Raw genomic sequence first — 144,179 nt, forward strand, 5'->3', positions numbered from 1 at the left:
AGATTAATCAATACAAGGCCCTATAGGAAATAAAAACAGTGTACACTCATGACAAATGGGTATTCGTGATCCCATCGTTTTCGCTCCTCACCCATCTTGTACCACCATTGCCCGACCTCAGATCAGCTTCCCCAACCCAACACCGTACCACGTAAGTTAAATACCAGACATGGATAAAATGGCCATGGCCACAGCAGCCTTTATTGATATAAAGTATAACAATTTTAACAACAAATACCAAACCAGGGGGAGGGGCGATCCTCGAGGCCCCAAACTGTATCAGCCTCTGATCCATATCCTACACCAACTTTACACCCCCGGCCAAATCTTGTCTCCAGCCGTTAAGCACCAGCTCAGAGACCTTAAGAGACTCGCCCGGCCAAACTGTGCCGTAACTGGCCACGGCTCCAATACCGTTCCCTTCCATGTGATCCACCGAAGGGGGAGTCCAGGACCTTTGCGATCCCCCCCTCCAATCCGCCATTTCTGGCACCACCAACCTCGAGGACCTCCCCCCCACGCCACAGACACAAATGCTCTGACCCCCTCAGACATTTATGTCCTGCCAAACTCTTAAGCTTTTTTCAATGGCTTCCTGAACTGCCAGACACCATAAATCAAGGCCTACCGCATTCAGATGAATACCGTCCTTCCTCCAGAATTCACCCTCTCCCGAAATCTGTATGACGTACCACAATTGCTCCATTTCGAACCATGAATCGGGACACTGCTCTATTCAGTTTAACCCTGGCTCTATTAACGCCTTGCACTGATCTAGCCCCGTACCACACCTTCCTTGGAGTAATATCCAACCACACTACTAGTAAGCTAGGAAACATGGACCAAAGCCTCAACATATCAAATTTAATATCCCTAAGTAACTCCCTACAAGTGCGCTTAGCCAAATCGTCTCCCCCTAAATGTATCACTAGTACATCCGGTGCCCGGTCCAGTTGAATGAACCTGTGAAACTCAGGTACCAATTGCTTCCATACCATCCCTCTTTTTCCGATCCACCTTAATACTCCCAATGTTCTTGGCACGCCCAGCTGCCTCCCATTCGGGCGAACATCCGCTCTCAGGGCTGCCCAAAATACAAAAGAATGGCCCATAATCCAGGTAAGGAGCGGACCCTCACCAACAAAACAAAAAATCAAGTGATACAACCATAAACTATAACAACACAAACATAGGCCGTTTTTACCCCATTGATGGGCGAACATAAGAACGGAATCTCGCTGACTCCCAGCGCCCAATCCTCTTTACTGTCTCTTCACCCAGCCCTCTCCTCGCTGCCTCCGTAGCTGCTCCAATTCGAAAGGAATGTCCGCTATAATGTCTTGACGAAATGCCCCCTCTTTCTAGACAACGTCTGAATACCGTCATGAACTGCAAACGTGATAAAAAACAGCCATCATCGTGAACCAACAACGGGTCACTTTCATTTCCTACCCCGCTTAAAAAATTCCTTAAGCACCCCACCGGGCATAGCGGGGAACCTCTCACCTCAAAAAGTACCACGCTGCAACCTCTGCTATAGTATAGTATCCGTCTTTGATGAATGCAGAAATATTGACACTCTGTCCCCTTGAATCTCCACGTCCCCTCTAAGTAACCCACCTTTGCGCGATTTAGATGGACTGACCAGCTCTCCCAAACGAAAAGCCCCAAAAAACGCCAACGAGAAAGCCACTTTAAACAGTGCTACTTCCCTCCATGATGTACAAACCTCACTTAAACTCTCGCCTAAACGTAGTAACACCTCATAAGACACCGGACACCTACTGTCCGACACCTTCCAGCCTTTCCTACAACCCCGTACCACTTGACGCACCATAAATGACTTTGTTACATCCCGCAAGCCCCTGAACCTAAAACCAAATGCCAAACCTGCTAAAAAATTATTAATTTTTGGGACTGACCAACCTGACTCCCAATTGTGGCCTATGAACAAAACTAACTTGTACTCATCCTCCAGTTCCTCACCTATTCTTTCTTTCCGCTCTAGCCAACTTTCCCATGCCTTTTTATAATGAGACCAGGTTCCAGCCGACAGGGACCTAGACAATAAAACCCTCACTGCCCCAAGGGAAGATTCCACAATTCTTCCGGACATTCCATCCTCTTGCAATCCGCTTGAAATCCCGACTCTCGAGCATGTTCTCACTGTGAACAAGAAAAAACTTCAAAACCAAGGTAATCTTCCTCAAGTCTCTCCTCCGCAACAACCCATAGGTTAAAACTCAACCCTACCCACACCAAATGCTGAAGAACCTTCATCACGGCTTGATCCGGTGAAGATAGCGAATTGATCGCTCTCAGTGCCCCCACTGACTTGCAGTTGAATCCAATTTTCCTGTTCTTCACCTCCTTTCCCCACACTGATAATGCTACAACTATGGGAAACACTTTGCGTAGAACCTGATTGGCCGAAAAACCCTTCTCGATCCAGACACACGGCCACCTTTCCGCCACCACCTCTCCCTGAAAAAACAAACTGAAACCTTGCTCCTCTGCTGATCTTATCAAAAACCACAGAGACTCCGCCGACACCTTACGTGCCATCCAGATGGATCTCCCATTGTAGGAATCCAGAAAAAGCGCCCACACCTTTAAATCATCCTTCAATTCTTTCTTCAACCTAATGAAGTGTGATGGTGCCTTAATCCCTGTCGTCACCAAAGACAATCTCCAACAAAACGCCTTGCCCATCGGCAGGGGTGGATTAAGGGTAGCCAGGGCCCGGGGCAGTTCAGACTCTGTGGGCCCCCCTCGTCACGTGACGGGGGTCACGAATCGTAGAGCCACACTCTACATAGAGAATAATGGGGCCTCCAGCACCGACCTCCACCCGCAGAGCCACACTCCACATAGAGAATAATGGGGCCTCGAGCACCGACCTCCACCTGCAGAGCCGCACTCCACATAGAGAATAATGGAGCCTCCAGCACTGACCTCCACCCGCAGAGCCCCACTCCACATAGAGAATAATGGAGCCTCCAGCACCGACCTCCACCCGCAGAGCCGCACTCCACATAGAGAATAATGGGGCCTCCAGCACCGACCTCCACCCGCAGAGCCACAATCCACATAGAGAATAATGGGGCCTCCAGCACCGACCTCCACCCGCAGAGCCCCACTCCACATAGAGAATAATGGAGCCTCCAGCACCGACCTCCACCCGCAGAGCCGCAATCCGCATAGAGAATAATGGAGCCTCCAGCACCGACCTCCACCCGCAGAGCCCCACTCCACATAGAGAATAATGGAGCCTCCAGCACCGACCTCCACCCGCAGAGCCCCACTCCACATAGAGAATAATGGAGCCTCCAGCACCGACCTCCACCCGCAGAGCCGCAATCCACATAGAGAATAATGGAGCCTCCAGCACCGACCTCCACCCGCAGAGCCGCAATCCACATAGAGAATAATGGAGCCTCCAGCACCGATCTCCACCCGCAGAGCCCCACTCCACATAGAGAATAATGGAGCCTCCAGCACCGACCTCCACCCGCAGAGCCGCACTCCACATAGAGAATAATGGGGCCTCCAGCACCGACCTCCACCCGCAGAGCCACACTCTACATAGAGAATAATGGAGCCTCCAGCACCGACCTCCACCTGCAGAGCCCCACTCCACATAGAGAATAATGGAGCCTCCAGCACTGACCTCCACCTGCAGAGCCCCACTCCACATAGAGAATAATGGAGCCTCCAGCACCGACCTCCACCCGCAGAGCCACACTCTACATAGAGAATAATGGAGCCTCCAGCACCGACCTCCACCTGCAGAGCCCCACTCCACATAGAGAATAATGGAGCCTCCAGCACTGACCTCCACCTGCAGAGCCCCACTCCACATAGAGAATAATGGAGCCTCCAGCACTGACCTCCACCTGCAGAGCCCCACTCCACATAGAGAATAATGGAGCCTCCAGCACCGACCTCCACCCACAGAGCCGCACTCCACATAGAGAATAATGGAGCCTCCAGGACCGACCTCCACCCGCAGAGCCACACTCCACATAGAGAATAATGGGGCCTCCAGCACCGACCTCCACCTGCAGAGCCGCACTCCACATAGAGAATAATGGAGCCTCCAGCACTGACCTCCACCCGCAGAGCCCCACTCCACATAGAGAATAATGGGGCCTCCAGCACCGACCTCCACCCGCAGAGCCGCACTCCACATAGAGAATAATGGGGCCTCCAGCACCGACCTCCACCCGCAGAGCCACACTCTACATAGAGAATAATGGAGCCTCCAGCACCGACCTCCACCTGCAGAGCCCCACTCCACATAGAGAATAATGGAGCCTCCAGCACCGACCTCCACCTGCAGAGCCCCACTCCACATAGAGAATAATGGAGCCTCCAGCACCGACCTCCACCCGCAGAGCCGCACTCCACATAGAGAATAATGGAGCCTCCAGCACCGACCTCCACCCGCAGAGCCACACTCCACATAGAGAATAATGGAGCCTCCAGCACCGACCTCCACCCGCAGAGCCGCACTCCACATAGAGAATAATGGAGCCTCCAGCACCGACCTCCACCCGCAGAGCCACACTCCACATAGAGAATAATGGAGCCTCCAGCACCGACCTCCACCCGCAGAGCCGCACTCCACATAGAGAATAATGGGGCCTCCAGCACCGACCTCCACCCGCAGAGCCACAATCCACATAGAGAATAATGGGGCCTCCAGCACCGACCTCCACCCGCAGAGCCCCACTCCACATAGAGAATAATGGAGCCTCCAGCACCGATCTCCACCCGCAGAGCCGCAATCCACATAGAGAATAATGGAGCCTCCAGCACCGACCTCCACCCGCAGAGCCCCACTCCACATAGAGAATAATGGAGCCTCCAGCACCGACCTCCACCCACAGAGCCGCACTCCACATACATGGCTGCTCTCAGTGCTCTGTGCTGTGCGCACAGGACCTGTGATGAGGTCACAGGAGGGGAGGAGACAGGGGTCACATGATCGGGGGCCCTGATACCTTACCTCCTGTGATCTCATCACAAGCCTTTGCACGCTACCAGCAGCATCAGCGTTCAGGCTACTTGTAGATGCTGCTGGTAGCAGAGCACATAATGCCGCCCCCACGGTCACTCACTTTTAGGTGGGGAGAAGATGGAGTGCCATTGCAGCAGCCAGCAGGAATGTGGTGGGGGCCCCCTTAGAAGCTCTTGTGGTGGGGGCCCCGGGGCTGAAGCCCCGCCTGCCCTGCCTATAATCCGGCCCTGCGCGGTGGCGGATTATAATGGGGCAATTTACTGGCCTGGGCTGTGGGCCCCTTAACCCCACTGGGCCCGGGGCAACTGCCCAAATTGACCTCATTATAATCCGCCACTGCCCATCGGCATGATCCGACACGCGACGTTCAACTTTCCTAATAATGACTGGACCTGCCTTAGCGTAACCTTCTTCAAGCCCCCAACCCGCTTCACCTCAGATTTCATGTCCAATATTTTGTCGTCCAGGATCCTACACTCCATTGCCACCGTATCAATTTCGATACCTAGGAAACTCAATGATGTCACTGGGCCTACTGTTTTTTCCGACGCCAAAGGGACCCCGAATTTTTTAGCCACGTCCTCCATCGTGTGCAATAACACAGAGCAATCAGGAGACTGTGCTGTACCAACAAACAAAAAGTCATCCAGGTAATGAATACATGAATGCTTCAAAATAAGCACATGACAATGAACAGCGATCGACGAAGAAACCCCCCTCCCAAAAAAAACCTAACAAGCGCATGCTATCAGGATGCACTGGCAACAAACGAAAAGCCGCCTCAATGTCCGTCTTAGCCAAACGAGCCCCCTGGCCGCACTCTCAAACCAACTTCACGGCCGCATCAAAGGACGTGTACAAAACCGAACACAACTGTGGATCTATGCCGTCATTAACCGATAACCCCTTTGGAAATGAGAGGTGATGTATCAACCTGAACTTATTCGGCTCCTTTTTTAACACTACCTCCAAAGGAGACACCCTCAAATTGTCAATGGGAGCAGATTCAAAAGGGCCTGCCATTCTACCTAAGGCCAGTTCTTTGCATAATTTTTCCGTGACCACCTCCGGGAACTGATAAGCAGATTTCAAATTTTTGGTTGAGAGCTTCACCTCAACATCTACAAAGGGGATTTTAAAACCATCCCTGAAACCTTCGCGTAGAAGCGTCGCCGCTTCCGCATCCGGATAACTATTTAGAAAATGCTCCATCTCTGTTAGCCGGACTGGGGTCTCCCCTTTTTTCAGTTCCCTCTGACCCTTTTTGTTTTCCTGCCCTAAAACATTTGGACCCACCATGACTGCCTCCACATGACGAACATTCGTGCTTGAATTTACACTTTGTCCCGAACCTACATGCTCCCTCGTTGAAAGAGAAGCACAGTCCTTTTTGTACTGCCACCGAGTGTCCTGACTCTCCTGAACCCCCGGTGCCCCCAAGAAAAGGCTGGTAACTCTGCACTGGCCTGGCTGGCGCCGTCACTTTCATCCCTAAAGAAATATCCTTATGGTCCCAGCGAATACTAGGCCTCACTGCTTTTCGTTGACGAAACTGTTCGTCATACCTCAACCATCCCTGTCCCCCATAGACTCTATACGCCTCACCAATTATGTCCATATAACAGAACAGGGGGGAACAATTCTCTGGCGATTTTTTTCCATATCACGCTGGCTAATATTGCGAAAGCTTGTAGCCAGTTGCTGAATGTGCGGGGGATAAGTCTAAACCTCCTTTTTTCTTCGTCTTCCTTTTTCGAGTCATCTCTTCTAGCCTTATCTAAATTAAAACGCTCCAGCGGGAGTAAGGAAAAAATCTCTACATACTCCCCTTTCCATATCTGTTCCCTAACTTCCTGCTTCAAATGTGCCCCAAGTGGTCCCTCGAAGCAGACGTACACCTCCCCCTTGGCTGAATCATCCAGCCGTACTGACTCTTCTTTATCCTTCTCGCCATTATCTCCTGACCGTGTCTGATCACCCGACTCTCCCTGTGATCCTAAATCCCTCGTTGATACTGAAACCTCAGCCCCGGCTCCCTGTACCGTGCTGGTCGAACCTGAGGCTCTATCACCGCTGCCTAACCAACCTGAAACCGGAGATGTTTCATTTTGCCTACTTCCCGATTCCCATATTCTAACTAACTCCTTTAAACCTTGCAAGACTACCCATATACCAGCACTAGCTCCCCCCCCGGCTACTTCCCCCTGCACATGAGGAGCTAATGACGTTTGCAAAATTGACAATTGTTCTGCCTCACCTGGCTGCCTGGGTGCTGTGTTCCCAGCAGCCGCCAGCTCTGGCTCCAGACGTATGCACTCCATGATTTGTCCTCCTCTGCTTGCTTGTCATGGTGATGCAATGCTCCCCTGCAGCCGGCCTGGGCTGATCGCTGCGTACTCCATCGGATGGGGCTGCCGACCCATTGCCACGGGGCCTGCTGGTAACCCCAGATGATCATGATGCTGAAGTAGATCTGCGGTCCCCCGCAGCCGGCCTGGACTGGCCGCTGCGTATTCCCTGAGAGGGTACTGCTGGTTCGTCGCCATAAGGCCTGCATGTAGCCCAAGGTGTGCAGGCTGCTGCCGTAGATCTGCAGTCCCTGACAGCCGGCCTGGACTAGCCGCTGCGTATTCCCCCTGATGAGGCTGCTGAGGTATGACATAGGGACCCCCTTCCCCCCTCCCTCCTATGCCACCATGTCCAAAATCCCACATTTCCCTCCCCCCACCCCCTGTCCCAATAGGCCCAGCGTACTGCTGGCTGCCATCTGTGCCTTCATGTGCATTAACCCGTGAGTGGGCGGGATTCCCGCGCCCGCACTCACTGGCCACTCGGCGTTCTCCTGTTCCCGATGTCCATCCCCGCCACCATGCTGCTCCTCCCCTCTGTGGTGTAGCGCAGACTCCCGACCCGGCGCCTGCCGTGACGTCATCCTGCACGGTCGATGTGCGGGCGGGTCCACCCGACCTCGCGCCCCTTAAAAGCGCCTGTGAAGCCGGCCCCCGTGTCCGATTCCTCCTGCGCTGAGCCGGGCCAGATGCAAGCACCCGCGCCTCAGCCGCTACCAGTCCTGGCCCCCTCTCTTGCCGTGCCGACTGTGTTGAAAGGGAGGCCGACACCTCCCCCCGCTGCGGATCCCGCCTCGCTAATGGATTCCTCCTAGCTCTTGGCTCCCGCGCACCCGGCCTGCAGCACGCGTTGGGAGCTGGAGGGTCCCCTGAGGGGCTCCTGACACGGCGCCGGATCCTGGGGGGTTACCTCGGGGCTGAGACGCTCCGGAGGCTTTGTCCTCCGAGGCCATCGCCCGACATCCTGAGCCTGAGGATCACTGGCTCCCCCTTGCAGCAGGCCCTGGATCTAAGCCTGCAGCCACCCCGGGAGGTCGACCTCCATATTGTAAGAGGTCACGCTGCTATGGGGCACCTAAAATGGTTGCCCTACCCATGTGACCATCCTCTTTATATTGCTCCCCCTCCCATCTCCCTTCCCTAATCCCTCCTACAATCCCCTAGCCCTATCCCTTTGCACGCACGCACCTAAAACAATTAACCCTAGCCAGCCCAGGCTTATACCCTTGCTCTCTCACTATCGGGTCCCCTCAACCTTGTCATGCTGGCCGCCCTTTTAATAGGCCTGTGGCCCCAGTATGGCCTCACTCATCCAGTAGAGGCACTGATCCAGCAAAGTTGGCGCCGGGCCAGTGTTCTGTCACATGAGATCTACAGCCAATTTTTGGTGACACATTAAAAGCTGCTGGCAGTCAGCAGACGATGACTGGCTGCAGTGCTCACGTGACATAAAAGCGTCAGGCAAGTGTTGGGAGTTCTGGCGTCAACAACGCTGAAACAGTGCCGATGCTGGAGGTGCATATAAGCTTTTTTATCTTACTCTGAGGATTCGGGCAATTACAAAGAAGTTGTAGAAGAAATGGACAACACCATAGTTCATTACTATGAAAATGTTAATCTAGAGCTAAATAAATGTTTAATCATGCCATTCCATGTGCTTCAGTACATTATGTCATGATAGGTAATGCTAATACAGCATAGCAATGAATATTAATATAATTTTATTATGTGTGTTATGTGTCAGATCTGTGAAAACTATGTTCCAAATATGCATGATATGCAAGTTACTAGTGACATTAGAGCTACTGGCATATAGGAGATATGTCCTGGGTAAAGAAATCCTTTATTTTTCACCAATGATAACTAATATATGTATTAATCATTGCTTGTTTTGAGGGCTTATAAGTTAAGATGTTCTATGACATGATATGTGCGGATTTTCCATTTGGGTCCACATCTAACCCAACATTTCCCTTTTTTGTCAGAGAACATTATCTGGATCACCTATGAGCAACACAACATTGGTTTGTCTTTGGAAAAATGGGGATTGTCCATATAGAACAGCCTATTTAAGTCAGAAATTTCCATGATCACTTTAACTTTATGATTAGTTGCATTGGCCATTGTGTTATTTTTAGGTGCCCCTTGGTCTTCATAACAGGTTCTTTAAAAACTAGAAAGAAAGCAGAATCTTTAGCTGGACAAGACCGTATGACAAGCTTGACAACTATTTTTATACTAAACTCACAATAACAAGATAAGTCAAGTTCCTCCCAAACAAGTCCCTCCTAGACCAGTCAAATTCCTCGTAAACAAGTTCCTCCTAGGACCATTCAAGAGCCTTTTCAGAGAGATATCTTTATGATGAGACATGATAACAGTTGGGAAATTATTCTATTGTTGCTTCTGCCAAAAAAGGTGTGTTACCAAGGCTTTAAATAAGCTTAGCCAAGAAGGAAATGTAGTATAATTATCATATCTGACCAAGAGAAGAACATGAGTCTGGCACCAGGAAAGATGATGCGCCCAACTTGTTTAGCAACGATATTGATGCTGTCACTGCTCTGCTTTCAAGCACCAGGTGAGACATCCAAATATCAGCTATAACCTCGAGGCAATATAGATTAGTATTTTGGCAAGTGTGTTTGTACATTTTTAGATTGTCTTTTAGTTTTAGGGGATAGGTATAGACATTGCAATAATTAGTTGGGTTGCATTCACTGACTAGATCCTCTATATATTGGTCGATTCTCAAGTAACACAAAGATCTGAAATTGTTCCAACTTGGTAAGAGAAATTAGGAGTAATCCTTCTGCCTCTACTATCACTAAAGGTAGTTTACAGTTCTTTAGGTGCTGTATAGTCTTGACAGTAATGTATAGTTCTGAAGGTGCTGTATAGTTCTAAAGATGGTGTATAATTCTGTATGGGCCATATAGCTCTGAAGATGGTGTATAGTTCTGAAGGTGCTGTGTGGTTTTGAAGATATTGTATAGTTCTGTAGGTGCTGTATAGTTCTAAAGATGGTGTATAATTGTGTATGGGCCATATAGTTTTGAAGGTGCTGTGTGATTTTGAAAGTGCTGTAAAGTTCTGAAGGTTCCATACAATTTTGAAAGTGCTGTAAATTTCTGAAGGTTCCAAACAGTCATGAAGGTGCTGTAAAGTTCTGAAGGTGCCGTTTAGTTATGAAAGTGTTGTATAGTTCCGAAAGTGCTGTGTAGTTCTAACTTTTTGTATAGTTCTGAAGGTGTTGTATAGTCCTGAAAATACTGTATAGTCTTGAAGGTGCTGTATAGTCTTTAAAGTGTATAGTTCTAAAGGTGGAAAAATATTCAGAATTGAGAGTCCTCAGTGGTTGATACCTTTTAATGGCTAACTGAAAAGATGGTAACACATTGCAAGCTTTTGAGACTACTCAGGTCTCTTCATCAGGCATTGACTAATACAAAATCTGAAGAGTCACATATTTATGCACAACACAGCAAAGAAAAAATGCAATAGATAAGACAAATGACGTGAAGCAGAACTATCATTATGGGAGAGGGAGAAACATAAATATTGGACCAGGTCATAGATAATGAGTCTGGATGTTTTATTGTCCTCTGATGGGGGTCTCCTAATGTGTTGTGATGCCTCCACAAGGTCTTAGGAGCAAATTCCTTAATTGATGTAAAAAAACATAAATCCATGCGACACATTCATTCCAGCATTAAGAGTGTCAAAGGTCGTCATAAATTTATACTCACAGACTCTTCTCTCTCTCTGAGATGTGAAGTTACCTTTCAATACCAGTAATTTCATTTCTATGGTGTTGTGATCAGGCATACAAAAATGTTTTGCCACAGGTACATCCATTCTTTTTTCTCTTATTGTGTGACGATGAGAATTCATCCTTGTTCTAAGCTTTTGCCCGGTCTCCCCCACATACAGACCCCCAGTTGGACATTTAGTACAAATAATTAAGTACACCACTGTTATGAATGGGTCACCGAGGAGGAACAACAAAAAGCTAAGTCCCAGAAAACCAGAGAGGTTCGTCACTATGCAGATTGCAGATCCCTGATCTTAACCACACAACTAACAGTAGCAGTGGAGCGTTCCTACGTTGTTCCTAGACGCCTCGTCACCGCCGGAGGACTACATAAACCTAAAGCAAGAAAAGGGAAAACTAACTGCCCCAGAGCAGACCCCAAAGGAAAAGACAGCCCCCACACATGTATTGACGGTGAAGCAAGATGAAAACACAAACACAGGCAGGAAAATAGGCTGAGCAAACGATGGGGCCCGACTAATTAGAAAGGACAGGAAAGGAAAGCCACTGTCTGCAATCTGCCAAAAAACCCTACCAAAAATACTGTCCAACACGTCTGATACCAAAATCAACCCTGAAGTCACTAGACTTCTCCCACTATATCAGCACTCTGAAATATTCTGAAACAGAGCAAAAAGAGGCCAATCTAATAAGGGACAAAAAGGCAAAACTGGGTTATGAGTTTGCAACCAGGGGAACCCCAGAACAATAGTATCATGCAAATTATGCAGCACCAAAAATTTACAATTTTCTTGGTGGTCTAGGGCAACTCGCATTATCACCTGGGTCCAAACCTGAGGTTTATCTCTGCCAAAGGAGTGGCATCAATACCCCTCAAAGTAATAGGCATCTGCAGAGGTGTCATGGACAAACCACAACGTTTAGCAAAGTCCAAATCCATCAGATTCAGAGCTGCTCCTGAATCCACAAAAGCCTTAGTGGAAAATGTGGACAAGGAGCAGATCAGAGAAATTGCCAAAAGGAACTTAGGTTGTATACTGCCCACAGCAAATGTGTGTGCAAAACGTTTCTCTCGTTTAGGGCAGACAGAAATAGTATGAGAGGCGTCGCCACAGAAAAAACACAGCTTATTACGCCTTCTAAACTCCCGACGTTGCGCCCTAGACAAAACCCCATCACATTGCATAGGTTCACACATTTGTTCAAAAGGTGGCAGCGCCTCCCGTGTAGTTTTACGTTCAAGTAAACCCCAATCAACTTGAATGGCTAATGACATAGAGCCATCCAGACCAGAAGGAACAGGAAATCCCACCATAACATCTTTTACGGTCTCTGACAAACCTTTCCGAAACATCTCTCCAATCCTGAAAGTTGCTGTTTGTCTTTTATAAGAGAGATTATGATGGTACAACCCTTATAGGGTTGGTGCCATCCACACTGTGCAGTCTGGGAGATTACGGTAATACATTGGGCTTGTTGTCTTTTTTCACCCTTTTACTTTCAGAATGCACAGCTTTACTGAAGTTCTGCTTAGTCACTCCACCATCCCTAACCCCACTGTTGGGACCCAAAAGTTTCCACTTTGGTCCTTAAATTTTTCCATGACAACTCTAAATTAAGATTACTTTTATAGTTATGAACAGTTGCACCCGACAGGACAGGACACAGGGCGTATGACAGGAGATGTCTTTATGTAAATGTGTAATTGTGTATGTATTTGCCCCCATATCCTGTAACCTGAGGGTCCTCCTCTATGAGCCTGGCCTACTAGTTTTTTTGTTCTCACATTTTTGCTCATCGTAGCTTTCTTCTCCCGATATATAAAACACTATACAATAAGGAACAATGAAAAAAAAACATGTCTCTAATTAACGAGAGTGAAGGACGCCTCCTAACAAGGAACATAACCTCTAATTATACCAAATGGTGGTTACTTTATGCCCTAAGTACAATTAATAAAAAAACAGCTCTTTTTTATGAGCCAATTAAAGAAGCCCTTCCATGTAATCTGCCCATATGTGTTGATATTTTCCCCTACTATGGTATCCAGCGCCGTTCTGCTCATCTTCAGTGGTGTCACCACAATTATTATAGTAGTTATATTCTTTTACATAGGGAGCAGTATTATAGTAGATATATTCTTGTACATAGGGGCAGTATTATAGTAGTTATATTCTTGCACATAGGGGCAGTATTATAGTAGTTATACTCTTGTACATAGTAGGCAGTATTATAGTAGTTATATTCTTGCACATAGGGGCAGTATTATAGTAGTTATGTTCTTGTACATAGGAGCAGTATTATTGTAGTTATATTCCTGTATATAGGGGCAGTATTATAGTAGTGATATTCTTATACATAGGTGCAGTATTGTAGTAGTTATATTTTTGTACATAGGGGCAGTATTATAGTAGTTATGTTCTTGTACATAGGAGCAGTATTATAGTAGTTATATTCTTGTACATAGGAGCAGTATTACAGTAGTTATATTCTTATACATAGGTGCAGTATTGTAGTAGTTATATTTTTGTACATAGGGGCAGTATTATAGTAGTTATGTTCTTGTACATAGGAGCAGTATTACAGTAGTTATATTCTTATACATAGGTACAGTATTGTAGTAGCTATATTTTTGTACATAGGGGCAGTATTATAGTAGCTAGATTCATATACATAGAGACAGTATTACAGTAGTTAGATTCTTGTACATAGGGGCAGTATTATAGTAGTTATATTTGTACATGGGGCAGTATTATAGTAGTTATATTATTCTACATAGGGAAGTATAATCTATATAAATAATTGTCTTATCATGTATGTCTGTAACCGAAATCCTGCGTCGCTGATTGGTCGCAGCAGTTAGGCTGTGACCAATCAGCGACTGTTGCTTAGTCGTCGCGGCAACACGGCCGCATCGCTTATTGTACAGGCACATTACAGCCATTAAAGTCATCACTGCTGCGTCGCTCATTACACAGACACAGTCCTGTACATATACAATGCATTAGGTAAGAGCAGAACAGTGACTGCAGCTCTGGGTGTAACAGGAGTATAATACACTAGATGGTGGCCCGATTCTATCGCATCGGGTATTTTAGAGTCTCTGTTAAAATAAAAAATAGTTATATACTCACCTTCCGATGGCCCCCGGACTCTGTCCCTCCTCGCACCACGCGCCCGGCATCTTCTGGTTCCAGCAATACTTAGCGAGAAGGGCTGATGATGACGTCACTCTTGCGAGAGCGCGACGTCATCAGCGGTGTTTCGCGTAAAGCATTAATGGAACCGGAAGATGCCGGGAGCGTGGAGAGGAGAGAAAGAGTCCGGGGGCCGTCGGAAGGTGAGTATATAACTATTTTTTATTTTAACAGAGACTCTAGAATTCCTGATGCGATAGAATCGGGCCACCATCTAGTAGTTAAATATATTTGTACATAGGGGGCGGTATAATGATAGCTATACTTTTGTACATAGGAGCGGTATTATAGAAGTTATATTCTAGTACATAGAGGGCAGTATTATAGTAGTTATATTCTTGTACATAGAGGGCGGATTTCATTTAATGACAGCAACTGTGGGCACTTACCCAATCCCTCTAACTAGGGGCACCCTAGTCTATCCCTGCCCCCCGATTACCCCGAATGGTGGAGACGCCGGGGTCTCGTACCTTGCTATGCTCCTATCTTATCCCTTATCTATTCTCTTCTTCCCTCCTCCACCCAAAGAGGTGTGAGGCCGAAGTGTGTTGGAAAACACTAAGCTGACAGACAGGGGTTAACAGACTGAAATAAAAGAAAACTGGAATCATACAAATACAGACATGCTTACAAAACACCAAAGTGGGAAACGGGAGGAATAGGAGGCACAAACCAAATAAGAGAGGATAAGGATAAACACGCAAACCAACTCCACAAAGATATCTCCTGAAAAACTCTCCAACTGCCTACTGCAAGCACTACATTACTACACTCCTTCACCAGAAACCAGGAAGTAGAACTATTGCTGGCAACTCCCAAGTGCCAGTGGCGAGCATACTGTATATACCAGAGAGGAGTGGCCAACACAGAACAGCTGAGACAATTCAGGATGGAGATCTCCAGGAGATCAACTGAACTGATTAAAATGTGCAATGACAGAGCAAGGAGAACCAGAGCTGTTTAATAGGATGGTGAAAGCAGTTCTAATCAGTGCAGCAGTTCCTGTAACCAGACTCCGCCATCTTCTGTGAAAGCAGTTCTAATCAGTGCAACAGTTCGTCTAACCAGACTCTGCTATCTTCTGGCCCCTCTCTGTTGCGGTATCCCCGTGACAACTGTATTTTAATATATTATATATTTTACCAAATTTGGCAGTATAATCAGAGCCATTGTCAATAACACTGTAACATGTCATAGATATAGTGTCCTTAGTACAAGCCATCAATGTACTAGTTGCTAAGGTATGATCCATAGGACTCTCACCATTGAGGTCAGTTGGGCTATGCAGTAACCAATAAAGAAGTAAAAATGTGATTTTGGTGCCTACAGTGCAGCTGAGGTCAGTTATTAGATTTCTTTATCACTAATAATAATAAAGTATTGCAAATATCATTAATGTCTCTGTTTTCTTCCACAGTACCAGGATCAGCTGAAACCACAAGTAAGAAGATAGATAATATCCTAGTAATATTATGATTATTGATGTCATAGAACCCACAGTCCAATGATTAACATGTATAGTAATGTGGAGAAGTACAAAAATTACTGTATCTGGTTCTGCAATGGCAAAATTGGAATTTATAAAATAGAAAAGTGTATTCATGAAAAGGGGGTCATTTACTTTTGCACGTGAGCGACATCATTGCTATAGGGGTATTAAATGGAGTATTAATACAGAAGCTTTGTAAATGTTTACGTTCCTTTATAGGGCCATTTTCCGATGTTTATCGGCCCTTGGTCAGCAAAATCATTGTCAGTCCACAAACTAACCCAGATTGTTATGGGTTCCCCAAGGCCCTTGCATTTGCCTGGACTGGCTTCATATTAATGTTAATCCTATCCCAAATATTTTGGGGCTTATTAAGATAAAAAAAACACAATAGTTTGAATGGTTAAGGTATGGGGTTCATTTGATGTTTTTCCTCTCGCATGCTTTGCTCCTGGTAACTTTCCTCTCCTGGTGTATAAATAACTATACAATACGAAACAATGAAAAAGAATAACATATCTCTAATTAAAGAGAGTGTAGGAACGCCTCCAAACAAGAACCCTGTAATTATACCAAATGGCTGCTACATTATTTCCTAGTTACAATTAATAAAAACAACAGCTCTATTTTATGAGCCAATTAATATAACCTCAACCAGGTGAGTAATGTGTCCAAGTATTATGAAATTTGCAGAGCTGTACAGTTATGCAATATTACGAAGTTATTAGGGAGTCTGCATTCTAGCACTTATATTCTTGTACATAGGGGCAGTATTTTAGTAGTTATATTCTTGTACATAGGGGCAGTACTAGAGTAGTTATATTCTTATACATAGGGGCAGTATTAGAGTAGTTATATTCTTGTACATAGGGGCAGTATTAGAGTAGTTATATTCATGTACATAGGGGCAGTATTAGAGTAGCTATATTCTTGTACGTATGGGCAGTATTATAGTAGTTATATTCTTGTACATAGAGGCAGTATTATAGTTATATTCTTGTACATAGGGGCAGTATTATAGTAGTTATATTCTTGTACGTATGGGCAGTATTATAGTAGTTATATTCTTGTACATAGAGGCAGTATTATAGTTATATTCTTGTACATAGGGGCAGTATTATAGTAGTTATATTCTTGTACATAGGGACAGTATTATAGTAGTTATATTCTTGTACATAGGGGCAGTATTATAGTAGTTATATTCCTGTACATAGGGGCAGCATTACAGTAGTTATATTCTTGTACATAGGAGCAGTATTATAGTAGTTATATTGATGTACATAGGGGCAGCATTATACTAGTTATATTCTTGTACATAGGGGCAGTATTATAGTAGTTATATTCTTGTACATGGGAGCAGTATTATAGTAGTTATATTCTTGTACAAAAGGGGCAGTATTATAATAGTAATATTCTTGTACATAGAGGCAGTATTATAGTAGTTATATTCTTGTACATAGGAGCAGTATTATAGTAGTTATATTCTTGCATATAGGAGCAGTATTATAGTAGTTATATTCTTGTACATAGGAGACAGTATTATAGTAGTTATGTTCTTGTATATTGGAGCAGTATTATAGTAGGTATATTCTCGTACATAAGGGGTAGTATTATACTAGTTATATTTTTGTACATAGGGGCAGTATTATAGTAGTTTTATTCCTGTACGTAAGAGCAGTATTATAGTAGTTATATTCTTGTACATAGGAGTAATGTTACAGTAGTTACAGTATATTCTTGTACATAAGAGTAATATCATAGTAATTATATTGTTGTACATAGGAGCAGTCTCATAGTAGTTATATTCTTGTACGTAGGGGCAGTATTATAGTAGTTATGTTCTTGTACATAGGAGCAGTATAATAGTAGTTATATTCTTGTACATATGGGCAGTATTAAAGCAGATATATTCTTGTACATAGGGGCAGTATTATAGTAGTTGTATTCTTGTACATAGGAGCAGTATTATAGTAGTTATATTCTTGTACATAGGGGCAGTATTATAGTAGCTATATTCTTGTACATAGGAGCAGTATAATAGTAGTTATATTCTTGTACATACGGGCAGTATTATAGTAGATATATTCTTGTACATAGGGGCAGTATTATAGTAGTTATATTCTTGTACAAAGGAGCAGTATTATAGTAGTTATGTTCTTGTACATAGGGGCAGTATTATAGTAGTTATATTCTTGTACGTAGGGGCAGTATTATAGTAGTTATATTCCTGTACATAGGAGCAGTATTATAGTAGTTATATTCTTGTACATAGGGGCAGTATTATAGTAGTTACATTCTTGTACATAGGCGCAGTATTATAGTAGTTATATTCTTGTACGTAGGGGCGGTATTATAGTAGTTATATTCTTGTACATGGGAGCAGTATTATAGTAGTGATATTCTTGTACATAGGGGCAATATTATAGTAGTTATATTCTTGTACGTAGGGGCAGTATTATAGTAGTTATATTCTTGTACATAGGAGCAGTATTATAGTAGCTATATTCTTGTACATAGGAGCAGTATTATAGTAGTTATATTCTTGTACATAGAGGCAGTATTATAGTAGTTATATTCTTGTACATAGGAGCAGTATTATAGTAGTTATATTCTTGTACATAGGGGCAGTATTATAGTAGTTATATTCCTGTACATAGGGAGCAGTCTTATAGTAGTTATATTCTTGTGCGTAAAGGCAGTATTATAGTAGTTATATTCTTGTACGTAGGGGCAGTATTATAGTAGTTATATTCTTGTACATAGGAGCAGTATTATGGTAGTTATATTCTTGTATATAGGGGCAGTATGATAGTAGTTTTATTCTTGTACATAGTTGGTAGTATTTTATAGTGGTTATATTCTTAAAAATTAAAAAATGAAGCAGCAGGTTGAATGCCTGACCACGGTTCAATTTTTTTCTCTAAGGGGCTGCCAGAAATAGTAGAGGTAACCACTTACGGAGTGAATAGAGCAGCGGTGGAGCATGTGCTCTAAGAGGGATAAATGTGCCCTATTCTACCAATCATTGCAAATCCTAGCAGTCGGGCACCCTCACTGATCAATAAGTTATTACCTTTCCCAGGATACAGTACATGATAACTTGCTTTTACCGGACAATCCCTGTAAGCTCCTGACAGACTTCATGGTGCTGTGGAATTGTGGGCACACCGTATCATACACATAATACATAATACATAACGATGCCATCATGCTCATGATAACCGAGGGAATCGAAATCAGGATCATAGTGCTACAAGGCAATCACGACACCATCCTAATATATTGCAGTTTTATATGGGCATAAAATGGGCACTCTATGGTGGGTTTATATGTACTGTAATCCTTAATTATACCCTAATATACAATTTCTTTTAATCTTGATCAACTTCTGCTCCAAGTACGGGTGCATTCTTCTTTTACTCGGAAGTAGTATAGGAGTCACTTACCCATCAGTAGTGAGACACATTCCTATATAATGGAACAGAATATTTGGTGCCATCGATACAAGTATTTGTGCGCAGCGCCTCCTGCTGGTGCTTATATGACTGCATCCTTAGAGTGTGTCCAAACGCTGCTTTTTTCAAGACGTTTTTTCGTGCATAAAAATGGTGCGTCAAGAAAAAAGGAATGAGATTTCGGAAATGTTATGCTTTCTGTTGTAATTGCGTATTTTAACCATCATTGAGTTTTTTTGTTTTCATATCTGCAGCATGTTAATACTTTCAGCTTGTTTGCAGTGTTTTTCACCCATTTCAATTATGAAATGTATCAGAAACGCACTGCGATTTTTAGCTCAGAAAAAAACTCAAGGTTTAAACAGACCTAAATGCTGCTGCAGCAGAATTACTGTTAATGGAGTGTTTCCAAGATGTAATGGTGTTTGTGCAGATCTTCTGCTGCCTATCAGATGAATGGAACCGATACAAATGGAGAACTTTTGTACCACCGCTGTACACTGCGCATGCTCAACCTAATCAATCTGCGCTTGCTCAGGCTCACGGCACAGGGGAGAAAGGCAGTGCGCTATAGACAGACAGCGGTGCAACTTTGCGTGCTCCACCTAATTCCCAAGAACTAATCTAGGGCACCTCTAGTAGAGACGAGGCCTAAACGCATGGTTAGACAGGATTTGTTGTAGATAAATGATTTACTTTACAAAACTGAACATAATTGATAACATTCTTTCATGTGCAAATAGTACGGAGTGAGATGCATTTTTCATTTTGGGAACGTCCCTTTAAGACTGACTTTAGGATTTACTGTACTGCTAAAGTAAAAAACTGCATTGTTTGAATACCTTATAGACCCGGTGAAGAATAGGAGTATAGCGCCACCTAATGCTCATTTGTTTGTTATGTTTCTTTTGTAAACTAACGCTTTGTATTCCTTGACAGTCCCATCGTCAACATCATCACCACCTCCAACCACCGGTCAGTAATGCTAATAACCCTCTGAAGACTGCCCTATGGTGGTCTTTGGTTTTCTGCATTCTGTTACTCTATACACTTAAGGACCAATCACTATAAGACCAAGCAATGAGCAAGTGTGCTAGGATAAGGTGTTATCCGAGCTCGTGTCTTAATCGAGAGTCTTCGGTGTGCTCTAAAAACATGTTCGAGCCGCCGTGGCTGCATGTGTCGTGACTGTTCGACAGCATGTTTATTTGGTGCAAGTTTTTTTAGGTCTTTACAAAGGGGGTGTGGTTTACAGAATAATACTGTTGCGCAGCCTAACAACACGCCCCTGAGGATCCCGTGAGCCATGCCCCCTTAGAAAACTCCATCTTTGATGATACCAGCCGATACCAGTACCCCACCTCCACCTTGCTGGCGTCTGAGTCGGAGTGGAGCTCTCTGGCCTTTACTGATTCAGCCTCTGGCCCATCCATCTGGCCCATCAAGAGTCTCTCTCATTTCATCAGTCCATAAAACCTTAGAAAAATCAGTCTTACGATATTTCTTGGCCCAGTCTTGATGTTTTATCTTATGTTTCTTGTTCAAAGGTGGTCATTTTCCAGCCTTCCTTACCTTGGCCTTGCCCCTGAGTATGGCACACCTTGTGCTTTTTGATACTCCAGTAACGTTGCAGCTCTGAAATATGGCAAAACTGGTGTCAAATGGCATCTTGGCAGCTTCACGCTTGATTTTCCTCAATTCATGGGCAGTTATTTTGCGCCTTTTTTTATCAACACGCTTCTTGTGACCCTGTTTTGATATTTGCCATGAAACGCTTGTTTGTTCGGTGATCACGCTTCAAAAGTTTGGTAATTTCAAGACTGCTGCATCCCTCTGCAAGACATCTCACAATTTTTGACTTTTCAGAGTCCGTCAAATCTCTCTTCTGACCCAGTTTGCCAAAGGAAGGGAAGTTACCTAATAATTAAGCACACCTTATATAGGGTGTTGGTCATTAGACCACACCCCTCCTCATTACAGAGATGCAAATCACCAGATTTACATAACTGGCAGTTGGCTTTCAAGCCTATACAGCTTGGAGTAGGACAACATGTATAAAAAGGATGATGTCATCAAAATACTCATTTGCCTAATAATTCTGCACACAGTGTAAGGGTTAAAAGTTGACCAGCGATTTTTCATTTTCCCAACAAAATTTACAACACCATTTTCTTTTAGGGACCACCTCACATTTGAAGTGACTTTGAGGGGTCTATATTATAGAAGATACCCAAAAGTGACACCATTCTAAAAACTGCACCCCTCAAGGTTCTCAAAACCATATTCAAGAAGTTTATTAACCCTTCAGGTGCTTCACAGGAATTTTTGGAATGTGAAAAAAAATGAACATTTAACTTTTTTTCACAAAAAAATTATTTCAGATCCACATTTTTATTATGACAAGGGTAACAGGAAAAAATGGACTCCAAAATTTGTTGAGTAATTTCTCCCGAGCATGCCGATACCTCATATGAGGGAGAAAACCACTGTTTGGGCATACAGCAGCGCTAAGAAGGGAAGGAGCACCATTTGACTTTTTGAATGCAAAATTTGCTGGAACAATTGATGGACGCCATGTTGCTTTTGGAGAGCCTCTGATGTGAACCCTCTGGTTCTTCATGCTCTGATGAGCATATTGAACCCTCAGGTGCTTCACAGAAGTTTATAACATTGAGCCATGAAAATAAAAAAAAAAATACGCTTTTAGTCAAAAATATTGCATTTTCATAAGGGTAACAGGAGAAACTACACCATACAATTTGTTGTGAAATTTTTCCTGAGTATGCCGATACCTCATATGAGGGAGAAAACTACTATTTGGGTGGACGGCAGGGCTCAGATGGGAAGGAGCATCATTTGACTTTTTGAATGTAAAATTTCATGGAATCATTAGCGGACGTCGTGTCCCATTTGGAGAGCTCCTGATGTGCCTAAACAGTGGAAACCCCCACAAGTGACCTCATTTTAGACCCCTCATGGAATGTATTTAGATGCGAGGTGAGCACCTTGAACCCCCAGGTGCTTCACAGAAGTTAATAACGTTGAGCCGTGAAAATAAAAAAATAACATTTTCCCCACAAAAATGATATTTTGACCCCAAATATTGCATTTTCATAAGTGTAACAGGAAAAATTGCACCATACAATTAGATGTGCAATTTCTCCTGAGTACGCCGATACCCCATATGTGGGAGAATACTACTTTTGAGGCACAGTTTAAAGCTCAGAAGGGTAGTGGCGCCATATAGGAGTTAAGATTTTGCTGGAATGGTTCGAGGTGCCATGTCACATTGGCAGAGTCTCTGAGGTGCCAGAACAACAGAAACCCCCTATATGTGAACTACACTCCCCAATGGACTCTTCTTGGGGTGCAGTGATCATATTGACACCACAGGTGCCTCACAGAATTTTATACCATTGAGCGGTGAAGAAAGAATGAATTACATTTTTATCACTAAAATGTTGCTTTATCCTCAAGTTATTAAAATTTTAAAAGGGCTAATAGGAATTTGCTTTTTACAACAAACTCAGGTCCATTTTTTCCTGAGTGCATCAACACCCTACATGTAATCGGGAAATATTTTTCAGGCACAGTGCAAAGCTCAGAAGGCAAGGAGCGTTAGATTTTACTGTTATGGTTTGCAGATGCCATGACCCACTGAGAGAGCCCATAAGGTGCCAGAACAGCAGAACCCCCCATAAGTGACCCCGTCACACCGTGGGGTCTCCGATCCAAAGGTAGAGGGGCTGTCATCCCTCTGTCAGCTCCCAGAATACTGCATTCATGTCAGATCGCAACATTTCGGGGGTTAAAGTTAAAGTGCCGGGAGAGGTGCGGGACCCCTCCTGGAACTTAGTGCCAAGTGTGCGCTGCCAGAATCAGCTGACACCCGGCGGCGATCGCCTGCGCGCCCCCTGTGTGCGCAGTTGGATCGCCCGCCAGGGCAGTGGGGACACTCGGTACCGTGCTGCTTCTTAAAAGGGGCAGTGTCATGGCAGCGGTGACCCGGTCCGTGGCCCTGGGCATCCAATAAGAGGGGTTATTTACAAGGGAATAAAAGAGTTTGTAATAAAGTGTTTGTGACACCTGTGGTGTCTGATCAGAGGTGACCAGCGCTGCAGTGCAGATCCTCTGGGACTGATGGTGTGATGCAGCAGAGTTGGAATAGCTCTCCACAGGCAGAGCTTGGTCCCAGGGCAGATGAAAAATGTTGAGGGAGATGGTGATGTAGTATTTGGCAAGAGATGTAGCAGTGCTGAGAAGGTGTTGCAGAAAGAATTAAAAGGACACAACAAAGTGCAGTTTCCTTTACCTTTTACTGAGCTGTGTAGGTACAGTCCAGGGCTCAGGTTACAGATGGTTCTGGAGTCGGTCAGCCTGAAAGCAATTTGGGAATCTCCTTATTCAGGTGGGTTGTGAGGTCTCCTCTCTAGCACTATTCTCTGAGGTACTTGCTGTTGTGAACTCTACTCTAGTTTCCTCTCTCTTTCTGACAGGCAGCTGTAGCCTGCTTCAGGGATCGCTCCTCTCTGGCGTCCCTGGCTCACACGTGCTACTGTGTAGTCGAGTATCAGTTGGGGACAGAGGATCTGCGGTCTTCTGTCCTCTGGTTTCTGCTGTTGGGACTTCAGCTTCCACACAGCCTCGGACTCCGGAGTCTGGTCTTTGGCGTTCAAGCCTGGGGGTGAGCTCTGCTATTGCTCCTATTCCCCAGCTTCTCTCCGCAGTCCTGTCTTCACCCTGCTCAGCCATTAACTCCTCACTAACTTCCTGATTCTGACCAGAGAGCAGCTCCCCAGAAGTCGGGTTTAGAGCTCCCTCTGCTGGCCTGGAGCAGGAACTGTGCTGTATGCTGAAACTACCTCATAAGGGGATCCCTTCCTTGCTTTCAGGCATGACATCACTCCCCTCTGGAGGGAGGCAAGGCCATTGTGGCAACCGAACTCCTGGGGTGCCACACGGGCAATCGCCTAAATGTAATAATCCGTCCCTCGTCAAACAGGCCCAGGTTACATGGACAGATTATTACGTCTAATGTTAGAAAGTGGTTAACAACCACAACCACTGCTCTTGTGACTACTGGTGAGTTCTAGGTACTTTGTAATTAAAAGGTAAGATACTAAAACAATCCCCAAAATCTCCTTAGAAAAATGAGTATCACATAACAGGGCTCGGTGCTGTATGCCATTTCTGACTTCTCTTCACACTGAGACCCATCTTCTAAACAGGAATTTGTCATATGTGTGTTGTGCTGTGGAATTCGTTCAGTACTCACTTGTTCGGGAGTCCTTGTTACCTCTCCCCATCTTTCGAACCAGATACAGCTGCACACATAACAGGAGATTTTTGGTCCGGTTCAACAGGTTTGACTTTACTGTGCAAAGTCGTATACTTTCAGCTATGGCATAAACTATGAGACGCAAAGTCCTCTGTTTGATGTTCCCTTTGCCCGTGGTGTTATTAGTTTTCCCTCCACTCTGCTCGACCTGCTCCTGCCTCAACCTTCACTGTTGGTACCAGGGGTTTCCTATCCAGCAGTGCAGCGTCCCTGAGGCCCACCATCTTTCTCTCTCACTGTGACCTGACTGGCCTCTTCCTCCAAGGGAAGATAGAGTCATGGATACCGATTCCTCTCCTAACTCCTATTCTCTGGACCATCCCAAGATCTGCGCAAAACTTCGGATATCTCCTCTTGCTAGTAGGGAGACTTGAAGCAAATAAGTCCATTCGTCGCCTAAAAACCCACTGACCTTGAACCCCTTGCTCTCTGACACTTCCTCACTAAACTCCTGACAGAACTCAACCTCTAACTTGATTGAACTCTCTAGGAGGAAGTGTTTACTCTTCTTATCTGATCTTACCCCTCCCAGTAAGTGTGCTATTCCCAAACTTTTAACTATATCTTACCCAGAAGTGTGAGCGACTGATCACCATAAAGGGAAATCCTCATTTTCCTGAAATAAAAAAAGTTTACATTACATTGTAATGAATCCTAAATAAGAGACAAATATAAGAAAAAAACTTTTCTGTTACTATTCCGATTCCTGGAGATTAACAACTTTGCCTTTTTGCCTTCAGATTTAACCACATCCACAACCTCAGCTAAAACTACTCCACCTATTACCACTAGTAAGCTTTGGGTATTTTAGTCATGAAAAAACTTGAATGCAAAAATGCAAACTCCCCATATGTTTAGAATGTGTCTTACTCGGGGGATGGAGTTTGATTTGTTTCGCTTAATAACTTTTCTTTTTTGCTGCAGCTCCTGAGACATCATCAACTCTGACTACAGTCACTTCGGTTGTTACTACAGGTGAGATTTAGATGTTTTGTCAAGAATAAAAAAAGAGGAAAATAAATGAAGTACAATGAAATTCTTAGTCAGGGGACAGAGGGGGGACATCATTGCCACTATATTTGATGTTAATAATGTTGCTTTTTGCTACAGATTATACAACATCAACAACCCCAACCACAATAATAATAATAATAATAATAATCTTTATTTATATAGCGCTAACATATTCCGTAGAGCTTTACAGTTTAACAGTTTCAAAACACAAGTCTTAAGTAACAACATTAACAATACAATAATTAAAGCAAAATAAGACGACCCTGCTCGTGAGAGCTTACAATCTACAGATACAGGAGATACAGAGTACATGTGTGTATTTACAATGATGTATTTACAATGATGGACCAGCCATCTTCAGGGAGTGAGGGTAGATTGAGATAGTGAATGGGCTACACACACACACTTCAGTGACTACTGGTGAGTTCTGGGTATATTGTTGTTAAAAATTAAGACAATAAAATAATCCCAAAAATCCCCTTATAAAAAATGAGTTACTTGAATGTATCACCTAAGTTATTTATTGTTTTGCTCCCACTCCTGCCTCATCCACAACCCTGGCAACTACAACTCCCTTACTGTTACCTCCAAGTACGTTTTTGAAATTTTTATGATAAAAGACCAAAAAAACAAAGATCAAAATAACTTTGTAGATGTTTTTGGCTAAAAATTAGATAGCAGAGTAGTTTAAAAGCTGTTCTCTTCCTGATACAGCTCCACCTGCATCACATATTGGCAAATTTTCTTGCTCTCTTCCTGGTCTTTAGGGATGATCATGTGCTCTCGACCATTCTCTTACTGCTGAGACACAGTAATTTATGTTGTATGTGGTCCAGGGTGACGAGGTACGTTTAGGCGTTGAGCCGCTAGTGCACGAGGTACGGGACTTACCAGGCTACCTGAAGCTTGTCCTGGTGTACCGGGAACAGTATCCACACCTTTTGACCCACCTCTTATTTCCTCCCACCAGCATTCTGGTTGTACCATCGCTTCTGGTCAGCCTGGGCTTACGCCATATTATGGTGCACCAACTGCTTCAAGGCCTGCATCTTGTCCCGGAAGCACACAACATACTCGATTAGTCTGTGAGTGGTACGGACTGGTCACCAGATGATGCACCTGTATCTGCTTACAGAGGGACTCCATCAGCTGCGACATGAACTGGGTCCCTTGGTCAGTGAGCATTTCCTGGTGAAAACCCACTAGGTTGAAAATCTCCAGTAAGGCAGTGTCCACCTTGTCAGCATGAATGGAGGACAAAGCTACTGTTTCTGGGTACCGGGTGGCATAGTCTACTACCGTCCGTATCAAGCCATTCCGAAGCTGCTGGGAATGGACAGTGGTCCTGCCAGATCCACAATTACCCGCCTTAAAGGCTCTTCAAAAATGGGAAGCGTTATCAGTAAGGCTTTGGGGTGCAGCCCCACCTTCCCCATCCTCTGAGAGGTGTCACACAAATGGCAGTAGACAGCCACAATAGCTCCCATCTTTGGCCTGAAGAAATGCTGGGCTAGCCTGGCCTTTGTCTTAGTGACCCTTAGATGTCTGGCCATCGGAATCTTATGTGCAATCCGCAATGACTCCTCCTTGAACAGATAAGATACCACTAAGGGTACGTGCACACGCTGCGGAATCTGCTGCGGATTCATCCGTGCAGATTTTGCAAAATCCGCAGATAAATCCGCAGGTCAAAAGACCTGAGGTTTATCTGCGGATTGGCCTGCGGTTTTGCCCTGCGGTTTATCATCTCCATAATGGAGGAGATGGCAAACCGCTGCAGAATCCGCAGAAAGAATTGACATGCAATTCTTTCTGTGGATTTGAAACCGCAGCACAAACCGCGCGGAAAATTCCGCAGCATGTGCACAGCGTTTTTTTATTCCCATAGGGAATAATGGTTCTGTACTCCGCAGCAGAAACTGCTGCGGATCCGCAGGGCCAAATCCGCAGCGGATCCGCAGCAGAATCCGCAGCGTGTGCACACACCCTAACTGTCAGTCCCTAGGCCAAGCCTCCAATGAACCTAAATAAATAAACCCTGCTGTATCATCACCCTATACTGCTGTCCTTGGTCCTAGAGCACCCGCTTGAGGTCGGAGTCTGTGCCGCCTGCTCCTTAAGATCTTTCAGGCTATTGTCAGTTTCCAACGCCGCCTGAAACCATTGACTGGAGGTGTCCAGAATAGACAAGACCGCCATATCTTCATTCAGTCCCCTGGGACCGGCCTCCTGGCCTTCGTCTGACCTGGTAGCCACTTGGCAGGAAGAGGAAAAGCCCCAGTGCTCCCATTACATATGATTGCAGCCACAGCCTCTGCAACCACAGGTAGTGCCCACTTCCCCTCAGCTTATGACCAAGTCGCCGATCCAGAGTGACAAAACAGACCCTGTGACATCCCGGTTCCTGAGGAACCCAGCAAAGAAGCCTTACCTGGGAGCCATATCTCTCCTGATACAGCCCTGCCCTAAGTTGTATACTTCCTTTCAGCAGCTGTAATCCCCCTGTTTGTCCACTCAATGACAACCTCAGAGGACAAAAGGTTCCTGCATGCTTGCTAGCCACACCCTAAGGCATTGGTACAACTAGCCTGATTGACCTTTTCCCCCAGAGGGAAGAGGAACACATTACATCACCCACCCCACATCCCTATCGGTAGGCATGTTAATCACATTGAAAACATCAACAAAAAGGTTGACATTACATTGCTGTCTGGGAGAACAGAACTTGGGGTATCAGTGGACACATACTGGGACAATTTTTAGACCCTTTCAGATTTTTTCCACATTTCTACTCATCTCTCTGATATTCATCTGAATTCTTTAACCACTTCCTGCATTAGGATATGAATTAATGTCTTGTGTAAGGTCCTCAAGTGTGGACGGGGCTCAAGAAGATTTTCCTACTAATCTGTGTCAGATTCATCAGGATTCTTCTGCTTGTATTTTTAATGATATTCTTAATACAGGACAATCTTTTTTTTAGAAATTCATCCATATAGTAAACTGATCATAGGAAGCTATTCTGAAATGATGTCCAGTGAACATCTATAATCTGGAAAGTCATGAAAGCAATGTCAAACTAACCTACAGTGCCCCAGAGGAGAAACAAGGCATTAAACAGTTTTTATTGAAATCAAAGCTGTCTTTGCAATGAACAGATGTGCCCAGTCCTCTAGACAGCTCTAATACCTGAGGATCCTGAATGTGGGACCGCTCTTTATTATCTCCAGATTTCATGTGGATTTTATATACAACATTCATTTTCTTCTTTTATTTATTTTCCAGGAACAACACTTTCTACTTCACCAAATACAGGTCAGTCCCTACCATCAATTTCTAGTAATGGTCAATGATATTACTACATTCTTCCAGACCTCTTTTCTCCTACTACTCTGCGTAAGATTCAAAAATGTATTGACAGTAAACTAATTACAGGGATCTACAGTATTTCGCATGGATCCCGGGTGATCTGCTGTAATGTGAATTGTATCATTCGACTGCAGTGCCCCTGCAGGGGTAAAAAGGCATTACATAATTGTTATTGAAATCTATGGGTGTTCTATATAATGCACAAATGTGCCCGCTGTTACAGAGTGAAAGTTGTTCTTTGGTATACATTCTAGCTAAAAGATAATAATTCTGAATGGGAGATCCTTCTTTATTATCTCAGTATTTCCTATGGAGTCTTAAACCAGACACCCCATTAATTCTCTCTAATTTTTTTTTCAGCCACAACAGTCTCTACTTCACCTGGTACAGGTCAGTCATTAAATAAATTAGAGTTATTTACACACAGAAGTCATTGTATATATTCCACTCAGATTTCCTATTCAAAGGGATGTCAAGTCTTGAACTTTCAACTCATGACAGTGTTCTGATTGTTGGGAACCATGTGATCTATCTGGTTTAATAGGGAAAAAAGGTAGGGTTTGCCAACAATGACTACAGTTGGTACAGAAAGTATTCAGACCCTTTAAAATTTTTCACTGTTTGCTTCATTGCAGCCATTTGGTAATTCAAAAAAGTTCATTTTTTTCTCATTACTGTACACTCTGCACCCCATCTTGACTGAAAAAAACAGAAATGTGAAATTTTTGCAAATTTATTAAAAAGAAATACTGAAATATCACATGGTCATAAGTATTCAGACCCTTTGCTCAGTATTGAGTAGAAGCGCCCATTTGAGCTAGTACAGCATGAGTCTTCTTTGGAATTATGCAACAAGTTTTTCACACCTGGATTTGTGGATCCTCTGCCATTCTTCCTTGCAGATCCTCTCCAGTTCTATCAGGTTGGATGGTGAACGTTGGTGGACAGCCATTTTCAGGTCTCTCCAGAGATGCTCAATTGGGCTTAGGTCAGGGCACTGGCTGGGCCAGTCAAGAATGGTCACAGAGTTGTTCTGAAGCCACTCCTTCGGCCAAGTCAGAGGTCCAGAGCACTCTGGAAGAGGTTTTCACCCAGGATATATCTGTACTTAGCAGCATTCATGTTTCCTTCAATTGCAACCAGTCGTCCTGTCCCTGCAGATAAAAAACATCCCCATAGCATGACGCTGCTATCAGCATGTTTCACTGTTGGGATTGTATTGGGCAGTTGATGTGCAGTGACTGGCTTTCTGGTAGTCTGGAAGTCCTTCATGTGTTTTTTAGCAAACTCTATGCAGGCTTTCATATGTCTTGCACTGAATAGAGGCTTCTTATTCTGACTCTTCCTGATGACTGCGAGTCCCAAGCATTCTAACTATCAGCTTCTTAGATAATTGTATAACTTTTACTCACAAAACCAGGCATCCTCAGTAGTATTAACTCCACTGGCAATGCAACTGTAGAAAGACCAGGAGAAACGATGCTGTTTTCTTCCAAAATCTTGAATTAGTTTACAATGAACAGTAGGTATAAAGGGGTCATTTGTACAGGGGAGTACACATGCGTGTTGAGTAATGGCTGCTGTAGGCTAAAACTGAAGAAGAAGGGAGGAGCAACCTAATACAGCTCAACTACAGGAGAGACATAGGGACAATTTTCACCCAGTCTAATTCTAGCTAGCAACAACAGGGAAATTTGCTGATTGGAGGAAGAACTAAACACAGAGAAATATACATTACAGGTTGTTCCCATTCGTGGGACACAACACTCCCCATCTGAAATCATCAGATTTCATAAGTCCTTGTGCGAGATAAGGAGATGACTCTGTCCCTTGATATCGTGAAACCTGCAGTGAGAGAAGAAAAACAATGCAACATAATGCAGAAATCAAGTCCATACTTGTAGCAAAATGTAGAGCTTGAATAAAAATGAAAAATGAGTCCAATAGAAGCCCATCTTCGGATTGGGGAAGCCGCAACATGCCAACTCTTCCACCAACCAAACAGTAGAAGTTCCAGTCCATAAGAGGAAGTTAAAGTTCAGTTGGATGCTGATAATCCTGTGTCCTAGCACAGCAGTAGCATGCGAAGGTATGCTCCCCGCCGTGGCAGAGTCCAGCGACAAAGTTACGTTCATGTGACTCCTGTTCGAAGGAGCCAGCAAACTGAAGCACTTGGAGAGGTTCCTGCAGCTGTATTCTTCGTAGATGCGTCGTAAGAAATGTAGACTTCTCTCTTCATGACGGTTGAAAGAATCTTTAAAGCGCTACGGTGCAGGACTTGGAGTTGCTGTAAGGACTTTAGGGACTTCTTCCCCATCTCCCACCTTTGCTGTCTCTGAGATGGTAACATAGTGTTTCTGTTTATGCCCTGAATAGCGAGCTGTCTCAGTGATTCCCTGCCTTGAACTGCAATGGGTGTTTTGAACCCAAGAGGACCGTGGATGCTGTTTTGAACAGGCGAGGCTCCTCGTTCGATAGGAAGTTCATCACAGGGTGATACTTGGGAAGTGAACATGTCTTGTTTGACATCCGGCAGTATGCTGAGGCTGCATTGCATGGGGCAAACGCTAGAACCATCCGTAAGAGGTAGGCTGTTGAGAGAGGGGCTTTCACTCTGAGCTCTGAAGTCTAGCATGGCTTCAGCTTGACCAGGCTTGTGATGGAGATAGGCATCAAAGGTTGGGAACTTAGCAGATACTTGCTGTGAATCCCTTGGCAACTCAGTCTTTGCGGGAAGGGAAGGTCAGGGAGCTACCCAGCTGTTATAGTTGACATTGGTGGGTTTGATGCTCGTGACCCCGATGATCACCTTGTCTTCCTCTGTTGGTGGTGAGTTGTCCTTTGTTGTAGGACCAAGTGTTGCTCTCTCAAGGTTGTAGTCTCGAAGATAATGCAGACTTGAATTGTCAGATGGTTGTTGCTGACATTTAGTGTCATTTGATTTCTCCTTCGTCCAGTAATGACGTGGGTCTGGTAAGGGGGACAAGTCATGGTGATCTTTTGTGATAAGCGCTTTATAAAAGGAGATGCTGCTAGGATCCTGTGTCTGGTCGCTACAGACATTGGCGATGATAACCTAGCCTAGCTAGAGGCGCTGAGCATACGGTTCATTGAGTAGTCCGTGGATTTGTTGACGCATCTTGTGCAGTCGTATAATGTCTCTGCCGAGGAGAATTAGGATGTCTGCCTTGTCGTCCAGGGGTGGCATCTCTTTGGCTATCATACATACTGAGGTGAGGATGCTGAAGAGCGACTTCTGGCGTTGGGATTTCTTCCCTGTTGAATGGAATTTGGTTACACTTAACAAGCGTGGGTTGTGGTATCTCCATGGCGTCCTTCTCAAGAGAAGTTATTATGAGGCCACTGGCCCTTCTTCCAGAGGTTTTTATAACGCCGCTGCAGGTGCCCAAAGTGTAAGGATAGACGTCTCCTTTTAAGTCGAACAAGTCGAAGAGTTCTGACCTGGCCAGTGATTTGTTGCTCTGGTCGTCCAGACTAACGTACACCTTGACTGCCTTCTCTGGATGACCCTTGGGATACACCCTTGCTAGGCAAATCTTCGCGCAGGACTTGTCTCGAAGATCTTCTCCGCAGATTTCGGTGCGTGAGGAAGATACCGCAGCTTGGCTTGTCGCTTGGTCTAAACTATCCCCGCCATGGCTTGTGGTGTGAGAAGGTGTAGACGCAGAGTCAGGCTGTGATGGATGGAGCGCTTGTACATGGTCTTTGCTGTCACACTCTAGACATTTGATGGCGATGACACAGTCCTTCTCAAGATGTTCAGTAGAGGCACAGCACCTGAAGCATACCCCAAACTTCTTCAAGAGCTCCTTTCGTTCTTGAAGGGGTTTCTTTCTGAAGCTGATGAACTTCTTCAGGGGATGTGGCAGTTTGTGAATTGGACACTGGCGGTTTGGATTTTCAACCTTCTCACCTTCACTGCCTTTGTCTGGCGCTGATGTCAGTGTAGGGAGAACTTCTGTCTTTTTTTTAGACACTGGACCACTGAGGGGGCTGTCATGAGAGCACGAACTCTTGTACTTAGGGAATGATGCAAAGCCGCTAGGTTCTTCATAGCAGAAGCTGGGGTCAGTTTTGCACTCTGCAATTTCCTTGATGAAGTCACAGAAGGCAAATGGAGGAAAAGAGACTTGATTGGCTCTTTTTTTACTTTGACCCAATAGTGGCCCACTTCTCTTGTATATTGTATGGCAGCTTAGAAACTATTGCGTTAACACCCCGAGCGGTATCCAGATAGCTGAGACCAGGTATGTGCGTGTCTGCCTTGGCTAACTGGAGCTCTAGGAGTAGGTCACTAAGCTCTAGGAATTTTGAACTCTCCTTGCCAGATATTTTGGGGAAATCCTGTGGACGCTTAAACAGTGCATTCTCTATGGCTTCAGGACTGCCGAAGCTACGTTCCAGTCTTTCCCATGTAGCCATGAGACCAGCTGCTGAATTACTGATGTGTATGGATCAGAGCCTCTTGACCCGCTCCGTGGACTGAGGTCCGAGCCACCTGATTAGCAGATCTAGCTCTTCAGCAGCAGTGATGCCAAGGTCACTAATTGCGGCTTTAAAGGTACATTTCCAACCTCTGTAATTCTCAGGCTGGTCGTCGAACCTTGTGAGACCAGTGTTGGTGAGTTCTCAGCGTATCATGAGCCTCGCAAAATCAGCCATGTCTGTTCTTTCTGACTTTGGAGAAACATTTGCTGGCTGAGTGATGCTGTTAGCGTGGGTATTAGCTTCTTGGTTCAAGAACATGGGAAGATACGGATGGGCCTAGGCATTTAGACCAGCAACCGGTTTGTGGCATATGATCTCTGTTGTATGCAGGACTGGAACCACATAGTTATCAGGAGCGTAGTGCCTTGACGGCATGTTAGGTTGCATGTAGACATTGGCGTATGGCATTTGCTGAGGTGTAGGGTCAGGCCGCGTATTAACACATGAAGGAGGTCCGGGTTTGAATGTTTGTGGTCCATTGGACTGACCTTGAAAGCTGGAAGCTGCAGGCGGATCAATGTCCTGATGCTCTAGAGAGAGGTCGGTGCTGACGGGAAGGTTGTTGATGTTCAAGGGTTCGTTGGTTTGGCTCAGCACGTAATATCTTGTGCGCTTAAGTGGGTCTTCCGTTTCTAGTTCTTACGAATTGAGGCTGCCTCCTTGGCTCCCACCTAGAGCCTGCTCGAAGACCTTTAGCTTTGCCACGGCTGCTGCATGTTCGTATTCCTTCTGCAGCACTTCTATTTCCACCTTCTTGCATGCAGATTCAGCTTCCATCTCTGCTTTCTTGTGTGCAGAATCCGTTTCCATCTCTGCTTTCTTTTGGGCGAAAATGGCTTGCACTTTCGTAGACTCTGCTTCAGCACACGCTCTTATGAGCTGCTCACTGAGGGTTGAGTACCTTGATGAGTTTGACTTGATTGAGTGCTTTGAGCTCCTAGCAGACCTGGATCTATGCGATGTCACTTCTGACATTTGTGGGATTTTTTTCTTCTGTCTTGTTCACGATGTCATGCACGGTGCTATCTCATTCGGCATTGAGCTGTTGGAAGTCCTGACATCCCTTTATTGAATCTTGTGTATTTAATTTCAGCAGCGTGGAGATGTATTTTTCACAAATGTCTTTATAAGCCTGGTAATCAGAGTACAATTGTTCAATGGCTCCCTCTGGTGGTAACTCATGAGAGCTGGGCACAGTCAAGACAGTAGCTTGGTCTAGTACTCTTTTCCATAGGGATGTTGTGTGGTGGAGCAATTCACTTTTGGTGGATTCTAGGTTCTCTTTGACTTTCCATGTAGGATTGATTGATCTTTTGGATATTTCACTGTGAACTGTGAGAAGTTCTGTTTCCATTTCTTGCTGCTGCAGGACTGGCAGTGAAAGGGTTCTTTTTGTCTGGGACATAGTGGCAGGAGTGAAGGGTGGGGGCTGTTCTGCTCCTGGTTGTCAAGGAGACCAATAGAAAGTTGCAACTAGACTGAGCTGGAGAGCACAGAATGATACAAGTCTATGTAAACTGCACCTTCTCAAAAGCTTATAGATGATCCTTTCTCTTGATTACAGGCTGTGAACTGTTCTTAGTAACAGGTTAAATCTGTCACTGTGCAGTTTTCTGAAGTGAAGAGCACAGAATGTCTGCAGCCATATAAGCTGCTGTTGTTGTGGCTTTACATTAGATTACAGCTGTATATTGTTCCTGGTAACAGCTAGCCCCTTTTTACTATCCTGACTCTTCCTGATGACTGCGAGTCCCAAGCGTTCTAACTATCAGCTTCTTAGATAATTGTGTAACTTGTACTCACATCACCAGGCGTCCTCAGTAGTATTAACTCCACTGGCAATGCAACTGTAGAAAGACCAGGAGAAACGATGCTGTTTTCTTCCAAAATCTTGTATTAGTTTACAATGAACAGTAGGTAAAAAGGGGTAATTTGTGCAGGGGAGTACACATGCGTCTTGAGTAATGGCTGCTGTAGGCTAAACTGATGAAGAAGGGAGGAGCAACCTAATACAGCTCAACTACAGGAGGGACATAGGGACAATTTTCACCCAGTCTAATTCTACCTAGCAAAAACAGGGACATTTGCTGATTGGAGGAAGAACTAAACACAGAGAAATATACATTACAGGTTGTTCCCATTCGTGGGACACAACACTTCTGTCTGGCCACTCTGCCATAAAGGCCCGCCTGGTGGAAGGCTGCAGTGATAGTTGACTTTATGGAACTTTATCCCATCTCCCTACTGCATCTGATGAGCTCAGCCACAGTGATCTTGGGGTTCTTTTTTACCTCTCTCACCAAGGCTCTTCTCCCACGATTGCTCAGTTTGGCTAGATTGTCAGGTCTAGGAAGACTTCTGGTGGTCCTAAACTTCTTCCATTTAAGGATTATGGAGGCCACTGTGCTCTTAAGAACCCTGAGTACTGCAGAAAATATTTTGTAACCTTGGCCAGATCTGTGCCTTGCCACAATTCTGTCTCTGAGCTCCTTGGCCAGTTCCTTGGACCTCATGATTCTCATATGGTCTGGCATGCACTGTGAGCTGTGAGGTCTTATATAGACAGGTGTGTGCCTTTACAAATCAAGTCCTATCGGTTTAATTAAACACAGCTGGTCTCCAATGAAGGAGTAGAACCATCTCAAGGAGGATCACAAGGAAATGGACAGCATGTGACTTAAATATGATGTCTGAACAAAAGGTCTGAATATTTATGACCATGTGATATTTCAGTTTCTCTTTTTTAATAAATTTGCAAAAATTTCTACATTTCTGTTTTTTTTTCAGTCAAGATGAGGTGCAGAGTGTACAACAATGAGAACAAAAGAACTTTTTTGAATTTACCAAATGGCTGCAGTGAAACAAAGAGTGAAAAATTGAAAGGGGTCTGAATACTTTCCGTACCCACTGTATCTCTATAAATACATTCATCACAAAACTATAATGATTAAAATAAGAGTACAGATTTATTATGAAATCCATTTACAATGTACACACTTTTCCCTGCAGTTCCCACAGGAGAAGTAAGGCATTACACAGTCCTTAGTGAAATCAATGGGCTGTCTGTGTAATGTACAGGTGTGCCAGATCCGCAAAAAGTTTCTGACTAATAGATGAGGTTCATGAATGAGGGACCGCTCTTTAATATCTCTAGATTTTCTTTGGATTTTATAAACCAGATACTCCATTAATTCTCTCTTATCCTTATTTTCCAGGCACAACAGTCTCTACTTCTCCAAGTACAGGTCAGTCATCAGAAAATTTAGGTTTTTTGGGGGTTTTTTAAACCTTGTTTTTATTGAATACAAAGATTTTTTCCTTGCATACATGCAACAATGCAAACATTACCTGGGGAGTATAAGTCAAAACATCTATTCCAGAAATTGCATTGGTTTACAGGAGGATAACTCAAAACAAGAACTGGAAAAGGGGAGGGAAAGAGGGGGGGAGTATGTCAAAAACAGGTACATTTTTTAACTATCGGACACCTAACATGGGTGCCTAACTTTAAGCTCGGGACCCACCGACACTAAAGTATACCCCCAACACCTAGAAGTGACCCCATGCAATAGTTCCCCCAGAGATATCACTATATAGGTGTCTCTCTCAATAGTAGCTGCCCTTGATACCAGACTGTTGGTTGAAATCAGGTTTCAATGTCATCCAGGATACGTTGTGGAAGCAAAGAAATTAAGCTTTCCCAAGTTTCAAAATAGGACTGCACCCATCCCTCTATATGCAAGGAGTCCTCAACCCAATCCATCTGAAGCAGAAACAACAGTTTTTCTAAAAAGATCTTAAAAGGAGGGGGATGGTCGTGGATCCATGTTTGTAGAATGGCCTTAGTACCTGCTGCCGCCACCAAATAGTAGTTTACGGGCTCCTGGAGAGCAGGTGTATTTATCTGGTTCTTAATATCCAAAAATAGTCCATAGAAGTTCGTCAGGAGCAAACTTTGTCAGATGTGTACTGGTGAATCATTGTATTCTTTCCCAAAATGGACTGATGACTGGGCATGCCCACAGGCAATGAAACAAGTTGGCCTCTGAGGAGCTGCATTTGAAACATTTGGAGGTTGTGTACAGCCCCATTCTATGACCCTTCTGTGGAGTTAGATAGGTACAGCCCCATTCTATGACAGATTTTCAGTCTCATTTCTAGGAAACGAGTTGAGGGGAGGAATTTATGGGCTTGATCTAGAGCTTTCAGAATGGTGATGCAGGACAGGCTGGAGTCCTCAGTTTGCTATTTTGTTAGCGGAAATTGGGATTGGTCATAATCCAGGGCTAAATGGATGAATTTGTCGATGGTGGCTATTTGGCCAGACTTAGAATTATATTTGGTGAACCATCTAAGTAGGTATGGTCTCCAGTTGTGCTCAGGAAGATGTGCTAGTAATTTTGTTACGTAACTTTTAGTTACACTGCAACTCCTATATTGAGTATATCCATCGTTCCTCGAGGTGGACTAGGTGTTTAATAGATGTTATACCCTAAGTGTGCCATTGATAGAAGATGGGGTGAGAATGTCCTTTTTGAAAGTGAGGGTTACCAACGAGTGGAAGGAGAGACTCCAAGGGGGAAAGAAGGAGAGACGAAACTGTTGGCGTATCTTTTTCCATGCCTTCCATGTAGACATCAGAAGTGAGTTAACTCGTATTTCAGCCGGCAACTCAGTATAAGGGAGGTGTAAGAGGGCAGGGAGAGCTAGCCCCGGGGTGAGGCAGCACTCCAAGTCATATTGGATAATTTAGGTTTATTACACACAGAAATCATTGGATATAGTCCAGATAGTAAACTGACCACAGGAAGCCTTTTTGCTAGGACATCTAGTGATCATCTGTAATCATGAAGGGCCCTGGAAGAACTTAACTGTTTTCTCCACACTTCTCCCACAGGCGAAATAAGGCTTTACACAGTTATTTTTGAAATCATTGGGCTGTCTGTGTAATGAGTGGATGTGTGGATTTCTGTGATCCAGAGATCACCTGTAATCTGAATTGTCTACTTAAACTGCAGTGCCCCCTCAGGAGAAATAAGGCATTAAACAATTTTTATTGAAATCAATCAGCTGTCTGTTTACTGCTGAAGCGTGCACGGTCCTCCAGAGTTGAGAACACTCTTTGTTAGAAACTCTAGCTAAAAGATAAGAATTCTGATTGGGGGATCCTTCTTTATTATCACAGTATTCCCTATTGAGTTTTAAACCAGACACCCAATTATTTATCTCTTATCTTTATTTTCCAGGCACAACAGTCTGGACTACTCCTGGTACAGGTCAGTCATTAGATAATTTAGTGTTATTTACACACATTAGTCATTGGACATATTCCATTCATATTTTCTTTTAAAGGGGATGTCCAGTTTTGAACTGTCAGCTCATGACAGAGGTCTGAGTGTTGGCTCCTGGGTGATTGATCTGTTCTAATAGAGGAAAAAGAGGAGGGGGTGTTCAAAGATGACTATCCCATACTGTAAATACATTGATCACAAAACTATAATTAGTAAAACAATGGATTATATATTTATCATGAATTTCATTTACAATTTACATGGATTTCCTTGCAGCTCCTCAACAGGAGAAGTAAGGAACTACACAGTCGTTATTGAAATTAATGGGTTGTCTTTGTAATGAATGGATGTGCATGGTCCTCTAGAATGGTTTAATAAATGAGGATCCTGAATAAGGGACCGCTCTTTATTATCTTTGGATTTTCTGTGGATTTTATAAACCAGATACCACATTAATTTTCTCTAATCCTTATTTTCCAGGCACAACAGTTTCTACTTCTCCAGGTACAGGTCAGTTCCTACTATTATATTCTTGTAATAGTCACTAGTGATGCTACTAAATTCTTCCAGACCTCAATTTTCTTGAAAACCTAAATAAGGTTCATATGCATTCTTCTTTTTCTGTCGTTTTAGATGCTCTTTGCTTTTAATCTATTATTTTATTAAAAAAAATTCTTAACAATAAATTCATAACAATAATCCCCAGCAATCAAGTTTAATCTGAATTGTCTAATTTAACTGCAGTGCCCACACAGGAAAAATAATGCATTATACAATTCCAATTGAAATCAATGGACTACCTGTGTAATGCACAAACGTGCCCGATCCTCCAGTGTGAAAGGTGCTCTTTGTTACATACTACAGCTAATAGATGATAATTCTGAATAGGGGATCCTTGTTTGCCATCTCAGTATTCCCTTTTGCGTTTTAAACCAAACACCCCATTAATTCTCTCTAAACTTTATTTTCCAGGCACAACACTCTCTACTTCCCCTAATACAGGTCAGTCCTTCTCATCAACTTTCAGTAATGGTCAGTAATCTTTTTGACTGGTTTCACACTTTTTTTTCCTGTTTCTACTAATCTCTGCGTGTTACGCGATTGACTGACGAGTGATGGACGAGGTCACGGCTGCTTCCTTTACTAGACCGGTTATTGGGGAGCTCACACTGAGTGTATGGTATATATACCTCTGATTCCAGCACATGGAATATGCAGACATAGTCGAAAGTGTTGGCATTCTTGAAAGTGCTTCAGAAAATGACTTCTGAGCCGAAGCTCCCCCTGCTCCCTCCGGTGGTTACTGGAGGTAGTGGAGCTGGCCAGATTGACAGAGGTCTGCCACCTGATGATGATGATGACAATTGGAGATCTGGGGTTACTGATTGGAGTATTTAAGTCTGCAGACTTCCTTCAATCCCTGCTGGTGATTGCTTTCCTGTGCATTCTGAGGTCTGATGTCTCCTGCCTTGATCCTGCATTGTTCAGCTAAGTGGTTCATTTGCTAATCCTTTGCATCTGATCTTTTTTTGTCTCTGCTTTGTGCGGGTTCAGCTTGCTCCTCTGAGGGCTGTGCTGGACCACCGCTCCATATGTTACAGCCTGTGTCAGTTTGTTCAGTCCGCTGTTATATTGGTCTCTTTTGCTTTGCTTCCAGTTCATACCAGAGTGCTGATATAGTGGGGGGCGAAGTCGTGTGAATTCAGTGTTTTTTTGCACATCAGACGTGTTGGATTTTTCAGGGTTTTTGCATGATTGCAGACAGTGTCTTTCCTTTCCTATCCTATCTAGTCAGTTTGAGCCCCATCATTTGCGCAGTCTATTTTTCTGCCTGCGTTTGTGTTTCATCTTGTCTGACCGACAATATATGTTTGGGGGCTATATATTCCTTTTGGGGTCTGCTCCGGGGCAGTTTAGATTTCACCTTTCAAGTTAGCTCTCCGGCTGTGCCGAGGCATCTAGGTCATCGTAGGTACGCTCTACGGCTACTGCTAGTTGTGTGGATAGGATCAGGGGTCTGCAATCCGCTTAGTTACCAACCTCTCTGGTTTTCTGGTGGCTTAGCCTGTTCCTGCCATCCTCCTCGGTGACTCATTCATAACACTTATGCCACAAAATTATTGCAATTACACTTGTTTTGTAATACACGTTTATTTCCTTTGTGTTTATTTGAACAAAATGAAAAAAAAAACAAAGGAAAAAAGGCAAATAATTTCACACAAAACCCCCAAAATGGGCCTGACAAAATTATTGACACCTTTCCAAAATTGTGGGTACACAACTTTGTGAAAGCATGTGATGCTCGTTCAAACTCACCGGTGGCAAGTAACAAGTATGGGCAATAAGAAAATCACACCTGGAACCAGATAAAAAGAGGAGAATTTGACTCAATCTTTGCATTGTGTGTCTGTGTGTGCCACGCTAAGCATGGAGAACAGAAAGAGCAGAAGAGAACTGTCTGAGGACTTGAGAACCAAAATTGTTGAACAATATCAATAATCTCAAGGTTACAAGTCCATCTCTAGAGATCTTGATGTTCCTTTGTCCATGGTGTGCAGCATCAAGAAGTTTACAACCCATGGTACTGTAGATAATCTCTTTGGACGTGGATGGCAGAAAAAAATTGATGAAAGGTTGCATTGCAGGGTAGTCCAGATGGTGGATAAGCAGTCCCAATCAAGTTCCAAAGACATTCAAGCATCAAGCTGTCTTGCAAGCTCAAGGTGCATCAGTGTCAGCACAAACTATCTGTCCACATTTGAATTAAATGAAATGCCATGCAGAAGACCCAGGAGGACCCCAGTGCTGACACAGAGACATAACAAAGCTAGACTCTAGTTTGCCAAAATGTATGTGAGTAAGTCAAAATCTTTCTGGGAAAGCATCTTGTGGACACATGAGACCAAGTTAGAGCTTTTTGGTAAAGCACATCATTCTACTGTTTACCAAAAACGGAATGAGGCTACAAAAAAAGAACACAGTACCTGCAGTCAAATATGGTGGAGGTTCAAAATTGTTTTGGGGTTGTTTTGCTGACTTTGGCACTGAGTGTCTTGACTGTGTGCAAGGCATCATTAAATACTGAAATTAGCAAAGGATTTGGGGTCGCAACATAGTGCCCAGTGTCAGAGAGCTGTCTTTACATCCTAGGTCATGGATTTTCCAGTGAGACAATGACCCAAAATACAGTATACTGTCAGGAAAATATGACTCATTTTTCATGATTTCGATTACACATACCGTGCATTCTGCTGCATCTCTTTGGCTTGTAAGAGGACATGCCATCCATCCTCCCTTTTGTTTCTCCAGGCACACAGCTGCACTGTGTAATTCTACCTCACTCTTTCCCCCTCCCTCAGGAATGTGGCTTATGACCAGCAAAATCAGGTCTGCCTGTAGCACATGTTCTTTTGTCTAATCAAACTAGAATATAATAGCGCAGATTAGACATAGAGGCAGGATACTTATATTTTTGGGATCTACATCATTAAAGCTATTCTTCACAGCCTTTGGCAACTTCTATGACCACCAGAATCCAAGAAACGGGTTTCTACCCAACCGTGACAGACAGATACGGCCTGTTTGGATGTAAATGAAAGATAATTTGGTAAGAAAACATATGATACTTCTGTCAACATACTGTGAGCCCCGCAGCCAGAGTTATGGCTCTTATAAGTTTTTAGCAACTTTCAAAAGGGAAGTGCATTCCATAGCTCCGTCCACCCAGTGAGGTCACCCAGGGAAAAGTATAAGGCTAGGATGCCTATTTAGCAATTTGTCATTCGCCTGGAGTGACAGCTAGGAAGCTGTGCTGATAGACCATTTTCCCTTGGGGAAGGTGCCCCACCCCCCTCCTCCACATGGCGTGCCATTGACTGTGATATGTAAGTTTCATATTTTAATCCATTTTATTTTGTAATTGTCTGTATATGTTGTAACTTGTCTCGTTTGTAACATCTTTTATATTTTTGTAAACACTGCCTATATTTTCTGGAGTAAATCTATGAAATTTACTAGTATCGCTTTCCTTGCTCTATAACCTACAGCCATGTTCCCCTCGCTAAAATTTATGCTACCTTTTGGGTTGACTCCTGACCTGATATAAATTTTTATGTAGAACGAGGAGATGGTGGCAGCAAAGTTTTCTGGGGTATTGGGGAGACCCTGGCAGTGATGGTACAGAGGTTGTATGTGTGTATTTCCTGCCTGAGACTGGGGATATACATACAGCCCTCACTGCAGAGTGCTCAATAGCCAGTACACAGCAAGGCAGACTTTCTGGTGGCTACTTATCCTAGGTGTAGTTCCATGACTGACCTGAGGGTAAGAGGGGCACCAGAAAGCTGCAAGTTCCAAAACCGGAACTGAATGTGGAAACAAAAGTTGTGGGTGGAAATATTACCCACAACCACTAATAAATAGTAAATTTGTGACCATTGATGGGATACAATAAATCCCAGACATCTGGGGGACAACCACACACCCCCAGTTCATGATGCATACGTCAAGAAGCACCTTGCTAGGAGTGGCAGAAGACACTAAATAAAAAATATAAATAAGGTACCTTCGCCACTCGGGGTCGACCGTGCGGAGGATGGAAAAACCGCAGCTAGTAGATGCAGAGCACTATGGCGGTAATGTGCACAGGGTTTAACTGCACCCAATGTGCACTGAAGCAAACTCTGTTATATTCACAGAGCCGCAGGCAAAAGCATAAGCAAAACGCCGAGTCTGTTCAGGGTCACAGAGTCTCAGCGATGCAGACACGGTATTCACGGTCACAGGAGTAGCCTTAGACAGCAGGACTACTCCGTTTAGACCTACCGTTAAATAAGGTGCGAGGCGTCGCAACCGCGGACGCAGAGAAAAGCTGCAACTGCAGCGCGGCAAGAACTGAGCCGCTGGCAAGGCGCTGCAATAACGCTGGCGCAATGCAGATGCTAAGCTGCTGAGCAAGATGGAGCATATGCGCGCTGGCGCTAGCGCTGCTACTGGCTGAACCCAAACACTCACACAATCGTATTATCAGAGGGAAGGGGTTTCTTAATAAGTCAGTCACCAGCCCAAGCATCCGTCACCATACATACAGCAGCAGTATGAAATACTAGCGCATGGCGGAACAGCCATGCTCGCTTTTTATACCAAACGGGACCTTCCGGAAATCTCCAAGGCTCCAGGAGGAGCCAATAGGATTAGACACATGACCTGAGCACGTGACTCCTGAACTCCAAAGGGAGCTCGTCCCATGAGCATGCTCAGTGGAGGGAACAGAGGACTTAGTCTCTGGAGAGAATTGCCGCAAGGCACTCTCCTCTGCAATCTCCTCTACCGCAGATGAAACGCAGGAGACTGCAGAATGTAAGGGTCTAGATTTCAGCATAGGAGAGGAAGAAATCAGACTCCTAACACCTAGAATTGGATGGAAACAAAGCGCTGGAGAGTTCTGAAGTGGCCAGCAATGAGTCTGGATCTAAATCCCAATAACCCCTTAAGAACCAAGCCACTTTGTAGGTTAATGACCAGAACTCAATTTTGAAATCTGACCACTGTCACTTCATGTGGTTATAACTCTGGAACGCTTCAACGAATCCCACTGATTCTGAGAATGTTTTTTCGTGACATATTGTACTTTATGATAGTAGTAAAATGTCTTCAAAATTTCTTGTGTTTATTTGTGGAAAAAAATGTAAATTAGGCAAAAATTTTGAATTTCACAACTTTCAAACTTTTAATTTTTTTCCCCCAAATCAGAGCGTTATGTCACAAAAAATAGTTAATAAATAACATTTCCCACATGTCTACTTTACATCAGCACTATTTTTGAAACATACCGTATTTTTTTTTTGTTAGGAAGTTAGAAGGGTCAAAATTTGACCAGCGATTTCTCATTTTTTCAACAAAATTTACAAATCCATTCTTTTAGGGACCACCTCACATTTGAAGTCACTTTGAGGAGTCAATATGACAGAAAATACCCAAAAGTGACACCATTCTAAATACTGCACCCCTCAAGGTGCTCAAAACCACATTCAAAAGGTTTATTAACCCTTCAGGTGCTTCACAAGAATTGAAGCAATGTGGAAGGAAAAAAATGAACATTTAACTTTTTTTCACAAAAATTTTAATTCGGGCACAATTTTTTTTTATTTTGTCATGGGTATCAGGAGAAAACGAACCACAATATTTGTTGTGCAATTTCTCCTGAGTACAGCGATACCCCATGTGTGGAGGAAGACCACTCTTTAGGCGTACAGCAGGGCTCGGAAGGGAAGGAGCACCCTTTGAGGTTTTGAAAGTAAAATTGGATGGAATCAAGAGAGGACGCCACATTGCATTTGGAGAGCCCCTGATGTGCCTAAACAGTGGAACCACCCCCATAAGTGACCCAATTTTGGAAACTAGACCCCCCAAGGAACTTATCTGGCTGTGTGGTGAGCACTTTGAACCCCCAATTGCTTCATAGAAGCTAATAACGTAGAGCTGTGAAAATAAAAAAAATCATATTTTTTACACAAAAATGATCTTTTTGCCCACAATTTTTTATTTTCCCAGTGGTAACAGGAAAAATTGTACCCCAAAAGTTGTTGTGCAATTTGTCCTGTGTATGCTGATACACGATATGTGGGGGTAAACCACTATTTGAGCGCATGGCAGAGCTCGGAAGGGAAGGAGCGCCATTTTACTTTTTCAACGCAAAATTGGCTGGAATTGAGATCGGACGCCATGTTGCATTTAGAGAGTCCCTGATGTACCTAAACAGTGGAAACCCCCCACAAGTGACACCAGTTTGAAAACTAAACCCTCTAGGAACTTATCTAGATGTGTCGTGAGCACTTTGAACCCCCAAGTGCTTCACAGAAGTTTATAATGTAGAGCCATGAAAATAAAAAAATCATATTTTCTCCACAAAAATGATCTTTTTGCCCCCAATTTTTCATTTTCCCAAGGGTAACAGGAGAAATTGGACCCCAAAACTTGTTGTGCAATTTTTCCTGAGTATGCTGATATCCCATATGTGGGGCTAAACCACTGTTATCGCCTTACTGCGATCTTTGAGAGGCAGAATGAACAAATCCACAAAAGGTGAAGAATTGGTTTTATTTTTTACACTGTTCCTCATGCGATATAAGTTATTAGGTGACTTTATTCTTCAGGTTGGTGCGATCACAGCGATGCCCGATTTACCGTATATCCTTTTTTTATGTTTAGCTTCTGTCACACACTGAGGCTGTGTGCCCACGTAGTGATTTTTAAGCGTTTTTGCCACGATTTTCGGCGCAAAATTGCTGCGAAAACATTTAAAAATCGTGTACAGAACGCCCCCCATGCATTCCTATGGCATTCCGCACATGCTGTGCTAATGCTGCGCTTTTTTCCGCGGCGGAATCGCATTGCGGAAAAAATCGCAGCATGCTCATTCTTTTGTGCAGAATCGCAAAGAATTGCCGCGATTCCGCACCCATAGGAATGCATGAGAATCGCTTATTTCCCGCATGTGGCTATGCCCACCATGCGGGAAGTTGAGCATCTCATGTGCGGTTGGTACCCACGGTGTGGAGGAGAGGAGACTGTCCTCCAGGCCCTGGGTACCATACCCCTGTAAAAAAAAGAATAAAAAATAAAAAATCGGGGTATATTTACCTTCCGATGTCCCGCGCTGCATTCCCGGCCTAGCGTTCCCAGTAATGCCTTGCGGCAAGGCCCTGTAATGACGTAGTCTCGCGTGACTCTAGCGGTCTCACGAGATCGCTATAGCAAAGCGAGACTACGTCATCACAGGTCTCGCAAGGCATCGCTGGGAACGCTGAGGCCCGGGAATGCAGCGCGGGACGCCGGAAGGTAAATATACCCCGATTTTTCTTTATTTTTTTTTAGCATTTTAACATTCTATCTTTTACTATTGAGGCCGCATAGGCGGCCTCAATAGTAAAAACCTGGTCACACTCGTCAAACACTATATTTGACGAGTGTGACCAACCTGTCAATCACTTTCCAAGCGATGCTTCAAATCGCTTGGAAAGTGCTTGAATATCGCACACGAAAATCGCGGCAAAATCGCGATCATAATCGCGGTGAAATCGTGCGGGAAAAAACACGCGATTTCTGGGAAGGAGTGCGGTTTTTAGTGAGCGTTTTAAAACGCTACGTGGGCACATAGCCTAAAAGACACTTATTCGTAAGAAGTTTTTACATCACTATATTTTGAGAGCTATTTTGTTTCCATATTTCAGCTGACAGAGTCATGTGAGGGTTTTTTTTTTGCGGGACAAGCTGACATTTTTATTGGTACCATTTTTGGGCACATGACATTTTTTGATCGCTTTCTATTCCGATTTTTGTAGAGGCAGAATGAACAAAAAACAGCAATTCAGGAATTGTTTTTTTTTTCTTTTTTTCTTTGTTCCGCATGTGGTAAAATTGATAAGGCAGCTTTATTCTTTGGGTCACTACGATTACAGCGATACCTCATTTATATAGTTTTTGTATGTTTGGTGTTTTTACACAAGAAAAACTTATATAGGAAAATTAATTATTTTAGCATTGCTTTATTCTGAGATCTATAACTTTTTTATTTTTTCGCTGATGGAGCTGTATGCCGGCTTGTTTTTTGCCGGACAAGATGGCGTTTTCACTGATACTATTTTTATTTACATTCGTCTTTTTGATTGAGTTTTATTCCACTTTTTCTAAGGTATGATGATAAAGCATAATTTCCTAATTTTCCTGTTTTTTTATTATTATTTTTGAATTTTTTTAACATTTTTTTTAAAAAAAGTTTTCTTTTTTACCTAGTCCCTTTATGGGACTTTCACTTTTTTTTACTTTGATTGCAGTATATTACAGTGCAGTGCATTATACCTATATTGAAAGCTTCTTCTGACACCATGCTGTGAGCATGGTCTCAGATCCTTTCCGTAGCTCGATGACCCGGGTCATCATGGCAATGGCTGGGCCCCACGATTACGTCGCAGGGACGCCAATCTGAAGGCAGAGGGAGCACCCATCCCTCTGCCTCCCTCCTGAACGCTGCGATCACGCTTGATCGCAGCAATTGGGGATTAACAGTGGACGCCACTCCTGGCTGTTAGTGCAGATGCTCTGCCACTGGCAGTGCTGAGCTCCTGCATTAGCCGGGCCGGAGGTGCTGAAATTTCAACATCTCCTGCGCGGCTGTGATCGGTCAGTCAGATCACACCCGGCCATGACGGACTGTGTCCTTCAATGGACATTATAGGGTTAAACAAAGAGTTCTTAAAATTGCTTTTAGGACAAAGCACCTTTAAATATGAGAGACCTGGAACAGTTTGCAAAAGAAGAGTGGTCCAAAATTCCAGTTGAGAGGTGTAAGAAGCTTCTTGATGGTTATAGGAAGCGATTGATTGCAGTTATTTTTTCCAAAGGGTGTGCAACCAATTATTAAGTTGAGGGTGCCAACAATTTTGACCGGCTCATATTTGGGGTTTTGTGTAAAATTATGCTCAATTTTCCACTCATCTGGATTCTATTGCACATATCTTTTACCCCTTCCTGCATCAGAATGTGAATTAACATCTTGTCCAGCGGTCTGCAAGTGTGGAGGGGGCTCTAGAGTATTTTGCTGTATCAGATTCATCAGGATTCTTCTACTTATTTCTTTAATGATGTTCCCCATACAGGACAATCCCTTTTTAGAAAGTTATCCATATAGTAAACTGATCACATGAAGCCTTTCTGCTAGGACATGCAGTGATCTGTAATCTGGGAGGACCTGAAAGCAATTGTCTGTTTTTCCTACAACATCCCTACAGGAAAAATAAGGCAATACAAAGCTTTCATTGAAATCAATGGGCTGTCTTTGTAATGAGCCAACCTCTACAGGGTGGGCCAGTTATAAGGTTAGACCTGGGTGGGCCGTTTATATGGATACACCTAAATAAAATGGGAATGGTTAGTGATATCAACTTCCTGTTTGTGGCACATTAGTATATGGGAGGGGGAAAACTTTTCAAGATGGGTGGTGACCATGGCAGCCATTTTGAAGTCAGCCCACCCAGGTGTATCCATGTAAATGGCCCACCCAGGTGTATCCATATAAATGGCCCACCCTGTTGAATACTCCAATTAATAAATGAGAATCCTGAATTAGGTACCGCTCTTTATTACCTCCAGATTTCATATAGAATTTATATACCCCATTAATTTTCTCCTTTTCTTTATTCTCTAGGCACAACAGTGTCAACTTCACCAAATACAGGTCAGTCCTTAACATCAATTCCTAGTAATGATCAGTGATACTATGACATTTTTCCAAACCTCTGTTTTCCTAATGTGACCTAAATAAAATTTCCTTCGAATCTGCAAAAGATTCATCTTGAGTCTTCTGGTCCTGTTATTAAAGATATTTCTCTCTCTATCCTAATCTTTTTACATAAAAAAAAACTTGATAGACAATAAACTGATCACAGGGATCGATCCTAGTAAGGGATGTCCAAAATGACTTTTCACATAAATGCATATATCACAAAACTATAATGATAAAAACAAATGAGTATAAATTTGCTATGAAATTCATTTACAATTTACACTGACTTCCCTGCAGCTCCCCCACGGGAGAGGTAAGGCATTACACTGTCATTAATTAAATCAATGGTCTGTCTTTGTAATGAATGGATGTGTCCAGTCCTCTAGAATGCTCTAACTAATAAATTTGGATCCTGAATGAGGAACCGCTCTTTATTATCTCCAGATTTCCTGTGAATTCTATAAACCAGATAACCCATTAATTGTCTCCTTTTATTTATTTTCCAGGCACAACAGTCTCTACTTCCCCTAATACAGGTCAGTCATACACATCAATAACTAGCAATAATCAGTGATTTTCTTGGCCCCTTTCAGACTTTTTTTTCATGTTTCTCCTCATCTCTGAGTAAGAGTCATATTGATTATTCTGGGTCTGTTGTTAAATATCGTCTCTATCTTCTCTTTTTACCAAAAAACAATTCTAGACAGTAAACTAATAACAGTGATCCACTCCGCAAGGATCCCCTGTAATCAGTTGTAATCTTAATTGTCTAATTCAGAGGTAGTAATGGCAGACACGAAAACAACTTGTAAAAAAGGGCATGATGGGTACAAATCACATTATGGGTTATAGATAATTTAGTGACAAAATATACAATTGGTGGAGAAAGATTGAACTTGATGGACCTAGGTCTTTTTTCAGCGGACATAACTACAAAGCTATGTAACTGCAGTGCCCCCGCAGGGGAAATAAGGCAGTACACAATTCTTATTTAAATCAGTGGGCTGTCTGTGTAATGCACAAACGTGCCCAGCCCACTGTAGTTAAAGGCGCTCTCTGTTACATTCTCTGACTAATAAGAATTCTGAATTGGGGATCCTTCTTTATTATCTCCCCATTAATCCTCTCCTATCTTTATTTTCCTGGCACAACAGTCACTACTTCCCCGGGTACAGGTTAGTACCAACTACCATATTCTAGTAATAGTCAGTGTTACAAGTACAGTAGTTTTCGGACTATAAGATGCAGCGGACCATAAGACGCACCCCAAATAGTGGAAAATAGTAGAAAAAAGATTTTTATAAGATAGGGGTCCGTCTTATTGTCCAAATTTAAGGTCTCTTACCTGACGGCCAGCGGTGGTAGAGCGGGGTCACAGGAGGCATGGTCCTTTCCTCAGGAACCCGGCGGCTGCAGAAGTGGGGCAATGCTGCAGTTCCGGGGTGCGATGCTGCGGGTCCAGTGTCAGCGGTGAGACAGAACATGGAGCAGGGTCCCTTCCTCAGGATGCCAGCAGCAGAAATGTGTCCACACCAAGCAGAGCCAAGTGCATCACAGGTTTCCCTGCAGCCATCTTCCTGGAGCCATGTGCCACCGGAGGCTTCAGGAATATGGCCCCCAGAGGCCGTGCGTGCGCAGATTTAGATTGTGGAGGCCATTTTCCTGAAGCTGAGTGCCTCCGAGATTTCAATCTGCGCATGCGTGGCCTCCAGCGGCCATCCTCCTGGAGCCTCCGGTGTCCCGCGGCTTCAGGAAGATGGCCACAGGGAAACCAGTGATGCACTCTGCTCTGCTCGGAGTGGACACTGGGTCTCGACATGAACACCGGGTCACGACGTGGACACTGGGCCGTGGCGTGGACACATTTCTGCCGCCAGCGTCCTGAGGAAGGGACCCTGCTCAGGTGCACTCCGCATCACCCACCGCCGCAGCATCACCAAACCTCTGCCGCCACTGATTCCACTGCTACACCACTGCCGCAACCCCCCGGTAATCCTACGTTCGCACTATAAGGCTGGAGTCACACTGCCATATTTCTCATGCGATAATCGCATCGCACTTCATGGACTGGGCGTCACCTCTCCTGACCTGAGCATGACAGCATAGTGGATTACTATGCAGCTGTCAAGCTCAGGTCAGGAGAGGTGCCGGCCAGGGCAAGTTTTACGATGCAATTCTCGCATGAGCATTAGGGCAGTGTGACTCCAGCCTAAGACAAAAAAAGTGTGTCTTATAGTTAGAAAAATACAGTACATTTTTCCAGACCTCAATTTTCCTGAAAATCTCAAGAAGATTCTTCTGGATTACTGCTATGACTGACAAAGTACATTCACACAGGTAACGTACATACCAGGGAGACAAATACCTGAACCTGACAGGTTTCTGTTCAGACTAGGAAACTGGTGCCCCCACTCGACAACGTCTTACTCTGAATGTCCATGTCCTTAGCAGCTCCTAGGATCACTACAGTAGCAGTTCCCTAAGAAATTTAAAGCTGCATCCAAAAGGTGATAGGACAGATAAACAGAGTAAATGAAAAACACCCAAAACAGACTGAAACAAAGATAACAGAAATAAAATATCCAAAGAAAAGAAGTAATTGTTGTGGCTCAGCAGATACCGACCACAGAACAGAGTCAAGGGTTCGAATCCACAATCATGACAATTACACAGTCCTGATTGAAATTAATGTTCTGTTTTTGCAATGAACAGAAGTGCCTGATCCTCTAAAATGCTCTAACTAATAGATACAAATCCTCAATAAGGGACCACATTTTATTATCTCCAGATTTCCTGTGACTTTTATAATCTCGATAACCCATTAATTCTTTCCTTTTACTTATTTTACAGACACAACAGTCTCTACTTCCCCTAACACAGGTCAGTACCACACATTAATTTCTAGTAACGGCCAATAATCTTTTTAGCCCCTTTCAACAAGCTCATTTCAACAAGCAGAAATGTACTGGATGATTCAAGTTCATCAGATTGTAACATGTGGGATAGGACACAACACTTGTTGTTCCTTCCTTAACACAACACATCTTCAGCCCTACCATTCCTTCCTCCTGGACGATCGCTATGCCCACTGGCTCCATCAACCACAGGGATATCCGGTCCAGTTTTCCAGTTTCGCAGTACACCCAAGATCCATTATCTTTTCTTCACTCGGTTCCACATCCATCTTCCCCTGTGCCTTACTTAGAGGTCATGATGCGCTCTTTAGCTCCTATGTTGGGCCTTGAGCTCCTGATGAAGTCGGAATCTCCACACAGGATTCTTGTACAGCCTCCCACTGCCTTGATCAATAGGTACATTCCGGCAATAGCAGCCCACTGAACTTGAACTTGAGTTTGTTACTGTACTTCACTAACCGAGTTACTACCAGAAAGTGTCTGCTTTTCACTAGCACTACCCCCCACCTGTGGGCTCATCCCAAACATTAACTGTTCTATAATAGTATGTACTAAGCCTATTGTCTTTATCCTCATGCGGGAACACACAATATGCTTATTGTACTTTAAATTGCTATATTAACATTAATTATACTACCCCATGTCGCTTTACATGCTAGATGTACAGAAACGCATGGGGCTTAAGTATATTTTCCTACTTATCTGTATCGGATTCATCAAGATTCTTCTGCTTGTGTTTTTAAGTATGTCCTCCATACAGGAAAATCCCTTTTTTATAAAGGTATCCAGATAGTAAACTAACCACAGAAATCCTTCCTGCTAAGACATCCAGTGATCATCTGTAATGCAGGAGGACCTGGAAGAAATTGTCTGATTTCCCCACACTGCCCCCACATGAGAAATAAGGCATTACACAGCTCTTATTGAAATCAATGGGCTGTCTGTGTAATGACCCGGATGTGCCCGGTGCTTTCGAAAGTTCTAAGTAGAGGCTCCAGAATGAGAGACCGCTCTTTATCATCTCCAGATTTCATGTGGATTTTATATACTCCATTAAATTTCTCCTTTTATTTATTTTCCAGGCACAACAGTTTCTACTTCACCAAATACAGGTCAGTCCGTATCACCAATTTCTGGTTATGGTCAGTGATATTAGTAAATTCTTTCAAATCTATAATTTACTACAAATCTGCCAAATATTCATCTGGATTTTCCTCTTTCAGTTATTAAAGATCTTCTCTATCTTAATATTTTTTATATAAAAATTCTAGATAATAAGCTGATCACAAGGATCAATCCTTGTGGATCCCTGTGATCCAGTGATCATCTGTAACCTGTATTGTCTAGTTTAACTGCAGTGCCCCCGCAGGATAATTAAGGCATCACACAATTCTTATTGAAATCAATGGGATGTCTGTGTAATGCTCAAAGTTGCCCAGTCCTGAATGAGTCACCGCTCTTTATTATCTCCAGATATCCATTGGATTTTATATACCTCATTAATTTTCTCTTTTTATTTATTTTCTAGGCACAACAGTTTCTACTTCACCAAATACAGGTCAGTCCTTACTATCATTTTCTACTAATAGTCAGTGACACTAAGAAATATTTCCAGATCTCTGTTTTCCTACAAATCTGTATAAGATTCATCTGGATTATTCTGATATTTTCTATCTTAATATTTTTTTACATAAAATTTTTTTATAAAAAATAAACTGATCAAAGGGATCAAACTGCAAGGATCATCAGCAATCAGCTGTATTCTGAATTGGCTAAATCAGCTGCAGTGCCCCCACAGGAAAAATAAGGCATTACACAGTTGTTGTTGAAATCAATGGGCTGCCCGTGTAATGCCCAAATCTGTCTGGTTACATACTCTGGCTAATAGATGAGGATTCTGAATGGGGGTAATCCCTCTTTACTATCCCAGTATTAACTCTAGAGTTTTAAACCAGACACAGCATTAATTGTCTCATCTTTATTTTCCAGACACAACAGTCACTACTTCTCCTGGTTCAGGTCAGTCATTAGATAATTTAGGGTTATTTACACACATACAGTAATTCTATGGTACATATTTCACTCACATTTTCTGTTAAAGGGGATTAAACGTTTCAAACTGTCAGGTCATGATAAAGGTCTGAGTGTTGGGACCCGTGTGATTGACCCATTCTAATAGGGGATTCTGGTAGGGGAGTGTCCAAAGATGACTTTACCCATAAATGCACCTATAACAATACTATAATGAATAAAACAATGGAGTATAGATTTACCATGAAATTCATTAACAATTTACACTGCAGCTCCCCCACAGGAGGAGTAAGGAATTACACAACACTTGAAATCAATGGGCTGTCTTAGTAATAAATGGATGTGCCTGGTCCTCTAGAATGGTCTAGCTAATAAATGAGGATGATGCATGAGGGATCGCTCTTAGTTATCTCCAGATTTCCTGTGGATTTTATAAACCAGAAGCCCCATTCATTTTCTCCTTTTATTTATTTCCCAGGCACAACAGTGTCTACTTCTCCTAATACAGGTCAGTCCTACATATCAATATCTAGTAATGGTGATACTACTACATTCTTCAAGACCTTTATTCTCCTACAACTCTGCTTAAGATTTATCTGGATTTTTCTCGTTCTGTTGTTAAATATTTTCTCTATCTTATTTTTTTTCCATATAAAAAAAAATTCTAGACCATAAACTGATCACAAATTTCTAGGCCATAAACTTATCCTTCCGAAAGGATCTCCTGCAATCAGCTGTAATCTGAATTGTCTAATTCAACTGCAGTGCCCCCACAGGAGAAATAAGGCATTACACAATTATAATTGAGATCAGTGGGCTGTCTATGTAGTGCACAAATGTGCCCGGTCCTCCAGAGTAACAGGAGCTCCTTATTACGTATTCTGGCGGATCCCTCTTTATTATCTCAGTATTCCCTCAGTATGGAGTTTTAAAGAGACACCCCATTAATTGTCTCTTATCTTCATTTTCCAGGCACAACAGTCTCTACTTCTCCTGGTACAGGTCAGTCATTAGATAATTTGGGGTGATTTACAAACCCTAGCCGTTGGACATATTCCACTCATATTTTCTATGAAAGGGGATGCCCAGTTTTGAACTGTCAGTTCACAACAGAGTGTTGGCACCTTGGTGATTGATCCATTCTAATGGAGGAAAAAGAGGAGATATCTAAAGATGACTATCCCGTAAATACATTGATCACAAAACTATAATGATTAAATAATGGAGTATAGATTTATCATGAAATTAATTTACAGTTTACATGGATTACCTTGCAGCTCCCCCACAGGAGAAGTAAGGCATTACACAGATCTGATAAAAATTAATGGTTTGTCCTTGAAAGGAGCAAATGTGCCTGATCCTCTAGAATGCTCTAACTAATAGTATCTCCAGATTTCTTATTCATATTTTTATAAACCAGATACCTCATTCATTTTTTCCTTTTATTTATTTTCCAGGCACAACAGTCTCTACTTCCCCTAATACAGGTCAGTCCTACACCAATATCTAGCAGTGGCCAGTAATCTTTCTTTTTATCTCTTTCAGACTTTTTTCATGTTTCTACTATTTTGGTTTTGTTGTTAAAAATGTTCTCTATCTTCTACTTTTTTATAAAAAAAAAAATTCTAGACCATAAACTAATTCAGTTATTCCCTCCGCCAGGATCACTTGTAATCAGTTGTAATTTGAATTGTCTAATTTAGAGGTTATAATGGGAGACACTATAACAGCTATTCAAAAAGGTCCGGATGATTTCCTCAGTACACATCACATTGTGGGTTATAGATAATTTAGCAACAAAAAATGTACAATTGGTGGAGAAAGGTTGAACTTGAAGGACCGAGGTGTTTTTTCAACCTAAAAAACTACATAACTATGAAACTGCAGTGCCCCCACAGGGGAAATAAGGCATTACACAATTCTCATTTAAATCAGTGGGCTGTCTGTGTAATACACAAACGTGCCCGGTCCTTCGTAGTAAAAGGCGCTCTTTGTTACATACTGATTCTTAAGAGGGGATCCCTCTTTATAATCTCTGTATTCCCTATGGTGTTTTAAACCAGAAACCCCATTAATTCTCCCTTATAATTATTTTCCAGGCACAACAGTCTCTACTTCGCCTGGTACAGGTCAGTCATTATAACAAAATAGCATGTTTTTCACACAGAACTCACTGTACATATATATCTCTCAGATTTTCTATCAAAGAGGATGTTGATTTACGAATGGTCAGCTCGCGACCTAGGTTTGATTGTTGGGATCCATGTGATCGATCTGTTTTGATAAAGAAAAAGAGCAAGGGGTGTCCAAAGATGACATTCCCCATAAATGCATTTATTAGAAAATTAAAGATTATAGATTTACCATGAAATTAATTTACAATATACACAAATTTCCCTGCATCTCCCCCACAGGTGAAGTAAGGCATTACATATCTCTTATTGAAAGCAGTGGGATGTCTTTATAATGAATGGATGTACAGTCATGGCCGAAAGTGTTGGCACCCGTGAAATTGTTCTAGTAAATGAAGTATATATCCCAGAAAATTATTGCATGTGTTGTTTTGCTATACATATGTTTATTTCTTCTGTGTGTATATTGGAACAGCAAGAAAAAAAACAGGGAAAAAAAGGCAAATTAGACATAATTTTAAACAAAACCCCCAAAATGGGTCAGACAAAATTGTTGACATCATCAACTTAATATTTGTTTGCACACACTTGTGGAATAAATAACTGCAATCAATTGCTTCCTATAACCATCAACAAGCTTCTTACATCTCTCGTCTGGAATTTTGGACCACTCTTCTTTTGCAAACTACTCAATGTTTTTCATATTTGAAAGGTGCCTTCTCCCAACAGCAATTTTAAGATCTTTCCACATGTGTTCAATGGGATTAAGAACAGACTCTTTGCTGTCACTTCAGAACTCTCCAGCGCTTTGTTTCCTTCCATTTCTGGGTGCTTCCTGAAGTATGTTTGGGGTCATTGTCCTGCTGAAAGACCCATGACCTAGGGACACAAACCCAGCTTTATTACACTGGGCACCACATTACGACCCAAAATCCATTGGTAATCTTAAGATTTGATGATGCCTTGCACACAGTGAATGCACCCAGTCCCAGAGGCAGCAGAACAACCCCAAAACATATTTGAATCTCCACAACATTTGACTGTAGGTACTGTTCTTATCTTTGTAGACCTCATCCATTTTTGTTAAACACTAGAATGATATGCTTAGCCAAAAAGCTCTAACTTGGTCTCATCTGTCCACAAGACGCTTTCCCAGAAGGATTTTGGCTTACTAACGTACATTTTGACAAACTGCACACTAGCTTTTTTATGTCTCTGTGTCAGCAGTGGGGTCCTCCTGGATTTCCTGCCATAGACTTTAATTTCATTCAAATGTTGACGGATAGTTCGCGCTGACACTGATGCATCCTGAGCCTGAAGGACAGCTTGATTGGGGCTGCTTATTCACCATCCAGACTATCCTGCGTTGCAACCTTTCATCAATTTTTATCTGCGGTCCACGTCCAGGGAGATTAGCTATAGTGCCATGGGTTGTAAACTTTTTGATTATGCTGCACACTGTTTGCAAAGGAACACGAAGGTCTGTAAAGATGGACTTGCAACCTTGAGATTATAGATATTTTTCAACATTTTTGGTTCTCAAGTGCTCAGACAAGTCTCTTCTCTTTCTGTTCTCCATACTTAGTGTAGTACACAGATACACACAACTTAAAGTTTGAGTCAACTTCTCCTCTTTATATATGGTCTCAGGTGTGATTTCTATGTTGCACACACCTGTTACTTGCTATAGGTGAGTTTGAACATGCATCACATGCTTGAAACAAAATTGATTGCCTAAAATTTTGGAAATGTGCCAACAATTTTGTCCCGTCCATTTTGGGGATTTTGTGTGAAGCTATGTGCAATTTGCCTTTTTTTCTCAGTTTTTTTAATTATTCCAATACACACAAAGATAATAAACATACATAATAACAAAACATGTATAATAGCAATTCTGGAAGAAATACTTCATTTTCTGGAACAATTTCAAGGGTGCCAACGCTTTCGGCCACTTTCCTGTGGATTTTCTAAACTAGATACTCCATTAATCTTCTTTTACTGTATTTATTTTCCAGGCACAACAATCACTACTTCTCCTGGTACAGGTCAGTTATTACCATTAATTTCTAGATTTCTGCGGCTTTGCTACATAATCTAGCTAAAAGATGAGGATTCTGAATGGGGGATCCCTCTTTATTATCAGTATTCTCTACCGTTTGTTAAACCAGACAGCAGATTAATTATCTCTAATCTTATTTTCCAGGCACAACAGTCTCTACTTCTCCTGGAACAGGTCAGTCATTACATAAATTAGGGTTATTTATGCACATCAGTCAATTCCCACTCAAATTTTCTTTTAAGGGGATGTCCAGTTTTGAACTGTCAGCTTATGACAGAGGTCTGATTGTTGGTACCTGTGTGATCGATTTCTTCTAACAGAGAAAATGTGTTGGAGTGTTCAAAGATGGCTATCTCCATAAATGCATGTATCACAAAACTATAATGATAGAGTATAGAATTACCATGAAATTCATTTACAATTTACATGGATTTTCCTGTAGCTCCCCACAGGAAAAGTAAGGCATTACACAGCTCTTACTGAAATCAATGGGCTGCCTTTCTAACGAACGGATGCACCCAATCTTTTAGAATGCTCTACATAATTAATGGAGATCTTGAATGAGGGACTGCTCTTTATTATCTCCCAATTTCCTGTGGAGTTTATATATTCCATATGCCCAATTAATGTTATCTTTTTATATGTTTTCCAGGCACAACAGTTTCTACTTCACCAAATACAGGTTAGTCCTTACCATTAATTTCTAGTAAATGATCAGAAATATTAATAAATTCTTCCAGACCTCTATTTCTATTATAAATCTGAATAAGATTCATCTGAATTCTTCTGGTTCTGTTGTGAGAGAAGATCTTAATTTTTTTTATATTTAAAAAAAATTATAGACAATAAACTGATCACAGGTAACGATCCACAATAATCCTCAGTGATCAGCTGTAATCTGAATAGTCTATTTGAACCCCACAGGGGAAATAAGTCATTCCAAAGTTCTTATTTAAAAAATTGGGCTGTGTGTGTACACACAAACCTGCTTGGTCCTCCAGAGTGAATGGCGCACTTTATTACATTTTTATCTCGATCCACTAATCTATACGTCCTTTTCTCAGTTTAACTTCCTATGCTACCAGGGCTGGTTTCTGACCAGATATAATTCCATTAACGGACCAGGCTTATATATAATGAGGAACTGTTGGCAGTACTACCGAGCTGGCAGCACTCTGTTTCATTGGTGCTAGTGGAAGGGGCCTCTCAGTCAGTCAGGATTCTGAGCAAGTGTGGTGCCACATCAATGGCTGTGTGGGCCATATCATCTCACTCCCCATGCCTCCCTGGACTCGTGTGGACAGTGGGTGTATGTGTAAAACATGCCCGGTCCTTCAGAGTGAAAGGCACTCTTTATTACATTCTCCAGCTAATAGATGAGGATTCTGAATGGGGGATCCCTCTTTACTATCCCAGTATTAACTCTAGAGTTTTAAACCAGATACCCCATTAATTCTCTCCTATCTTTATTTTGCAGGCACAACAGTCTCTACTTCTCCTGGTACAGGTCAGTCATTGCAAAAATTAGGGTTATTTACTCACATATGTCATTGGACTTATTACACTCAAATTTTCATAAAAGAGGATGTCCAGTTTTGAACTGTCAGCTCACAACAGATGTCTGTGTTGGGAGCATTGTGCTTGATCTATTCTAACATAGGAAAAGACTAGGGGGTGTCCAAAGATGACTATCCCCAAAAATCCATGTATCACAAAACCATAATGATGGAGTATACATTTTCCATAATTAATTTTCTCCTTTTTATTTTCCAGGCACAACAGTCTCTACTTCTCCTAATACAGGTCAGTCCATATCACCAATTTCTATTCATGGTCAGTAATAACACTACGTTCTTCAAGACCTCTATTCTCCTACAAAGCTGCTTAAGATAATTTGGGATTCTTCTGGCTCTTTTGTTAAATAAGTTCTCTGTCTTATTTTTTTTTTCATATAAAAAAATTCTAGACCATAAACTGATCACAAATTTCTAGACAATAAACCCGGCAATCAGCTGTAATCTGAATTGTCTAATTCAACTGCAGTGCCCCCACAGGGTAAATAAGGCATTGCACAGTTGTTATGGAAATCAGTAGTCTGTCCATGTAATGCACAAATGTGTCCGGGCCTCCGGCGAAAAAGACGCTTTTTTTTTTACATTCTCTAGCTAATAGATGAGGATTCTGAATGGGGGATCCCTCTTTATGATCTCAGTATTCCCTATGGAGTTGTAAACCAGACACCTCATTAATTAACTCTCTACTTCTCTTGATACAGGTCAGTCAATGATTAAATTAGAGTTATTTACACACATAATTCATATTTTCTATTAAATGGAATGTGCATTTTTGAGGCGTCAGCTCACGACAGAGGTCTGAGTGTTGGGACTCGTAATTGATCCATTCAAATAGGGAAATGGGGTGGGGTGGTGTACAAAGATGACTATTCCTATCAATTAAATGTTGTTTTAATATTTCATCCTTCATCAGCTGTGAAACTACCCATGTTATTTACAGAACAGTTCGACACTAAAAAAAAAACACGAGGTTATTATGGATTGCTTCAGGTTTTTTGGTTTGGAGAAAGTAACTAAGCTGAATCGAGGCGGTAGCCGGCAGCAAATGCTTTTCATGAGAGAAGCCTTTAAGCTTTATTCCAAATACATATCTTTAAAAATCCACACAAGGATGATGTGGTACAGGAACCGCTCTGATGCATTTCTGGCGCCGTGAGCATGAATACTGAGGTGTTACATCCCCATTACAAACCACCAAGCCACATCTTGTTGTATGCTAACTAATTAATCAAAATCATGTGGGAACACCGTCACACAGTCAGAGTAGGAAGAGAAGAGAGAGAGAAAAGAAAACAAAAAAACACAAATGCAGAAAATAAAAACACTGTAAGGAGCGAATGTGTCCGGGCCTCCAGAATGCTCGAATAGATGAGGATCCTGAATGAGGAACCGCTCTTTATTATCTCCAGATTTCCTGTGGGTTTTATAAACCAGATACTCCATTAATTTTCTCATTTTATTTATTTTCCAGACACAACAGTCTCCACTTCCCCTAATACAGGTAAGTCCTACACATCAATATCTAGTAATAATCAGTGATTTTCTTGGCCCCTTTTTTGACTTTTTTTTCATGTTTCTCCTCATCTCTGTGTAATAGTCATCTGAATTATCCTGGTTCTATTGTTAAAGATCGTCTCTATCTTTTTTTATTAAAAAAATTATAGACTATAAACTAATCACAGTGATCCCCTCCGCAAGGATCCCCTGCGATTAGTTGTAATCTGAATTGTCTAACTCAGAGGTAGTAATGGCAGACACAAAAACAGTTTTTAGAAAAGGTCTGGATGATTTCCTCAGTACACATCACATTGTGGGTTATAGATAATTTAGTGACAAAAAATGTACAATTGATGGAGAAAGGTTGAACTTCATGGACCTAGGTTTAGCTGAGGAACTGCAGTGCCCCCGCAGGGGAAATAAGGCATTACATAATTCTTATTTAAATCAGTGGACTGTCTGTGTAACGCACAAATGTGCCCGGTCGTCCCAAGTACAAGGCGGTCTTGGTTAGATTCTCTGGCTAGTGGATTAGGATTCTTAATAGGAGATCTCTCTTTATTATCTCTGTATTCCCTATGGAGCTTTACTTTCCAGGCACAACAGTCTCTACTTCTCCTGGTACAGGTCAGTCATTGGATAAATTAGGGTGTTTTGCACACAGAAGTCATTGGACATATTTCACTCAGATTTTCTATTAAAGGGGATGTCCAGTTATGAACTGTTAGCTCACGGTAGAGATCTGAGCGTTGGAATCCGTGTGATCGATCTGTTCTTATAAAGAAAAAGAGTAAGGGTTTCCCAAAGATGACTTTCCCAATAAAAGCATTTATTAGAAAATAAAGGAATATAGATTTGCCATGAAATTCATTTACACAAATTTCCCTGCATCTCCCCCACAGGAGAAGTAAGGCATTACACAGCTCTTATTGAACCAATAAGCTGTCTTTATAATGAACTAGCTGAAGAGCCCGGCGTTACCCGGGCATAGTAACTAACTGTGGTTAGTTATAACAAATAACCATGGCAGTTAAGAGGCCTTATTCCTTCTGCACCTCATGCTCCTTCTTTTTACACAGCCTCCTCCGGCATCTCACGCTCCTCCTTTATACATAGCATTTTTCTGCAGCACAGCTTTTATATACACACAGTGGCAGGCAGTGTCACTGGGCAGACTTGCCTGGCCCGTCCCCTCCATGCCAGCACTGCCTCTTCCCTTCCATGCCAGCACTGTCCCGTCCCTTCCATGCCAGCACTGCCCCGTCCCCTCCATGCCAACACTGCCCCGTCTTCTTGATGCCAGCACTGCCGCGTCCCCTCCATGCCAGCAGTGACCCTCTGCCTCTCTCAGATAGTTCCCATTAACCCCTATTAGGCCTGCGGGGACCAGTAGCGGGGCATGGGTGTGACTTACTCCTTCTGCACGGGTTTGCACCTCTTCCTGCTGGTGAACATGATGTTGGTGTTCATGTCACTGCTCTTCTCCATCGCAGATTGACATCAGGGGCTCCGCTTGTGTGTGGTGGGTTTCTTCTTTCCTCCTTACTGCCAAGCCAGCAGCTGGTGCACAGATCCACTCCTGGGTCCGGCGAGTTTCTGGGCTTTATGTCTCAATCAACACATTGGTGGCGGCGAGCAGAGAGGGGCCATCACTGTTGCCGGAGAGGATGGCACCGCCCCGTGCCACCTGCTGCTGCTACTTTTTTCCTCTCTTTCCTGCCTGAACTCTCGGTAGATGCGAGAGATCATGGGCAGCTAAAGGACGTGATGATGTCACGACCATGTGACAAGTCATGTGCTTGGGAGGAGGAGTCAGACGCAGGGCTGTGCTGATGCTGGAGTTGAAGTGTCAGCTCGTGTCACAGAGCAGGGTCTTATATCCCATCACTGAGGGAAGTGTAGTTACCCCTTATACATGGGATCTGGGGGTCCCCGCAACAGAACTGTGTGTGCAATGTATGTGAGGCCAAGCTGTGTGTCACAATTGTTGTCTGGTGTCCCTGAACCAAGGGCTCCCTTCCCTGTGGCTATACGGAGAGGGCGGGGCTCTGTGCAGTGGGCGTCGCTTGAGACATACACACACACATACATACACTCAGCTTTATATATATAGATGGATGTACCCAGTCCTCTAGAATGCTTTAACTAATAGCTTAGGATCCTGAATGACTGACCGCTTTTTATTATCTCCAGATTTCCTGTGGAATTTATAAACTAAACACCCCATTAATCTTCTTCTTTTATTTGTTTCCAGGCACAACAGTCACTACTACTGGTACAGGTCAGTCTTTACCATCAATTTATAGTAATGGTCAATCATACTATTAGATTCTTCTACACTTTTATTTTCGTAAAATTCTGTGTAAGATTTGTCTGGATTCTTCTGGTTCTGTCATTAAAAATATTCTCTATCTTAATATTTTTCTGTTAAAAAATTCAAGGCAGTAAAATGATACCAAGAAAACACTGGCAATCAGCTGTAATCAGAATTGTCTAATACAACGGCAGTGCCCCCACTGGAGTAATAAGGCATTACAGAATTCTTGTTTAGATCAGGCGGCTGTCTGTGTAATGCACAAACATGCCCGGTCCTCCAGAGTAAAAGTCACTCCTTGCTACATACTCTAAAACATGAAGATTCGTAATGGGGCATCCCTCTTTATTATCTCATTTTTCCCTATGAACTTTTAACCCAGACACCCCATTAATTCTCTCTAATCTTATTTTCCAGGCACAACAGTCTCTACTTCTCCAGGTACAGGTCAGTCATTGGATAAATTAGAGTTATTTACGCACATCAGTCATATCATACTCAAATTGTCTTTTAAAGGGGATGTCTAGTTGTGAACTGTCAGCTTATGACAGAGGTCTGATTGTTGGTACCTGTGTGATTGATCTGTTCTGACAGAGGAAAAGGGTCAGGAGTTTTCAAAGATGGCTATCCCCATAAAAAAATATTCAGGATTGAGAGTCCTCAGTAGTTGATACCTTTTAATGGCTAACTGAAAAGATGGTAATACATTGCAAGCTTTCGAGACTACTCAGGTCTCTTCATCAGGCTAGACTAATACAAAATCTGAAGTCAGATTTTGTATTAGTCTAGCCTGATGAAGAGACCTGAGTAGTCTCGAAAGCTTGCAATGTATTACCATCTTTTCAGTTAGCCATTAAAAGGTATCAACTACTGAGGACTCTCAATCCTGAATATTTTTCTATCTACTGGCTAACACGGTACAAAGATATACATCTTTCCTGTATCCCCATAAAAGCATGAATGACAAAACTATAATGATAGAGTATAGATTTACCATGAAAATTAATTTACAAATTACATGGATTTCCCTGCAGCTCCCCCACGAGAGAAGTAAGGCATTACACGGCTATTATTGAAATCAATGAGTTGTCTCTGTAATAAACGGATGTGCCCGGTCCTCTAGAATGTTTTAACTAATAAATCAAGATCCTGAATGAGGCACCGCTTTTTATTACCTTTGGATTTTCTGTGGATTTTATAAACTTCTGTAGAAACCCATTAATCTTCTTCTGTTTATTTCCAGGCACAACAATCTCTACTTCTCCTGGTACAGGTCAGTCATTAGATCATTTCAGGTTATCTAAACACTGAAGTCATTGGACATACTCCACTCATATTTTCTATTATTTGGGAAGTCCATTTTTTAACTGTCAGCTCACAACAGAGGTCTGAAAGTTGGGACCTGTGTGATTGATGTTTTCGAATAGAGGAAAAGGGTGGTGTAAAGAATATTGTAGATAAAATTTGATGTCAATCATTTGTTTCCTATCTGGCATGGGATTATAAAATCTCCATCAGTGTGCAGCTAGCTCAGCAGGGGGGTAAGCACCAAATTCTATGAGTGACAGATCTCACACCTTGATTCAGCTCAGAGCAGAACAAAAGGCTTTGCTGGCCATGTGGATACCATGCAGTCAAAACTGCTTTGTTGAGTCAGCTATGATTGCATAAGGAGTTATGGAGATACTATCTATACGTCCTAGTCGCACATCGTGTTTATTTCCGAGATCCCCAGAACATGGCGTATGGCCGCCTGGGTCTAGACCACTTCTAGTATGGAACTACATAGAACAGCCAGTTGAAACAAGATAGCAAACCTGTGTTTGGTCTTAACATGTAACAGGGCCTTGGCTGGATCTAATGACACCAGAACTGCCGACCTATCACTGTCCAAAAAGGAGTAATGATCTTTAATAGGTTTTGGAGTTTGCAGCTGCAAAGGCAAGGGGAAGGGATTTAGGTTCAGACCAGATGGCAGTAGGGGAGTGACCCAAAGGGGATAAAGGATGGTTTATGGTTATGTGGTCCCTCTCTCTGTTATGCATGCAGTCCACTTTGGAAGTAGGAACCGTGTCGAGTAACGTTCTGAGAAGGGACCAAGGAGACAGCTGGCAGCCCATGCCCCCTGTATCCCAGCGCACCCATGATTTAACATCACCCGGTATCACGAGTCAGCTGTTGGGGACCAGGGGTTCTTTCCCTGTTCCTACTACTAGGGGGTGCCCTAGCTCGCCCTATTCTCCAGGATACTTCTGAAGGTGAAGATGCCAGGGCCGCCACCCTTGCCTTATCTCCTGTGGTGGGGGTGTCTAAAAATGACTATTCCCAGATATGCATTTATTAAAAAACTAAAATGATTAAAGCAATGGAGTATAGATTTACAGTGAAATTCGTTTTACAATTTACACAAATTTCCCTGCAGCTCCCCCACAGGAGAAGTAAGGCATTACATAGTCCTTACAGAAATCAATGAGTTGTCTTTGTAATTAACGGATGTGCTTAAACTAATATATCAGGATCCTAAATTATCCATATTTTCTATTAAATGGGATGTTCAGCTTTGAAGTGTCAGCTCACGACAGAGGTCTGAGTGTTGGGACTTATGTGATTGATCCATTCAAACAGGGGAATGTGGTGGGGGTGTCCAAAAATGACTATTCCCATAAATGCATTTATTAAAAGACTAAAATAATTAAAGCAATGGAGTGTAGATTTACCGTGAAATTCGTTTTACAATGTCCACAAGTTTCCCTGCAGCTCCCCCACAGGAGAAGTAAGGAATTGCATAGTCCTTACTGAAATCAATGAGTTGTCTTTGTAATGGACAGATGTGCCAGGTCCTCTAGAATGCTTAAACTAATAAATCAGGATCCTAAATGAGGGACCCCTCTTTATTTTCTCCAGATTTGCTGTGGATTTTAGAAACTACTGTAGATACCCCATTAATCTTCTTTTATTTATTTATTTCCAGGCACAACAATCACTACTTCTCCTGGTACAGGTCAGTCTTTAAAATCAATTTCTAGTAATGGTCAATGAGACAATCTTCTGCACTTCTATTTTCCTACAAATCTGAGTAAGATTTGTCTGGATTCTTCTGGTTCTGTCATTAAAGATCGTCTCTATCTTAGGCCGGGTGCCCACGATCCGGAAGTAGCGGCACTTTGGACACAGCGTATGTTTGCTGCATCTAAAACACTGCCGTCTATTGAACGCAGGTGAATCCGCATGTGCTCACTGAACCGTGCGGAATCACCACGTCCAATACATTCTATAGGTAATATTTCTCTTGTGGAGACTAGTGACTCAGCAAGAGAAATTGACGTGCTGTGGTCTGGAAAGACGCGCCGCATGTCTGTCTCTGTGGCTTGACTTCTTGAAATCCCATTTTCTATGCTGTAACATCTGGCCACTGCAGGTCTGATGCTGCCTAAGTACCCAGCGTCAAACCAGCAGCAACTCCAAATCGTGAGCACATAGTCTTAATCTTTTTCTGTTAAAACAAATTATAGGCAGTAAATTGATAACAAGAATGCACGGCAATCAGCTGTAATCTGAATTGTGTAATTCAACTGCAGTGCCCCCCACAGGGGTATTAAGGCATTGCATAATTATTTTTTAAATCAATGGGCTGTCTGTGTAATGGACAAATGTGCCCAGTTCTCCAGAGTGAAACACGCTCTTTGGTACATTTTCTGTCTAATAATTGATCATTCTGAATGGGGGATTCCTCTTTATTATCGCAGTATTCCCTATGGTGGTTTAAAAAAGGCACACCAATAATTCTCTTATCTTTATTTTCCAGGCACAACAGTCTCTACTTCTCCTGGTACAGGTCAGTCATTAGATAATTTTGGGTTATCTAGACACAAAAGTCATTGAACATATTCCACTCATATTTTCTATTAATTGGGAAGTCCAGTTTTTAACTCTCAGCTCACGACAGAGGTCTGAGTGTTGGGACCTGTGTGATCGATCTTTTCGAATAGTTGAAAAGGGTGATGTGAAAAATATTGGTGATAACATTTCATACCAATCATTTGTTTCCTATCCGGCATGGGATTATAAAACACCTTTCAGTGTGCAGCTAGCTCAGCGGGGGGGTAAGCCCCAAAGGCTATGAGTGATAGATCTTACACCTTGAGTCAGCTCAGAGCAGAACAAAAGGCTTGCTGGCCATGTGGATTCCATGCAGTCCAAACTGCTTTGTTGAGTCAGCTATGCTTCCATAATGAGTTATCGAGATACTATACATCCTAGCCATACATTGTGTATATTTATGAGATCTTCAGAACATGGCTTACGGCCCCCTGGGTCTAGACCAGTTCTAGCACCTAGGGGTATGAATTTACATAGAACAGCCAGTAGAAACCAGATAGCAAAGCTGTGTTTGGTCTTAACACATAGCAAGGGCCCCAGCTGGATCTATTGGTGCCAGAATCGCCGCCCTATCACCATCCAGAAAGGAGCTATGATCTTTCAAAAGTTTTGCAGTTTGCAGCTGCAAGGGGAGGGGATTTAGGATCAGACCAGAAGGCAGGAGGGGAATGACCCAAAGAGGATAAAGGCTAGTTTACGGCCATGTGGTCCCTCTCTTTGTTATGCATGCGATCCACTTCGGAAGTGGGAACCACGTCGAGTAACGTGCTGAGAAGGGACCAAGGACACAGCTGGCAGCCCATGCTTCCTGTGGCCTAGCGCACCCATGATCTAACTTCACCTGGTAATTGTTATATATTCTCCTTATATATTTTGTCCTACCACTATCTATTTTTGCATATCTGACCATTGTATATGTGTAACCATTGCGTATATAATGCATTGTCTAATGTGCCCTTAAAGCAATTAAATATATAATTTAACCTTGGGCTGCTCTTTTATCTCGATCCACTAATCCATACATCCATTTCTCAGTTTAACTTCCCATGCTACTGAGGTTGGTCTCTGGCCAAATATAATCCCATTAACCAACTGTGCTTACATCTAACGAGGAACTGGTGGCAGTCCTACTGGGCTGGCAGCATTCTGTTTCACTGTTGCTAGTGAAAAGGGGCCTCTCAGCCAGTCAGGATTCTGAGCAAGTGTGGTGCCACATCAATGGCTGTGTGGGCCACATCATCTCACTCCCCATGCCTACCTGGACCCGTGTGGAGATGGGGTGTATGTGTAAAACTGCATCAAGCTGACCCTGCGTGTCCCAAAGCGTTGTAGTACATCTCATTGGTGCAAGTGAGGAGACCATGTGATCTGGCTGAAGTAATACTGACGTCCAGTGAGGTGGCGATGTGTGGGTTTGTCACATGTGGTGGCAGGAGAGATTCTGTGGGATCTCTCTGATGTCATCCTTCACAAGTGGAGGTGTCCAAATATAGCTATGCCCATACTTGCTCCAGTTTGTTCATGTCTTTTTTAAAATATAGTGCCCAGAACTGGACACAGTATTCCAGATGAGGTCTGACCAAAGAGGAATAGAGGGGGATAATTACTTCATGTGATCTAGACGCTATGCTTCTGTTAACGCAACCCAGAACTATGTTTACCTTTTTTGCTGCTGCATCACACTGTTGACTCATGTTCAGTCCGTGATCTATTAGTATACCCAAGTCTTTTTCACATGTGCTGTTGCTTAGTTCTATTCCTCCCTTTCTGTATATGCTTTTTTCATTTTTTATGCCCACATGTCGGACTTTGCTTTTCTTACTGTTAAAACCCATTCTGCTAGTTGCTGCCCACAGTTCCAGTTTGTTTAGATCACTTTGAATCCTCTCTCTTCATCACAAAAGGTCCCCTAGCGGAAGGGAGGCATTACACAGCTATTGTTGATATCAATAGGTTGTGTCTGTAATAAACGGATGTGCCTGGTCCTCTAGAATGCACTAACTAATACCTTAGGATCCTGAATGAAAGACCACTGGTTATTATCTCTGGCTTTCCTATGGATTTTATATACCCCATTCATTTTCTCTTTTTTATTTATTTTCTAGGCACAACAGTTTCTACTTCACCAAATACAGGTCAGTCCTTACTATCATTTTCTAGTAATGGTCAGTGATACTAAAGGTACTGTCACACTTAGCGATGTACCAGCGATATGACTCGGTCAGGATCGCTGGTACATCGCTAAGTGGTCGCTAGTGAGCTGCCACACAGGCAGATCTCACTAGCGACATCGCTGGGGACGGGGGTCGCTACTTACCTGTCACACCAGGCGATCCTGCGTCCTCCCGCCCGGCTCCACGCGTCGCTCGTCGTCACAGCAGGAAGCGCCGCAGGAAGCTGACGACGAGAAACAGTCCAGGACGTTCTCGCGCGATCAGCGATAACCAGCGGGGGAGCGGGTTGTAGGTAAGTATCACACACAGCGATATCGCTAGCAATATCGCTATAACGTCACAAGTTATAGCGATATTGCTAGCGATATCGCTTAGTGTGACAGTACCTTTAGAAATTCTTCCAGACCTCTATCTTCTTATAAATCTGAATACGATTCATCTAGAGTCTTCTGGTTCTGTTGTTTTTTGACGATTCCACCCTCGGCTGTTTCTGGCACATGTCAGCTGTATAGATCATCTGACACGTGCCTGGAAAAGTGCGGGCTCAGTGCTGGAGACCGCATAAAACAGGGGGAGTCCGACATTGGCGTACTATGACACCCAATGTCGGAGAGGGGTTAAATAAGTGGGCTGTGTGTGTAACGCACAAACATTCCCAGTCCTCCAGAGTAAAAGGTGCCTTTTGTCACATTCTCCAGCTAATAGATGAGCATTCTGAATGGGGTATCCCTCTTTACTATCCCAGTATTAACTCTAGAGTTTTAAACCAGACACCCCATTAATTCTCTCCTATATTTATTTTGCAGGCACAACAGTCTCCACTTCTCCTCCTGGTACAGGTCAGTCATTGCACAAATTAGGGTTATTTACTCACATAAGTCATTGGACATATTCCACTCTAGTTTTCTATTAAAGGGGATGTCGAGTTTTGAACTGTCAGCTCACGACAGATGTCTGAGTGTTGGGAGCATTGTGATTGATTCGTTCTAACATAGGAAGAGAGTAAGGGGTGTCCAAAGATGGCTATCCCCATAAATGCATGTTTCACAAAACTATAATGATGGAGTATTAGAAGAAAAAGGAAGAATCCAGCTCCAAGGAATAAAATCAATTTTCTTTATTTGGTTTCATGTATAAAAAAGAGTATTTTGTGCGAAAAAGGCCGTGGAACATGCTATTACCGGATATACCGGGAAAAAGAGTGCCTGTAAGCAACTGAACGCGTTTCGAACACCCACGTGTTCTTAGACTCAGTATGATGGAGTATACATTTTCCATTTAATCATTTACAATTTACACTGATTTCCCTACAGCTCCCCCACAGGACAAGTAAGGCATTACACAGCTCTTATTGAAATCAATGGCCTGTCTCTGTAATGAACGGAAGTGCTCGGTCCTCTATAATGCTCTAAGTAATAAACTAGGATAATGAATGAGGGATCGCTCTTTATTAATCTGGATTTCCTGTGGATTTTATATACTTCATATACTCAATTAATTTTCTCCCATTTATTTTCCAGGCACAACAATCTCTACTTCTCCTGGTGCAGGTCAGTCATTAGATCATGTCAGGTTATCTAAACACTGAAGTCATTGGACATACTCCACTCATATTTTCTATTATTTGGGAAGTCCATTTTTTAACTGTCAGCTCACAACAGAGGTCTGAATGTTGGGACCTGTGTGATTAATGTTTTCGAATAGAGGAAAAGGGTGGTGTAAAGAATATTGTAGATAAAATTTGATGTCAATCATTTGTTTCCTATCTGGCATGGGATTATAAAATCTCCTTCAGTGTGCAGCTAGCTCAGCAGGGGGGTAAGCACCAAATTCTATGAGTGACAGATCTCACACCTTGATTCAGCTCAGAGCAGAACAAAAGGCTTGCTGGCCATGTGGATACGATGCAGTCGAAACTGCTTTGTTGAGTCAGATATGATTCCATAAGGAGTTATGGAGATACTATACGTCTTAGTCGTACATCGTGTTTATTTCCGAGATCCCCAGAATTGCCCCAGAAAATATCTTTATCTTAATCTTTTTATATGTAAAAAATCATACACAATAAACTCACCAAAGGGATGAATCCAGGGCCGGCGTCAGCACCCGGTGTACCGGGGGCAAGTGCTGGGGCCCTGGCGAGATGAGGGGGCCCACTCACGCTGTCTCCTACAGCGCGCCGCAGCCCCGTATTCATTTTCCTCTGAATCCTTGGAGCGGGCCCATCCTTCCGGCGCTCCCCCCCACCCAGCCCATCACTTCCTTGTTGTATGGAGGATGGGGTGGGGAGAGGCAGTGGCACGGCTCCTCTCGCCGTCAGTGTGCGGGGCTGGGAGGATATGGCCACTGCCTTTGCTTTTCGGACTTCTCCCCTCTCCCGGGTCTAGTAACAGTACAGCCGGGACCCCGGACCCAGGATGCGGACGCTGAGCCAGGAGCAGCGCGGCCTCCTGCAGCCTCCGCTCATGCTGCACCCCGAACCCTTCACGTCACCAAGCGCCGCGGGAAGCCCAGGTGAGCGGCCTGCACCGGAGACTGCCCGGTCCTGTGCCTTCTCTACTGTTATATAGGGGTCCTCCTCCTCCCCCTGTACTTTAGTATATAGAGGTCCTCTCCCTCCCCAAGTAATGTGGTATATAGAGCCTCTATATACCACATTACAGGGGGAGGGAGAGGACCTCTATATATCACAGTACGGGGGGGAGGAGGAGTACTCCCTATATACCACAGTACGGGGGGAGGGAGAGGACCTCTATAATAGAGGTCCTCTCCCTCCCCCCGTACTGTGGTAAATAGGGGTTCTCTCCCTCCCCCTGTACTTTAGCGTATAGAGGTACTCTCCCTCCCCCCATACTGTGCTATGTAGTTATACATAGGGGTCCTTTTCCTTACCTAATATTGTGGTGTATCGGGGTCCTCCTACCCCTCTCCTGCACTATGGTATGTAGGGGGCCTTCTACTCCCTTCGTACTCTGGTTTATAGGGGTCCCTCTCCTGCCCCTTGCACTGTGATATATAGGGGTCCCCCTCCTACCCCTTGCACTGTGATATATAGGGGTCCCCCTCCTGCCCCTTGCACTGTGATATATAGGTGATATATAGGGGTTCCCATCCTCCCCCTTGCACCATGTTGTATAGGGGTCCCCCCTCGTCCTCCTTGCACCGTGAAGTATAGGGGTCCCATGGGGTGGGCCCATCCTTGCAGCGCTCCCACCCTGCCCATCACTTCCTTGTTATATGGAGGACGGGGTGGGAAGAGGGCTAGGTGCTAGTAGCAGGATGGGAGCTGGCGAAGAGGGCAGCCGGGGATGGGGGCATTAAGGTGCAGAAGGAGGCAGAAGTGCCCCTCACAGCTGCGGCTCCGGCTAAATCCAACAACTGGTCCCTCTGCAGCTGCCAGCAGCCCGCACGGCGCTCACTGGAGAGGAGCGGAGGCTGCGCCCGGACTGCGCAGGCGCACTGCTCCTGACAACAACTTGTTAGGGATGGCGGAACGCACCAAATATAAATAATAGGAAGTGTGTTCGCCGCCCGGGGTCCACCGGGCGGTAGATGTAAGGACCGCTGCTGGGTAATGGCAGACTCGCTAGGTGGCGGAGTACTGCGCTCGGGTTAACGTCACCCAAGGTGCTTAGGGCAGACTCTGTTTAAGACACAGACGCCCTAATGTAAATAAGGCGTAGACGCTGGGCCTGTTAACTTCACAGGGGCAGCCGGCGTGTGGCATCGCAGCGGCGAACGCCAATAGGTGCTGCTGACTGCAGCGCGGCGGTAACTACCGCCGCTAAACGACAGAGCCGGGAAACTGGACACCGTCGGACGCTAGCATAAGGTGCGGTGAGCACAGTGGCGCATAGCTTGCCACTACCTGGAGCTGACTAATACAAACACTCTGTCCACATTCGTAATATCAGAGGGTAGGGGTTTCAAATGAGTCAGTCACCAGACACATGCATCCATCACCATTCATACATAGCGTGTATAGTCTACACTAGCGCATGGCCGAGCCGCCATGCGGGCTTTTTATAGCCATGCGCTTCCGGGACCTTCTAGTCCTCTGAGAAGGGCCAATCAGATCCGAAGCAGGACCTGAGCATGTGACCCCCGATCTCCACTGAGAGGTCGTCTTGCGGGCATGCCCAGTAGTACGGCGAGAGGACTTAGCCTCTGGAGCGGTTCCCTGAGCGGTTCCCTGAGCGGGTCTGAGCAGGATGCCTGGATCGCCGAGATTGCTGTGCAGGTCCCTGAGCGGTCGGAGGGGAATGGGAGACCGCTGGATGTACGGCTCTGGATTCCTGTTGTGCAGTCTCAGAAATCCGACGCCTAACACAACTACTACACATCATGCTGCACTGACAAGAAGCCCTGCGCCTCATCTCCATTATTGCCGGCTCCCACAGCCCAAGCTGCTGTGTCTGCTCTGTCCGAATATGAGGCACATCTATGTGCGCATTATACAGCGCTGACAAGGCCTAGCTTCATTTTTTATGCATAGAGCAATATATGGGGCCCGTCTTGAATGGGGTATTATATGGAGTCCATTATTCTATATGCAGCCTTATATGGGATTCATTATTTTATATGGGGTCCATTATTCTGTATAAACAATATATGATGCTCATTATACTGTATGGAGCAATATATGGGGCTCATTATACCGTATGGAGGACTATGTGGTGCCCATAAAACTGTATGGAGGATTATACTGGCTGGTCTAAAATGAAAATTTTTGAATCCCCCCACATCACATACTGTGCGCTTTGAGGATTCGCCGGTTTCTGATATATTGTAGAATTTACAATAGATGTCACTCATGTAATGTAAGAATTGAAATATTTGGCTTGGTACTATACCAATATTTCTCTACCGTACCTGTGCATCATGAATCGTGGTATGTGTTAAGGGGCCCACTGAGACTCTTTCGCCCGGGGCCCATGAAAACCTACAGCCGGCCCTGGATCAATCCACAAGAATCCTCAGCCATCAGCTGTATACTGAATTGTCTAACTGAACTGCAGTGCCCCCACAGGGGTAATAAGGCATTACATAATTCTTATCTAAATAAGTGAGCGGTGTGCATGCCCGGTCCTCCAGAGTGAAAGGTGCTCTTTATTACTTTCCCCAGCTAATAGATGAGGATTCTAAATGGGGAATCCCTCGTAAATGGAACATGTCGCCAGTTTTCTGACACAGTAGCTAAAAATATCACCTTATTCAGTGTTTGCACTGCATTCCCTAAATCCTTATATAACCCCCTGACTTCCACTGTATACTCCCGAAAAACCTTTTTAATTTCTCCCACGCTGTATGGTAATCTTCTCAGTCCGGTCTGCTGGGTGTGGTTTCAGACATCTATATCCCTCCCATCGGCTGTTGCTCTACTTCATGGATGATGACTCTTGCGCCGTGCGACATCACGTGCCTGCTCAGAAATATTGTGTTTTGCACCTGCGCAGTATGCTTTGTCTGTCTAACTGTGGGCATAGCCGAAAAACAGAAGTATCATGTGCCGACACATGTACTTCCGGCTCATGTACCGCAACTACATTTACAAGGGCATGCGCACTTCTGCTTTTTGACTTTGCCTGCAGTTGGGCAAAGCATACTGTGCAGGTGCAAAACGCAATATTTCTGAGCAGGCGCAATATGTTGCATGGCGATGTGGATCGTTATTCATGTCAAGAGGACGGTGAGCAGAAGCCGGGAGGAGGGATGCAGAGGCCCGAAACCACATCCATCGGACCGGACTGAGAAGATTACCATACAGTGATACAGTGCGGGAGAAACTAAAAAAGGTTACAAGGGGATACAAGGGGAGTCAGGGGGTTCTATAAGGATTTAGGGAATGCATAGCAGACGTTGAATAAGGTGATAATTTTAGCTGCTATTTCATAAAACTCATGACAGGTTCCCTTTAATTATCACAGTATTTCCTATGGCGTTTAAATCCAGAAACTCCATTAATTCTCTCCTATCTTTATTTTGCAGGCACAACAGTCTCTACTTCTCCTGGTACAGGTCAGTCATTGAAAAAATTAGGGTTATTTACTCACATAAGTCATTGGACATATTCCAATCAAGTTTTTCATTAAAGGGGATGTCCAGGTTTGAACTGTCAGTTCACGACAGATGTCTGAGTGTTGGGAGCATTGTGATCAATCCGTTCTAACATAGGAAAATGGTAGGGATTCCAAAGATGGCTCTCCCCATAAATGCATGTATCACAACACTATAATGATGGAGTATACATTTACCATTTAATCATTTACAATTTACACTGATTTCCCTACAGCTCCCCCACAGGAGAAGTAAGGCATTACACAGCTCTTATTGAAATCAATGGGCTGCCTTTGTAATGAACGGATGTGTCCGGTCCTCTATAATGCTCTAACTAGTTTATTAAGATAATGAATGAGGGACCGCACTTTATTAATATCCGGATTTCCTGTGGATTTTATATACTTCTTATACCCAATGAATTTTCTCCTATTTATTTTCCAGGCACAACAGTCTCTACTTCTCCTAATACAGGTCAGTCCTTACTATCAATTTCTAGTAATGGTCAGTGATACTAATAAATTCTTCAAGACCTCTATTATCCTACAAATCTGCTTAAGATTCATCTGGATTCTTCTGGTTCTGTTGTTTTCCATCTTATTAAAAAAAATTCTAGAAAATAAACTCCATCCACAAGGATCTCCAACGATCAGCTGTAATCTGAAATGTCTAATTCAACTTCAGTGCCCCCACAGGGGAAATAAGGCATTACACAATTGTTATTGAAATCAGTGGGCTGTCTGTGTAATGCACAAATGTGCCTGATCCTCTGGAGTAAAAGGCGCCTTTGTTACATTCTCTGGCCAATAGATGAGGATTCTGAATGGGGGATCCCTCTTTATGATTTCAGTATTCCCTACAGAGTTGTAAACTAGACGCCCCATTAATTCTCTTATCTTTATTTTCCAGGCACAACAGTCTCTACTTCTCCTGGTACAGGTCAGTCATTGGATAAATTAGGATTATTTATACACATAATTGAGATTTTCTATTAAATGGGTTGTTCAGCTTTAAAGTGTCAATTCATGACAGAGGGTGGGGGTGTCAAAAGTTGATTATTCCTATAAATATATTTATCCAAAAATTATAATGATTAAAACAATGGAGTATAGATTAACAGTGAAAGTCATTTTACAACTTAAGCGGGAGTCACACACACATAGCAATCTCGCTAGCGAGATCGCTGCTGAGTCACAACTTTTGTGACACAACAGCGATCTCACCAGCGAGATTGCTATGTGTGACAGCGATCAGCGAGCGGCTCCCCTGCCGGGATCGCTGCAAGAAACCTCTGGACATATTTTTTGTTGCTGATCTCCCGCTGGCCAGCACGCATCGCTGCGTGTGACAGGCGGGAGACCAGCGATCAGCAGTAAAAAATAATAAAAAAAATAAAAAATATTGTTATTCTCACCTTCCGACGTCCCGCGCAGCCATCCCGCCTCTCTCTACGCTCCTGGTCCCAGTGATCCTTTGCACGAATGACCGCGAGACGTCGCGCTGCTGCGAGACCGTGACATTCTCGCGGTCATTCTCGCAAAGGATTACTGGGACCGGAGCGTGGAGAGAGGCAGGATGGCTGCGCGGGACGTCGGAAGGTGAGAATGACAATATTTTTTATTTTAATTCTATTTTTTTACAGGGATGTGGCATCAGCGCTAATGAACACAGCGATGCCGCGCGCTCGGCATCGCTTTGCTGATCGCTGGTGGAGCTGTCTGTTTGACAGTTCACCAGCGATCACATAGCGACTTACCAGCGATCCTGACATGTTGATATCGTTGTCGGAATCGCTGGTAAGTCGCTATGTGTGACTCCAGCTTTACACAAATTTCCCTGCAGCTCCCCCACAGGAGAAGTAAGGCATTACACAGCTATTATTGAAATCAATGATTTGTCTCTGTAATAAACGGATGTGCCCGGTCCTCTAGAAAGCTTAAACTAATAAAGCAGGATCCTGAATGAGGGACCCCTCTTTATTATCTTTGGATTTCCTATGGATTTTATAACTACTGTAGATACCCCATTCATTTTCGTCTTTTATTTAATTCCAGGCACAACAGTCTCTACTTCTCCTGGTACAGGTCAGTCCTTACTATCAATTTCTAGTAATGGTCAAAGATACTGTTTTTTCTACACTTCTATTTTCCTACAAATCTGAGGAAGGAAAAGAGTAAGGGGTGTCCAAACATGACTATCCTCATAAATACATTTATTAGGAATCAATGGAGTATAGATTTACCATTAAATTAATTTACATGGATTTCCCTGCGGCTCCCCCAATGGAGAAGTAAGGAATTACATGGTCTTTACTGAAATCAATGGGCTGTCCTTATAATGAGCGGATGTGCCCGATCCTCTAGAATGCTCTAAGTAATAAATGAGGATCCTGGATGAGGGGCCGCTCTTTATTATCTCCAGATTTCCTATGAATTTTATAAACCAGACAAACTCATTCATTTTCCTCTTTTATTTATTTATTTCCAGGCACAACAGTCACTACTTCTCCTGGTACAGGTCAGTCTTTACCATTAATTTCTAGTAATGGTCAATGATATGTAGGGATTCGCTCTGGTAGGTAATGGCAGGGCTGCAGTAACGAGGCAACACACAGGCGTTAAAGTCCAATTTCAGTGGTTTAATGTCACGTTGCAAACAGCAGGTTAACAGAAAATAAGGGAAAAACATAAATGTACTCCAGCTTGGAGAACCACTGGTCCCAGACTCACCACTTGCACGGGACAGGCTTAACTAAGCGGCTGCCAGGTCCACGGCATCCACCAGGTGCCATTCCCAGGGTTGTTGAGAGTCTTGCTGCTATAGTCCTGCAGCACGGGGATCCTGTATACAAGTTCAGGCTAAGTCCAGCCAAGTTCCTGTAACTTCCAGACACACACTCACCATGAGCCAAACACCAACCTCCATTACATAGCCCCTAGCCCCTCCCACAAGTGAGGTAGACATCACATGGGCTGATCACGTGACATCATCGCAGGTCCTGTCTTTAGGGAAAACCCAGCCAAACATTAATCTGCTGGGAGAAATGTATCTCCCATCCAGTAAAACACCCTTTACTGTACCACTGATAATATTAGGTTCTTCTACACTTTTATTTTCATACAAATCTGAGTAAGATTTGTTTAGATTCTTCTGGTTCTGTCATTAAAGATCTTCTCTACCTTATTCTTTTTCTGTTAATGCAAATTCTAGACAATAAATTGATAACAAGAAACATCGGCAATCAGCTGTAATTAATATTGTCTAATACAACTGCACTGCCCCCGCAGGGGTAATAAGGGATTTCATAATTCTTTTTTAAATCTGTCTTTTTAATGCACAAATGTGCCCGGCCTTTTCAAAGTGAAAAAATTAGTTATGCTGTCTAATAGATGATTATTCTGAATGGGAGATACCTCTTTATTATCTCAGTATTCCCTGTGGTGGTTTAAAAAAACATTAATTCTTTCTTATCTTTATTTTCCAGGCACAACAGTCTCTACTTCTCCTGGTACAGGTCAGTCATTAGATAATTTCGGGCCATCTAAACACAAAAGTCAGTGGACATATTCCACTCATATTTCCTATTAAAGGGGAAGTCCAATTTTTAACTGAGTGTTGGGACCTGTGTGATTGATCTTTTCGAATAGAGGAAAAGGGTGGTGTGAAGAATATTGGTGATAAAATTTCATTCCAATCGTTTGTTTCCTATCTGGCATAGGATTATAAAATCCCCTTCAGTGTGCAGTTAGCTCAGCAGGGGGGTAAGCGCGAAAGGCTATGAGTGACAGATCTCACCCCTTGCGTCAGCTCAGAGCAGAACAAAAGGCTTGCTGGCCATGTGGATTCCATGCAGTCCAAACTGCTTTGTTGAGTCAGCTATGATTCCATAAGGAATTATGGAGATACTATACATCCTAGCCGTACATCGTGTATATTTCCGAGAACCCCATAACGTGACGTACGGCCGCTTGGGTCTAGACCAGGTCTAGCACCTATGAGGACCTAGAAGCAATGTCAAATTTTCCTACAGTGCCTCCAGAGGAGAAATAAGGCATTACACAGTTTTTATTGAAATCCATGAGATGTCTTTGTAATGACTGGATGTCCCAGTCCTCTAAAAAGCTCTAACTACTAGCTGAGGATCCTGAATGAGGCACCTTTGTTTATTATCTCAAAAATTTCTGTGGATTTTATATTTCCCATACATTTTCTCCTTCTATTTATTTTCCAGGAACAACAGTTTCTACTTCACCAAATACAGGTTAGTATCTACCATCAATTTCTCGTAATAGTCAGCAATAATACTAAATTCTTCCAGACCTCTATTCTCCTACTATACTGCATAAGATTCAAAAATTTCTAGCAAATAAACTGATTACAGCGATCAGCTGTAATCTGAATTCTCTAATTCAACTGCAGTGCCCCCGTAGGGGAAATAAGGCATTACATAATTTTTAGTTGCTCTTTGTTACATATCTCAGTATGCCCTATGGAGTTTTAAATGAGACACCCCATTATTTCGTTCTTATGTTCATTTTTCAGGCACAACAGTCTCTACTTCTCCAGGTACAGGTCAGTTGTTAGATAAATTAGGGTTATTTACACACAGATGTCTTTGGACATATTCCTCTCATATTTTCTATTAAAGTGGATGTCCAGTTTTGAACTGTCAGCTCACAACAGAGGTCTGAGTGTTGGGACCTGTGTGATCGATCAGTTCTAATAAAGGAAAAGAGTAAGGGGTGTCCAAACATGACTATCCTCATAAATGCATTTATTAGGAAACAATGCAGTATAGATTTACCATGATATTAATTTACAATTTGCATGGATTTCCTTGCAGCTCCCCCACAGAAGAAGGCATTACACAGCTCTTACTGAAATCAATGGGCTGTCCTTGTAATGAGCGGATGTGCCCGATCCTCTAAAAGGCACTTATTAATTAGCTATATGGAGGCCCGATGCTATCGCATTGGGAGGGCGGTAATGTCACGATGGGGGCAGGCTTTGCAGCCTTGAGAATCTCTTCCCTCCATGTTCTCACCCACCTATCCACTCTCTTTCCCCATGTCCTGACTTCTCATGTCTGTGCTCTCTTCTTTGACCTGTCTACCCCATGTGCTATCCCCCTTGTCTGCTGTCTCTCTCCTTCCTGTGCTGTGTTCTCCCCTCATGTGCTGTCCCGTTTGAGCTGTCTCCCCCCTGTGCTCTGTCTCTCTCACCCCTGTGTCTGACCGTGTACAAAACATACCACAGCTCCTGGGCAGGGGAGGAAGCAAAAGACAATACTAACATTACAACAGCAGATCGCAGAGGATACATTTTGTGAGGTAAAATATTGTTTAAAAACAGTCAGTGAAATATTTTACCTCACAACATGAATCCTCTGTGATCCCCTGCTGTAATGTCAGTATTTTCTTTTGCTTCCTCCCCTGCCCAGGAGATGTGGTATGCTCTGTACACGGTCAGACACAGACAATTTCAAGATTGAACTTTCATCTGTGGGAAAACCCCTTTAATGTGACTGGCTTCCTCTGCCTGTAGACACGTCGCGCATCTGCTGCCAGGATCAGCTGAATGATTCACTGCGCCTGTGCAGAATTCGCGCAGGTGCAGTGCAACGGAGTTCCGCTGGTGGTACCACGCAAGAGGCTGTGTGTGTGTGTGTGAGTGTGTGTGTGTGTGGTGCATACGGAGTATAGAGTGTGTGTGTGGTGCGACGGTGTTCCGCTGGTGGTTCCACACAATAGGTTGGTACCAGCAGCAGTTTCTATATTGAGACACCCATCACTTGGGTGTCCCAATATGGAGGTCGGTGAACTTCCTCCGCTTGGAATTCTGGGATACGGTGACATCTGGACAAAACAGGAAATGAAAACATTACAAGGCAATTATATAAATAGATGAGGATCCTGAATGAGGGGCCGCTCTTTATTATCTCCAGAATTCCCGTGGATTTTATAAACTAGACAAACCCATTCATTTTTCTCTTTATTTATTTCCAGGCACAACAGTCACTACTTCTCCTGGTACAGGTCAGTCCTTATCATCAGTTTCTAATAATGGTCAACGATAATATTAATTCTTCTACACTTCTATTTACATACAAATCTACGTAAGATTTGTCTCGATTATTATGGTTCTGTCAGTAAAGATCTTCTCTACCTTAATCTTTTTCTGCTAAAATACTGTATATTCTAAACTGATCAAAGGGATCTCTTCCACGATTATCCACAGTCATCATCTGTAACCTAAATTGTGTAATTTAACTGCAGTACCTCCACAGGAGTATTAAGGCATTGCATAATTCTTATTTAAATCAATGAGCTATCTGTGCAATGCACAAACCTGTCTGGTCCTCCAGAGTAAAAGCCGCTTTTTGATACATACACTGGGTAATAGATTAGGATTCTGTATGGGGGATCCCTCTTAATTATTGTAGTATTCCCTATGGAGTTTTAAATCAGATACTCCATTAATTCTCTCTTTTTATTTATTTTCCAGGCACAACAGTCACTACTTCTCCTGGCACAGGTCAGTCATTAGATAATTTAGAGGGTTGTTACACACATTAGTGATTGGACATGTTCCACTCATACTGTACTTTCAATTTTTGAACAGTCAGATAAGAACAGAATTCTGGGATCAATCCGTTCTAATAGGGGAAAAGGGTAGGGGGTGTCCAAAGATGACAATCCCTATAAATGCATTTATTAGAAAAAAATGAAGTATCGATTTACCATGAAATTCATTTACAATTTACACAGATTTCCTTGCAGCTCCCCTAGAGGAGAAGTAAGGTATTACACAGTCCATACTGAAATCAATGGGCTGTCCTTGTTTAAGAAGGGCTAAAATGGCACAAAAAATGCCAATATCGATGTTGGTTAATACATTTAATCTAATGCATATGTGTGCTTTTACACTTGGCTTATATTGTTCAGATAAGGAAGCCAATCCATGCCTATGAAATTACATTAAAGGGTATTTTCCTTTTTACAATTCCTATTTCTTAGAAAGGTCTTTGGCAATTCACAGGTTGTCTTGCTGCTGTGATCTCCAGCGATCAGCTGTGATTGATGTATAAATCCAGCTACAACTACTGAATTTCTCTTCATTGCCTCCACAGGTGTGATAAAGTATTACACTATGCCCAACTAAATAAGTGGGCTATCTGTGCAATGCTCAGTGCTCCAGAGTGAGAGAGGCTCTTTGTAGTTCTTTTCTGCTCTGGTTAATAGATGAGGGTCCTGAAATGCGGGACTCCCTTTATTAACAGTCCAGAGGTCTGTGAAAACAGGGTGACAGTCATCCCCTATTAGTGTTCATCTAATATCCTGCAGAAGCTGCCGTCGTGCACAGACCTGTCGATGACTTGATCATTCAGGGCGTGAATTCCAATTAAAATTATAACAATATAACATGAATCAGGATTTCATCACACAAGAGCCGGGAAATTAACGTGAAAAATCAGTAGCGATCTCTTATTACTTATCACACTAACTTTAGGGTGACAGAGAGGTCATAGGACTGCTTGTATCTCACTGCTTAAAGGGATTGTCCACTTTGGATTCCCGTTCTCAATTTTGGGGGAAGATACCAATGATAACTCGGTACATCAGCCCAGTGATCCCTCTTTCACCCCTCTGTTACAATGCCATTCATTTCCTGTTAACAGGAAGTGACCATGACATTGCCATCCAATCTACCGGCAGTGAGTGTGTCTATTATCAGTTTCACCCAGACAGTGCCCCTATAAACAGTTCAGACAGAGAATGCCTATATATTTAGTGTCAACCATACAGCATGGCTCATAAATAATACCAGAGTTCATCTATAGTGTCAACCAGAACTTTTCCCCATATAGAGTGCCAGTCAGCATGCCCCCATATAAAGTGCAAACCAAATAGTCACTCTATAATAAGTGCCAACTACACAGTGCCAGTATAAGCAGTGATAGGCAGAAAATGCTTCAGAGAGTCCTTCTATAGATAGTGCCCCGGAAAAGGTGCTAGACAGATAGTGTTATCATAAACAGCGCCAAGCAGAGGGTCCCTCTACAATCAGAGCTAATCAGACAGTGCACCCCCCTAAGATGTGCCCACTAGAGAGTGCCACCATAAACAGTGCCAGAGAACCCCTCTATAATCAGTGCTAATCAGACAGTGCCACCCCAAGATGTGCCCACTAGAGAGTGCCACCATAAACAGTGCCAGACAGAGAGCCCCTCTATAATCAGGGCTAATCAGACAGTGCCCCCCCAAGATGTGCCCACTAGAGACTGGCATCATAAATAGTACCAGATAGCGAGTCCCTCAATAATCAGTGCTAATCAGACAGTGCCCCCCAAGTTGTGCCCACTAGAGTGCCACCATAAACAGTTCCAGACAGAGAGCCCCTCTATAATCAGTGCTAATCAGACAGTGCCCCCCCAAAATGTGCCCACTAGAGTGCCACCATAAACAGTGCCAGACAGAGAATCCCTCTATAATCAGTGCTAATCAGACAGTGCCTTCCCAAGATGTGCCCACTATAGAGTGCCACCATAAACAGTACCAGATATAGAGCCCCTCTATAATCAGTGCTAATTAGACAGCGCCCCCCCTAAGATGTGCCCACTATAGAGTGCCATCATAAGCAGTGCGAGACAGAGAGCTCCTCTATAATCTGTGCTAATCAGACAGTGCCCCCCTAAGATGTGCCCACTATAGTGTGCCACCATAAACAGTGCCAGCCAGGGTGCCTCCATAAACAGTGCCAACCAGATAGTGTGCCCATGAACAGTGATAACCCAGTAGTGCTTCCATAATGTGGCACATGAATGGTGGTTATGATCACCTACATGTTCGGCAGTAAGCAATTTGTCAGAATGGACATGTAAATCATTTACTTAATGGTTTTAGAATGGATGCGAGGTTAGGAAACATGAGTCACAGCACACACCCTGCCGCAAGAAGACGATGTTCCAATCTTGAATATCAGATGTCATGGGTGGATCTGCTGAAAACACAACTTGTTCAATTTGGAGTCGGCCATAGTCCTCACACTTATCCGTAGATCGTGATGTCCCAAGAAACCAGTGAACTGATGACTTTTGCAATTAATACCACTTATCTGATGTGTCCTGGATTCTAGGTCCAGGTTCTGGGATTGTCCTCCAGGTTCTTCTTCCCAACTCTTGAAGAATGTTCAGGAGGTTCATGGAAAAGGGGAAAAGTTGGCAAATCTCCTGGGCACTACCGAAACCTCCTCGAAGCCAGCAAATCCTGGAAGGATCCTTGTGTGTGACTCTTAGTTGCTCTGTGATCAGGTGTCACAGGTAGAGATGAGTGAATTTGTTCGGTTTTTATCTCCTAATCTGATTTTGACATATTCGAACAATATTGGTGCCGAATGTATGTCTTATGATCGGTTCCGAACATATTCAGCAATTTCTACTCCTATTGACTCTAATGGCGTTCGGGTGTGTTCGACAAATATTGCAAAAACAATATTCGATTCCGATCGTATTCGGAACCGAATCTGAACAAATTTGCTCATCTCTAGTCACAGAGTCTCGTCCGAAATTCTAGGTGTGTCACATGGGGCATGGCCAAGAAAAACAGGGCATGTATCTAGGACATACCTGAAATGACAACAGTAAATGTTTGCAAGCTATCGGAGTGCAGACGTAGAAGAGACCCTTTGGGACCTTTAAAAATAAAAGTGCTAGTGACAAAAGGGCATGGCTTATGCAAATTTCTTAATTTAAAGAGGCCGTTCTTGGCAGAATTTGGGACAGGGCTTACAACTGTTGTGTCTGCTCCAAATGGCAAATATATAGTTATATGTTATAAAACATTGAACAATGAAGGATTCAATAGTGTTGAATAGCGCCCATGTAAATGGTATTTATTTTTATTCTAATAGGAACAACGGTGACACAGCTGCCATCATCAGCAAGTAAGAACATACTCAATATCAATATTGGGTAGAGCGCGTCCACCCATCACAATGGGAATAATGAGGCCACTATCTGTCTATTAGTCAAAGCACTAAAGTGACTACTCTACTGAGCACCATCTTGTGGTACCCAATGTGTTTGTCTCCACTTACGTTTCCTTTTCACCAAATTGTTCATGTTGAACTGGAAACAATGTAACAGAGGCTGTAGAGCGGAATAAAAAAAAAATTACATTTTTTAATTTCTCCTGTCCATTGAGGAGATATGAAAAATCAAAGTAATTGGCACCTAATGAGTTAACTATTGTGGGTGTCATCAGATAGTTTTCACTGGGGGTGTGTACTTCTTCCTGCATGAGTTGCTATTGGATAACACCTACTTGGACTTAACAAAAGTTAACTCAATAGTTGCCAAATAATTTTGATTGCAGATATCTCCACATCAGAGAGGCGAAATTTAAAAAAAAACAACTTTTATTCCGCTCTGTAGCCACTATTACATGGTGAGTTCAGTTAAAAAAAAAAAAAAAAAAGATGATAGGTCCTCTTTAAAAGGGGATGCCAATTTCATAAAAATTGGATAGCTGTAGAAAAATTAACACATACAGTATTCACCTTCCCCAGGTCTAATGCTGGCTCATTACCTCTGCTCCAATCTCTGCGTTTTTGCTGCAGGGGTGATGTCACAACTATAGAGCATGTCACCGCTGCAGCCAATCACTGATCTCAGCAACTGGCTGCAGTCATGATGTCAATGATGCAGAGACTGCAACAGTAGTGGAGAACTGGCACTGGACCTGGACATGTGGATCTGTGTTTGTTGTTTTTACAAGTATCCAATCATTTGTATCCAATCAATAAGCTTTTTAGTCTATAGACCTGAACCTATGATCTGCTCTCATGTATTCATACCTACCAAATTCAGTGAGCTTCATGTCTTCTTCACATTACAGGGCCACCTATAGTTACAACCAAACAACCAGATCCAGGTAAGCAGCTTTAATATAGCAGTATTACTGGGAGATTATAGACTTCTTCAGGAAGTACTTTTTCTTCCTAATTGCATGTATTTTGGACTAAACATAAATTTTGCAACCTGGAATTCATTAACATTTTTGCACCTGTTATGTCCCATGAATGAGACATTTTACAGACTGCCTGTGCATTTTACATGCTGTATTGCAGTCTCTCATATTGTTTACTGTTGCTATCTGTTCCTGTGTTTTGCATAGCTGAAATCCTCCCTCTCCATCAAGTTTGTCCCTTCTGTCTCCCTGTCTCCCTCTTCTGGGTGTGATGTCACTTCCTTATTCTTCCCCCTGTATCTCTGTCTCCATCTTGGCTTCATTAGAGGCACATGTGTTTTCAGCCTGTCTGAAGAAAGTCTTTTTTACCTGCTGCTGTTTGTATGCATTCAACAAGAATTCTTAAGGAAATCCAAGTTTCTTCTGGATTCTTCATAACGTGTGCCGGCAGCTGAGTTGAGCTATCTGTGACCGTAAGTAAGGTGAAGAGATCCAGCATCTCACAGAGCCATATTTGCAGCCACAGGCCCCGTGGACAAAATAGTAAAAAAGACTTACCAGATTCATCTCTAAAGCCACCCACAGCTTCTATAAAGCTACAGAACTTCCTGCAGAGCATCCACTCTCAGCATATAAGAGACTATACAGCTTCCCTTCTCCTTGTGAATCAGGATGGCTGAAGGAATGACTACACGGTCTCTGCCAGACCTATTGTTAGAGGAAGAGTGCATAGAACTTGATCCTCCATTTAATGAGAAGGCTAGACGTCCCACAAAACCCACATGAAAAGTAAGGGAGAATCTAGAATCCAGTAAACATGATCTTCTCCGTGCTACAGCAGAGCTATGGCAAAAACTGCTGATTCACATAGACAGTGTCAGGATCACCGCACTGCACTTGCTCACTGAGTCAGTGCGCGTGTCCTGTGTACAAAGACTGTGCACAAAGATACCTGCGGAGCGGGCAGCAGTGGTGACAATGCATGCTCCAAGACCTGAAGCACGTGACTGCTGGGGGCGTGGCCTAAGCTCCACAGAGCTAGGAGCTGCAGGGAAACTCCTAGAAAGGTAACTACAGGACAATGTTACCAAGGGGCATAGACAGAGACAGAAACCAGATCAAGCCGAGGTCAAAGCACGAGATAGCAATACAGTACCAAAGGATTAGACAGAATGGATAGTCAGGACGTAGCAATAGATCAGAAAACCAGAACAGGCATTAGACGGTACAATAGGGGTAAACTGTAACGGAGTAACGATAGCCAAGTCAGGAGGTCACAACCAGAAAAGACAATGGTACTAAAACGAGAGACGGAGTACAGAGTGAAGGAACAAGCCGGGTCATACACGGGAAGCAAACAAACAATGCAGAGTACATGCACTCCAGGGGTCAGACACACCAGAACAGCAGCATAACTGACAGAGAATGCTAGTTTGGAGTGAGTATAAATACTCCTCCCAGATCCAAAGAGAGGCCGGCAAAAGTTAACCCTGTGAAAACAGGACATTAACCATGTCCTAACCATGACAGTACCCCCCTCTTAATGGGGGGCCACTGGACCCCCAGGTTTCTCAGGGTACCTGGCATGAATAGCTCGCACCAGTCGATCAACGTGCACCGAACTGGCCAGAACCCACGACCGATCCTCAACGGAATATCCCTTCCAATGGATAAGGTACTGAAGTCTCCGGCGCACCCACCGCGAATCAACAATGCGCCCTACCTCGTACTCCAGTTGACCCTCTACCAACACTGGTGGAGCCACAGATGAGGGATCTTCTCTAACTGTCCCCACAGGTTTTAATAGGGACCTGTGGAAGATGTTAGAGATTTTGAAGGTGGTGGGCAACTGTAATCTGTATGCCACCGGGTTGATCACCTTCACAATCTTGTATGGGCCAATAAATTTGGGGCCCAACTTCATAGAGGGTATTTTAAGTTTGATGTTATGGGTGGACAACCAGACTTTTTCCCCCACTGTCAACGCAGGAACCACCCCCTCCTCCTGTCTACAAAATGTTTGAACTTCTTCTGGGCTTTGGAGATGTTCCCCTGTTCCTCCTTCCAGAGGATTTTTTATTGTTGTACCATCCCCTCGGCACCAGGGCAATCCAAATCCATACGGGAAAATTCCCCAAACTGCGGAACAAACCCATAATTGACCAGAAAGGGAGACTTTCCGTTAGACTGATTAATCCGACAGTTGAATGCAAATTCTGCCATGGGTAATACCTCACACCAGTCTTCCTGTCTGGAGGTTGCCAGGCATCTCAGAATCTGCTCCAATGACTGCTTGGTGCGTTCCGTTTGTCCGTTGGATTCCGGGTGATAGGCAGAGGAGAATGACAACATGACCCCCAACTTCATACAAAACGCTCTCCAATACCTGGCCACAAATTGCACACCCCTGTCCGACACAACGTTCACAGGCACTCCATGCAGTCGAACAATGTGCTGTATAAACAAGCGGGCCAAGGTTTCAGCGGATGGTAATGCAGGTAATGGCACAAAGTGGGCTTGCTTAGAAAATTTATCAACCACTACCCATACCACTGAGTTGCCCTTGAAAGGTGGAAGGTTAGTGATAAAGTCCATGGACAGGTGTGTCCATGGTTTATCCGGAATTGGCAAAGGCACCAATTCCCCGGTCGGCCAGACCTGAGAGCTTTTAGAGCGAGTGCACACCCCACAAGTATTCACAAACCTTTTTATATCAGTACCCATAGAGGGCCACCAAAAACCCCTAGCTACTGCCCCCCGGGTAGCTGCAATACCAGGGTGTGCACTTAACACAGAGTCATGAAATTCTTGAAGGAGTGTGGGACAGAATTGTTGGGGTACAAACAATGTACCTGGGGGTTTATTCCTGGGAGCTTGTGCTTCCAGAATCTCTCTGTAACTCAGAGGAGATTTCGGCTACAACCACTCCCGGTTGAAGAATGGAGGAAGGAGGTTCTGGAGGGGACACAGAATCAAAACTTCGGGATAAGGCATCTGCCTTTACATTTTAGACCCTGGTCGGAACGTGATGGTAAAATGAAATTGAGAAAAAAAAAGTGCCCACCGAGCCTGTCTGGGGGTCAATCTCTTAGCAGACTCGATATAGGCCAGGTTTTTATGATCAGTGATGACCGCAATGGGATGTGCGGCCCCCTCCAAAAAATGCCTCCATTCTTCGAAGGCCAATTTAACTGCTAACAATTCCGTTACCGACATCAGTTTCTCTTGGCCGAAGAGAACTTCTTAGAGAAAAAGGCACAGGGTTTGAGGTTAGTCAGGGTAGAGAGGTCCTGTGACAATACTGCCCCCACCCCCACCTCCGAAGCGTCGACCTTGACGATAAAAGGTCTTGACGAATCGGGTTGTACCAACACAGGGGCTGTAGTAAAACACTTCTTTAATGCCAGGAAGGAATTTTTTGCGGCCACGGACCAATTTTTTATATCTGCCCCTTTAAGAGTGAGGTCCGTCAAGGGTTTTACCACCTGCGAGAACCCTTTAATGAACTTCCTATAATAATTAGCGAAGCCCAGAAATCGCTGCAACCCCTTCAGGTCATGAGGCTGCACCCAATCTGTAGTGGCCTGAACCTTCCCTGGATCCATGCGGAATCCCTCCCCGGATACAATTACAGCCAGAAAATACAGTTCTTGCATAAAAAATGAGCACTTCTCCAGCTTTGCATACAAATGGTTCTCCCGGAGTCTCATAAGCACCATACGCAGATGATGCAAGTGTGACTGACGGGCCTCAGAGTAAATCAAGATGTCATCCAGGTAAATGACTACGTAACGTCCAATCAAGTCAGAAAAAACAACATTAATAAAGTTCTGAAAAACTGCAGGAGCGTTAGTGAGGCCAAAGGGCATAACCAGGTTTTCAAACAGCCCCTCAGTTGTCAGGAACGCTGCTTTCCATTCGTCCCCCTCCCGGATCTTAAAAGGTTATAAGCCCCTCGTAGATCGAGCTTAGAAAACCATTTGGCCCCCGTGAGTTGATTTCATAGATCAGGAATCAACAGGAGAGGGTAGGTGTTCTTAACAGTAATTTTGTTCAGTTCTCGAAAGTCGAGGCACGGTCGCAACCCACCATCTTTTTCTTTACAAAGAAAAACCCTGCTGCCACGGGTGTGACCGAGGGCCGAATATGCCCCTTGCGAAGGCTTTCTTTAATGTACTCTTTCATAGCCTGGCACTCAGGCCCGGACAAATTAAACAAACGAGCCTTGGGTAATTTGGCTCCAGGTACTAAATCGATAGCACAATCATATGGTCTATGTGGTGGGAGCGCCTCAGCCTCGCTTTCAGAAAACACATCTTTAAAGTCTCTCAGGTACTCCGGAATACCCTCCAGACCGAAAGATGACACAGATATGGATTTTATCGGATTGACAAAAGGAACCGGGTTACAACACAGATCATTATCATTACATTCCCATCGGGTGATCTCCCCCTTCACCCAATCAATAAGAAGATTGTGGCGTTGCAACCAGGGCATTCCCAATACCAGTCCTGCAGGCAGATTATTCATAATGAAACAACTTAAGTTTTCCACATGAGTGGAACCCACTTTCATAGAAAAAACTTCAGACATAAAACAAATTCCATCCCGGGTAAGAGGGGATGAATCCACAGCCACAATTTTAACAGGGTCTTTTAGCCTGACTGTCCCTATCTTATTAAGTGTCACAACTTGGGCATCAATCAGATTAATGGAGGAACCACAGTCAACAAAGGCGGTGGTCATAACAGGACCACCAGCAATTTCCAATTCAACCTGGAGCACCATTTTTGTACGTGAGAAAAAATGTACCTGGGAGTCTGGACAACCTCCTCGATTGTTGCCCAGACTCAGTCGTTTCTCTGATGGTTTCTCTGAAGAAGGGCAGGAGGGGCAATTCCTTTTCCAATGTCCAGAGGCTCCACAGTAAAAGCATAGTAGATTGTCTCTACGGTGCCTTCTCTCTTTCTCCTTAACCAAGACTGACACAACCTTCATGAGCTCAGATACAGGTGCAGTGTCACACAATTTGGGGTACAAGGGAGACTCTTGTTGCATCATTCCTCTAGCACGGAGTCTCTGGTCCATACGCACCGCCTGCATCATGGCATCCTCCAGGGTATCAGGAGGCGGATGTAATGCCAGAGTGTCCTGCAGAAGGTCAGAAAGGCCCCTGCCAAACAACCCCCTCAGGGCGGCGGCGTTCCTGGATATTTCGGCGGTCCAACGTCTAAACTCTGAGCAGAACCATTCAGCAGAGTGCCTCCCCTGTCACACTCATCACCATATCCTCAGCCAGATGCACTCTATCAGGCTCGTCATAGATGTGCCCCAGAGCCTCAAAGAACAAGTTCACTGACATACGTTCAGGAGCAGAGGAAGACAGAGAGAAAGCCCATGCTTGCGGAGCCCCCCCGAAGTAGGGAAATAATGACCCCCACCCTCTGGAACTCATCCCCGGAGGAGCGGGGCCTTAGAGAAAAAAAAAGTTTGCATCCTTCTCTGAAAGACCTGAACTCCTTTTTATCCCCTGAGAAAGGGTTGGGCAATTTGACCGGAGATTCGGGGGACGTTAATGACACATCCCTACCCCCAGAACTAGAAGCCCCTGCATTGACAGCCCCCTGCACAGTAACCACCAACTGTTGCTGGGTACGGGCCATCATGCGCTGTTCCACATTAAGTTTATGGAACATTTGGGTCAGGTGCTTGACCTGATCAGCCAAGGCTTGTATGGGATCCATGAGGATAACACACTTTTTTTTTCTCTTCAGAGGAAAAAAAAAACTGAAAGGGTCAGTTATAATGTCAGGAACACCGCACTGCACTTGCTCCTCTAACCTTGTGCGAAAAAACAGCCACAGTTCTTTTAAGCAGCTGCCTAGCACTCTGAAAATGAAAATGGTGGAGGCCCACAAAGCAGGAGAAGGCTATAAGAAGATAGCAAAGCGTTTTCAAGTTGTCCTTTCCTCAGTTTAATATGTAATTCAGAAATAGCAGTTTACAGGAACAGTGGAGGTCAAGATAAGGTCTGGAAGGCCAAGCAAAATCTCAGAGAGAGCTGCTTGTAGGATTGCTATAAAGGCATATCAGAACCCCCACTTGACTGCAAAAGACCTTCAGAAAGATTTAGCAGATTCTCGAGTTGTGGTAATTGTTCTACTGTTCAGAGACACCTTATCAAATATGGCCTTCATGGAAGAGTCATCAGAAGAAAACCTCTCCTGCACCCTCACCATAAAATTCAGCATCAGAGGTATGCAAAAGAACATCTAAACAAGCCCAATGCATTTTAGAAACAAGTCCTGTGAATCGTTGAAGTTAAAATAAAGCTCTTTGGTCGCAATGATCAAAGGTATGTGCAGAGAAAAAATTGCATAGAATTTCAGGAAAAGAACATCTCTCCAACCATTAAGCATGGGGATGGATCAATCATGCTTTGGAGTTGTGTTGCAGATAATGGCACAGGGAACATTTCACAGGTAGAGTGAAGTATGGATTCAATGAAATTTCAACAAATTCTTGATGCAAACATAACACCATGTGTAAAAAAGCTGAATTTGAAAACAGGATGGCTTCTACAAATGGATAATGATCACACACATCAAAATCCACAATAGACTACCTCAAAAGGCGATAGCTCGAGGTTTTTCAATGGCCCTCACAGTCCCCCGATTCGATCATCATTGAAAATCTGTGGCTAGTCCTCAAAATAGCAGTCCATGCAAGACGACCCAGGAATCTCACAGAAATGGAAGAATTTTCCAAGGAAGAATGGATGAAAATCCATCAAACAAGAATTGAAAGACTCTTGGCTGGCTACTAAAAGCGTTTACAAGCTGTGATATTTTTAAAAGGGAGTGCTACTAGGTACTAACTATGCAGGGTGCCCAAACTTCTGCATTGGCCTATTTTCCTTATTGTAATTTTTAAAATGTAAATGACAATATATAATTTTTTTTGGCCTAAAATACAGAGAAAATGTGTCATCTTTAACTTTAGCCCTTTTAGAGATCATTCCATCTTCAACTTGCTTAACTGGTCACAATAACAGTAATTTTGACCAGGGGTGCCCAAACTTTTACATGCCACTGTATTTCTGGCTCAGCCAGACAGTCAAAGCGATCATCTAAGTCACGCTCCTCAAAATCTTTAACCCTCAGCAAACAGCTTGTAAAAGCGGATGCAGAAGCCGAGGCCACTAAAATACAAGCTGCCTTCTCTCAAAAGGAAACTGAGATGAAAATAGAGGCAACCAAAGCAGTGCAAAGAATAGAGGCCCTAGAGAATGAACGCGAACACGCCATAGCCATGGCAAAGTTAAAGGTCCTGGAACAAGCCATCAGTGGTAGCCAAAGAGACAGCATCAGTTTAAGTGATTTTGATACTGAAGACCCTCTTAAGCGTACTAGAGACTATGTACAAAGCCAATACAGCGCTACCCCTGCTCCTGCAATCCTTCCTGACCGCACAGATGCTACCCTTAGACAAAAGGGCATAGAGTGTTTACCCACATCCTGCACCCAAGGTCAGTACAATACACTGCCAACCTTGCATCCTGATCCTCCTCTGTGCACCGAAATGTACCGGAAACCTGCACCTCACCAAATCTTATACACAGAAACATACGTGCAAGCTAATATGCAGGCAAGTCACCACACTCCGATCAGTCACACAATTCCAGTCCCATGTGTGGCAGAAACTAAGCTCATTAAGCCAGTTAATGGACTGAACGCCTACGCTGCCCCATATATACCTGCATTCCCAGGTCAAAGCACAGACTGTAGGAACAATGCTATCCAGCCAGCAACGGTCCTTCCAAAATCGGAGAATGCTGATATGACCGGCCTTGCAAGGTACATGATTCGGTGTGATCTAACTAAGACCGGTCTTACAAAGTTTGATGGTAAACCTGAGAACTACAGGGGTTGGAAGTGCACCTTTAAAACCACAATCAGTGACCTCGGCATCACCACCGCTGAAAAGCTAGACCTGCTAATCAGGTGGCTTGGGCCACAATCCACGGATTGGGTCAAGAGACATAAATCCGTCTACACCAGTAATCCCATTGCGGGTCTCACCGCTGCATGGAACAGGCTAGAAAGAAGCTATGGCAGTCCTGAGGCCATAGAAAAGGCCCTGTTCAAGGGACTAGAGGATTTTCCAAAGGTATCTAATAAGGACAGTATAAGGTTCCAAGAGCTCAGTGACCTCCTGTTAGAGCTTCAGCTGACCAAAGCAAACCCGTACCTGTATGGCCACAGCTACCTGGACACTGCTCACGGGGTAAACCCAATAGTGTCCAAGCTGCCGTCCAATATCCAAAATAAGTAGGCCATGCTTGGATCAAAATACAAAAGGGAAAACCAAGTCTCCTTCCCTCCATTTTCCTACTTCTGCGAGTTCATAGAAAATATTGCAGAGTGTAAGACTGATCCAAGTTTTTCCTATGGAGAACACAGCGACCCTGCTTCATCTCCTAAACACGAGTCCACGTCTTAACTACAGGAACCGCCGAGCTCCAATGTCCGGCAACAAGACGGATGTTCTTCCCACACCTACAGTATCACAAGAGAAGAGTAACAAAGGTGAGAAGATTGAGAATCCTAATCGTATGTGTCCCATTCACAAGAAACCTCACCCCTTAAAGAAGTGCATCGGCTTCAGAAAGAAACCACTCCAGGAACGCAAGGAGCTTCTGAAGAACTTTGGGATATGTTACAGGTGCTGCGTTTCTACTGAACACTTTGCTAAGGACTGTAAAATATCTATTAAGTGTTTGGAGTGCGACAGTGAAGAGCATTTGCAAGCGCTCCATCCATCCCAATCTAACATTGCACAGCTTACTCCTTCCCCCACCACAAGGAAAGGCGGGGAGGATGATGTTCAAACAGTGAGTTTTATCTCAATATCTTCTTCATGCACAGAAGTCTGTGGAGAAGGCCTCTGGGACAAGTCGTGTGCGAAGATATGCCTGGTGAATGTGTATCCCAAGGATCGACCAGAGAAAACCGCAAGGGTGTATGTTATCCTGGACGATCAGAGCAACCGATCACTTGCAAGGTCAGAACTCAATGATATGTTTGACTTAAAGGGTAACTCTCACCCCTACACCCTAGGTACCTGCAGCGGTGTTACGGAGGTCTCTGGGAGAAGAGCCAATGGACTCATGGTGTCTTCTCTTGAGAACAATGTGGAGATACCCTTACCCACTCTGGTCGAATGCAACCAGATACCGTCCAACAGAGAGGAAATTCCAACTCCAGAGGCTGCACTCCATCACCCTCATCTAAAGACTTTGGCAGGCAAGATACCAGCTCTCAACAACAGCGCAAACATCCTGGTCCTTCTTGGCAGAGACATTCTGCGACTTCACAAGGTACGTCAGCAAATCAACAGGCCACACGACGCTCCATTTGCTCAACGCCTTGACCTACGCTGGGTTATCATAGGCAATGTCTGTATAGAAAAGATGAAGAGACCCACGAGGATTTCCTAATTTAAGACTCACGTCCTACCGAATGGTCGCAGCACTTACTTTCAACCATGCCCACATCATTACTGGGTGAAAGAGATGATAAGCAACAACAAGTGGAAGACGGAAACCTCTGGCGACACGAATATATTCCTGTCCCGTAATAATGACCTCGGGTCAACAGTGTTCATCTCTACAAGAGAAGACAACCAGCTAGCACTTGCAAGGGAGGAAGAATTTATAAAGATTATGGAAAAGGAATTCGCCCAAGATGATTCAAATAGCTGGGTAGCACCTTTACCTTTTCGTTCTCCAAGAACAAGGCTACCTAATAATCTGCAACAAGCAACGGCAGGATTTTCATCCCTAAAATGCACCTTAGAGAGAAAGCCGGAGATGGAGAAACATTTTGTCGACTTCATTCAGAATATCTTCGATAGAGGTCACGCGGAACCCGCACCCCTGCTAAAAGAAGGTGAAGAATGCTGGTATCTTCCATCCTTTGGTGTCTACCATCCTCGCAAACCCGACCAAATTAGAGTGGTGTTTGACTCCAGTGCTCAGTATGAAGGCATCTCACTAAATAGCCTGCTCCTCACTGGGCCTAATGTAAACAACAGCCTTATAGGAGTACTAATTCGCTTCAGACAAGAATCTGTCGCAGTAATGGCCGACATTCAACAAATGTTTCATTGCTTTACCATGAGAGAAGACAGCAGAAACTACCTCAGATTCCCATGGCACAAAGACAACGACGTCCGCAACAAGGTCATAAACTACAGGATGCAGGTGCACGTCTTCGGGAACAGCCCCTCGCCTGCAGTGGTCATCTATGGACTAAGACGGACAGCACAGGAAGGTGAGAGAGAGTATGAGTCTGATGCTCGTCTATTTGTGGAAAGAAACTTCTACGTAGATGATGGGCTTAAGTCTCTTCCCACAAGTGAAGAGACTATTGATCTGCTCTCTAGGACTTGGGAAATGCTGTCAACAGCAAACCTTAGACTCCACAAAATCATCTCCAACAGTGAAAAGGTAATGAAAGCATTTCCATCTGAGGATCACGCTGCTGGTGTAAGGGATCTTGTTCTGGGTTCTGACGTTCCTCCCACGCAACGCAGCCTTGGTCTGCTTTGGGATACTAAGCAGGACACGTTCACCTTCCAGGTGTCAGCTTGCGATGAACCTTTCACTAAACGAGGAGTCCTATCTGTTGTGAACAGCATCTATGATCCTCTCGGGTTTATCGCAACCATCACCATTCAAGGCAAGATACTGTTGAGACAGTTGACCGCCGAGAGTACGGATTGGGACACTCCGCTACCGTCCCAGAAACAACAAAGGTGGGAGGTGTGGAAGAAGTCTCTGAAGGTCTTAGAGCATTTCCAAGTTCCACGTTGTTATTCCCCAAGCACCCTTTCAGCCACCATTAGAAGAGAAGTCCACATTTTCTCCGACGCTTCTACAGAGGCTATAGCTGCCACAGCCTACCTGAAGACTTTGGAAGAAGGTAACAAGGTGCATTGTGGATTCATCCTCGGTAAGGCAAAACTAACCCCGAAACCTACTCACTCTGTTCCAAGACTCGAACTTTGTGCTGCCATTCTGGCAGTGGAGTTAGCTGAAGCTATAAAGGATGAAATGGACATTGCTATTGATTCATTTACCGTCTACACAGACAGTATAGTGGTACCAGTAACATCGGACCCTGATGCACCAATGATCCTTACTCCTGCTACACTTCTTACTCAGAAGGTTGGAGCTGCCGCAATTCCTCCAGGGAAGTTTGTGGATGGGGACATTTACAAACGTCAGTGGAAAAAGGTACAACACTTGTCCAATGTCTTTTGGCACCGCTGGAAAACCAAATACTTGCACTTTCTTCAAAGCCGTCACAAATGGCAGACTGCAAAACCTACTCTACAAGAGGGAGACCTCGTCCTCCTTAAAAATAAAGAAGCTCATCGCAACGACTGGCCAATCGGTCTTATTACCAAGGTTACACCAAGCGATGACGGGAAGATCCGTAAAGTAGAAGTCAAGGTTACGAAAGGCGGTTCAACTCGTATTTTCTTCCGTCCAGTCACTGAGCTTGTGTTACTTTTACCAAAGGAGGACATCACATGAAAGTCTTGTTTATGGACACAGCTCATGGCGGGGAGCCTACCGCCATATACTCCTCCAGCTGTGTTGGAACATTTTAACATTTGAATTTTCTCCAGCGGATTATTGGTTTGGTGGAAGTGTTTGCACGTTGCGGCTACCCAATCTGAAGATGGGTTTACGTTTGGACTCGGTCTATTCCGCTGTTGAGGACTTCATGCCTCCAACTGAAGATTGGACCATGCCAATTGGACTACAACTGTTCTTGTTATTTACTTGCATGCTTGTTTTCCCTTTTGTTTTTCAGGTCTACAGTGACAAATCCAGAGGACATCATAAAAATTATGAAATCTATAGATTTCAGACGGAGTGTTATGTCCCATGAGTGAGACATTTTACAGACTGTCCTGTGCATTTTACATGCTGTATTGCAGTCTCTCATATTGTTTACTGTTGCTATGTGTGCCTGTGTTTTGCATAGCTGAAATCCTCCCTCTCCATCAAGTTTGTCCCTCCTGTCTCCCTCTTCTGGGTGTGATGTCACTTCCTTCTTCCCCCTGTGTCTCATTCTCCATCTTGGCTTCATTAGAGGCACATGTGCTTTCAGCCTGTCTGAAGAAAGTCTTTTTTACCTGCTGCTGTTTGTATGCATTCAACAAAAATTCTTAAAGAAATCAAAGTCTCTTCTGGATTTTTCATAACATGTGTGCCGGCAGCTGAGTTGAGCTATCTGTGACCATCGCCAATTGTAAGTAAGGTGAAGAGATTCAGCATCTCACAGAGCCATATTTGCAGCCACAGGCCCCGGGGACAGAATAGCACCATTTGGCTTTTACCAGATTTTTTTAGCTGCACATTTCCATCTGCAGAATGAGTTAACTGAGAAACCATAAGTGAGTTCAGTCTAAGGCCGGGGTCAGACTTGTGAGAAACTCGCACGAGTCTCGCACGTCAATACCCGGAACTGCCGCCGGCACTCGGAACCGGAGCATTCAGCTGCAAGTTTGTAACACTTATCTTTTTTCCTCTATGGTCCTCTGATTTATGACCACAAACACTGGGTCTCAAACAAGCTGAAAGCTCACAAGGAGGAAGATAAGAGACAAGCTCACTGACGGATTCTCAGGTAACTCAATCTGCAGTCAGTTTTAGACATGGCAATACTGAGGCAATAGAAGGCGAAGGGTGCAAAAAATGTTAAAGAATCCTGTTTGCAAAAATTCTATTAAAAGCAAATACATTCATTCAAAGATGACTTGTCACTAGGTCAAAAGTGTCCAGTTGACCTTTTTTTATTCCCACTGCTTCCCTGTGTATTGGGGGAGAGGTGTGTTTGTGCGTTTGGTTGGTTGCTTTTTTTAACCGACATAGTTCTATAGAGATATGGACATTTTCATTTAGTGCTACTTTTTATGGGCTCAAAGGATGATAATTCAACTTTTACTAAATTCTTGGTTATGTTCTTGTTTGCCAAAAAAAAAGTCAGTGCTCAAAATCATCATAAATAAAGCAACTTTAGAAATAGTCCATGAAAAACCTGATATTGCTTTGTGTCTCCATGGCAACAGACTACAAACAAACCCTGTGTAGTCTGATCCTCCAGTCCTTTCTTGTTAGCTTGAGAATTTGTTTCTAAATTGTTTTAGTAAGTCAACTTTAAAAAAATTCACATTTTACATATCTCTACATTTCCTTACAGAATCTACAGGACTCAAAGTTTACGCCATTATACTCATTGCTTTCTTCTCAGCAGTCGGTAGCATTGGCATTATTATTGGAATATGCTTCCTATGTAGCATCGTAAGTAGCTTACTGGGCATTAAGTTGTGCACCCGTGTCATATCTACCACTAGTCTGATCAACCCTTTACGGAGAGTCAAAATCAGTATGTACAAGTCCAGACTCCTAATCTACACCCTGTTTTCCTTCTTAGGTGCTCCTGTAAGAACTTGGTTCCTTAGGACTAGACCACCATTGTCAGCAAGAACTTATCCTTTACATCTTAATTCGAAGAAGAGCAGGAAATACCCAGTTGATCTGTGTGTTTTTCCTAATGTCACAGTTCTCACTTTTTTCCATAATTTACAAGAATTATCCATCCACTTAGTAGTTGTCCTGCTTGGGTGGTTACAGAGGTAATGATCAAGCGACTCAAAATGTCACTTGATAATGATCTGATTTAATTAGTAGGGCTGGTGGTAAACTTATTTTAACAGGCAAAAAGTGTCAAGTGCTGCCAGTAGAGTATGCCACATCTGTGAAAGTCAACTATGGATGATTTGGATCTTCAATACTTTGATTTCAGAATTAGACTTCACTTTCTAATGGAACGGTCCCAACCTACCCACATTCTCACACCTTGTTTATATTACTTTCACTCCCAATTGACAGACATGTAAAGCCTTGGCAGATCCAGTGGCAAACAGAACAAGGAATAGGACCACCAACTATGATAAGTCCACCCGTATTTAACCCTTTCTATGTGGTTTGTCAATGCAGTATTGGTGCTGTTCCTGCCACTCTCACACCACATTGTGATAGGAGTAGCCTCTATTTATTATGTTTTACCCCCCTTACGGTAACATGTTCTGTCCATATCATTGTTTCCTCCTGTTAATTTTTGTAATATATAAATTATTTCAGATTTCTATTTATTTATGGTGATTTCTATGAGAGCTATAGACTCGTATACTGGTATACAGAGATGAGCTATGTACAGCTGATGTAACCGGATTTACTATGTGTTGTCAGATTGGTTTGTACTTTATGGACTAGCACAAAAATAAATACATTAACTAGAAATGTGTTTGTTTTGGTTTTTTTTGATGTGTCAATTTATATTACAATACAATGTCAAGTAATAATACATTGGTATTTCTATAGCACCAACATACAATATTCCACAGCACTTTACAATTCAGATAGGACATGTACAAATGAAATAAGACATTACAGAGTAACACATAATTCAGTACATACCAAGAGGAGTGAGGGCCTTGCTAGCAAGCTTATAATCTATGAGGAAATAGGAGTAATAATAAATTGCTTGACATGTATTATCCATCCATCCAGGCCTGGACTTGCCCACGGGAGAACAGGAGGATCCTCCGGTGGGCCCCTGTGCAAGAATAGGCCACCACCATCTTATATGAATCATAGAATATTAGAGTTGGAAGGGACCTCCTGGATCATCTTGTCCAACCCACTGCTCAAAGCAGGATTCACTAAATCATCCCAGACAGATATCTGTCCAGCCTCTGTTTGAAGACTTTATTGAAGGAGAACTCACCACCTCTCGTGGCAGCTTGTTCCACTCATTGATCTCCCTCACTGTCAAAAAGTTTTTTCTAAAATCTAATTTGTGTCTCCTCTCATTCAGTTTCATCCCATTGCTTCCGCTCTTTCCTTGTGCAAATGAGAATAAAGATGATCCTTCTACAATGTGACAGTCCTTCAGATATTTGTAGACAGCTATTAAGTCTCCTCAGTCTTCTTTTTTGCAAGCTAAACATTCCCAAATCCTGTAACCTTTCCTCATGGTTTGCAGACCGGTCACCATTCTGGTCGCTCTTCTCTGAACTTGCTCCAGTTTTTTCATGTCTTTTAAAATGTGGTGCCCAAAACTGCACACAGTATTCCAGATGAGGTCTGACCAAAGAGGAAAAAACGGTTGCCAGAAGCAACAAAGATGTACTGGTCCCAATAGTAATAGTGTTAATCAATCAAATTTTTATTAGTTAAAATTCATACAAAATAGTATATAGAGCGACATAGGAAATAGCAAGAGGGAATGATGGAACAGTTTTGTGCAAAAATGCTGCTATACAAGAAGGCCGCACAATTCCCCTGAGACCCTCATACAGGAAGCAAAAATAATAAATCCAATATGCCCCCTGACGAAGGCGAAGGCCGAAACACGCGTTGGGGTGGGCGCGCACATCTCCCTGGACCATACACTGAAGCCGAGCCTGCCATCTTACCCAGGTAATACAACCATGACATTTTATTGCTGAAAAAAGACATGATAGCTGCCTATTCATGTGACTAGGATTCATGCCTCACATGTTTTGCTTCTGGTATACTAGGTCAATACTACTGGCATATTGGATTTATTATTTTTGCTTCCTGTATGAGGGTCTCGGGGATTGTGTGGCCTTTTTGTACAGCAGCATTTTTGCACAAACTGTTCCATCATTCCCTCTTGTTATTTCCTATGTCGATCTATATACTCTTTTGTATGAATTTTAACTAATAAAAATTTGATTAACACTATTAGGCCACGTTCACACGCTGTGGATTCCGCTGCGGATTAATCCGCACGGATTTTGCAAAAACCGCAGATAATCCGCAGGTCCATAGACCTGCGGATTATCTGCGGTTTTGCCTGCGGTTTGGTCCTGCGGATTCACTATCTCCACAATGGTGGAGATAGGAACCCGCAGCGGTTTCCGCAGAAAGAATTGACATGCAATTCTTTCTGCGGATTCAAAACCGCAGCAAATCCGCGCGGTTTTTTCCGCAGCGTCGGCACAGCGTTTTTTGTTTTCCCATTCAAATGAATGGTACTGTACACTGCAGCTAAAACTGCTGCGTGTCCGCAGCGGCCAAAACCGCTGCGGAAACGCAGCGGAATCCGCAGCGTGTGCACACAGCCTTACTATTGGACCAGTACATCTTTGTTGCTTCTGGCAACCATTTTTTCTTGATAATGTTTTTGGTGTGTCCAGCAGTACAGTCCATCACACTGATTTGGTTTTCATTACAATTGTAATGAAATATATCATGTGTGTATGTTGGTGGAATATACTGTGTCTGACCAAAGAGGAGTAGATGGGCATATTGACTACACGTGATCTAGACTGTATGCTTCTGTTAATACATCCCAGAATTGAATTTGCCTTTTTTTGCTGCTGCATCACACTGTTGACTCATGTTCAGTCTGTGATCTATTAGTATACCCAAATCTTTTTCACATGTACTGTTGCTTAGCCCTATTCCTCCAATTCTGTATATGCTTTTTTCATTTTTATTTCCCAGATGTATTACTTTGCATTTTTCCCTATTAAAAACCATTTTGATGGTTGCTGACTAGAGTTGAGCGACTTTTGGTTTTTTAGGGTCGCGTTTCGTTTCGTGAAACCCGACTTTTCCAAAAGTCGGGTCGAGCAAGATCGTCCGATTATAGGGAAAAGTCGGGGTCGTCCCGAAACACGAAACCCAATGTAAGTCAATGGGGAATAAAAGTCGGCAGTGAGAGGAGGACAGGAAACACACCTACAGTGCCCATTTGAATGCCAAAAGCATCAATTCTTCTTACTTAAGCTTGTCAACCTTAATTAACTTCATAATACAAGTTACGCACTGAAAAATGGGGGTTATTTGGCTAAAGTTGTGGGGGGGGGAGGGCCCGCTGCAGGTTTTCATGTGCCCTGGGCGAAAGAGCGCCCCTTTAACACATACCACAACTCATCATGCTCCGATACGGCAGATAAATAGCGGTATAGTACAATGAAAAATACCTCACTTTTTACATCTCATGACGAGGCCCATCTATTTCTCCATACAGAATCATTGGTCCCATATAATGTTTGAAACCGTATATGATGAGCTCCACATAATGCTACAGTATATGTTGGTCCCCATGGATGAAGCTCCACTGTCTTATGGGCCCAAATAATGCTCCAAACATAATGGGCCCCATTTCTAATGCTCTAGTGTATAATGGGCCCTCTAAATGCTGCTCCAGTGTCTGATGTCCACCTTTGGAATGTTCCAGTGTATGGTGGGCCCCATCTATCATTCTCCAGAGTATAGTGCTCCCCAAAAATTGCTGTCCCAACATTGAAAACAATCAAATAAGTCTCCTCGCTAGGGAATCCCTGTACTTGTCTGGACAGGTGCTGTAGCTTGCTTAACAGCTCGCCAGCCGTTCTCACGCCCAGTATGGATTGCACGTGATTGCACAAAGGTTAGAAAGGGTACCTTATCCCTGGATAACATGTATGGATAGCGTACACATTCAAAATATATGTCTCAGGAGGCATGCTCAGATGGTGTTAGGCCCAGTATGGATTGCACGTGATTGCACAAAGGTTAGAAAGGGTACCGTATCCCTGGATAACATGTATGGATAGCGTACACATTCAAAATATATGTCTCAGGAGGCAGGCTCAGACGGTGTCAGGCCCAGTATGGATTGCACGTGATTGCACAAAGGTTAGAAAGGGTACCGTATCCCCGGATAACATGTATGGATAGCGTACACATTCAAAATATATGTCTCAGGAGGCAGGCTCAGACGGTGTTAGGCCCAGTATGGATTGCACGTGATTGCACAAAGGTTAGAAAGGGTACCGTATCCCTGGATAACATGTATGGATAGCGTACACATTCAAAATATATGTCTCAGGAGGCAGGCTCAGACGGTGTCAGGCCCAGTATGGATTGCACGTGATTGCACAAAGGTTAGAAAGGGTACCGTATCCCCGGATAACATGTATGGATAGCGTACACATTCAAAATATATGTCTCAAGAGGCAGGCTCAGACGGTGTCAGGCACAGTATGGATTTGACGGCCCAGATTACACAGCGGAGGAGCAGGGAGAGGTAAAGATTGCAAAGGCTGGGGCCCTGCCCAAGCAAGGGGGGCCCACTCGTGGGCGTCGGTACTGGCACTGGGCCCCTCATAGTACAGCGGTGTGTCTGACGGCGGGTGTGCACCACCGCCGTCAAGGACACTTGATTGCACTATGAGGGACCCTGTGCCAGTGCCCGCGCCCAAGAGTCGGCCTACCCACCTGTCCAGGGCAACGGCACTCGCACGGTGTCGTGTGGTAGGTGGTGACCCCGGCCATGGGGGGGGAGGCAGCACAGTTAGGGAGTTTTAGAAAGTGGCATATGTTGATGTTGGACATTCAGCTGATGCAAAAGGCGAAATAGGTGAAGTACCAGGAAGAGGTGGACCAAAGCAAGCCATTTTTCTGTCACCCTATGTGTCATCAGGGGAAGGTGGGACAAAATCCTTGGAAACCCATGCATGGTTCATTTTAATGAAGGTTAGATCATCCACATTTTGGGTTGACAGACGGGTCCTTTTTTCTGTCAGGATTGATCCAGCTGCACTGAAGACTCTTTCCGATAGCACACTTGCAGCTGGGCAAGCGAGCTCCTGTAAGGCATATTGGGCCAATTCAGGCCAGGTGTCCAGTTTAGTGGCCCAATAGTCAAAGGGGAATGACCTGTGTGGGAGAACATCGATATGGGAGGAAAAGTAGTTTGTAACCATAGTTGACAACTGCTGTCTCCTGTCACTTTCCATCGATGCAGTATTACCAGTTGTGTGAGCGGTATTTGAAAAATCAGTCCACAACATTGTCATGAAACCCGTCTCCAACGCCACTTCTGCTGTGTGCACCACGAACACCTCTGCCAAGCTGCCCCCGGCTCGTACGGCTCGTGTGAGAACCATCACCGCTGCTGTGTGCTGGGAATGCCTCAAGCAACCGATTTACCAGAGTTGCTTGTTTATTAGCCAATATTAGGTCAAGGTTCTCCTGTGGCATGATGTTTTGTAATTTGCCTTTATAGCGTGGATCCAGGATGCTGGCCAACCAGTAGTCGTCATCGTTCATCATTTTGGCAATGCGGGGGTCCCTTTTTAGGATCCGCAAGGCATAATCTGACATGTGGGCCAATGTTCCCGGTGTCAATGATGCACTGCGAGTGCTGGGTGGAGGAGCACTTTCTGGCAAATCCACATCCCTCCAGTCACGCACAAACCCTGTACCAGACCTTGCCACGCCAACATTTTCACTTGCCCCACGAGATGCATCCTCCTCCCCTAAGTAATCATCCCCATCATCCTCCTCCTCCTCCTCTTCTTCCTCCACCTCGTCCAGGAGAGGTCCCTGAGCAGACAATGGCTGAATGTCATCAAGGATTCCCTCCTCCTCTTCCTCCTCATCAACATTGGCTGCAGACGCCTGCTCCTTAAGGTGCGTCAAAGTTTGCATGAGCAGACGCATAAGTGGGATGCTCATGCTTAGGATGGCGTCGTCTGCGCTTACCAGCCGTGTGCATTCCTCAAAACACTGAAGGACTTTACAAAGGTCTTTCAGCTTCGACCACTGCACGCCTGTCAACTCCATGTCTGCTCTCAAAGTGCCTGGCCGTGTATCCTCCCACAAATGCATTATGGCCTGCCTCTGCTCGCACAGCCGCTCCACCATGTGCAGGGTGGAGTTCCACCTTGTTGCAATGTCGATAATGAGGCGGTGGTTGGGAAGGTGGAGCAATCGCTGCAGCTTCTGCATACGAACGGAGTGTACAGGCGACCGGCGGATGTGCGCGCACAGTCTTCGCACCTTCTGGAGCAGGGCTGTTAACTCCGGATAATTTTTGAGGAAGCACTGCACCACCAGGTTCAAGGTGTGAGCCAAGCAAGGTATGTGGCTGAGTTTTGAAAGGGCTATGGCTGCCACAAAATTACGGCCGTTATCACTAACTACCTTGCCTGCCTCAAGATGTACACTGCCCAGCCATGACTCAGTTTGTCGCTTCAAGTACTCGGCCAGCACCTCGGCGGTGTGTCTGTCGCCCAAACACATCATCTGCAACACAGCCTGCTGACGCTTTCCACTAGCTGCTCGATAGGGGGACACATCGTGTGCAACAGTGGCAGCTGCAGATGGAGTGCTCGTATGACTGAGCTCTGTGGACGAGCTTTCGCTTCTGGAGGAGGAGGAGGAGGAGGAGGGTCGAACGCCTACAGCCAACTGTTTCCTATACCGTGGGCTAGGCAGCACTGTCCCACCACCGCTGTCCCCTGTGGACCCTGCATCCACCACATTAACCCAGTGCGCAGTGATGGACACTTAACGGCCCTGGCCATGCCGACTGGACCATGCATCAGTTGTGAGGTGCACCTTTCCGCTCACTGACTGCTTGAGTGCATGGACAATGCGGTCTTTCACATGATGGTGGAGGGCTGGGATGGCTTTGCGAGAGAAGAAGTGGCGACTGGGTAGGTCATAGCGTGGTACTGCATAGGCCATGAGTTCGCGGAAAGCTGTGCTTTCCACCAACCGAAAGGGCATCATCTCAAACGAGATTAGTTTGGCAATGTGGGCGTTCAAACCCAGTGTACGCGGATGAGAGACTGAGTACTTTCTTGACCTACTCATAGTGTCTGGGAGGGTGAGCTGGACTTGAGAGCTGCATATGGTGGAAGTAGCGGTGGACAGGGCGGACTGAGAGAGGGTTGATGATGGTGATGGAGTTGGTGTTCTTTCTGATGGCCTAGAATCAGTCTTTCGTTGATATAACAGTGGGATTCCCTGACTGCTGTGGTCTTGCAACGACACCTCAACATTTGCTGCTGTGCTAACCGGTGGGCTTACAGTGGGGGAAACAATGTAGCGTTGCTGACTACCTTCGTTGTGATCAGTTGCACATGTGGCACTTGAGGTTTGGTGTTGTGTCCACGCTTGCAAGTGCATGCTGGTTAAATGTCTAAGCATGCAACTGGTATTCAAATTTTTCAGATTTTTCCCTCGGCTAAAGGTCTTTGCGCACTTCTTACAGATAACCTTGGCCTGATCATGAGGATTTTGTTCAAAAAAGTGCCACACTGCACTCTTCCTACTTTGGCAGACATTTTGCGGCCTAGCACGCTGTGATCTTTTGACCCTCTGGACAAGCTGTCCAGCAACTCTTTTGATGTTTGGAACCTGTCTTTGGAGTGCTCCGGGCCTGCCAGATAACAGCTGTTGCGATGTCGATGTCTGCTGTGGATGCTCCTCATCTGAGCTATTGGAAGCAGTACCCTCTTCCCCCAATGGATGCCAATCTGGGTCAACAACTGGGTCATCCATCACCTCCTCTTCTATGTCATGTGCACCTTTCTCTGTGTCACCGTGTATGGTGGTATAGTGTGCGGGAAGGGGCACCTGAGTCTCATCAGGGTCAAAATCTGGCTCTGTACACTGGGAGGACAATGTAGTGCTCTGAGTGAATGTACCAGCAGAATCATCCATCAGCGGCTGTGCATCAGTGCACTCCATGTCAGATTCATCTTGGCCTGGGTAATTCACCATTTCACTTGATAATCCAGGCATGGTATGTGAAAACAGCTCCATGGAGTAATCAGTAGTATGGCCTGCGTCATCCTTCAATCTTGGTTGGGGTGAAGGACACAAGGAAAGGTGTGGTTCATGAACATGAGCCTCCAATGACGACTCAGTGCTTTTACTTTTTACAACTGAAGAAGAGGAGGCGATAGAGCTGGAGGCTGAGTCAGCAATGTAAGACAAAACTTTTTCCTGATGCTCTGCCTTTAAAAGCGGTTTGCCAACTCCTAGAAAACTAAGCGTTCGAGGCCTTATGTAGCCAGACGATGATGCAGGGTCAACACCTCCTGCATTCGGTCCTATTTTGCTCTTGCCACTACCATCAGATCCACCACCAACACCATCATTACCAGCTGCCAACCCCCGCCCAATTCCACGGCCTCTTCCACCAGCCTTCCTCATTTTTGGTAGAAATGTAGACAAAATCCAACAAACTATATAGTAATGTAAAACAAGGTACAAGGTGTCTATAGGACAGGGGAGATTTAGAATTTCTGCACACACTTGTGGACAGTGGACACTTTTGGATTGTGTGAGGCCCACTGATATCTGAGCGCTATGTGACAGGCTCGATGGCACAGCTGCCTGTGACCAAAGTGACGAGAGGATAATGGAGATTTTTAATCTCTGCGCACACTTTTGGACACTGGACACTTGTGGATTGTGTGAGGCCCACTGATATCTGAGCGCTATGTGACAGGCTCGATGGCACAGCTGCCTGTGACCAAAGTGACGAGAGGATAATGGAGATTTTGAATCTCTGCGCACACTTTTGGACACTGGACACTTGTGGATTGTGTGAGGCCCACTGATATCTGAGCGCTATGTGACAGGCTCGATGGCACAGCTGCCTGTGACCAAAGTGACGAGAGGATAATGGAGATTTTGAATCTCTGCGCACACTTTTGGACACTGGACACTTGTGGATTGTGTGAGGCCCACTGATATCTGAGCGCTATGTGACACGCTCGATGGCACAGCTGCCTGTGACCAAAGTGACGAGAGGATAATGGAGATTTTGAATCTCTGCGCACACTTTTGGACACTGGACACTTGTGGATTGTGTGAGGCCCACTGATATCTGAGCGCTATGTGACACGCTCGATGGCACAGCTGCCTGTGACCAAAGTGACGAGAGGATAATGGAGATTTTGAATCTCTGCGCACACTTTTGGACACTGGACACTTGTGGATTGTGTGAGGCCCACTGATATCTGAGCGCTATGTGACACGCTCGATGGCACAGCTGCCTGTGACCAAAGTGACGAGAGGATAATGGAGATTTTGAATCTCTGCGCACACTTTTGGACACTGGACACTTGTGGATTGTGTGAGGCCCACTGATATCTGAGCGCTATGTGACAGGCTCGATGGCACAGCTGTGACCAAAGTGACGAGAGGATAATGGAGATTTTGAATCTCTGCGCACACTTTTGGACACTGGACACTTGTGGATTGTGTGAGGCCCACTGATATCTGAGCGCTATGTGACAGGCTCGATGGCACAGCTGCCTGTGACAAAAGTGACGAGAGGATAATGGAGATTTTGAATCTCTGCGCACACTTTTGGACACTGGACACTTGTGGATTGTGTGAGGCCCACTGATATCTGAGCGCTATGTGACAGGCTCGATGGCACAGCTGTGACCAAAGTGACGAGAGGATAATGGAGATTTTGAATCTCTGCGCACACTTTTGGACACTGGACACTTGTGGATTGTGTGAGGCCCACTGATATCTGAGCGCTATGTGACACGCTCGATGGCACAGCTGCCTGTGACCAAAGTGACGAGAGGATAATGGAGATTTTGAATCTCTGCGCACACTTTTGGACACTGGACACTTGTGGATTGTGTGAGGCCCACTGATATCTGAGCGCTATGTGACACGCTCGATGGCACAGCTGCCTGTGACCAAAGTGACGAGAGGATAATGGAGATTTTGAATCTCTGCGCACACTTTTGGACACTGGACACTTGTGGATTGTGTGAGGCCCACTGATATCTGAGCGCTATGTGACAGGCTCGATGGCACAGCTGTGACAAAAGTGACTAGAGGATAAGGGAGATTGGATTGCTTTTAAAAAAGCAGTTTGCGGAGCAGTGGGTAAACAGCAATGCCAGCGTGTCAGGAAGCCTTAAAAGGCAGCCCAACAACCAACACCACTGATACACCACAATATAGCCTCCCCTTGCACTGCACACACAGTGACTTGTGTGTTGTGCAGGCCAAATCGCTAGCAGCAGAAGCAGTTTTTTTGTCTTCTTCCCTGCCTAACGCTCTCCCTACAGAATCAGCAGCAACCTCTCCCTATACTAAGATCGGCAGAAGTAAGATGGCGGTCGGCGTGCACGCCCTTTTATACCCCCTGTGACGCCCACAAAAGCAAGCCAATCACTTGCATGCCCTTCTGAAAGATGGTGGTGACCCGTGCCTAGGTCATCACGTTGCCCACAGTGTCCGTGGATCCTGATTGGCTGAAAAAGAGCGCAAAACAAACTTTTGAAACGCGACTTTGGCGCGTAAGTGGCCGACCTCATCCTAGGGTCGGGTTTCGTTTCATGAAACCCGACTTTGCCAAAAGTCGGCGACTTTTGAATTTTTTCGACCCGTTTCGCTCAACTCTATTGCTGACCACTGTTCCAGTTTATTTATACCTTTTTAAATCCTCTCTCTTCTTTAGTATTAGCTTTCCCTTCTAGCTTTGTGTCATCAGCAAATTTAATCAGCTTACACTCAATTCCTTCATTTAAAGCATTGATAAAGATGTTGAACAATACAGGGCACAGGACAGAGACATTCTTCCAATTGGATGTGCAGCCATTTACGACCACTCTTTGGGTCAGATCACTAAGCCAGTTAGGAATCCACCTAACACTTGCCTTGTCCATTCCATACTTAGTCACTTTTCAACAAGGATTGTGTGAGATACTTTGTCACATGATTTGCTGAAGTCATGATATACTATATCTACAGCATTTCTCTGATCCACACAGTCAGTGATTCTGTCATAGAAGGAAATGATGTTAGTCTGACATGACTTATTACTAAAAACCCATGCTGACTCTGGTTAATCACTTCATTCTTATCAAGGTACTTACATACATGTTGTTTAATAATTTGTTCAAAGATCTTTCCTGGTATAGAGGTCAGACTCACCAGCCTATAGTTCCCTAGGTCCACCCTCTTCCCCTTTTTGAAGATAGGAACAGCATTTGCTCTTCTCCAGTCTTCTGGGACTTCTCCTGTTCTCCAAGAATTTTCAAAGATTATGGAGAGGGGTTCAAAAATTTCTTCTGCTATCTCCTTCAGTACTCTGAGGTGTAATTCATCTGGACTTGGAGACTTGAATTCATTTATGTTAGCTAAGTGTTTCCTCACTATCTTTCTGTTTATAGATATCCTGGATTATTCTATTCCTTTAATAGGACAGTGAAGATTAGTTGATGTTACATTTCCTTTCTGAGAGAAAACAGATGCAAAATAGAAATTTAAAAGTTTGGCCTTCTCAACATCCTTTCAAATGAGCAGTACTTGGCAGAATATACTTGAATCACTATGTAAAGACAAAGGCAGCATCTTATTCATCTTGTTCATTGTTGTATAAATCTCTGATTGAGAATAATGTAACATTTGCATGAAGCTGAAAAGTGGAGCCCTGGGGCCCTTGGCACCCCAGTCCAAAACTGCATCCATCAGTATAATAAATAAGTGCATTCAACTAACGCTGCATGAAGCAGTCAGAAGCCAGTGTGTGTACAAGTACAGACACAAAGTGCTACTGAGTACCTGGAAGGGAGAACAGAGGATAGTTAGATTAGTGAGGTGATAGGCTAATCTAAAGAAACGCGTTTTTAAACTTGAAACCTGGAATACTGGGAATTAACAAGATTGTCTGGGATAGTGCATTCCAGAAAACTGGTACAGCACAAGAGAAGTCCTGGAGGCTCAGATTATGGAGGATGTTAGTCTTTGGTCATTAGGGGAACATAGACGGCAGTGTGGTAGACAGAGATGAAGGTGGAGATGTAGGGCGGAACTGTGGAAAGCTTTGTGTGTAAGAGTGATAAGTCTACATTGGACTCTGTAGTGGATGTGTAGGGATGTGGACTGTCTTACCCCTGTAGACAACAGATGCGTCATACGAATACAGTCGTACTATTTTATATGTAAAAGTAAAAGGTGCAGGGAGTTGGGGGAACCTCTTATGATGAGATGTACTGCTCAAGATCGGCCTGCTGATTGGCCACTCGGAGGACGGATAAAGCTTTCAGACAGAATAACACCACGGGGTGCTAATGAGCATACCTCAGCAGATGAAAGCTTGTTATTTTTTGAATGGAGCATAATTTTTAATAGCTGTAAATTACAAAACCATTTATTTCCACCTTTTCTGCTTGGTTAAATGTATTCTCTATGGTGGCACAACACCTTTAACCATTTCCTATCTCATATGCCAAACATATTATCCTTATTCTGTATCTTATGGTATACTCACATTATGCTTTAACTTTACATACCGTACATCACCATAACACATTACATAAGATACACATTACTTTTACATATAAAACCACACAACAGTATTCACATGATGCGTCTGTTGTCTTCGGGGACAGGGTAAGACATTGCACATGGCTACATTACAAAGGTTCACTAGTCTCAGCTTGTTTCTTCCATAGTCCATCTGGTGATCCACATGTGAACAAAACCCCCAGGTTTCTATTTGCTTTAGTTTAATTCATCTTCGATTTGTAAGTAAATGACTGTCTCCAGATTTCACAGTTTCATGGGTGTTTTTGATGAATCAGTATCTCAGTCATTACTCATTGCTATTTTTTCCAACAAATATTCATATTTTCTAAATTCTCCAAGGTTAAAAATATCTGCAATCTTAGTCTTAGCTAAATCGTAAGAGTGTGAAGGTGGATTTTAGCCACACTCTTGCTGATTAGTCAGTTATTATGTAGGGCATGTGACCCCTATGATGTTGCACTATATGTTTCTATATGCACTGGTACTTTATTCCCAGAGCATACCACTAATGGAGGAAGATGATGACCTGTAGTCAATCAGTGCTTGCCATCAGCAGCAGGTTTCACATTCTGTCTGAGCTGGCTTTTTCTACTCGAGTGCGGAGGAGCAAACAGCTCTACTCGAGTGTGGAGGAATAACCAGCTCTACTCAAGTGGGAAGGAACAATCAGCTCCACTCGAGTGCGGAGGAACAACAAGCTCTACTCGAGTGTGGGGGAACAACCAGCTCTACTCAAGTGCAGAGGAGCAGCCCAGCTTCAAGTAATGAGGAGAGCATGATATTTTTTTTACCTCACTGTAGGCCCATTCAGAAAAATTCCTTTAATAATGTCCATAACAACGCTGTCACCATTTACAGATCGAATGCACCTTGTTTTTGAGTGCACTTGACTGAGTGTGATGTTGTGATACTCGCAGGTACGCAGGATGCAGTGACGAGCCAAAGATAGAGCTTAAATTCAACCTTTATATGTGGATTATATGAATAAACGGTAAAGCTGACAATAGTTTTCTATGCAGGGAAGCTAGACACTGCTACTTTGTCTAAGGAAGCGGGCAGAATAAGGGGAACTGGTTAGAGTAATCAGGCGTGCCACTCCTTAGTTTTATTGGGCTTTACAGGATTAGGCTGAGTTTTTTACTTGATGCTAGATGACATTGAGTGTCTAAGGAGAAGTATTGTAGGTATGTGATATATACTTGAGACAAGGCCAATATTATTTAGGTGGTCAGGCTTCTGAAACTCACAGTCAGTTGCAGAGGGCTTGAGCAGCAAAATGGAACTTGGGAACAGCTATTAGATATGGTGTTCTGCTTAGCAAGAGTCATTTACTTGTAACGCAGTTCCGCATCTCCTTTCCCTTTAGGGTGCCACTATGGAGTATGGCCAGAAATGATGACGCTCTGGGACTCCCAATCGGGACATTTTTCTTGTCTCGCATACTAAGTCCTGTGTAGGGGCGTTACCTTTAGGAAATATAAACTTTGGGCCTTGTGACTGCGTGCCCTCTCCCAGGACCCATCTCTGATAGATCATTCTGTCTCTTGGGTGCTTCTGCTCTGGATCTTGCTTTCTTTTTCCTTCGGTCTCCTCTCACTTAGGGATATCCAAAATGCGGCACTGCTCACTTTGAACCTTAGGTTCTAGCTCTATGCACACTGGGCTCTTTCTGCTTTGCTATCAGGAAATTGTCACTTTCTGCAACTTAGACCCTCCTATTCTGGGCTAGTCCTAAACAATAAATCTCACTATCCGTGTTGTCAAACTACGCACATTATCAATGTCACTAGCATCTTTAACACACATCACCATTCACATTATACAGTTGTGGCCAAAAGTATTGACACCCCTGCAATTCTGTCAGATAATACTCAGTTTCTTCCTGAAAATGATTGCAAACACAAATTCTTTGGAATTATTATCTTCATTTAATTTGTCTTAAATGAAAAAACACAAAAAGAATTGTCCTAAAGCCAAATTGGATATAATTCCACCCCAAACATAAAAAGAGGGTGGACAAAAGTATTGGCACTGTTCGAAAAATCATGTGATGCTTCTCTAATTTGTGTAATTAACAGCACCTGTAACTTACCTGTGGCACCTAACAGGTGTTGGCAATAACTAAATCACACTTGCAGCCAGTTGACATGGATTAAAGTTGACTCAACCTCTGTCCTGTGTCCTTGTGTGTACCACATTGAGCATGGAGAAAAGAAAGAAGACCAAAGAACTGTCTGAGGACTTGAGAAACCAAATTGTGAGGAAGCATAAGCAATCTCAAGGCTACAAGTCCATCTCCAAAGACCTGAATGTTCCTGTGTCTACCGTGCGCAGTGTCATCAAGAAGTTTAAAGCCCATGGCACTGTGGCTAACCTCCCTAGATGTGGACGGAAAAGAAAAATTGACAAAAGATTTCAAAGCAAGATTGTGCGGATGTTGAATAAAGAACCTCGACTAACATCCAAACAAGTTCAAGCAGCCCGAGGGTGCAACAGTGTCAACCCATACTATCCATCGGCGTCTGAATGAAAAGTGACTGTATGGTAGGAGACCCAGGAAGACCCCACTTCTTACCCTGAGACATAAAAAAGCCAGGCTGGAGTTTGCCAAGACTTACCTGAAAAAGCCTAAAACGTTTTGGAAAAATGTTCTCTGGTCAGATGAGACAAAAGTAGAGCTTTTTGGGCAAAGGCATCAACATAGAGTTTACAGGAGAAAAAAGAGGCATTCAAAGAAAAGAACACGGTCCCTACAGTCAAACATGGCGGAGGTTCCCTGATGTTTTGGGGTTGCTTTGCTGCCTCTGGCACTGGACTGCTTGACCGTGTGAATGGTATTATGAAGTCTGAAGACTACCAACAAATTTTGCAGCATAATGTGGGGTGTTGTGAGTTCATTTTCCCCTTCACTACTGAGGCCCGAGGAACTCCCTCTTCTGGTGAAGAAAGGTAGTGAGCCTGGAAGGGTTATGGTCAGGAGGATAATTCCTGGGTCTCTGCCTCTGATATTCATGCCAAAAGATTGGTGCGTGCCTTTCATCGGGCTCACCCTGATCGCCCTGGTGGCGTGGTTGAGGGTTCGGTGACCCCTCCTCAAGGGGGAGGTACTGTTGTGAGTTCATTTTCCCCTTCACTACTGAGGCCCGAGGAACTCCCTCTTCTGGTGAAGAAAGGTAGTGAGCCTGATTGTCAAACACCTGGGGCTGATGATGATGACTGGCTGAGTGGAGTTAATGACTGGATATAAGGCTGCCGACGCCATTCTTTCCTGCGGGTGATTTCTCTGTGGACTTCTAGGAAACCAGTCTGATTCCTGCTCAACTAAAGCTAAGATTTCTGCTTTGCCTTTTTGCATTAGTGTTTTGTTTTCCTTGCTTTTCTGGATTCTGCCATTCCCTGCTGGGGTGAGCTGAATCTCCTTTTGCCTGTTGCTCTGTCTTCAGAATATTCCTGAGTACTGACATAGCCTTTTTTGAAGCCTAGCGTCTTCAGGGCCTTTTTTACTGTCAGTTTGTTGGCTCTTATTTTCATAGGGTTTTTTCACGGATTGCAGACAGCAACCTTCCTGTCCTTTCCTATCTAAGCTAGCTTGGGCCCCATCTTTGCTCAGTCTATCTTTCTGTCTGTGTTTTGTTCTTTCTTCTTGCTTCACCGTCATTATATGTGGGGGGCTGCCTTTTGCTTTGGGGTCTGCTCTGGGGCAGTTTAGATTTCCCTTTCTGTCTTTAGGCTATGTAGTCCTCCGGCTGTGATCGAGGGGCCTAGGGCATCGTAGGAGCCCCCCACGGCTACTGCTAGTTGTGTTGATAGGTTCAGGGGTCTGCAATCCGATAGCTGCCAACTTCTCTGGTTTTCTGGACTTAGCTAGCATTTCTATTTTTGCCTCCTACGGTGACTCAATCATAACAGAATCACCCGCCATACCGCAGATCCTAGGGTACTCAATTGCAGGAAAGAATCGTATAAAAAAAAAAAAAGGTGTGTATATTTTTTCCTCTATATCTCTGAGGCCGTAGTGGGAATTTTTTTTCTCTCAATGGAGATAAAGCAATTGTCTGATCGTGTGGAGCAGCTCGCTGCGGAAGTGCAGGGAATTTCCGCCTACCTTGCTCATTCACATGCTGCTGAACCAAAGATTCCTACACCTGATGTATTTTTTGGGGATCGGTCTAAATTTTTGAATTTCAAAAATAATTGTAAATTATTTTTTGCTTTGAAGCCTAACTCGTCAGGGAGCTCCGCGCAGCAGGTTAAAATTGTCATCTCTTTGCTGCGTGGCGATCCCCAGGATTGGGCGTTTTCTTTGAAACCAGATGATCCTATTCTGACTAATGTGAACGCATTTTTTCAGGCCTTGGGGTTGTTGTATGATGAACCTAATGCCATTGATCAGGCTGAAAAGACCCTGCTGGCATTAAACCAGGGTCGTGATTCTGCAGAATTGTACTGTGAAAAATTCCGAAAGTGGGCAGTACTTACTACCTGGAATGATAATGCCTTGGCTGCTCTCTTTCGGAAGGGGTTGTCAGAAGCCGTAAAAGATACTATGGTGGGATTTCCTGTTCCCTCTGGTCTTGACGATTCTATGTCTTTAGCCATTCAGGTTGATCGGCGTTTGCGCGAACGCAGAGCTGCACGAGAGGTGTTGCCACCTGTTGAACAGATGTCTGAACCTATGCAATGTGATAGAGTTTTTTCCAGAGAGCAGCGTCAGGAGTTCAGAAGGCGTAATAAGTTGTGTTTTTTCTGTGGATATGCCTCACACATTATTTCTGTCTGTCCTAAACGCGAGAAACGCCTTCAACACACGTTTTCTGTTGGTGGTGTTCAACCTAAGTTTCTTCTGGCTATTACTCTGATCTGCTCCCTGTCCACATTTTCCGCCAAGGCTTTTGTGGATTCGGGAGCAGCTCTAAACCTAATGGACTTGGATTTTGCTAAACGTTGTGGATTTCCGATGACACCTCTGCAGACGCCTATCCCTTTGAGGGGGATTGATGCTACTCCTTTGGCTAAAAATAAACCTCAGTTTTGGACCCAGGTGGTAATGCGGGTCGCCCCAGACCATCAAGAAAATTGCAGGATTTTGGTGTTACATAATCTGCATGATACTATTGTTCTGGGGTTTCCCTGGTTACAAATTCATAATCCAGTTTTGGATTGGAAATCTGTGTCTGTGGTGAGTTGGGGTTGTCGGTGTGCCTTTAGTGAGGCTCCGGTGTTTTCCACCTCTCCTCAGTCGCATGATGTTCCTGATTATTTGGCGGACTTTTATGATGTATTTAGTGAGAATGAGTCTGCGTCTCTGCCTCCTCATAGGAGTTATGACTGTGCAATTGAACTGAGCCTGGGGTGTAAATTTCCCAAGGGTCGGCTCTTCAATTTATCTGTACCCGAGCACGAGGCTATGCGATCCTATATTAAGGAGGCGTTGGAGAAGGGTCATATTAGACCATCCTCGTCACCCTTAGGTGCCGGTTTTTTTTTTGTAGCCAAAAAGGATGGATCATTAAGACCTTGTATTGATTATCGTGCCCTCAACAAAATTACTGCTAAATATCAGTATCCGTTACCCCTTATTTCTGATCTATTCTCCAGAGTTAAATGTGCTTGCTGGTTTACCAAGCTTGACCTCAGGGGGGCGTATAATCTTATTCGCATTAAGCATGGGGATGAATGGAAGACGGCGTTTAATACTCCGGAGGGACATTTTGAGTACCTGGTGATGCCTTTTGGGCTCACTAATGCCCCTTCTGTCTTCCAGTGCTTCATGAACGATATTTTCCAAGATTTTGTCGATAAATTTTTGATTATCTATCTGGATGATATTTTGATCTTCTCCAAGGATTGGGATTCTCATGTGGAACATGTTCGGACTGTGTTCCGGATCTTGAGGGAGAATTCCCTGTATGTCAAAGGATCTAAATGCCTTTTTGGAGTACAGAGGATTTCTTTTTTGGGATTTATTTTGTCCCCGTCAACTATTGAAATGGACCCGGCCAAGGTACAGGCCATTTACGATTGGGTTCAGCCCACTTCTTTGAAGGCCCTCCAGAAGTTTTTGGGTTTTGCTAAATTTTATCGGAAATTTATAGCAAAATTTTCTAGTATTGCCAAGCCATTGACTGATTTGACTAAGAAGGGTGCTGATGTGTTAAATTGGTCTCCGGAGGCTGTTTCTTCCTTTCAGGAGCTGAAGCGAAGATTCACCTCCGCCCCGGTTTTGCGGCAACCTGATGTCTCACTTCCGTTCCAGGTAGAGGTGGATGCTTCTGAGATTGGTGCAGGAGCTGTTTTGTCCCAAAAGGATCCTGTAACATCTAAAATGAATCCCTGTGCTTTCTTTTCCCGAAAGTTCTCTCCATCTGAACGTAACTATGATGTGGGGAATCGGGAACTGTTAGCCATGAAATGGGCATTTGAGGAGTGGAGACATTGGTTGCAGGGAGCTAAGCATCAAGTCGTGGTCCTCACTGACCACAAGAATTTGATTTACCTAGAGTCGGCTAAGCGCTTGAACCCTAGACAGGCTAGGTGGGCCTTGTTTTTTACACGTTTTGATTTTGTGGTTTCTTTTCTTCCTGGAACTAAGAATGTCAAGGCTGACACCCTCTCTAGGAGCTTCTTTGCTGATTCTCCTGTGGTGACCAAGCCTGCTACCTTCTTAGGCGAAGGGGTAGTTCTTTCTGCCATCTCGCCCGATTTGAGACGTGCTCTGGAAGAGTTCCAGGAGGACAAACCTGAGCGTTATCCCAGTGGAAAGTTGTATGTTCCTGACCAGTGGAAGAAGAGAGTGATGTCTGAAGTTCATTGCTCTGCTTTGGCTGGTCATCCAGGTATTTTTGGTACTAGAGATCTGGTGAGTCGGTCTTTTGGTGGCCCTCCTTGTCTCGTGATGTCAGGAATTTTGTGCAGTCCTGTGGGACGTGCTCCCGGTCTAAATCTTGTTCTCGCTCTAGTGGGTTGTTGATGCCTTTGCCTGTCCCCAAGAGGCCATGGACCCATATTTCAATGGATTTCATCTCTGATATGCCTGTCTCTCAAAGGATGACTGTTATTTGGGTGATTTGTGATAGGTTCTCTAAGATGGTTCATCTTGTACCACTCCCTAAGTTGCCGTCTTCCTCTGAATTGGTGCCCCTGTTTTTACAACAGGTGGTTCGCTTGCACGGGATTCCTGAGAACATTGTATCTGACAGAGGAGTCCAGTTTGTGTCTAGATTTTGGAGAACTTTCTGTTCCAAGCTGGGAATTCAGTTGTCCTTCTCCTCTGCTTTTCACCCTCAGACCAATGGGCAGACAGAGAGAACAAACCAGACCTTGGAGTCATATTTGAGATGTTTTATTTCTGCTGATCAGGATGATTGGGTTTCATTTTTGCCCTTGGCCGAATTTGCTTTAAATAATAGAGCTAGTTCTGCCACTTTGATGTCACCTTTTTTTTGTAACTTTGGGTTTCATCCTCGATTTTCTTCAGGGCAGGTGGAGCCCTCTGCCTGCCCAGGTGTTGACACTGTGGTGGAGAGAATGCACCAGATCTGGGACCAAGTGGTGGATAAGTTATCTCTCTCCCAGGAAAAGGCCCAGCGATTTTCCAACCGACATAGGACCATTGGTCCCCAGTTTAAGGTTGGTGATATGGTGTGGTTATCATCAAAAAATATTGCTATGAAGGTGGCTTCTCCTAAGTTTAAGCCTAGATTTATTGGACCTTACAAGATTTTGGAGATTATTAATCCGGTCTCTTTTCGTTTGGCTCTTCCTGTCACATTTAAAATCCATAATGTGTTCCATAAATCTTTGTTGAAGAGGTTTGTTGAACCAGTTGTTCCTGGGGTGGCACCTCCAGACCCTGTATTGGTTGAAGGTAACATGGAATATGAGGTAGAGAAAGTACTGGATTTCCGTCTGGCTAGACGGAGACTCCAGTATTTGGTTAAGTGGAAGGGTTATGGTCAGGAGGATAATTCCTGGGTCTCTGCCTCTGATATTCATGCCAAAAGATTGGTGCGTGCCTTTCATCGGGCTCACCCTGATCGCCCTGGTGGCGTGGTTGAGGGTTCGGTGACCCCTCCTCAAGGGGGAGGTACTGTTGTGAGTTCATTTTCCCCTTCACTACTGAGGCCCGAGGAACTCCCTCTTCTGGTGAAGAAAGGTAGTGAGCCTGATTGTCAAACACCTGGGGCTGATGATGATGACTGGCTGAGTGGAGTTAATGACTGGATATAAGGCTGCCGACGCCATTCTGGCCTGCGGGTGATTTCTCTGTGGACTTCTAGGAAACCAGTCTGATTCCTGCTCAACTAAAGCTAAGATTTCTGCTTTGCCTTTTTGCATTAGTGTTTTGTTTTCCTTGCTTTTCTGGATTCTGCCATTCCCTGCTGGGGTGAGCTGAATCTCCTTTTGCCTGTTGCTCTGTCTTCAGAATATTCCTGAGTACTGACATAGCCTTTTTTGAAGCCTAGCGTCTTCAGGGCCTTTTTTACTGTCAGTTTGTTGGCTCTTATTTTCATAGGGTTTTTTCACGGATTGCAGACAGCAACCTTCCTGTCCTTTCCTATCTAAGCTAGCTTGGGCCTCATCTTTGCTCAGTCTATCTTTCTGTCTGTGTTTTGTTCTTTCTTCTTGCTTCACCGTCATTATATGTGGGGTGCTGCCTTTTGCTTTGGGGTCTGCTCTGGGGCAGTTTAGATTTCCCTTTCTGTCTTTAGGCTATGTAGTCCTCCGGCTGTGATCGAGGGGCCTAGGGCATCGTAGGAGCCCCCCACGGCTACTGCTAGTTGTGTTGATAGGTTCAGGGGTCTGCAATCCGATAGCTGCCAACTTCTCTGGTTTTCTGGACTTAGCTAGCATTTCTATTTTTGCCTCCTACGGTGACTCAATCATAACAGTGGGGCCCAGTGTGAGAAAGCTGGGTCTTTCTCAGAGGTCATGGGTCTTCCAGACAATGACCCAAAACACACTTCAAAAAGCACTAGAAAATGGTTTGAGAGATCGCGATTTGACCGCGATTATGTTCGTGATTTTGCCGCGATTTTCGCGTGCGATATTGAAGCACTTTCCAAGTGATTTGAAGCATCGCTTGGAAAGTGATTGACAGGTTGGTCACACTCGTCAAACATAGTGTTTGACAAGTGTGACCAGCTTTTTACTATTGAGGCCGCCTATGCGGCATCAATAGTAAAAGATAGAATGTTAGACACATAAGGACGGTAACACCCTTGATCTGGTCTTCTGCCGGCTCTGTTCAATCTCCCACCTAAACAACTCACCGCTTCCACTCTCTGACCACAACATTCTCTCCTTCACGCTCACAAATCCTCGCCCACCCCAGCTCATTCCTACCTACCACACAGTCAGAAATCTACAAGCTATTAACCCTCAGACACTTTCAGATTCCCTACACTCATCTCTGTCCCCAATCTCCTCTCTTTCCTGTCCTAATCTGGCTGTTCATCACTACAATGACACTCTTAGAAGCACCCTTGACCAAGTAGCTCCCCTCACCCTCAGAACCTCCAAACACAGAGTAAAACAGCCCTGGCTCACATCGCAAACTCAACTTCTCCAGCGATGCTCCAGGAGTGCTAAACGCCTATGGAGAAAAACCCGCACACCAGAAGACTTCATCCACTTCAGTATGTTCAGAACCTATAACGCTGCCCTTCACCTTGCCAAACAGACCTACTTCACCACCCTGATCTCCTCACTAGCCAACAACCCCAAGAAACTTTTTGACACTTTTCACTCCCTCCTAAGGCCAAAAGCACAAGCCCCTATCACAGACATTTGTGCTGATGACCTGGCCTCCCACTTTACAGAAAAAATAGATAATATCCGTCAAGAAATCTGCTCCCAACCACCAAGTGCTGTGACTCCCATCCCTTCCTACATCTCCCCTGGCTCACTCTCCACATTTGATCCCATCACAGAAGAAGAAGTCTCCAGACTCCTCTCTTCTTCTCGTCCGACTACATGCACTACTGACCCCATTCCCTCACATCTCCTCCAGTCTCTCTCTCCAGTCGTCACAACCCACCTAACTACAATCTTTAATCTCTCCCTCTCCTCGGGCATTTTCCCATCCTCCTTCAAACACGCCATCGTTACTCCATTACTAAAGAAACCTGCTCTCGACCCATCCTGGACAAACAACTACAGACCAGTCTCCAATCTCCCCTTCATCTCTAAACTTTTGGAACGCCTAGTTTACTCCCGCCTTACCCGTTACCTCTCCATTCACTCCCCTCTAGACCCTTCACAGTCCGGCTTCCGCCCCCCTACATTCGACTGAAACTGCACTCATCAAAGTGACCAATGACCTTCTGACAGCAAAACGTAACGGTGACCACTCTCTGCTCATTCTTCTTGACCTATCTGCAGCTTTCGATACTGTTGACCACCATCTCCTACTCTCTAGGCTCCAGTCACTAGGCATTAAGGACACTGCACTCTCCTGGTTCTCTTCCTATCTCTCTGACCGCTCCTTCAGTGTTTTGTTCTCTGGCTCCACGTCATCTCCTCTTCCTCTTGCTGTCGGGGTACCTCAGGGCTCAGTCCTTGGCCCCCTTCTTTTCTCTCTCTACACGGCCCCAATTGGACAGACCATCAGCAGATTTGGCTTTCAGTACCATTTTTATGCTGATGACACACAACTATACACGTCTTCCCCCGACCTTACCCCCGCTGTACTACAGAACGCCAGTGACTGTCTGTCCGCAGTCTCCAATATCATGTCCGCTCTCTATCTGAAACTCAACCTCTCCAAAACTGAACTTCTTCTGCTCCCGCCGTCTACTAACCTCCCTAAATCTGACATTTCCCTCTCCGTGGGTGGTACCACAATAACACCCCGGCAGCAGGTGCGCTGTCTGGGTGTTATGTTTGACACCAATCTCTCCTTCACATCCCATATACAATCCCTTGCCCGCTCTTGCCGCTTACACCTAAAGAACATCTCTAGAATCCGCCCTTTTCTCACTATGGAAACAACAAAAACCCTCACTGTTGCATTGATCCACTCTCGCCTGGATTACTGCAACGCTCTATTAATTGGCCTCCCCGTCACTCGACTATCCCCTCTCCAGTCCATACTTAATGCAGCGGCCAGGATCGTCCATCTGGGTAATCGGTACTCGGACGCGTCCGCTCTTCGCCAGTCCTTACATTGGCTGCCCATTCATTATAGGATCCAATTCAAAGTACTTGTTCTCACCCACAAAGCTCTCCACAGTGCGGCACCCCCTTACATCTCTTCTCTCATTTCTGTCTATCGGCCTAGCCGATCGCTGCGCTCTGCAAACGACTTTCGACTAACCTCTGCACTAATCCGTACCTCCCACTCCCGACTCCAAGACTTCTCCCGTGCTGCTCCTATCCTCTGGAATGCTCTACCCCAAGAAATCAGGACTATCCACAATTTGCATAGTTTTAGGCGCTCCCTCAAAACACACCTGTTCAGAGCGGCCTATCACATTCACTAATCAAAGTCATTCTCTGTGTAAGTGTGCGTGTGTAGCCCATTCACCATCTCCATCCATCCCTCACTCCCTCAAGATGGCTGGACCTTCATTGTAAATACACCATTGTAAATACACACCTGTACTCTGTATCTCCCTCACCTCATTGTAGATTGTAAGCTCTCACGAGCAGGGTCGTCTTATTTCGTCTTATTTCGTCTTATTTTGCTTTAATTATTGTATTGTTAGCGTTGTTACTTATGACTTGTGTTTTGAAACTGTTAAACTGTAAAGCGCTGCGGAATATGTTGGCGCTATATAAATAAAGATTATTATTATTATGTTAAAAAAGAATAAAAAATAAAAAATTGGGGTATATTTACCTTCCGACGTCCCGCGCAGTCTCAGCGGCGCTCCCGTTCCCAGCGATGCCTTGCGAGACCTGTGATGACGTTGGTCTCGCGTTGCTATAGCGATCTCACGAAACCGCTAGAGTCACGCGAGACTACGTCATCACAGGACCTTGCCGCAAGGCATTACTGGGAACGCTGAGGCCGGGAATGCAGCGCGGGACGTCTGAAGGTAAATATACCCTGATTTTTTATTTTTTATTCTTTTTTTTACCGGGGTATGGTACCCAGGGCCTGGAGGACAGTCTCCTCTCCTCCACACCGTGGGTACCAACCGCACATGAGACGCTTAACTTCCCGCATGGTGGGCATAGCCACATGCTGGAAGTAAGCGATTCTCATGCATTCCTATGGGTGCAGAATCGCGGCAATTCTTTGCGATTCCGCACAAAAGAATGAGCATGCTGTGATTTTTTCCGCGATGCGATTCCGCCACGGAAAAAAGCACAGCATTAGCACAGCATGTGTGAAATGCCATAGGAATGCATGGGGTGAGTTCTGTACATGATTTTTAAATGTTTTCGCAGCGTTTTCGCACCGAAAATCACGGCAAAAACGCTTAAAATCGCATCGTGGGCACACAGCCTTAACTTAAATTTTAGTTTACCAAACAGAGGCTCTCAAGCCAACAACACAGTCCTTCCCTGTAAGGGTAGCCCTTTTCACCGCAGGCACCATACACTGGTCCCTCATCAGTTCATAATACGGTGACACAGTCCTTTTAAGTTCCATTCCTCTCCATGCAACAGGTATATAGTCCCTTATAGAAGTCGCCCTTACTGGATAAGGCTCAGTCAGGGTGTAGGATACTCCAGTAGTCATAGTGTCTCTGCAATCAAGCAGGGGAATGCACAACATACGCAACAAAACTAGAGAGTGGAAAATGACAAATTCGGCCATCCGTGCTATAAACATGGGGTAGTCCCATATACAGTTGGGTGCTAGACTAAGTGAAAATTTTTTGCCTTTAAGACATGGGTGCAACTGACACAACATGACTTTCTTAGTTTCTGACTCCCTTTCTTTCTAATCTTGGCGAGGTCCTCTACCACATTTTTCCTGGAGAACCTGAAGGCCATCCCCTTCCTCTGAGTGCCTGTCCTGAGGATGGCTCAGCCTCTGTCACTGATGGGGTTCTGGACATATAGAAATTAGCGAATGCCCCAGCCATGACCTGAATGACGTCTGACCAATGGGCCTGTGAAGACATTCTCCAGCATTCCATAGTTGGGGCTCCAGGATGACTGGCCTCAAAGGCCCTCTCCCAGGCTCTCTCCACTCTCCAAACTGGCTCGGCAAAGCGCCCGACCCTCACGAGGCACCCAGACCACATACCACCGTCAGCGACCATCCCTTTTTAGAAATCTGACCAGTGTACCCATGATGACATTGTTTAACCTTCGCAGCAGGTGTTCTGTATTACCCATTCTCTTTCCATATAGACATTATGGTTGGTCCCAAACTCTTGACTGAACCCATGCCCTCGCTGCAGGTCATACTTAACGACTACTCCTCTGGACGCGAGCTCTCAGTAGCATTCGGCCAGGGAACCTATTAGCGTGTGTCTGGCCCAATCATTGACCCGTTGCCTCTCCTGTGTCGACCAGCACAGACCTCTCAGGTCGCCGACGAGCTGCCAGACACTTAGTCTTTCCTCCTTAGTCCTTAGTAAACCCAGAGACATAGGCCGCATCTTACCTTCAGGCCCCGTCTGACTGGTGGAACCACCGATTCCCAGACCCCCACCGCTAGCTACTGCTTCTTCCGCAAAGGTGCTAACCACTCCGGGTCACCAACAGTGGAGTGAACGGTTTATTTACACCATTACTACTTTTGCTTTCAGTTTCTCACAGCACTTCTCTTTGTCTGACTTCAAACGTGCAAATAATGCAATTTCATTTGCCTATTGATGCCCGTCACGACTCCACCTTTCGCTGGGTGGAGTCTCCTCTGGCTCACTATCCCATTTCTTGATCTTGTCCACCCATTTTCTTGGATCACACTATACTGGGCGGGACTTTTCCTTCCACTTCATTTTGCCCCAACTGTCACTCCACACTGTAGGCAGTTCAAACACTCCCTCCAATAGGTATAACCTCTGAAGAGCTGGACACCACTTTGCGACCTTCTGCGCTCACAATAAGTGGAACCTTTCATTGCTCTGTGCCACAAACCGCCATGACAGAGTCCATGTTCAGCACGATCTTAGATCGTGTGAACATCTCCATCCTCCATGTAACTCAAGTCTTCCCTGCATCACTTTGGCCCTGCAGCTGCAAATCTCTATTTTACCGACTATGCCAGGTATAACGTGGCGAGGGCAGAAGTGATGGGCGACTTACCTGCCTGATGCGCCCCGTCACATTACATGATAGTGGGAGTCCTTACTGGGTGTGAGGACGTGTGATGTGATTGCACTACATCCATGCAAGCAGTATGTAACTAATATTGCTGGTTTTCCAGGACCAGTTGTTGGACAGTTTAATGAGGAAGGCCACCAGTCAAAAATAATGGTGCAGTGGCCACTGTATACCCGATACTCAAGAGACAGGCGAATGAGCTTCATAAAACCAAGGATATTTATTAAAGAAAGTTTAAAAAAAGGGGAAAGGTGCCTGAGAGGGGGACCCTCTGGATCACAACACTGTACCACGTAGTGGTACACTGAGAAAGGTATACCCCTATACAGGGATTCCCCCGTCACAACACCAGGAGGCCTAAATGCCGTGCATCCTGAACCAGAAGGGTGACCTGTACAGACCGGAGAGAAGAGACTGTGGAATACTCGCTTTGTTGGTGGAGAGAACCCCAGAAGCTCCGTATAATGCCGGAAAGGCTGATCCAACCAGTAAGTGGTATCCGGATGATACCGTGAGGAGAGGCTTGGTCAGGCTGCAGTGGGATCCGGAGTGTCTCAAGGGATCCAGGATAGGGAACTACCAGCAGAGGATTCTATGGAGACAAAGGTATCAGTATAATGCACAGCAACAGTCTTCAGATTGCAGAGCACAGCAGAGTGTGGCCTGAGCCGGAGGCAACGATCCTACAGAATGAACACGTTTCCCAGGCACCTCCCTAAAGGGGAGGATGCCTTTTATGCACAGAGCATAACAGCACAGACAGCCCTAATAGAGAACAGATGCCGTGCTGCTTTAAGTATGTGCAGGAAGCAGGACGCGCCTCCTAAGAGCATTTCCAGGAGACCTGCCAAGGGGATGCAGGTTCCTAGCAGAGAAAGGAGCCGCCGATCGTCTGGAGCCATAAACAGGGTGAGCAGTACCAGTGTAGCTGCGTGACAGGCGCCAGTCTCCGTGTCCATGAGAGATCGGGTCCGTGGCTGAGGGCATGACAATTACATCACATAATATTAAACTATTTTCTTCAAGGAGGAATGTGGGCATCTACTTACACCATGACTCTGCTAAACCTGGAGAAGGGAATTCCTATTGCTAGGTCCACGCTGTATTTGTGTAAGAAGTTTCACACCAGCTGATACTCCCATTACAAGTAACCACCCTTTTCACCCCAAAATACTGGAAAGGTTCCAAAAAATGCATTATTTTGGGTAAATGGCTAAGCAGGTTTCATACTTCAATATGTTATTTTCTGTCAAGATAATTTAGTCATTTTTAATGTTGCGATGCAGCCTGTTCCACCCAAAAATATTGCCCTGGCAGCATATATAAATATTGTTATTGACAGCACATTGTACCATGTAAACAGGACTTGTTCTGTCAAGAAAAACAGCAGCCTATGCACACTGATCAAAGCATTAGAGATTGTTAGAGATTGTTGGGTGTGCATCTGCCTGCGAATACAAGCTATTACACGACTGCCAATCAGTAAACAAGTAGTCGATGAATGATCGTATAGTGCTGCCGGTTGGCAGGTCTAAACATACAAGTACAGTCACTTGCTTGTGCCATTGTTTTCTGTAATTAGCAATGACTGGAGAAGTTCAGAGGCTTTGTCTTTACTTGACAGGCATGGCTCCACCCTCACGTGAGCAATCATTGTGCTGTCAAACCTGTGGCGTGGAGTTATTAACTGTGTAATCAGCTTCTGTCATTCCAGAGTTTATTTAGGATTGTTCTTCTCATGATGATCACAGTCAGGAATTACGGAACCGGAGTGACACGTAGTATCTGCAACGACCACAAGTGAGTAGTCTATATTTAACATTTATTATACTAGGTAACAGAATCCCAGCCATATCTTTGATTGTTTAGTGCTGTCTCATATGACATATGTTCTCTTCTGTCACTGCATTACTTGGTAGATCGCTTTTAAGAAGTACGCAGCATGCTGTGCTCACAGTTTTACATGACAAATGTTTCCCTAGACACATTTTAGTATCATATCATTAAAGGGATAATCCCATTATGGTAATTTATGGTAGATCTATGATAGATAAATGTCTGAAAGATGAGGGTACCTGGACGCCATGTTAAGGCATTTCTCGTTTTCCAGTACCCTAACCTAATGCCAATCCTCACTTAGGTTCCCATACAGATGAAGACTTTAGTCTAAGTGAGGATTGGCATTAGGTTAGAGTCCTGGAAAACGAGAACCGCCTTAACGTGGCTTCCAGGTACACATAAATTGGCCATTTTATGCGTTAAGCTTTCTCAATTTTTCATATTTCTAATGCAGTAATGCAATTCATTTTTCGTATTTCATGTTTGCATGCTATGGCGCTACAGTATGCTTCCTTTTTTGAGTGTATATGAGTTGGTGACTCTAGGTTAAGCACCTGTTCACACTTAGTTTATGCTTGGATGTGACGGTCAGTTTTTTGAAATTTGTATTTATTAACCTTCTGACTGAGCACTCCACCTCTTAGCCGCAGGCGTTTTTAATCACAGCAGGGCCACCACCCCTCCACAGAGATATAGATTTCAAACTATGGAGAGGATTTACATAGGTTCCCATACAGATGAAGAGTTTAGTCTAGGTGAGGATTGGCATTAAGTTAGGGTCCTGGAAAACGAGAAACGACTTAACGTGGCTTCCAGGTACACATAAATTGGCCATTTTATGCGTTAAGCTTTCTCAATTTTTCATATTCCTAATGCAGTAATGCAATTCATTTTTCATATTTCATGTTTGCATGCTGTGGCGCTACAGTGTGCTTCCTTTTTTGAGTGTTTATGAGTTGGTGATTCTAGGTTAAGCTCCTGTTCGCACTTAGTTTATGCTTGGATGTGACGGTCAGTTTTTTAAAATTTGTATTCATTAACCTTCTGACTGAGCACTCCACCTCTTAGCCGCAGGCGTTTTTAATCACAGCAGGGCCACCACCCCTCCACAGAGATATAGATTTCAATCTAAGGAGAGGATTTACATAGGTTTCCATACTGATGAAGACTTTAGCCTAAAGGGCATGTCACACTAAGAGATATCGCTAGCAATATCGCTATAACTAGTGACGTTATAGCGATATTGCAAGCGATATCGCTGTGTCTGATACTTACCTACGACCGGCTCCCCCGCTGGTTATTGCTGATCGCGCGAGAACGTCCAGGACCGTTTCTCGTCGTCAGCTTCCTGCGGCGCTTCCTGTGGAGGGGCGAGCGACGCATGGAGCCGGGCGGGAGGACGCAGGATCGCCTAGTGTGACAGGTAAGTAGTGACCCCCGTCCCCTGCGATGTCGCTGGTGTGATCTGCCTGTGTGGCAGCTCACTAGCGACCACTTAGCGATGTACCAGCGATCCTGACTGCGTCATATCGCTGGTCGGGATCGCTGGTACATCGCTAAGTGTGACAGTACCTTAAGTGAGGATTGGCATTAGGTTAGAGTCCTGGAAATTGAGAAACGCCTTAACGTGGCTTCCAGGTACACATGAACTGGCCATTTTATGCGCTAAGCTTTCTCAATTTTTCATATTTCCAATGCAGTAATGCAATTCATTTTTCATATTTCATGTTTGCATGCTATAGCGCTACAGTGTGCTTCCTTTTTTGTTTGAGTGTATATGAGTTGGTGACTCTAGGATAAGCACCTGTTCACACTTAGTTTAAGCTTGGATGTGACGATCAGTTTTTTGAAATTTGAGGACGAGATTTAGTTCTCCTATCACAGCCCTTCATCAGGATAGGTGCTAAAAATACCTCACCTATGTCTGTTGAGACACAGTTCTTGGGAGATATGTTTCCTCAGATTGCAGCCAGGTATTGCATATTACTAGAAGGGGATGCTGTTTCAATTGTACAATTGGGGCTATTTTATCACATTCCTGGAGAACCCCTTTAATAACAATTTATTTATATAGCGCCAACATATTCGGCAGCACTTTAAGTTGGAAAGCAGAAGTGAAGATCACAGACATTTGAAAAATGTTCTTTATTTTGGCAATAATCTTTGTATTTAGCAGTCATGTGATTTTTTTTTTCTGTATACCAGTATCTATTGTTCTGTGACATTCCAACCGAGATACAGTATATGGAACTTCATCATATTCAGAAGCTAGAAGCAATGCAGCACACTCTTCTGCTTGTTCTCCTCTATTAACTCTTGCATCAGGTGAACTAATGTCAGCACATAGTGAGATGTTTTCTTGCAGATGTGCACTAGTTAAGAAATATTTTGTATTGATTTCCTCCGGCTTCTCATAAACCTCTCTGGGATGTATGCAACAATGACGTATGCCCAGACAAATCCTATTTTATGCCACTTCCACATCAAACCATGTATACAGCTTTATACTGAAACAGGACAACAGTTGTTAGGGTTGGCGGATTGCACTAAATAAAATAATAGCATAAAGTGCAATCGCAACACGGGGTCCACCGAGATGTTACCTGCTGCTAGTGTGGACAATGACGGAACAGAACAGCTAGCATTACCTTAAAGGGAATCTGTCACCCCATTTTTCGAGTATTAGCTGCTGGCACCAACATCAGGGGCTTATCTATAGCATTCAGTAATGCTGTAGATAAGCCCCCGATGTAACCTGAAAGATAAGAACAATTAGTTATATTATACTCACTGGGGGGGCGGTCCGGTCTTGGTCCGGTGGTTGTTGCGGTCCGGCGCCTCCCATCTTCTAACAGTGATGTCCTCTTCTTTACTGCCTGTCGTGGCTCCTGCGCAGTGCAGGACCTCTCCCGGCGCCTGCGCACTGCAGGACTTTGCTCTGCCCTCAACAGGGCAGAGCAGTGCGCCTGCGCAGGAGCCACGACAGGCAGCAAAGGAGAGGACATCACCGTTAGAAGATGGGAGGCGCCGGACTGGACCGCGACACCCACCGGACCAAAACCGGACCCGGACCGCCCCTGGGTGAGTATAATATAACTCATTTTTCTTATCTTTCAGGTTACATCGGGGGCTTATCTACAGCATTACAGAATACTGTAGATAAGCCCCTGATGGCGGTGCCGGCAGCTGATACTCGAAAAATGGGGTGACAGATTCCCTTTAAATACGTTGTGTTAACGCCACACAGTGTGAATGGAACACCGAGTATCAAGCTCTGTTACCTCACAGAAGTATGCTAAGTGCTATACCCTGTTAACGTCATAGGGACGATAGCACATGGATTAGGATTGCTCTGCAACTAAACTGTGCTAACCACATAAACAGACACACGCAAATGTGCAGACAGAGTGGTTGAGTATCCACCCACACACACCAAAAGATAAATGACACTAGCGCGCCCGCGTGCGCTACTGAGATCCTATTAAATGCTAAGTTCCACCCCAAACACTCACGCCCAGTCGGTCAAGGCATCGCCCACAGGCCAATCCAGGGCAGCCACATCACCAGAGCAGCTAGCGTCCGACCACCAATGAGAAGACTCCACATCACAGACATGCTCAGTAAGGTGATCTCTGGACTTAGACTCCAGAGCGCAAGGTTGCAAGTATATCACTGATTACCATAGACTTTGCTGGAGAGCCAGCAGTAACAAAACATATACCACAAGCCTGAGCAAGACGCTGGGACTGACGTTTGTGCTGAGCAGCAGCCACTGCGGCCAGACCTGAATGGGAGACCGCAGGACCAGATAATGCTTGGGATCTATCCTGCACAGCGGGAAAATCCCGGTGCCTAACATTACCCCCGCCCCGGCGATGTTCGCCAAGCTCAAAGGCCACAATAAGCTGAGGGCCACGAATATGCTCAATAGTCTCCCAGGTGCTATCCTCTGGTCCATGACCCATCCAGTCAACTAGAAATGATTTTTTACCGCGCACCACCTGGGACCCGACAACGGCATTGACCTCAAAATCGTCCGAGGACGTATCCGAACCCAGAGCAGGAGTCCCAGAAAACCAGACCATGTACACGGGTTTTAGAAGAGACACATGAAAAGTGACGGTGATATTCAAGTGTGGTGGAAGACTGAGGACCAAAGTAGCAGGGAGCAAATTTAGTGGACTCTACACGTAGCTTGATGTTACGAGCTGACAGCCACTCCCGGGGCAAAGACTGGAGCTGGATGACAATGCGCATCGGCGGAAGCCCTCGTCCTCTCCTTTGACACCTTAATTGCATACTGCGTGCGGTCCCAGATGTCACGAGCCTCCACTGCCCAGTCTACCACCCTCGGGTCGAAAGCCGAGATGGCATGGGCACGGGAACATGCAGATGTTGACCATAGTTTAGGAGAAAAGGAGTCTGCCCTGTGGAATCGGAGACTGCATTATTTAAGGCAAACTCTGCCCATGGCAACAGGAACGACCAATTGTCATGCCTGGCAGACACAAAATGCCATAGACAAGTGACCAGTGTCTGATTGGTCCTCTCCACCAACCCATTCATCTCAGGATTATATGCAGAAGACAGATTAAGCTGTATTCTGAGCAGGCGACAAAGCTCCCTCCAAAAACTAGATGCGAACTGGGGACCCCAATCACTGACAATCTTGTCAGGCATCCCATGAAGGCAGAAAACATGTCTGATAAACAATACCGCCAGAGCCCGTGCAGATGGTATACGAGGAAGAGGAACCAGGTGTACCATTTTGAAGAACGACCCAAATGACCTTATTATTATGGGACTTAGGCAGGTCCACTATGAAGTCCACCCCGTCCATCTCCCAGGGCCTATCCGCCATAGATAATGGATAGAGCAAGCCCGCGGGTCTCTGCCTGGAAGGCCAATTCCTAGCACACAAGATGCAGGCTTGCATGTAGTCCCTGACATCTCGTGCCATCCGAGGCCACCAATAAGACCTCTCAACAAGAAGTTCCGTGGTCCTTTTAATGCCGAAATGTCCAGCGAGTTTGGAGGTGTGTGCCAATGAGAGAACCTCCAGCCGCAGATTAGGTGGTACATAGGTTTTGCCCTGCTCTAGAGACACCGGTGCCACTGTCTGAAGGCTCGCTGAAGGGACTATTAGACGTGACTCGTCCCCATCCTCGCATGAGACTACATAACGGGACAAGGCATCGGCACATAAATTCTTCTCCCCGGACAAAAAATGGATGGTAAAATTGAATCGGGAGAAGAATAAAGACCACCTGGCCTGGCGAGAATTCAGCCATTAGGCCGTTTGGAGGTAAGGAAGATTTTTATGGTCCGTAAAGACCATAAAGAGATGGGCAGCTCTTTCCAGGAGATGTCTCCACTCCGAAAAGGCCAATATCATTGTGAGCAACTCCCCAATGGAATTATTCCTCTCTGCAGGTGAAAAGGTCTTGGAGAAAAAGAAACATGGATGTTTCCGGCCTTGAGCATCCTTTTGATACAGGACTGTCCCAGCTCCAACAGAAGAGGCATCAACCTCCATGATGAAAGGTTTAGCAATATCGGGCAGAACAGGCGTCCTAGTGAAATAGGATTTCAGAGAGGTAAAGGCCTTGGAGACCTCCTCAGACCACTGCCTAGGATTAGCACCCTTCTTGGTGAGGGCTACCAATGAAGCTGCTAAAGTGGAGAATGAACTGGTGGTAATAATTGATGAATCCCATAAAGCGCTGCACCGGTTTAAGAGTATGAGGCTCCTGCCAGTTCAACACCGACTCCAGCTTGGCAGGGTCCATAGCTAAACCCTTGGCCGAAATAATGTACCCAAGAAATGGTAGGGAGTCCTGCTTAAACATGCAATTCTCCAGTTTGGCAAAAAGAAAATTGGCGTGTAGGAGCTCACAGACTCTGCACACATCTTTTCGGTGAGTGTCAACATCTGGGGTATAGATGAGTATGTCATCCAGATATACTACCACAGATGTAGATAACAATTCCCGAAAGATGTCATTAACAGGCCTGCGGGGGCATTACAGAGACCGAATGGCATGACCAAGTACTGATAATGGGTATTAAAGGCGGTCTTCCATTTGTCCCTTTCACGTATACGAATAAGATTATAAGCCCCTCGCAAGTCCATCTTCGTAAACATCCTAGCACGACGTAGCCTATCGAAGAGCTCGGAGATTAATGGCAGAGGATATTTGTTTTTAATAGTGATTACATTCAGACCCCTATAATCAAGGAATAGCACTAGAAAAAAGGCACCACTGCAAAAAATGCACACCACAAAGATATATTTGTTAAAACATTGTAATGATACAAGCTTTATTGGCACAACAAGGTATTAAAACACAATTAAAACCAAAAAACCATATCTACTCAGAAAAATAGCCATGAGGCCCAATATATACAAAATGCATAACATACACCCAAAAAAGGGGAAATCAATCCTAAACCTAATGGCTCATGAGGCATATAATGTATCCAAACCCAGGGAAAAAAATATATATAAACCTGGTTTAACCCACATGATCGAGAGGGGAACCCCTCATGATAAAGAGCTACGCCCCCAAGGGAGACAACATACCAGTACAATAGCAGGAAATGTTAGAGGGAAAACAGAAATAACCGCCCCATACAAGCCTGAAAGAGATAACGGTTTAGTTTACCGGATATGCAGTGTATAGAAGAGGGCCCAAACCCCCTGAATCAGAGCTCTGAGCAGAAAAGAACCGTGGCCCCACGCGTATCGCCCTGGCAAACAGGGCTTTGTCAGGGGAAGTAATGACACCGATGCCTGCCTGTACTTTAAATAGACCATAATTAATTACCTAATAGTAAGTAAGTACCAGCCTCAACGCTCATTGAACCGAACAGAAATAGAAAGGGACAAAATCCTTGACAATATCATAAATAGGCCCAATGAGCCTATAAAAAAATGGCACAATGAGCCATGAAAATCAATAGACCTGCCCCATGAGCCAAGGATTATTAACTAGACCTAGGGAGTGATCCCCATGGCCCCTGTGCGGTCATGATGTCCCAAGACCACAAGTCGCCAAATACCAATCCCCCCAGTAAACACCAGAAACACAATCCCCAATACCGTGCAATGAAAAGAAAACCACAAGGTAAAGATATCATTCCAAAAATAATCCCAGGAATATATCGAATCCGATAAAGCCAGACAAGTGTCTCCAGGATATCGGACCAGAAGAATGGCAATTGTGTTGACCAACCAAACCAGAGACACGGAGAGAACTGCAGAAATCTTCGGTAATCCTTTATAATGCGATTAACCCAAAAATCCTGTGAAGAGCAATTCCTCGTTTAAACCTGCAGGAGCAACAGAGCCAAGATTAAAGATCCAGCGGAATTCAGATCGCAATAAAAGTTTTTTATAGGAGCCCCCTCTATTAGAAACATAAATCCTCTCCAAGCCCAAAACCCAAATGTTGGCAACCTGGCCAGAATGCTCGGCCAGGGGGGTTAACCTTCTCACCAGTACATACCTTGGACAAATTTACTTTAATTAAGGACTTATATTTATTCTGTAGGTTTCTTGTTCTCAAGGTTTTACACAACAGGCCGCGGATGGTGGAAGCTCTGGATCCAACTGACCAGCAGGTGTTGCGGGATTTACTACGGTTGCTTCAGGAAAGTGAGCCAGATGTTGGTAAGAATCGATTCCCTTATAGAAATAAATCCCTCACAGCTCCTCCTTTCTCCCTGGTGCCTGCTATCAGGGTGTTTATTGAACTAGTTAAAAAGGATATATTGTCCCTGTGTCTACGCCCTGTGGTTCCGGATAATCTCAGTGCCAGTGAGAAACAAGCCCTTATCAGCCTTAAAAATAACAGCGCTTTCCTTATTAAGGAAGCTGATAAAGGGGGTAATGTGGTCCTATGGCCGCATACCCTTTATCTAGAGGAGGCTCATCGCCAGTTGGAAAACAAAAGGTTTTATAAAAAATTACCTTCTGATCCTACTGGGGTGTTTTCTGTTAAGCTCAAAAAACTTCTGGACAAGGCAAGGGACCTGAGTATCATCAATAGCCAGGAATTTAATTTCCTGTGGGTTGAGTCGCCGGTGACAGACACTTTTTACATGTTACCAGAAGTTCATAAGGATCTCCATAAGCCCCCGGGCTGGCCTATTGTGGCCAGCATCGGGAGCCTATGTGAGAAGGCCTGCATATACAGTGGGGAAAAAAAGTATTTAGTCAGTCAGCAATAGTGCAAGTTCCACCACTTAAAAAGATGAGAGGCGTCTGTAATTTACATCATAGGTAGACCTCAACTATGGGAGACAAACTGAGAAAAAAAAATCCAGAAAATCACATTGTCTGGTTTTTTTTTTCATTTTATTTGCATATTATGGTGGAAAATAAGTATTTGGTCAGAAACAAAATTTCATCTCAATACTTTGTGATATATCCTTTGTTGGCAATGACAGAGGTCAAACGTTTTCTGTAAGTCTTCCCAAGGTTGCCACACACTGTTGTTGGTATGTTGGCCCATTCCTCCATGCAGATCTCCTCTAGAGCAGTGATGTTTTTGGCTTTTCGCTTGGCAACACGGACTTTCAACTCCCTCCAAAGGTTTTCTATAGGGTTGAGATCTGGAGACTGGCTAGGCCACTCCAGGACCTTGAAATGCTTCTTACGAAGCCACTCCTTCGTTGCCCTGGCGGTGTGCTTTGGATCATTGTCATGTTGAAAGACCCAGCCACGTTTCATCTTCAATGCCCTTGCTGATGGAAGGAGGTTTGCACTCAAAATCTCACGATACATGGCCCCATTCATTCTTTCATGTACCCGGATCAGTCGTCCTGGCCCCTTTGCAGAGAAACAGCCCCAAAGCATGATGTTTCCACCACCATGCTTTACAGTAGGTATGGTGTTTGATGGATGCAACTCAGTATTCTTTTTCCTCCAAACACGACAAGTTGTGTTTCTACCAAACAGTTCCAGTTTGGTTTCATCAGACCATAGGACATTCTCCCAAAACTCCTCTGGATCATCCAAATGCTCTCTAGCAAACTTCAGACGGGCCCGGACATGTACAGGCTTAAGAAGTGGGACACATCTGGCACTGGAGGATCTGAGTCCATGGTGGCGTAGTGTGTTACTTATGGTAGGCCTTGTTACATTGGTCCCAGCTCTCTGCAGTTCATTCACTAGGTCCCCCCGCGTGGTTCTGGGATTTTTGCTCACCATTCTTGTGATCATTCTGACCCCACAGGGTGGGATTTTGCGTGGAGCACCAGATCGAGGGAGATTATCAGTGGTCTTGTATGTCTTCCATTTTCTAATTATTGCTCCCACAGTTGATTTCTTCACTCCAAGCTGGTTGGCTATTGCAGATTCAGTCTTCCCAGCCTGGTGCAGGGCTACAATTTTGTTTCTGGTGTCCTTTGACAGCTCTTTGGTCTTCACCATAGTGGAGTTTGGAGTCAGACTGTTTGAAGGTGTGCACAGGTGTCTTTTTATACTGATAACAAGTTTAAACAGGTGCCATTACTACAGGTAATGAGTGGAGGAAAGAGGAGACTCTTAAAGAAGAAGTTACAGGTCTGTGAGAGCCAGAAATCTTGATTGCTTGTTTCTGACCAAATACTTATTTTCCACCATAATATGCAAATAACATGAAAAAAAAACAGACAATGTGATTTTCTGGATTTTTTTTTCTCAGTTTGTCTCCCATAGTTGAGGTCTACCTATGATGTAAATTACAGACGCCTCTCATCTTTTTAAGTGGTGGAACTTGCACTATTGCTGACTGACTAAATACTTTTTTTCCCCACTGTATGTGGATTATTTCTTGCAGCCTTTGGTTAAGAATTTGCCTTCTTTAGTCAAGGACTCCTCGCATTTTATTAGAATTTGTCGGGGTCTGACTTTACCATCAGAAGTCGTGCTTGTAACTTGTGACGTAGAATCACAAAATGGCTCATTGTGCCATTTTTTTTATGGGCTCATTGGGCCTATTTATGATAGTCAAGGATTTTGTCCCTTTCTATTTCTGTGCGGTTCATTGAGCGTTGAGGCTGGTACATGCATATACATGATCCATATAAATATATAGGTGGCATTCCGCCCTGTTATCTTTAATATTTATATATATCCATTGTATTTTTGTATCATGTTTTTATGTACCTGAATATTATTATAATCTTGTCTTAATTTTTCTATGAATAAACTATATTGATACATGTTCTGATTGTATATTACAAATTATATATGTATTGGTACATGTGCATGTCTGTTTCATGACTGTTTGTTTGCCTCCGGAGGTTGTTTGCCTAATATGAGGTTTGAGGTTTGTGTGTTACTGAATATATCTGGGTGAGTGCTACTGTTGCTATGTGGTGGGTTACTGTTGCGCACACTCTGCCTTGTATGTCAGCCTTATTACAGCGCCTATCAGTGATAGCAGAGTTCCTGCACTGGGATCATGCAGGCGCTCTGATATGGCCCATATTTCCTTATGCGCAAGCGCAGGTTCTCTATAATTATGGCTGAGACGTCAGCCTTTTTACAGCACCTATTGTGGACCTTGGATGTCCTGCGCTTTGTTCTACACAGGCGCACTTACATGGCCTGTGTTCCGGTCAAGTGGATGTGGTCTACCTCTCCCCCGGGTTTATTGGATATGTAACGTGCAGTCCATCCAACACATGCGCTGTGACGCAGCTTATGTTTCATATTGCACAGGCGCATTCTCCTTTCTCTTCATTGCATGCAGCTTCCACCCCCGGATACAGCCTGCAGTTCACCGGTCTTAGCGGTTCTTCCATGACACACCAGTAGACTATTAGGTAATTAATTATGGTCTATTTAAAGTACAGGCAGGCATCGTTGTCATTACTTCCCCTGACAAAGCCCTGTTTGCCAGGGCGATACGCGTGAGGCCACGGTTCTTTTCTGCTCAGAGCTCTGATTCAGGGGGTTTGGGCCCTCTTCTATACACTGCATATCCAGTAAACTAAACTGTTATCTCTTTCCAGCTTGTATGGGGCGGTTATTTCTGTTTTCCCTCTAACATTTCCAGCTATTGTACTGGTATGTTGTCTCCCTTGATGGGGTAGCTCTTTATCATGAGGGGTTCCCCTCTCGATCATGTGGGTTAAACCAGGTTTATATTTTTTTTTTCCCTGGGGTTTGGATACATTATATGCCTCATGAGCCATTAGGTTTAGGATAGAATCATAGAATCGTAGAGTTGGAAGGGACCTCCTGGGCCATCTGGTCCAACCCCCTGCTCAAAGCAGGATTCGCTAAATCATCCCAGTCAGATGTCTGTCCAGCCTCTGTTTGAAGACTTCCATTGAAGGAGAACTCACCACTTCTCGTGGCAGCCTGTTCCACTCATTGATCACTCTAACTGTCAAAAAGTTTTTTCTAATATCTAATCTGTGTCTCCTCCCATTCAGTTTCATCCCATTGCTTCTAGTCTTTCCTTGTGCAAATGAGAATAAAGTTGATCCTTCTACAATGTGACAGCCCTTTAGATATTTGTAGACAGCTATTAAGTCTCCTCTCAGTCTTCTCTTTTGCAAACTAAACATTCCCAAATCCTGCAACCTTTCCTCATAAGACAGGGTTTTCAGATCGGTGACCATTCTGGTCGCTCTTTTCTGAACTTGCGCCAGTTTGTTGATGTCTTTTTTAAAATGTGGTGCCCAAAACTGGACACAATATTCCAGATGAGGTCTGACCAAAGAGGAGTAGAGGGAAATAATGACTTCACGTGATCTAGACTGTATGCTTCTGTTAATACATCCTAGAATTGCATTTGCCTTTTTTGCTGCTGCATCACACTGTTGACTCATATTCAGTCTGTGATCTATTAGTATACCCAAGTCTTTTTCACATGTGCTGTCACTTAGCCCTATTCCTCCCATTCTGTATATGCTTTTTTCATTTTTATTGCCCAGATGTAGTACTTTGCATTTCTCCCTGTTAAAAAACATTCTGTTAGTTGCTGCCCACTTCTCCAGTTTATTTATATCTTTTTGAATCCTCTCTCTCTCTTCTCTAGGATTGATTTCCCCTTTTTTGGGTATATGTTATGCATTTTGTATATATTGGGCCTCATGGCTATTTTTCTGAGTAGATATGGTTCTTTGGTTTTAATTGTGTTTTAATACCTTGTTGTGACAATAAAGCTTGTATCATTACAATGTTTTAACAAATATATCTTTGTGGTGTGTATTTTTTGCAGTGGTGCCTTTTTTCTAGTGCTATTACTTTTTTCACTACTGTTATTGCACCCCAAGCTTTATTATATAGCTGTGCGCCTAGTATTCTTCTTTTTGCATGGGCCCTATAATCAATGACCGACGTCTGTGCTCAGCAGCACCCACAGTGGCTGGACCTGAATGGGAGACCGCAAGACCAGATAATTCTTGGGATATATCTGGCACAGCGGGAAAATCCAAGCACCTAACAACAGTTGTGTGTTTCTGTGTATGGTCCACTATCATTATATGCTGTAGTGCATTGGGGTTAGTGCAGTGTGACAGACAAGCAGTGACCTAGGAAAGTTCAAAACAAAGTCTCTTCTAATAGTCAGCATACTCACAAAACAGAAAGTAAATAGGTTTTCCAGATCACAGCCGGGAAACAAAATAGTCCGTAATCGGGACCTATTACCATGGGCGACTGCACCGCCGTGTACGCTGAGGGGTGCCAGGCCTTTTGGCTCTGTGTTGCTTCACACAGGCTGAAGCTATAGTAGAGCCTTCTACTCTGCAGGTTTGTAAAACAAGACTGATGCACCCAACCCTTTTACAGGGGCCTTTACAAGGAACCTGTGGCCGAAGGCCACATGGAAAACCCATCAGGGAAGGAAATGGACCCCCTCACTACCAATGTGTTGTCCGTTTCAAAAATAAAAGCCCATAGCAGGTTTCCCTAAATCTGCCTTGGACAAATAGCTTGCCCAAGACCAACACTTACTTTTATTTTGCATTGCAATCACAGCTATACCTGTGATTGCAATGCATTCCTGTGGCCTCAATACGCTGCTGTGCGCATCCCAGGGGACACATAGCGACCCACGCATATAACAGCGGTCACTGCCTCACATACCCCCCCTCTGTTCAAACTTGTGGGGTTGGACAGGGCATCCGCATTTTCCTGTGACTTCCCCGCCCGATGTTCCATGGTAAAATTGAAATTTTGCAAAGACAGGAACCATCGGGTGACCCAAGCATTCCTCTCCTTGGCATTCCTCATCCAGACTAAGGGCGAATGATCTGTCACCAAGCGAAACAGTCAACCGAGCAAATAATAGCGTAGGGACTCCAAAGCCCAATTAATGGCCAGGCACTACTTCTCCACTACGCTATAATTTTTTTCGGCTGGGATGAGTTTCCTACATAGGTAGGTGACCGGATGCTCCTTTCTGTTTACCTCCTGTGACAGGACCGCTCCTAAGCCCACGTTAGAGGCATGTGTCTGCACAATGAAGCAATTCTGAAAGTTGGGGCTAATGAAGATTGGTTGTTCGCATAACACCACCTTCATGGATTGGTACGCTTCCTCCTCCTGGGGGTTCCACCAAACCATGACCGACTTCTTTCCCTTGAAGAGATCGGTTAGGGGTATTGTTCTCTCCGAAAAATTAGGTATAAACCTCCGGTAATACCCGATGATTCCGAAAATTGCTCTCACCTGTTTGGTGATAACCTGTCAGGGCCATTTCTGAATGGCTTCATTTTTATTTATTTGGGGTTTGATAACCCCACAGCCGATCACGTAACGCAAGTATCGGGCTTCCTCGAGCCCTATCGCACATTCCTTGGGATTCGCCATCAAGCCCGCGGCTTTGAGCAAATCTACTATCGCTTGCATCCGGGACAAGTGGGTATGCCAGTCAGTACTAAAGATGATTATGTCATCAGAGTACGCTGACACTTACTTCCAATGTGGTTTCAGCACTATGTCCTTCAACTTCTGGAATGTGGCTGGGGCCCCATGTAGTCCAAAGGGTAAGACTACATAGTGGTAAAGACCATCTGGTGTTATGAAGGCATTCTTTTCCTTTGCTGACTTCATAAGAGGCACCTGCCAATAACCTTTGGATAAATCGAGCGTGGTGAAGTTCTGGGCCTGACCCAGGCGCTCAATTAACTCGTCCACCTGGGGCATTGGATAAAGGTCAAATTTCGACACCTCATTCAAGTTACAGAAGTCATTATAGAACCGAAATGATCCGTCCAGCTTTGGGATTAGCACAATGGAGCTAGCCCAGTCCTCAATTACTCCCAGCTGGAACATTTGTCTTACCTCACTCGCAATGGCTTGTCTCTGGGCCTCAGGCACCCGGTATGGTTTAATTCGTACCCTTACATGAGGCTCGGTGACAATGTCATGCTGGATGACGAAGGTACAATAGGGTAATTCCGAGAATACATCTGCAGTCTCTTGACCTAATTTCCGAACCTCTCGACGCTGCTGTTTCAGGAAAGTATCTCCTATTTTTACTTCTCTTTCAGCCTCGTCGTTGGCCGGAGACAGAGGGTTCCCTGCTGGTACAACCAGGGTCGCCTCCGCGACCAAACATTCCCAGTCCTTCCACGCTTTCAACAGGTTGACGTGATACACCTGTTCGGGGTTTTTTTTTCCCGGGCTGATAAACTCGGTAGTTTACTTCCCCTACTTTGACCCCTAGGATGCCTGCCATACAGTAGCGCAAAGGATGAAAACCCCATGGAAGTCTGCGGTACCTCGCGAATGGCGAACATCAAGTAGGGCAACAACATGTCCCAATCCCTTCCATGAAACTTGAGGGTTTTGATAAAGCGCTCAACTAACCCGTTGGTCTGAGGGTTGTACACCAAAGTGCACAACTGCTTTATCTTGAGGAGCTTGCACAGTTCCCTCGTCACCTTGGACATGAAAGGAGTTCCCTGATCAGTGATGATCTCCTTCGGTAGCCTAAGGCGACAGAACATGGCAAACTCCTGGGTGATAAGCTTAGTTGAGGTGTGCTGAAGCAGAATGGCCTCCGGGTACCGGGTGGCGTAGTCCATGACTACTAATATGTGTTGGTCGCCCCAGGTGGATTTTACTATTGGCCCTACCAGATCCACTGCAATCCGCTCAAAAGGTACCTCTATAAAGGAAAGAGGTACCAATGGACTCCGGTTGTCCGCAGTGGGTGAGTTTAGTTGGCA

General features: G+C 44.2%; 1 protein-coding gene and 1 pseudogene across 50 annotated transcripts; one reads left to right on the forward strand and one right to left on the reverse strand.

Moving 5' to 3' along the window:
• Window positions 1-478: 478 nt before the first annotated feature.
• On the reverse strand, window positions 479-7,344 carry LOC141052186 (uncharacterized; annotated as a pseudogene).
• Window positions 7,345-9,815: 2,471 nt separating this feature from the next.
• LOC141051825 (uncharacterized) lies at window positions 9,816-101,069 on the forward strand. 50 transcript variants are annotated; one of them, XM_073548856.1, is made up of 50 exons: window positions 9,816-9,952; window positions 15,761-15,784; window positions 20,227-20,262; window positions 25,550-25,600; window positions 28,925-28,954; window positions 29,369-29,398; window positions 36,733-36,762; window positions 38,764-38,793; window positions 39,289-39,318; window positions 39,781-39,810; window positions 49,013-49,042; window positions 49,597-49,626; window positions 50,245-50,265; window positions 51,941-51,970; window positions 53,088-53,117; window positions 53,534-53,563; window positions 53,995-54,024; window positions 54,515-54,544; window positions 55,009-55,038; window positions 55,494-55,523; window positions 56,136-56,165; window positions 58,184-58,213; window positions 58,372-58,401; window positions 58,880-58,909; window positions 59,705-59,734; window positions 60,001-60,030; window positions 61,273-61,302; window positions 61,896-61,925; window positions 63,553-63,579; window positions 64,030-64,059; window positions 64,856-64,885; window positions 66,584-66,613; window positions 67,418-67,447; window positions 69,597-69,626; window positions 70,472-70,504; window positions 71,186-71,215; window positions 75,654-75,683; window positions 76,167-76,196; window positions 76,632-76,661; window positions 77,777-77,806; window positions 78,210-78,239; window positions 79,207-79,236; window positions 79,954-79,983; window positions 80,265-80,294; window positions 81,728-81,757; window positions 82,227-82,256; window positions 85,632-85,664; window positions 86,618-86,653; window positions 99,967-100,067; window positions 100,201-101,069. In XM_073548856.1, the coding sequence occupies exons 1-50, from the start codon at window positions 9,868-9,870 to the stop codon at window positions 100,210-100,212; spliced, it is 1,629 nt and encodes a 542-aa protein (XP_073404957.1). In that variant the 5' UTR covers window positions 9,816-9,867; the 3' UTR covers window positions 100,213-101,069. The 50 variants fall into 50 exon arrangements, with proteins under 50 accessions (XP_073404957.1, XP_073404959.1, XP_073404958.1 ...); XM_073548858.1 differs by having other exon boundaries at window positions 80,265-80,288; XM_073548857.1 differs by having other exon boundaries at window positions 64,030-64,053.
• The last annotated feature ends 43,110 nt before the right edge of the window (window positions 101,070-144,179 follow it).

Source organism: Dendrobates tinctorius, unplaced genomic scaffold, assembly GCF_039654945.1.
Source record: "Dendrobates tinctorius isolate UK_male_01 unplaced genomic scaffold, ASM3965494v1 ptg000158l, whole genome shotgun sequence".
In the NCBI taxonomy this organism is placed as follows: domain Eukaryota; kingdom Metazoa; phylum Chordata; class Amphibia; order Anura; family Dendrobatidae; genus Dendrobates; species Dendrobates tinctorius.

Excerpts from the sequence above, each read along its gene's own strand:
- LOC141051825 (XM_073548856.1), top strand. The coding sequence starts at position 9,868 with ATGAGTCTGGCACCAGGAAAGATGATGCGCCCAACTTGTTTAGCAACG. Across the intron at positions 29,399-36,732 it reads CTCTACTTCACCTGGTACAG|GCACAACAGTCTCTACTTCT; the intron begins GTCAGTCATTAA and ends CTTATTTTCCAG. Across the intron at positions 54,545-55,008 it reads GTCTACTTCTCCTAATACAG|GCACAACAGTCTCTACTTCT; the intron begins GTCAGTCCTACA and ends TTCATTTTCCAG.